At 55.8% G+C, this 137929-nt stretch overlaps 5 protein-coding genes and 1 long non-coding RNA gene across 12 annotated transcripts; 2 read left to right on the plus strand and 4 right to left on the minus strand.

Annotated features, from left to right (window-relative positions):
* Positions 1-2493: 2493 nt before the first annotated feature.
* Positions 2494-11261, plus strand: Cdca4 (cell division cycle associated 4). Of its 3 annotated transcripts, XM_040742363.1 has the most exons (3): positions 2846-3126; positions 5533-6145; positions 9319-11261. In XM_040742363.1, the coding sequence occupies exon 3, from the start codon at positions 9325-9327 to the stop codon at positions 10036-10038; it is 714 nt and encodes a 237-aa protein (XP_040598297.1). In that variant the 5' UTR covers positions 2846-3126; positions 5533-6145; positions 9319-9324; the 3' UTR covers positions 10039-11261. The 3 variants fall into 3 exon arrangements, with proteins under 3 accessions (XP_040598296.1, XP_040598297.1, XP_040598295.1); XM_040742362.1 differs by lacking the exons at positions 2846-3126; positions 5533-6145 and adding an exon at positions 2494-2623; XM_040742361.1 differs by lacking the exon at positions 5533-6145.
* Positions 11262-15110: 3849 nt separating this feature from the next.
* Positions 15111-22189, minus strand: Clba1 (clathrin binding box of aftiphilin containing 1). 2 transcript variants are annotated; one of them, XR_005876075.1, is made up of 6 exons: positions 21321-22189; positions 19960-20105; positions 18930-19059; positions 18435-18652; positions 16711-16827; positions 15715-15813 (listed from the first exon to the last, which is right to left on the minus strand). XR_005876075.1 is itself a non-coding variant. In XM_005068299.4 (5 exons), the coding sequence occupies exons 1-5, from the start codon at positions 21753-21755 to the stop codon at positions 15652-15654; spliced, it is 990 nt and encodes a 329-aa protein (XP_005068356.1). In that variant the 5' UTR covers positions 21756-22182; the 3' UTR covers positions 15111-15651. The 2 variants fall into 2 exon arrangements, 1 of the variants encoding a protein (XP_005068356.1); XM_005068299.4 differs by lacking the exon at positions 18435-18652 and having other exon boundaries at positions 15111-15813; positions 21321-22182.
* A 7532-nt stretch (positions 22190-29721) lies between these two features.
* Positions 29722-33647, minus strand: LOC121139226. 3 transcript variants are annotated; one of them, XR_005876078.1, is made up of 3 exons: positions 31972-33647; positions 30418-31846; positions 29722-30269 (listed from the first exon to the last, which is right to left on the minus strand). It is a non-coding gene; the product is annotated as an uncharacterized LOC121139226 (long non-coding RNA). The 3 variants fall into 3 exon arrangements; XR_005876077.1 differs by having other exon boundaries at positions 29724-30099; positions 30188-30269; positions 30418-33647; XR_005876076.1 differs by having other exon boundaries at positions 29724-30056; positions 30148-30269; positions 30418-33647.
* Positions 33648-35245: 1598 nt separating this feature from the next.
* On the plus strand, positions 35246-67460 carry Ahnak2 (AHNAK nucleoprotein 2). The gene is given in 10 exon segments (XM_040742364.1): positions 35246-35408; positions 39623-39699; positions 44873-44934; positions 45148-45246; positions 45861-45962; positions 46717-46867; positions 47141-47325; positions 47418-54894; positions 54897-63907; positions 64067-67460. Coding segments are annotated over 9 exon segments (19839 nt in total). The 5' UTR covers positions 35246-35408; position 39623; the 3' UTR covers positions 66743-67460.
* Positions 67461-69336: 1876 nt separating this feature from the next.
* Positions 69337-76785, minus strand: Pld4 (phospholipase D family member 4). Its single transcript, XM_005068300.4, has 11 exons — positions 76638-76785; positions 74781-74867; positions 74229-74383; positions 73288-73471; positions 72869-72989; positions 72354-72481; positions 71320-71520; positions 70571-70710; positions 70290-70455; positions 70109-70205; positions 69337-69884 (listed from the first exon to the last, which is right to left on the minus strand). Exons 1-11 carry the CDS (start codon positions 76737-76739, stop codon positions 69682-69684), a joined length of 1584 nt encoding a protein of 527 aa, XP_005068357.1. The 5' UTR covers positions 76740-76785; the 3' UTR covers positions 69337-69681.
* A 17811-nt stretch (positions 76786-94596) lies between these two features.
* Positions 94597-118879, minus strand: Cep170b (centrosomal protein 170B). 2 transcript variants are annotated; one of them, XM_005068302.4, is made up of 19 exons: positions 118748-118879; positions 116405-116536; positions 110320-110409; positions 109582-109660; positions 109061-109119; positions 107849-107987; positions 105828-105932; positions 105268-105741; positions 104064-104776; positions 103253-103426; positions 102889-102979; positions 101056-102726; positions 99619-99757; positions 97831-97990; positions 97366-97509; positions 97129-97217; positions 96705-96798; positions 96502-96553; positions 94597-96430 (listed from the first exon to the last, which is right to left on the minus strand). In XM_005068302.4, the coding sequence occupies exons 2-19, from the start codon at positions 116507-116509 to the stop codon at positions 96183-96185; spliced, it is 4626 nt and encodes a 1541-aa protein (XP_005068359.1). In that variant the 5' UTR covers positions 116510-116536; positions 118748-118879; the 3' UTR covers positions 94597-96182. The 2 variants fall into 2 exon arrangements, with proteins under 2 accessions (XP_005068359.1, XP_005068358.1); XM_005068301.4 differs by having other exon boundaries at positions 99619-99862.
* Positions 118880-137929: the final 19050 nt, after the last annotated feature.

Raw genomic sequence — 137929 nt, forward strand, 5'->3', positions numbered from 1 at the left:
GTTCTCCCCGACCACGAAGACAGCCAGAGAGGGGGGGTCTCAGAATCAGTGGATCTTTAAGAAATGAGCAGGTTAGGGCTGGAGAGATGGCTCAGAGGTTAAGAGCACTGACTGCTCTTCCAGGGGTCCTGAGTTCAATTCCCAGCAACCACATGGTGGCTCACAACCATCTACAATTCAATCCGGTGTCCTCTTCTGGCATACAGGCAGAACACTGTATATGTAATAAATAAATACATCTTTAAAAATTAAAAAAAAAAAAGAAATGAGCAGGTTAGTTTCCGGCCTGCCTCTGCCTCCAGGCTGCTGGGATTAGAGGCGTTCGCCACCACTTCCCGGCCTGTTTCAGCTTTTAAATCCAGAGTTTTCTCTGAGAATCAGTGGTGGCCACATCCTAGGGGTGTGGCTTCAGGTGCAGACATGACCCCCTTGTACAGAAGAGGAGGGGCTGGCTTCCTCTCGGGCTGTGGTGAGAGCATTTGAAGGAAGCACAGAGACTGCATCTTCTGGACCGGGAAGAACGCTGCAGTTGTTCACCATTATTTATCCAAGTGATTCCCTAACAAATACATGTTATCATTTACCTTGAGTCTTGTGGACTCGCGTAAACCCTGCCTCCAAGTAAGTACAGCAAGAACATTCTGCAAGTGTGTGTGTGTGTGTGTGTGTAGGGGTTTTACCTGCATGCATGTCTGTGCACCATCTTCATGCCTGGTTGTGAGCCACCATGTGGGTGCTAGGAATCAAATCCTGGTCCTCTGGAAGAGCAGCCAGGGCTTTAACCCCTGAGCCATCTCTCCAGCCCCCGCAAAAATAATGTTGTTGTTGAGTCAGGGTCTTATGTAGTCCTGGCTGGCCTGGAACTCCGAGACTCACAGGAATCCGCTGGCCTATGCCTCCCGAGTGCTAGGGTTAAAGTCCTCAACTTCCACTTTTAGATTACATCCTTTCAACAAAGTAACTTCGAAAGTCACCATAATTATGTACTGTCTTGAGCCGGCTCGCACACACACCCCAACCTTGCTTCACAGAACCTGGAATCCTTTCTGCACTGTACACTAGGATCCCGGGCAGAGCTCTTCAGGCTGCCGATGCTGAGTTTACCTGTCATTGCCAGTGACATCTGCAAGCACACTCCCTCGGTCGTCTAATCCCTCGCAGAACCCAAACGCTGCTCTGACGGCTTGCAGTGGAGAGATTATTAAGCAGCTCCCATCCAGCCTTGCTCTCCTTGGGTGACCCTGTCAAATGCAGAGACTCTCTCTTGCCCTACTTCCATTCAGAGTCAGCTCAACTCTGGTTTCCTTTGGGTTCTTAGTCTTACTAATAATTTAAAACGGACGCGGAACGAAGGTCATGGACAATTTTTATTAAATTTCCAGGAAAAGAAAAAAGAGGATGGACACGCTGAAACACTTGTGGCCTCCAAGAGGCGGGGGATGAGAAGACTGCCTTTTAAGTTAGTCAAGGAGGTCAGAGAAACAGCCCAGAGTCCCAGGGAAACTCTTTTGGCCGGTTCCCAAGAGAGACGAACAAGAAAAGGGAGCCGAAGGGGCGGCGGCAGCTGACCACCCAGCCTGCAACCTAAGGTTCCCCGAACCCCCACGACAGAAAGGTGATTCCTCCAAGTGGTCGTCTGTCCCCCCACCTAACACTAAATAAACGTGCTTTTAAGAAGCAGGGGTCGGAGAGACGGCTCGGGGGTTAAGAGCAATTGTTCTGACCCGGGTGAGGCCAGGCCCTTCGTTGGCACACGGCTGACGCACGCTCATACATGCAGACGCAACGCTAATGCACAGGAAAGTAAAAAAAATAATAATAAAAACAGCAATTAAAAAAGGGAGGACACGCTCTCAATTCAGGGGGCCTTCCTCTCCAGCCGACTGAGAAAAGGAGAGCCGCGCCGTAGCCGCGCACAGCACAGTCACGTTGTCACGTTTCCTCGCTGGGCGCCCGCTTTTCTCTCCGACGCCCTGCTGCTCGGCAGCCCGGGGGGGCAGGCTTCCGGTCTCTCCCTGCACACCCGCCGCAGGACACCGGCGTCCCCGGCGTAGGAACCCGTGCCTGCCGGGCCGTCACACTGCTGGGGAATTGAAACCAGGACCCGTCCAGGGACCCCACCGCCGAGCGGAGCCGTGCTCGGCGCCGCCGCCGCCACCGCCGCCGCGTCCGACCGTAGGAGACCGGGGCGAGCGAGAAGCGCCGGCCGGGACGAGCCAGCCGCCGGGGAACGGGCAGGGAGGGACGCCCGCAAGGTTACCTGGGAGCCGGGGGCGGGGCCGGGCGCGCGGAGCCCTGGGAACTGGGGCCGTGGCCGGGCGTGCGGAATCCTGGGAAGTGCGGTCGACCCGTCGAGAGACAAGGGGAGGGGGCGGGGCGGGGGCGCGGGGAGGTCTGGGAACGGGGGCGGGGCGCGGGGCGGGGCGGCCCGGCGCGCGATCCTAACGGCCGAGGACGCTGCGCGGGAGCCCACGCGCCGGAGGCTCCGCCCCGCGTGGGTTTGAACGGAGCTCCGCCCCGCGCTCCACCAATTGGCGCTCGCGCGGCGGCGCCATGGCGACCCTTTGTGGGCGCTGAGTGGCCTCAGACGCCGACCGGGTGGCGGGCCTGCCTTGCGGCGCAGGTAAGCGGGTGGGCTGTCTGCTCCGGCGAGCCCGTAGGGCCCGGGCGGAGGCCGAGCGGAGCGCCTCCGGGGCTCGGCTGGGCCTCCGCCGCCCTTGGGCGTCCGTGACGCTGCGGCGGCGTGGTTGAGTGACACATACCGAGCGCGGCGGCGGCGGCGGCGGGTGCGAGCCGGCCCTCCCGCCCTCCGCCCACGCTCCCGAGCTTCCGCCCTCTCTCTTCCTGCTGTGGCCCCTTCCTTTCTGTGTCCGCCTCCCTCCCTCCCTCCTCTCCTTTCTCCTCCGGGGTCCCTCCTCCGGCTCAGTCCGCGTCGGCGTCCCAGCTCTCGGCCCGTGTGGCCGCCGCTGCTGTGCGTTTCCCTTGAGAACTGCGCGTGGCTGCGGTTTTTGGGGGGCGCGAGGCTCTGCCTGGCTCCTAGCAACGCCGAGCTCCGAACGTCTGCCTGCTGGCTGGGGGCGGATTCCCCGAGGTCAGGGTGGGCTCCCTGCAGCCTCCTCCTGCCTGGTGAGTGTTGTCGGCCTTGAGTTCTTGTCCTTTGTTTCTTGAATTTCGACTCCCCCGAGGTTACCGAGTGTCTTGTGTTGCCTATCCTTCCCCTGCTACCGTAGACTCACTCCCTCTCCCCGACTTCCTCCTAAACTGATCATTCGTGGCCCAGTGAATACTGCCTGAGTCGGGGATCTGTGGAACTCGACGGGGAGCGGGTTTGGTCTTCCCTAATCTGGCCTGAGGCTAAATGGAACTGGGAAAAAATATGCCAGAGACCTTTTTTTAAAAAATAGTTTCTCTCACTCAAATAGGATCACCAGGGAAAGGGGGTCCTCCCATAACCCGGGACAGATGTACTGGCTCAGACAGCGGCCCTATACTTTCTCTTGGTAGCCTTTGTATCTGACTACCAGCCCGGAGGACTGAGGTAGCCGTTGATTAATAGAACCACAGGAAACATTGTCAGCACGCAATATTAAGGTTTGTGTCTCATCAGAATCCTGCGTGCAGCTTCGTCGAGGTTTTATAGATGAAATTTAAGATGCAGCCAGGAATCTCCTCCCCATTTTTAGAGGTGCTAGTCTTAGAAGGTCCAGTGTCCCTCAGGTTGTCACTGGAACCTACCACCAAGCATAAGAAAGCCCCAAAATACTTCTAAGGAGAAATCTCATAACACATTTTTAGTTAACTGTTCTACAAGATCTCAAGCAGAAATAGTGGGACAATAAACTTCATCACTGACCCCAGCAATTTTCCAGCTTGTTCTCTCCCAGTTGCTTTTAAGGAAGTAGTTTAAAGCAGTTGTAATTTCTTTAAACAGTTATTTATTTATTTAATATATATATAGTGTTCTGCTTGCATGCCAGTATAGGGCACCAGCTCTCCTTATAGGTGGTTGTGAGCCACCATGTGGTTACTGGGAATTGAACTCAGGACCTCTGGAAGAGCAGTCAGTGCTCTTAACCTCTGAGCCATCTCTCCAGCCTAGCAGTTGTGATTTTCTGCTTGTTGTTGTTTCATTTTTTGATACAGGGTTTCCTTTCACCTTGGCTGACCTCAGACTGACACTGTAGCCAGAAATACCTGTGAACTCTTAAGTCTTCTTGTCTCTGCTTCCCAAGTGTTGGGGTTATGGGTATGCCAGCATGCCCAGTTCTGAAATTATTAAATCTGATTCGCCTTAAAAATCCAGCATCCAGATGAGTGCTTGACCGGCTTCAGGACAAGGCCTGGTTGTGCTCAGTCTATTCACGTAAAACCAGACTCTGGCGGCTGCCTAAACTCATGGACGGAGCCCAGGAAGCTGCGAGTAATCCTTCACTAGAAGGCTTAAGCAACTCAGGTCAGGCTCACTGGTGACCATAGGGAGCTGTACCCAGGCCAGTCTAGGAGAGTCCCTAGAGCTCAACCATTTAGTGCTGGTTAGAACCTGTGCTGGGGATACAGACCTTCACCCTCAAGTTTCCTCTTGCTAGTCACACCGTCACCATCCTCTTCATAGCTTAGGTTCTAGAGTGACAGGTAAGCAAACACAGTGTGTTTTCCATTCCAGAGCTTTTGTCTTGGAATACCCCACAGCTTACCTTGTGACTTCTCCTCTCCTTTCTTGTGTGTGTGTGTGTGTGTGTGTGTGTGTGTGTGTGTGTGTGTGTGTGTGTGTGTGTTGTGTGGTTTACCATCAGTGTGGATGGTGGTGCCCTCTGAGACCAGAAGAGAACATTGAATCCCTGGAAGTGGAGTTAGAGGAGTTTGTGAGCCATCGTATGAGATCTGGGTACCCACCCTTCATCATCTGTAAAAGCCATCTCTCCAGCCACACCGACTTTAAAATCTTTAAATCTGAGGAGGGTGAACAGGACTGAAGGACAGTGTCTGGCCCTAGCAAGATAGGGAGTGTTGGTTAAAGTTCTGTTGTGCAGGAATTGTATGTTGTACCCTAAGGAAAAGGGGACAGAGGCAGGTTGGTGGTGGTACGCACCTTTAATCCCAGCACTGGGGAGGCAGAGGCAGGTCTACAAGAGCTAGTTCCAGGATAGACTCCAAAGCCACACAGAGAAACCCTGTCTCCAAAAAATAAAAGCGGGGTGGGGGACAGAAGAGAATTTTTAACTTGCAAAATCAGTAAATGTGGAGAGGTAGGTAGTTTTGATAGCAGATATGTAAAAATTAATGCAGAAGGGAATTGTTAGGGCTGATGCCTCCTAGGAGGGTGCTGGCTGTAGACTGCCTGCTGCGCTTGTGCATGCGTACAAGTAGGCACTCCCCAGACTCGGTGACCCGCTTGTTCTTGACAGGATAGACAACTTGTGGTGCTCAGGACGAAGAATGGGGCTGGGGATAGGGACCTGGAGAATGGCAGGGTTTCTCTGTGTGGTTAGAATTGTGGAACATTTTTCTGTTTTTTGTTTTTTTTTTTTCTAGTGAGCTGTGGAAATAACCGACCAAACAAGGGAGAGCTTGCGAGGCTGTGTGTCACCAGTGCTTCTGTAGCTGGAGTTGATTCCATCACTATTTGGCAGTCTTGAAAGCTTTGCCATGGGGTGGCTAGGGGCGGGCTGACTACATGATGAACATCTCCTGTGTGAGAAACAACACCTCCATTCTGTAATCACAGATTTAAGAAGCAAGGCAGTTTTAATTTTATGATTCTGTAGAAACGATGTCAGCCTAGCAAAAATAGCTTTCCAATTTGGCACAGAAAGTGGTTTTTAAAGTCCCTGGTGAAAAACTCTGCCTTTTTGGTTTTCTGAGACACGGTCTCCCTGCACGCTTGGCAGGCCTGGGACTGGCATGTGGCCCAGGCGTGCTTTGGACTGAAAAGATCCACCTGGACTTTAAAGGGCTTTACCATCACAGCCTACAGTTCTGACCTTGCCCCAGAGGCTGGTTCTCTAGAGAGAAGGTCTTCACATTTATCTAGCATAACCTGCTTGATGGATTCCCCATCTAATGGAAATTCCAGGGTTCCAGATCCCGCTTTCTTATTGTGGACTCTGTCACACAGCAGACTGCAACTTCTCAACCTTAGGATGAAGTAAGTGGGTCTCGACAAGCAGGCCAACTGCTACCTAGGAAAAACAGGCACCTGGTGCCTCCTACTTCTTGTCTGGTTTTCCAATGAGCCCTAAAGACTTAGCAGGGCAGTGGTGGTGCACTCTCTGCACTCAGGAGGCAGAGAGGTGGATCTCTGTATGTTCCAGGCCATCTGGTCTACAGAGAGTTCCAGGACAGCCAAGGCTACATACAGAGAAGCCCTGCTTTGAATGAATGAGAGAGAGATAAACTAATTTGTTTCTTACATCCTGTGACTGCCTATAGTAGGTAAACTGACTCCTAGGCTAGTTCTAAAATGGCACCAGAAATGCTGTACCAGGGTTTTTCTTTTGGGCCACCAACCAGCTCCTAAATCATGACACGGGAACTTCTTAGTTATGAGTGCTCAGCCACCTCAGCCTTGTTTCTGGCTGGCTCTTGTAACTTCAGCTAACCTGTTTCTTGTTTATCTGTCTTTAGCCGCAGGGCTTTTTACTTTTCTTTCCTTCTGGATATCTTACTTTCACTACTTCTTGTGTCTGCTGGCTGCCTGGCTTCTTGCCCCGGGCAAGAAAAGACCGCTGAGGACTTCTCTTCAGCCTGTACTCCACCTGCTGGTACTAAGAATTGTAGCCTGAGGGGAGGAATCGTCCAGTCAGAAACCCATTTGTTATCTGTCCTCCTGTGAGTTCTCTCCTCTGGTCGGCATACCCTCCCTGGACCTGACTGCCTTCAGTTTGAGCTATCTGCTAGATTCTCAGAGTCAGACTGGGCAGCTAGGTATTCTGTCTGCAGAGTAAGGTTTGAATTCATGTCATATGAACTAGTTAGGTTTGAGTTCTATTGTTAAATCATGAAGTCGGAATTTTAAAGATAACCCTGAAACAGAGGAACTTGCCAAAGAGGAACTTTTGGGACTTCCCACTCCCTAATCCAGGGTTTCTTGTTACACTTTGATACAGTAAATTAATTCTCAATAAACTTAGAAGTTTTATTCCAGTGCCTTTGAACATGTAATTGTTTTTTTCTTTTTTAAATGAAAAAATCTAATTTAGACTTAGTGGCTAACCCTTGTAATTCCTTCACTCTGGAGGCTGAGGCAGAAGGATCTCGAGAGAACAGCGTGTTAAACACACATACTGTCACCAAGAAGTCCCTGATGTAAAGTTACATTAGTTACCTTTTTGTCCCTGTGACAACACCTGACAAACAACTTGGGGAAGGAAGGGTTGGTTTGGGCTTGCAGGGACATGTCTAGTCGATGGGGAGGGGAGGCACAGCAGTGGGAGGGACATTGAGTCAGGAAGCAGTGATGACACCATCTGCACACAGGAAGGAAGCAGAGACTAGACAGTAGGGCTGAGCTGTACAGCTTGAAAGCTATCCCCGGTTGTGCATTTCTTGCAGCAAAGCCTGACCTCTTAAAGGTTCTGTGATGTCCGATCAGCTGGGGACCAAGTGTTCAAACCCAACCTAAGTATTTATTTCTAAAAGATTTTATTTAGCATACAGTGCCTACAGAGGCCAGAAGAGGCTGTCTGTCAGGTATCATGGAAACAAAGTTACAGATGGTTGTGAGCCATCATGAGGGTGCTGGGAATAGAATCTGGGTCTTCAGCTCCAAATCCAACAGAAGTTTAAAAAGAATTTGCCTGGCATGGTGTCACATACCTTATCCCAGCCCCCAGGGAAGCAAGGCTGGCCTGGTATGCCCAGTGAATTCCAGACTAGCCAGGACTGCCTGGTTCAAAAACAAAACCTAGCCAGAAGCAGTTCAGGTATGTTTGTGTGTTATGTGCAGGGGGAGGCCGAGGCTGATACCGGTATCTTGCCCATTTGCCCTCCACTTTAATTTTTGAAGCAGTGTTTTGAGTCCCGAGTTAGCCTGCTCCAGGGATCCTGTCTTTACCTCCCAAACTCTGGGTTAAAGTTGGGCCATCATACCTGCCTGGCAGTTACATGGGTGCTAACTAAGGATTTGAACTCTGATCTTCAATTGTGTAGAAAGCCTTTAACCTGCTGAGCCACTGCCCTGATCTCATGAAATATTCTTTAATTTTTAAACTTAGGTTCTCTGTATGTTCCCTGCTTTTATGTATGTGCATGCCAGAGCACTTGCCTATTTTCCTGGGTATAGTCTTAGAGCAAAAAATAAACTATTGGCAGTAGGACTCTCAATTTTTGTTTGTCTTTAGTTTCTGTGTCTTTTTTTTTTTTTAATCTGTGAAGTTACAAAAGAGCTTTAGACTCTGCATTCCTCTTTTCACTTAGGTTGCCTGGGATGTGTGGGAGCTGGGTACTTGTCCAGGCCCGCTCTCTCACCTGAGATCTGCACCCGCCTCCTGTGGCTGCCTGGTGCCTTGTCCTCAGTGCATGAGTATAAGGAGGTTTTGATTGGGGTGTGGCCTCCGGAGACTTGCTTTTCTCTGGCCTACAGCTCCACTGCGAGCTCCATCATTTTAGCTGGGTTGTTTCCAGCGTGGAACAACTGAGTGGAGTCCTGGGAACATTCTTGTACACGTTTCTACATGAGCCTTAGTATTCAAGAGGTCACATAGATTATGTAAAGTCTGTGGCACTGAAAGGAAGAAATGGTAGCCTTTTTGTGCCTATAAAGAAATCCTAACGTTTACGTATTTAGGAGATTCTGTTAAACAACCTGGCATTTAATTTCAAATGTATTATTTAAAATAAATAATACTTTTTTATTTTTAAAATAAAACTGGAGAGATGGCTCAGCAGCTAAAAGATCTTGTCATATAAATGTAAGGGCCAAAGTTCCTGCCCAAGTACCCAGATTTTTATTCTCTTTTAAATACATTTCTGTAGCTGGATGTAGTGGTATACTCTTCTGATCTCAACTCTGGGAGGCTAGGACAGGAGGATCACAAGTTCAGGGCCAGCCTGGGCTACGTTACAAGATACTATCTCAAAGCAACAATGATGCCTTATGCAAATAACATTTCTCCTGTTTGTGTGCATTTATCTGTTGATGACAATCATGCTACAGTTAGATCTCTGCTGTCTGTGACAGTGGCTGTGCCTGAGGCAGGCTCCCAGATGGTGCCTCTGACACTTCTGTGTTGTCACTTCTCTAGCTGTTGGAAACTGGCCTGGGTGCCATCAGTCAGGAGGCTGAAGTATGCTAAATGGTGTCTTCCTTGGTTCCCACAGGGCACGATGTTTGCTAGAGGGCTGAAGAGGAAATACGGTGACCAGGAGGAAGGAGTAGAGGGTTTTAGCACTGTCCCTTCCTATAGCCTGCAGCGGCAGTCGCTCCTGGACATGTCCCTGGTCAAGCTCCAGCTCTGCCACATGCTAGTGGAGCCCAACCTCTGCCGCTCAGTCCTTATTGCCAACACAGTCCGGCAGATCCAGGAGGAGATGAGTCGGGATGGTGTGTGGCATGGAATGGCACCCCAGAATGCAGAACGGGCACCAATTGACCGCCTGGTCTCCACAGAGATCCTGTGCCGTACAGCCAGGGCAGCTGACGGGGAGCACCCCACTCCTGAACTGGAAGACGGTTCCCTGCAAATCTCGGCTTCTGAGCTTCCCATAGTCAGCTCAGCACAGGGGCAAAGGAGCCCTCAGAGCAGCCTCTGGGAGATGGATAGCCCACAAGAAAACCGGGGAAGCTTTCACAAGTCACTGGACCACATATTTGAGACCCTGGAGAACAAAAACCCCAGTTCTGTGGAGGACCTCTTCTCGGATGTGGACAGTTCCTACTATGACCTGGACACGGTGCTGACGGGAATGATGAGCGGGACCAAGCCCAGTCTCTGCAGCGGCCTCGATGGCTTCACAGCTGCCACCCCCCCTCCCAGCTCCACCTGCAAGTCTGACCTGACGGAGCTGGACCATGTGGTAGAGATTCTGGTGGAGACCTGAGAGGAGGCCCTGGGGGCCAAGGACAAGGCCACACCCCATGGAGCTCACCTGTACCTGACCCGGAGACAGACAAGCACTTGTCCCAGAGCGGGCCCCCGCCTCTCTGACTGACTACATCCCTGAGGACAGGGCAAGCCATTGTCAGGAACTGAGCTCTGAAGGCTTTGGGCCCTGGGTTCATTTTCCTGTTTGTGGGATCACTGTGGAGGATGGTGGGCCACAGTTGTGTCTAGTCTTTTAAATTAGGTAGGTGAACTTTCTAAAATTAAGTTTTATATGTTGTGGGCAATATTTTGTCTTAAGATATATTTTTTAAACTTTTTATACTTTTAGATTTTTTTCAGCTATTTTCTTAAAAGTATATTTTTTCTACAAACATCCTCTGCTGCTACATTAGAAACATTTATAACCTAAATAATTACAATTGGTGTGTGTCATTTTTAAGGTTTAAATAGAGAATATTTTTTTGGGAATGAGTCTCTACACTCCCAAAGCTACAGTGTAAATGCAGACAGCCAGGTGTCCCGAGAGAGGCTCTGTCGGTCTACATTGTAGGGAGGGAGTGCCTGAGATGAGCCGTGCACAGCCCCTGACGGGGTCTGCTCTGCAAGTGCTGTCTTCCTGGGCCTCAGTGCGCAGATGGTTTTATTTATGCCTATTTATGTGTAAATGCCACTGAAGGCTAAAGTCAGATGTCTGGAAACTACACCACCAGTTCTATCTCAGACAGTGCCTTATGTAGGGTTTGTCCCTGGCCATTACTCTCTGTTTCCCAGTCCAGCACTGGGTGTGACAGAAGATCATGACATCCTAACAACACTCAACACCTCATGTTCCATGTCAAGTGTGTCCGTGGAGGCTACCGGGTTCCATGCCTGTGTGTGCTTGGAAAGGGTGTGTACCATCATTCATGTCCTTGGGGACACCGTGCTTGCTTACATTAAAAATGGTGCTCGAACATTTTAAGGTTAAAAACAATCTGACTCTGTACAATTTTAGGGCCCCTTCATCCTGGGGTGGCCTCTGTGCTGTCCGAGTGGATCTCAAGGTCCCGCTACCTGACCGCATGTCAGACTCCACTCCCCTACGCATGATGTTTTGTTTCTCATAGGCTTTTTTGGACTCCCCCACGTGAGCCTAAGAGGGTTTTGTTTTTCCTGTATTTGTATGACTTCTTTAATATCAACAATGTAAACCTCACTTTATTAAAAGTATCCAGCAAATGGAATGTGTCGTGAACTTTTTTTCCATCCTAATCCTTCAACTGAGTTTGCTTTCAGTGGTCTCAGCATTTTATATGCTTTGTAATGAAGGCAAAGAATTTTTTTCGTGCTAATCAGGCAATGGGTTTATTTTTTTGACCTCATGGCTCCCAAATTCTCCTTTACCTTTCAGCCCCTGCTGCCTTCCCTGGGCCTAAGGTCGTCTGTAGGAACAGACTGGCTGAGACCCAGTCTGTGGCAGTGATCTTGTGTGTCTCCTTATAAAAGCTAGTTTAAATAAACCTAAGGCATGGTTTATGGGGTGTGTGTGTGGTTTTTTCGAGACAGGGTTTCTCTGTGGCTTTGGAGGCTGCCCTGGAACTTGATCTATAGACCAGGCTGGCCTCAAACTTAGAGATCCGCCTGCCTCTGCCTCCTAAGTGCTGGGATTAAAGGCGTGCACCACCACTGCCCACAGCATGGTTTTTCTTTACATTTTATTTATGGAGGGATGTATTTGTCACTGTGCCTGTGTGGAGGTCAGAGGACAACTTTTCTCAGAGTCAGCTTTTCCTGTGGGTCCACAGGCAGCTAACAGTCCCACCGGCTCCCTCCCTCTAGTATCTGTAGTGTCTGCTTGGCTGCCTTAAAAAGTAGGATCTTTGGAGAATGAGGCCTGTGAGCTTTAAGATGCTTGTCTTTAGAGAGCTGCCGAGGGACCAGGCTATCCAAGGCTTCTCTGCTGACCTTGGAAGGCAGCGAGCTCCAGAGTATAGCTGCCGAGTTTCCCAGGTACCTTCCGGTTTAGCCATGCACATGTGACATTTTTAGATTAGATTAAGTTGATGACTGCTTGGAAGTAGGTTTTCCACATGTTTGCTGATTTTGTTTACACACCCTTAACTAGGAATGCATGTTAAAATCTCAGCACTTGAGAAGCAGGATTGCCAGAAATTCAAGGCTAATCTAGGTAGTATCAAGCCAGGCCTGTGGTAGGCATCACTGGCCAGCGTGCCTCTAAGTAACCATTTGGTCAGTGGCAGGCCAGGAATGTAGGTGCTGCTGGCAGCTTGCCCCCACAGCTGCTTTCTGTGCGGACAGTGGGCTTGGGGCCACTCGGGTCAGAGCTGCCCCGAGGTCTTCATGCTTAGAACTGCATGCACCTCATCTTTTTTTGTATCCCAAATGTGTACAGGATTGGACCCAACAACATTTCATAAGGGGTAGGGTGGGGCCCATGAAATGAGGGTCTGTTCAGTTAAGGATGGGGAGTCACATGTTCCTGCAGACAGGGTAAGGAGATTTGGGGAGAAGGGATGGAGTGACTGATGTATACAATGGACCAACACATGGACCACGTGCTCCGCTGCCCTGCAGTTCACGCCTCATCCTTCTAGACAGTTCCCTAACTTCAGTGTGTTGCTCCAGGGGCAGCAAGCTTGTGAAGCAGCTTCCAGGCACCCGTGGTGAGGCGAGCTGCTGAACACTGCCCAGCTGATTGAGAACACGTGACTGAGAGACACCCGTGTTGTACTGACCCCTGCCCTCCTACATGCTCCGTGTATGTTGCCTCACTGCTCACCCCACCAGAGTGATGAAGTAGATCAAAGAGCAGGACACCAAGATGCTAAGTTGAAGCCAGCCAGAGAGAAGCTAGCCCCCAGCAGGTCCAGAGAGGAGAAGCTAGCCCCCAGCAGGTCCAGAGAGGAGAAGCTAGCCCCCAGCAGGTCCAGAGAGGAGAAGCTAGCCCCCAGCAGGTCCAGAGAGGAGAAGCTAGCCCCCAGCAGGTCCAGAGAGGAGAAGCTAGCCCCCAGCAGATCCAGAGAGAAGCTAGCCCCCAGCAGGTCCAGGCTCTACCAAGGGCCCCCCACCCTTTCAACTCCGACAAGTCACCATGCTGAGGAGGGCAGAAGCATAGAGAACCCGGACCAAGCAACACAGTAACACCCAAGCAAAGCCAACAGGCAAGCAAGTGAGGAAGAGGGTGGGCAGGGCTCTCTGAGGACTTGCTCCTCCCTAGCCGAGCTGCTCAGGTGCTGCACTTAGCTCAGGTTCGGCTGCCTCAGGCAGCTGGACCCCTGGCTCTCAGCATTCCTGTGTTCTGAGACGCTCCTGGTGGCTTCACCCAGCCTGCAGCTGCTACGAGCCCAAGAGGCTGGAGGGCATTTAGAGCACTTGCAGGATGCTTGTCTCCCTTAGCTTGCCCACTCCTGCTTTGCTTGACGGAAACTGCATGCGTTCAGGCACACGTTCTCGGGTGTCTAAATGGGGCAGGTGACAAGGTATTACCTCAGCAGTAAGTCTTTCCAGTGATTTCTCAGAACCTAATTCATATCCCACCCCCGAGATAGGGTTTCTCTGCATAGCCCCGACAGTCTTGGAACTCATTCTGTAGACCAGGCTGGCCTCAAACTCAGATCCACCCCTCTCTGCCTTCCAGTGCTGGGATTAAAGGCGTGCACCACCGTTCCATTTGGTAACTGATTGTTAAACTACTCCCGTGTCTCCACGTTACACGTTAGGTGTCTTGAATGGACTTCCCAAATGTTGAATACCCTTGGCTGACACCATCTCCACTGAAAGTCCCAGTGCCTGGCTTACCCCACTCAACATCGTGTCCTTCAGGCTCATCAGGGCTTCATCTCTTCCTGGAGAGACGGTGTGCTTCCTTTATCTCCCCATACACTGCAGGACAACCCAGCCGATGCCATCTTGGACAGTGAACCAGGTTGCAGTGAATGTACAAACAGCTCTTTCACAATTCCTCCTTTGGATGTTCCCACAAGCAGAAGGATTGCTGGATCACATGGTAGTTGCTTTTCATTTTGGGAGAATCTTTATACTGTTTCCCATAATAGTTGTTCTCATTTACTTACATCTCTTCATGTCCCTGCCAGCCCATCTTTAACAGTGTGGTCATGCCTCACAGAACTTGACCACTTCTCTATGGTGGATGATGGCAAGTATGCTTTTCGTATGCCTGCTGACCCTTGTTTTCTGTTTGTTTTTCTTATTTTTGTGGTGGTATCTTGTTTATACTCTACCAAAGTTTGCCTGAAGCTCAGAGGGCAGAGCTAGCCATTCGTTAACTATAGAGGTCTGGAGGTCTGTTCCATATGGTCTGTTCCATATGGTTCCAGTATGTAACACAAGTTCTAATTGGTCTTAATAAAAACCCAAAGCCAGATGATAGGGCAAATGCTGAAAGATCAGAGAGAAAGGAGCAAACCACAGCCAACTCTTACCTTGCTAACTCCTCAGTCAAGTTCCTGTCTCCTGCTTTATATTCCTCTCTCCACCCAGCCATATCACTTCCTGTCTGTACAGACGGCCAGACCTCTATGGTTAACTAGTGGCTAGCTCCGCCCTCTGATCTTCAGGCAAGCTTTATTGGTTAGAGTATAAACAAGCCATCACCACACATTTACATGTGTCTTGAGAAGTTACCTTTTCTACTGGGTAGTCTGAATAACTCACACACTTTCCAGACAGCAATGCCCCTGCCCCTGCAGCTTCCTCCTGCCAGGCACTGGTCAGTGCTGCTTCCTGAAAAGGAAAAGTTAAGGCAGCTTCCCTAAACATCGGGCACCCCTCCCTCAAATAAAGTAAAAACAATGGGTTATCCTTTTGCTATAAACCTCAAAGTATATGTCACCTAGTGGTGGCTGAGTACAAGGGTCAGACGTATTGACAGCACCTTCCTCTCCCCTCCTGAGGGGCCGTTCCAGTCTCCATATGTCCTGTCTACACTGCTGTCTGGTTCTGGACAGCTTGCTCAGTTCAGTCAATAGTGAAGCTAACATCTCCTGAGGAAGTCATCCCCACAGTAGCCTCTCCAAGAGCTAATGAGTCAGTAAGAACACAGGCTTATACAGTCTTTTCTTTTTAATAAAAGTTTACAAAATTCAGTGCTGCTTGCTAGCGTCTGCCCCTAGAAGAAAACAGTGTCTCAGCAGATGACAAAGGAAGCTTTCCTCCTGGCACACCCAGTGTGGTCTCCTGCCACCCTTCTACTCAGGAAAGCTGTCCCCAAGGTTGCTGAGTGAGGGCAGGACCCAGCACAGAGGTGCGCATTAATGCCTTAGGAAACAGCATGAGGGGATCCAGGGCCAGGGTGGGTTCTCCGACTTCTGAACTCATGGACCCAACTATGAGCCAGGCAGGGGTCTCAGGCACCTGGTGCCAACCTACAGTGTCCCCAGAAATGCTATGGAGCCCAGTGCTGCCCTAGGACATTTCCTGTGCACCCTTCAGATCTGAGTGCACGAGGTATATCATATAGTAGGTTGACAGAGGTCCTACGAAGCTAACATGGATCTGGAAAACAGAGCCACAGAACAGTTCTCAGATTCTAGTACTAAAGCCAGTAAGAATGTAAAATATCTCATAAAGGTACAAAGTACTCTTGCTTTCAGCAAACACCATTATTAAAGAACGCCATTTTTAGGTTGCGTGGAGTAAAGATCTTTTTTTGTGGAATGGTGATGTAGTGCCCATTTCCTTGTAGTGGTGTCTTCAGAAACAGGCTGTAGGTAATCAGGCTGCCCTGTCTGCTGCCAGATGTCCCTGAGAGCTGAGAGGAAAGTGGTGGTCAGGTACTAGATGTGGCATTAGGTTGCCTGCACACCTCAAGCCCCTGGGATTCTCTCCTAGGGCCCAATGTACAGTTCAGCCAGAGAACCATCCGGGTCCAGGATGAGGACAGAGCTACTTGAGTCATCCACTCGGGCCCTGGCCTCGTCTCGTCACTGCCGCAAAACTCCCCACATGGCCAGACCACGTTTGCAGCTCTGTGGCTGCCCTGCAGTCCAGAAGCTGGGTGGGTCCCTTCCTCACTGTGCTCCTGACCCTTGCACTGAGTTAGGTCACCTCAGCCCTGGCTCCTGGCTCCAGCATCCACTAGACTTCACAGATGTCCACCCTCAGAGCTGGGGTGAAGGAAGGACGTTCCAAATGTCTTGTGACTCTCCTTCAGAGGCCTGTCCTTCCAAAAGGCTGAGGGACAGTCTTGTGGGGCCTCATGACGACGCCCTTCCCTGAATGCCACAGAACCCATCACCTGCCCCACACACCAACCAGGGCTGCAGCCCACCTCAGCTGGGCGGCACCACACCGTGTCCTGGCGCTCGGCTTTCCATAGAGCCACAGGGCTGTATCCGTCCCCTTCCCTCCTGTCACCTGTCCCCAACACTACAAAGCAGACCCTGGCACACCCTCCAGTCACACCTCACCGACTGTCTTCTTCCCTGGCCCTTTGAAATGCCTGGTTGGAGGCGAGCACAAGGTCCAGGTCCAGACAGGCCTGCCCTCCCTCCTTGCTTCCTGTCCATGCCTCTTCCGGCTGGGCCCTGCTGGGCTGAGCTGATGGGCTGGATGCAGAAGGCCTCAGACCTGTAGGTGCCTCTGCCCGGCAGTCAGCCACCCGCCCGCCTCTCTTGGCATTCTGAGGGTGGAGCTTCTGACTACTCACCTTGGTCTGAATCAGGGCTTTGCAGTGGTGTAGGCGGAAACTGTTGACTGCCAGCAGCTCTTCCGGCTTTCTGAGGTCAGAACCTTCTAGAACATGACCCTGGCCTCCAGAAAGGCTCTAAGGAAAGAAACCTCTGTTACAGTGTTGCCATGCTCATCCTAACACTGTGGTATTACTCCTGGATGCCTTGGGTGTCACAGAAGGTCAGGGCCATGGCCCTCCCCGCCTTGCCTGCTGTCCGGGAACATCACCTGGTTCGTGGGCCTCCAGAACCCGGTGCTCCTCAACCTTCCAGCTCTCTAAAAGTGAGCGTGCTATAAACTGAATTCCTAAGTCCACATGCTAACTGCATTTGGAGGAAGCTGCGGGAGGTGATTAGGATTGTCAGAGTGCTGCCTCTGTGCTGTGAGCAGAGAGACTAGAGCCGGATGTGGCCTGTGGCTCACCTCATGATGCTGGGCCATGTGAAAATGGAGCCAGATGCTGAAGCAGGTACCAGAGCCACGGCTTTGGACTTCCAGCCTCCAGAACTATGACTCACATGAATATGCCAATGTTATAAACTACCTGGTCTTAGGTACTTTGTTACAGCAACAGAAAAAGAATGTCTTCGTAGTCCCCTCCAGGAAGTTCCCCTCTGTCCCTGGCGCCTGACACCCAGGAACCCTGCTTGCTAGCCTGCAGGCTGACCTCCTATGTGGGGTGTGGGTGGGTAGGGGCTCTGGGAGAGTCCCCCAGTTCCTCTCTCACTTCCTGACCAGCCTGGTGTCCTTGGGCTGATAACAGCCTACATCCATGCCCTCACCAGGGCCAAGCTGCCTTCCTTCTTGCCCATCCCCCCTTTCCTTCCCCTGAGACAGGGTTTCTCTGTGGCTTTGGAGCCTGTCCCAGAACTCGCTCTGTAGAGCAGGCTGCCTGGAACTCACAGAGATCCTCCTGCCTCTGCCTCCTGAGTGCTGGATTAAAGGTGTGCGCCGCCACTGCTTGGCTCTTTAAGTTTCTCCATTGCATGTTAGAAAATGGGAGACCTTTGCCGCCTGACTCTGGCCGGTGGCCTTGCTCTGAGGTGTGACGTCTCTGGGACTCGGGGCTTGACCTGTGCCTGCTCTGCTGCTTCACTGGACCCTGTCCGCAGCTGTCCCCAGCCACCTCCTGACCTGGACTTGGCTGGCTCCCACCTCAGACATCAGGCTTTCTTCTCGGGACCACCAAGGGGCTCCCACCGCCACCGCCGCCACACCACACCACTCACGACATTGCCGAGGTGCCTCAAATGTGCTGACCGCACACACGTCACCCGTCCATGCAGAACCCGCCCTCATCCCCGCACCCCCCCCCCGTGCGCTGCAGTAGCCCTGGCCCTGTATGCACCGCCCACTGCAGGCGCCCCGCTCCTGCCCGCCCTTCTCCTCCTGCTCTGTTCCCTCTAGTGGCTCCTGAGGCTACCACAGACAGGGTAGCACTGCATGGCCACGACACAGCGTCACCTTCCACTGCCCAGACCCACACACACCTGTCTCCCCATGCCAGCTGGGGTCCTGCACACGCATCCAAGGACACCCCATCCCCCTGCCTCCATGTCATGCTGCTGCCCTGCCCTCCCCAACTCTGCCCTGTTCCAGACTCATTCTGAGAAGCAACCACACCCCTGTGGAAGATGGCCTTCCCAGTGCTGACGGCAGGTAGGAGTCCTTACGACAGAGTCTGTACTCAACACCACCCACCTTGTCCTAAGTCACTGTCTCCAAAGTGTGCCATGCCAGTGTGACTGGCCACAGAATAGTCCACTTCCCTGTTACGGTTTCTTGAATATGAAAAATCCCCACAGGCTCCTGGCTGGGGTCCTGTTGCCTGCTGACGGTGTTTCAGGCGTGACTGGATCCACCAGTAGGTTTATAATCGCACAGCTTATTGTGAAGTGATGGAGATACTTCGGTGAGGCCTGGTTGGATGACGTGGGTCACAGGAGGGTGTCCTTGAGGGCTCTCTCTTGCCTCAGCCCCTGCCTGTTACTGCTCTCTGCTTTCTGTCCACCATGAGTTTTCTTCTGTGACACTCTTCCTCTCCCCACAGGCCCACAAACATGGGACCAGCTCACCATAAGCTCAGGTCGCTAAAATCTGAGCCAAAATAAGTCTTTTTTTCTCCCCCAGGCATTCTGCTTGGGTATGTCACCACAGTGAGAGAACCTGCCTGCTACATTCTCCAAGCCCCCTTACCTTCTGAGCGGCGTCTATGCCAAGGACAGGAAAGAGGTTTTCCCAGCAGTGAGATTCATTCCAGAGACACGGTGAAGTAGATACGGTGTCAGTGTTCTGGAGGGCTCTCCAGAGTTTCCTAGATTCAGAACTGGGAGAAAGGTACAGTCAGGACAGGAGACTTGAAAGACTTCCGGCCCCACAGCAGAGGGCCCATGAGGACTCAGAACTGGGCTCTCCTCTCTTGTAAACGCAAACATTCACTACTGACTTGTGCTCCCTTGTAACTGCCCACATGTCCCCTACCTATGTATCTTCTTGGAAAGGCCCTAGGCCAGCTTTACTGGCGTTACTCACTCAACCGTCCACAACCGTCTCAGTCACAGGACAGATGCATACAATACAGGATGCATCCTCAGGAGAATCCATGGGGAACCCGTAGGGGAATGCTGCCTGTGGCCATGTTAGCGCTGGGTGCCATGTGTGCTCAGCCCGGGAGAAGTAAAATGGCCCCAACAGCTGCAAGGCTACACAGGATGTACCCAAAGCTGCCTCATCTTTCTCCAGACATGGTTTCTGCACATATGACATGTTCCACCCTAAAGCAATGCCTGTCCTTGTGCTCCAGCGTGTCTAGCCTTGCCAAGCCTGACACCTCAGCCACCTGGGCCTCTGAAGAACGTGGCCACGGCACAGTCACCAGTAGCCTCCTGGGGCTGCCCTGAGGCAGGCACTCCTGATGGGCTACGCTTCACAGGAGCACCAGGCAGCTGGGCACTGGGGTCCAGTGTCTGCTCTCGGGTGCTTCCTGTAACTGTGGCTGAGGGTCACAGGTGTCGGGTACCACCGAGCCCTAGCAGCAGCCCCGGGAAGCCACACCAGGGACACTACTGGAGCATCCATCAATTCCAGGTCCCTCTGGAATGCTGTGGCCTACAGGTGGCTACAGGGATGCCGTGCTCTCTAGGAACAACCAAAAAGCTTTGTCAAACGACTTTAGCACACAGAAACGAAGCTGCGGTGACAACCCGTTTCCGTCTGAGTTCATTACCACAGTCTAGGCACGGATGCAAGGCCCGCGTTTTCTTCACTGCTGATCCCTAAGAAATGGTCTAAAGAACAAACGTCTTCAGTTTCCCGCTCCACTGGGACTTCCTGAAACGCAAACCTGAAAACCTTCTCATAGCTCAGGATGGACTGGAAAGAAAGAACAGTCCAACGTTAGGAGCCAGGTACACATGAGGTAACCTTATTTCGAATAACCGGCTTAACATAAATGCATCTTGTCCCTGACCACACGCTCAGGTGGTGTTGCCATCACGGGTGGCATTATTCCTCAGAATCTCCAGGCTGTGTAAAAATACAGCGAAAACCATGGGCTTGTCCGGGAACGAGTGCACAGCCAAAACTTTGTCAGGGACATGTGGAGAAGGTGGACTTTCAACACTGTCTCTGTTTCCATGTCAAGGGGCTAGGACGTGGACAGGTTCTGAGTTAGGGGAGGTGTGAGGACAGGTTCTGAGTTAGGGGAGGTGTGAGGACAGGTTCTGAGTTAGGGGAGGTGTGAGGACAGGTTCTGAGTTAGGGGAGGTGTGTGGACAGGTTCTGAGTTAGGGGAGGTGTGAGGACAGGTTCTGAGTTAGGGGAGGTGTGTGGACAGGTTCTGAGTTAGGGGAGGTGTGTGGATGTGGACGAGGTCTGAACCAGGTGGCAGAGAGGCCGGCAAGTGTTTGCGGTTCCGGGTGAGTATTACATATGCTCATGTGCAGACTTCCCTGCACTCATCCAGGGTTTTCTGTAAAATTCCCATCACCAACCAATGTTTCCTAACATTTCAAATGCGGTGGGAAAGCCCCTGCTTCAGAACACACGGGAAGGTGCAGCTGTAAGAGCGGTCCTCACTGGGGGTTCAAGGACACGGGCCTCACCAGCAGAATCTACCCAGCAGCACCTTGCCTTTCTTTTTCCTGTTTGCTCATGGGTGTTTGGGGTGAGCCGCTGCGGAGGAGAACGGCAGGGCTGGGGGGGGGTGGCAGTCACGGAGGCAAAGGTGTGGTCAGTTCTGACGGCTGAGCAGGACCCTGGACTGCCACGACCTCGTTTAGTCCTCAAGACTGGCCTGTGAGACCTGATTTTCAGGTCTGAGGCGGTCTAACCCTGCGGATTCGGGATAGGACCATACAAGTGCTGCCCCGGGCCTCAGGAGAAGAGTTCAGAGAAAGCTGCCCAGCTTCGGGCCCCCACCATGCCTGTTCAGATCCACTTCTCCGGGGTCCCCGAGCCAACCACACAGCAAAAGACAAACCAGGAAGAGGGGACCCAAAGGCTGACAAGACCCCCGCACCCTCGGTGCACAGCCTGGGCAAAGTCTAACGGCTACACAGAACACTTCCCACGCAACCACAGAAATACCTCTGAAGACGGGCCAGCCGCAGCGCCTGTCGCCCAGGGTCCACCCTGCTGCACCTGGCAAGAACCATGCTCTTTTGGGACTGAAGGGGGCCTCTGCGGATGATGTTCTGCGGCTCTCCCTAGGAGTTCAAAGGGCTGAGAAAACTGCGCAGACTTAGCCGAAGACTCCCGGAAGCCTTCGAACTCTCCCCACCCGCCGCTGAGTTCCCCCGGGTGTGGGCAGCTGAGTGTACAGGCGGGAAGACCTTCTTCCAGCCCGGAGCCGCTAGCCTTCGCGTCAGGCGGAGTCAGGGAACTGTCGTCGTCGCAGCAGATTCTCCTCGGCTCCAGACCATCGCCACTCTGTTCTGCGGCGGTCCGGTGGAGGGACCCCTCTCCAGGTTCCTGTGCCAGGTCACTCACCGACTCTGTCCTCATCTCCTGCCCGCCTTGCATCCTGGCGTGGCCAGGCCAGCCGACCCGAGGGAAAGCTGCTCAGAAGACATCGGGGTTGCCCAGGGCTTCCTGGGAGTGCTCACGTGCCTCCGTGGAGTCGACCCCTCCTGGCACGCGCGCTCTCGGGTGGCCAGTCCTGCACGGGGGGCGTGTCCTAGGGCCAAAGGAGCGCGGCGGTGGAAGGCCTGGGGGCAGACGATCGTCTGCGGACGGACGGGCCGCAGAACCCGGTCTGCGAGGCCGCGGGCTGAGGGTTGGGTGCTCGGGGATCGCGTCCCAGGCGCGAGTCTCACGGGCTCCGGGACCAGGTCCGAGGCGCGGACGGGGACGCGGACGGAGGGGGTCCTGGGCGCCCAGAGGCTCGCAGGGCGCGCACCCACCTTCGCCACCGCGACGCGCCTCCCGGCGCCCGGCCGGGAGATACCCACGGCCAGCTTAGCCCGCAACCAGCGCCGCGCGTTGCCCGGCAACGGTGCGAGCCCGCAGGCTTCCGGCGTGCTTCGCGTGGCGTCAGCACGCCACGGCGGGGCGGGGCCAACAGCGCTCCTCCACCCCACCCACCCCCGCTCTCGGGCTCCTTGCGGGGTCGCAACTTGCGGAGGGGACGCTAGGTTACGGGGAGCGCTGCTAGTGGGACCCAGCCTGCTGCTGTCCTGGCCGGCTTTCCTGCCTCCTCCGCCCTACAAGTGAGCCATTCTCATTTTGTTACGGAGTCTGGGGCCTGTGCGTCCGATGTGTCCCCCGCGGTCGCACACCTGGCCCCGGAGTAAAGCCACTGCCATGGTGCGGGGCCCCTCAGCCTACGCCCTCCTACCCTGCCTGGCCTTGGGTCCTGCGCTCCTGTTGAATGGTTTCTCAAGACTGGAGGCCGCGTGGGTCCGAGCAAGTCCGTCTCGCTGATTTAGCCTATTCCCAGACCACTCTTCCTTGTACGAGGGTGAGGGTCTGCTGCCTCCAGAGCAGGAGAGCCGCTACCTTCCCCTCGTGTGCTCACGGTCTGGTCCTGGTCACCAGCCAGTCCCCAGGCAGAGCAGGGCCAGTCTCGGTCGTGGGCGATTAGACCCTCTCGGCGTCCTGCAGCCAGCTGTGCTGGGTAGGGCTCCTGATGAACTAACTTTGCCCCCAGCCACAGAAATCCCTGGCCCTTTCTCATCTGTTCCCATCTGAAGTCAGCCTGCAGCATGTCACATCTCTACCCTAGCCATCCTGGACTAGCAGCCATTACCACTCTCCCCTGGGAAACAGGTGGGTCAGGTCTGCGTCTAAACCCAACTCCAGCCTCCTGCTCCATATGCAGATCTCGCCCTCCCCTGGACTCCCCTGGACCATGCCCTTGCACGAATTACTTGGTCTCTCATTCCCGGCCGGCCGGCCTCCTCAGAAGACCTATTGGGAAATCTGATTTAAAAGTGACAAGATGAGCTCATTCTCTGCATCTTGGACCGCAGCCTTCCCCCTTCCCTTGGGCGGACCATCCTGGCACCGTTCTGTAATTCCTGCAGGCAGAGCTCAGGACTAGGTCTTGGCTGAGCATTCCAACTCTGAGAGGCCCGGTAGGATGGTGCCAGACAGACGCTGTCTGCGCTTACAGACACTGGCTTCTGCTGGCCTCGTTATGACCCAGCAGGTCCTCTCTGTCCACTCGCGCTGCTCCAGTCCCCCTCACCCACTGCCCTTGCTGTCCTTGAGGTCCAGGGAGCTGGGACCTGAAGACTGAGGCCTGGGCTCCAAGTGGGAAAAGGATTGGTGCTGTGGCCGTCCTTCTGTCCTCGGTACGTCCCACGTCTGTCCCGGTCTCAGCTTTGTTAGGTAGGAGGAAAGACCAGAATACACAAGGTTCTAGTTCTGGGGCCACAGGCCCAGGTTGGGGCAACCTGTGTGACCAGTGAGTGAGTCAGCTGAACATGATCCCCAAAGATGTCCACGTTCTAATCTCCAGAAGCCACGGAGGCAAGAAAGCTGGGTGTGGGGGGCTCAGGCTTGTCCTACCAACACTGGGAAAACTGAGGGGGGAGGATCCAAAGTTAGAAGCCAGCCTAGGCTACATCGTGAGCTCGAGACTGGCCCGGGCTAAACGGTGAGACCCTGTCCAGCAGGAGGGAGGAAGAGAGAGGGGGATTGAGAGGGGTAGGTGTGTGACAGCACCTGTTGGAGATCAGGGATGCAGCTGTTCCAAGCCCCCCTCAAAGAAACAGCCCTGCCAACATCCAGGGTAGGCAAAGGAAGTGCCTGCCATTTTAGCCCAGTCGGTTAGGGACAGTCCTGCAGCAAACAGTGAACCAACAGACCTGGGTGTCCCCTGGGACCCCACTACAGAGGGGCCGCCCTCGGGAAGGAAGGCGCCCAGTGCTGACTGAAGGAGGTCAGACAGCCCACGTAGGCGGGCAAAGGAGGCAGCAGCTCTGCTTGGTTCAGTGAGGGCAGATTGGGCTAGAGAGAGAGAGAGAGAGAGGCCCCCAGAGTTAAGCTGTGAGGGGATGGGCTGTGAGAGGGCAGAGCCAGTGTGCCGGGCAGGGAAGGGGAGAGTGCTAACAGCCCTCCATCCCCTCCCTTGTTCCTCTCTCTCCAGCCCCCCAGTTCTCCTGCCTGGGGCAGTGCAGCTTCACCCAAACCCTCCCACGGTCACCTGACAGTGAGGACTGGTTGAGCAGACTGCCACAGAAACCACCGGTGTCTTCCAGTCTTCTGGGGGGGTCGCATCCCTGCTTCTGTGCCTGTGGTTGGTACAGTCCAGAGCTTCCTCAAGCCTCAGGGGGCTGGCCTGCTTAGTCCACTGCTATAGGGGCAGCAGGACACCCCAATATGACCTGCCATCTCCCCACTTACTAACCCAGCTGTGTGCTGAGCATCGTGAAGGCAGGGTTGGGGAGACCTGGGGACCACGCCCAGACCTGACAAGTACTCAGCGTTGAGGAGGAGGATGTAGAGGCAGGGCCTCTGGCCAAAGGGGCTCCTACCTGCTTCTGACAACCCTCCGCCCCTTTACCTGCAGGCTCGGAACCGCCTCCAGCATCCGAGCAAAGCTAGGGGCTGAGATGGGTAGGGTGGCCGTGGGGAGAGTGGCCGCAGATGCCACCACCTTCTGCCTGCCTGTGGCCTGGGGTGGGGCAGGGCCATGATGATAGCAAAACTATTTTTGCCGTGTTGCTGCGGCGGCTGCAGGATACATCAATCATTGATGCTCTGGGCATCACGGGCAGCCTTCCTGGAGAGGCAGTGGAGCATTGGGTCAGGCAAGTGGGGAGGGGCAGAGAGCAAGACAGCCATGACCATGTCAGACCCAGGCCTTTCTGTGTCTTCAGTCCCTGGGAACCCAGCTTCTGCGGGGAAAGATCACGGGGTGTCACAGAGCTGCACAACACCCCTTGAGTTGATGTTTAGAGCAGGCGTGAAGCCTTCGTGTGCTGGGTGTGGTTGCGAGTTGGGTCATCTCCCCACATGCTGGGGAGGGGGTATCAACTCCTGAGCCAGAACTTGCTGCGGGAGCCTTCCCCAGCAGGGCATCTGTCCCCAGAGGAGGACACGGGGAGGAGGCTGGACTGTAGTGTGGTGACAGGAAGTCCTGGCAGTGCACTGCTCTGCAGCGGAAGATGGCCGGGCTTCAGACTGGGGGAAGGGATAGCCCATGGAGCATAGCAGGTCTCCTACAACATGCTTTTTTCTCCCCTGCTCCCGTTCACCGTGACCCCAGGACTAGGTTTAAGCTTCAGACTACGACTGCTGGTGGTAGGGTCTAGCTGGGCCCCGGGGAGCCAAGTCTGGCTTGTGGCTGGTCCACACACGCAGGTGCAGCCTGGCTTCTGTAACAGGGTCTTCCAAAGGTGTGGTGAGTGAGCCACAACCCATGGGACCCCATGAGCACCACTCAGGACTGATCAGGTGACCCCCTGTGTTCTGTTGTACATGTCTGTGCGCACGAACCTCATTGTGTGCACAGGAGTGTGTGTGCATGTCTGTGTACTGTTACAAATCCAAGGTGGTCTGTGGTGTGTGTGTGTGTGTTGGTGTGAGTGCATGGTCTTATTTTTCTGTCTGTGCCTCTTCGCTGGGGTGGAAAAGCTCTCTGGCAGATACCCCAGGGTGTCTGTCCCTACACTGTCTGGTGTGACCTCTAGTCTAAGAGGGATCTTCCAGGAGAAGGCAGCTGGATTCCCCATGTCAGGGCCTCACCTCCTCTTGACGGTCAAGCTGCAGCTCCCGTGCCGGACTCCAGGCATCATGGGACTGCTGCCTACCAGCCCCGAGTCACTAGGCAAGAGAAGGCAGGGGAGCCCTTGGGTTCCTACCTCACATCCTGGGTCTGGGGCAATTCTCCAGTGAGCATGGCAGCCTTGCCTTTTTCTCCAGCCCTCGCTGAGCAGACACAGATGCTCTGGTCCTGCATGGCCAGGTTCTGTCACCTCATTGGGTCAAGGGCTCAGTGGAAGATGCTCAAGAGAGTCTCAGGTGTCTCAAGGGAGGCCTCACGACACCAAGCACAACCCTCCCAAGTATGCTGTCCCCAAACTGACAGTGGCCAATGGGAGGGCACACCTAAGTACCCCTCACCTAGTACTATGCCCCTAACATGACAGCCCCAGACCTGAACTGTTTGTGCTTGGGTAGCCTGGATCACAGCTCCCTCCCCAAAAAGCTGATGGGAGCCACCACGACCCCAGGTGGGTCATGCTGGACAATCTGAGACCACTTTGCTTGAACTATGTTGCCCAGAGACGAGGGACACAGCTGGGTCTGCACCCAAAAGTCTTTGGTCATTGCAAGACTGTACCTTGTCCCCAAAGCCAGATTCAGATGCACCGGACTGGCAGCCTGAGACCGTCCAGCCTGTCCAGCAGACAGAGAGACCCACGGACCCAGAGACAAGGTAGTGTGTTCTTCATGCAGGGCATTTCCCCTGGGGAGAGGGTGAGACTTGTATCCCACCAAGGCAACGCTGTGGCCTCTCCAGTTGGAGAAGGCTGCCAGGGCTCCTTCCCAGCAGTGACGGGTCTCTGTCTGACCTGCGTGTTGTTGGCAGACTGCCCAGCACTGCAGCCCAGCTGACGGGAACTGCCGAGAGTGAGCCATCCCAATGCCCACTGGCTCACCTGGGCCCCGACTCCTGTGGTTAGTTCCCGCTCGCACCTGAGACTGTGAGCACCTGTGTACGTGTGCACTCTGTGTCCTGTTGTTCTTATCTGTGTATGCGGGGGGGGGGGTTGTATGTGCGGGGAGGGGAGGGGGGACACATCCAAGGTGACCCTCGGTGTGTGTTGTGCTGGTGTGAGTGTGACTTTTGTTCCAGTGTCTGTGTGGCTTAGTCTTCCCTGCCCCCCACCCCATCTCCTTGCCCTAGAAAAAGTGGCTCGAGCGTGTACCTCCCTCTCTGACCTCCTGGCGTGGCCAGCGCATCGCCAGGGATAGTTCTCTCCCTCAGGTCTGCACCAGGCTGGGGCCAGCCAACTTTGCTTCTGTGGAAACAGAACTTGCACCCTTCCCTCCCCCAAAATGTGTCCCCTCTGCATGGCGCTCAAGAAAAGGCCAGGGAGGCCCTGCCCTCCCCCTTCAAGGCCTGACCCAGCCCTCTGTTAGTATCCAGAATGTCCCAGGATCATTGAAATCCCACCCAGCCTCGCTGTCCTCCCTCACCCAGCAGGTCTTGATGGCTCCTCAAGCTTCCACCCGGAGCCCCTCGACGCCTTCCTTACACCAGTCCCAGCCCTACAGAGGCCCTCCCTGCGTCTTCTCATCCTGCATCCCCGGGGGGAGGGCAAGGCAGTGGAGTCCTGTCATGGCCAGGTCCCCGCTGCCAGGCTCTTTACAAAAACCACTGAAAGGACAAACCCTGATCTGGACGGCTACAGGGGATCTGCCCAGGGCACCCTGTCCACACTAGCAGCTTCTAGCCTGTCCTTGCATCTCCTCTTTTTGCTTCCGAACCCCACCTTCTCCTGAGGCGCTCAGATCACAGTCATTTCCCTGTGCCACGGACACTTCCTCAGGCTGGAGATAAGGAAGCCCTGGATTCTGGGCACAGGGATGTGGTGGTCCCCAGAGGAACTTCACAAGTCTCTGCTCCAGAAACGCAATCTGGAGGAAGGCGGGGGGTGGGGTGGGGTGGGGGGTAAGGCCAGCTGGGGAGGGGGGCAGACCACATGGGCCTGGGTCCGACGGGGCGGGTCCGTTATGGGGCGGAGCCTCAGCTGCAGCAACCAATGGGCTGAATGAGACCGGCGGCGCCGCCCGCGTCGTCCCTGCGGAGTGGTCAGCGCGGGCTGGGCGGACCAGGGCGGGGCCGGTAGCCAAGGTCTGGAGGTACCCCAAGCGTTAGCCGCAGTCACAGCCCCGCTGCCCGCCCGCGGCAGCACAGGGCAACCAGGCCGTGGGCGCCGCCCTTCTCCAGGCGCATCAGCTCCCAGCCCCGACTGGATGCGCAGAGCCGCCGCCGGCCGGCACCACCAGCCGCCAAGATGTGCGACTGCTTCCACGTGGTGCTGCCCACCTGGCCCGGAGCCCCCGGCAGCGGTGCGCCTCACCCCCGCCTGCAGCCCGCTTCCCTCGGGCGGGTGGGCTCTGCGGGCGAGCCGGGGCGTGACGCGGGCGCGCAGTGCGGGACAGGCTGCGCGCTCGGGAGGAAGGGCAGGAGAGATGGAATGGGGCCTGGCGGGCGGGTCTCCTGTGCTTTTTGGTCCTTGGCTGGCTCTGTGGGGCTCTGCATCTCGCTTGCACTTGTGCCTGTTTCGTGCTTCTCGCTCCTTTCCCCATCTCTGCCGCTCACTTTGTTTCTCGGGTTTCCATTACTTTGTGTGGCTCCTTGCACTCCAGACTCGCTCGCTGTCCCTGTTTTCTCTCTCACGGTTTCATCACGGTCCTCCTGTAACCCGCTGGGACGCGAGCGCGCGCGCGCGCGCTGCTTGGAGGGAGGCAGGTGTGCATCATACTGGATGGAACAGGCCCAGGGTGAGCAGGCGGCAGTCCTAGGCTAAGAGACCTGCTGCGAGATCTAGCTCCTGACCCGCTTTTGCGGGCACCACTCTGGCCAGTCCAGGACTTAGATTGGGGCTACCAGGCTATGCGCTGTGTTGGATCCACTGCGTGGCTACTGTGTGCGTGAGTGGCCAACTAGGTGTGGCTGGGGCAGGGCTAGGCTTGAGGTCTGATTCTTCCTCCCTAACGAGCCGGAGTAGGGTCCTGTTGCCCCGGTCAAGGGGATTGACACCCCCTCCCACGGTCAGGGCCTCTCTTGCTCAGCATCTGCTGCAGAGTGGGTACCTGCTGCTTTTATGTGATGGCCCCTGTCCTGGCCTGGGCCTACCCCTGGTGTCTCGGAGGGCAGGGTGGGGCAGCAAGAAACTGTCCTTCAGACTCTGGGTCAGTCTGCAGCAGCCTGGCCACGCCCAGGGCACCTGGCCAACCCCTGGCCACGGGATTGGGACGAAGGAGGTGCACCGGTACAGGCTGAGCCCCTCTCTTTGGGGAAAACGAGTCTGTGACAATGGTGAGGATGAGACCATTCATGATGCAGAGTGCTACCCAGAGGGGTGGCCCCTCCTGGCATCATCGCCACCCAGAGTGGAGCTCCCACAGCCCCTCGGGTGATCTATTTGTCTGGTGTGGGATGAAGCTGGATTGGAGCCTGGGACTCTTTGAGAACTGGCTTTTGCTGCCCCAGGGGGGTTCTCCTGCTGGGATTCTCCCACATACAGATGGGGGCCCAGGGGCCCATATAAGCCCCACTAGCAGTGGGAGAATGCTGGGCTCCCACCCCTCCCCTTTTCCCATTGCTGGCCCTGGCCCACATCACAGAAGATCCCCCCCCCCAGAGAAGCTCAAGGACATAGGGCTGCGCTGTCTCCAGTTTGCATGAGAGGCTTCCTCGTTCTCAGGCTCTGGTTGAGGCACCACCTTACTTACATTAAAAAAAAAAGATTTATTTATTATGTACACAGTGATCTGCCTGCATGTATGTCTGCAGGCCAGAAGAGGGCACCAGATGGTTGTGAGCCACCATGTGGTTGCTGGGAATTGAACTCAGGACTCTTGGAAGAGCAGCCAGGGCTCTTAACCTCTGAGCCATCTCTCCAGACCCCCGCCCCCAATTTACTCACATTCTGTACCCCATCCCCAAGGGTGTGCCTTTCCCACTCGCTCACTCGATAGTGTTTCTTCCCGATTTTAACTGGTGTCTCCCCAGCTTGTCTGGAGCAGTTCTCCTTGTGTCCACCTGCTCTTAGGGAGTTAGAGCAGTGGCCTCTTCTGCAGCTCTGGTAGGAGACGTTCAGGATAAGGGCCTGGATGGTTCTGCCCAGGCTGTCCTCAACCCTGCACGGAGACCCAGGATACACATTCTCCAAAAGGACACTCCCTGAGGGTTGAGGGGGAGGGTTGGGTTTAGGCTTTTTACCAGCAGTACCTGGTCTCTCAAGCCCCTGGTGCCCCTGGCAATCAGCTACCTCCAAAGTCCAGAGCAGAGCCACCGTGGTTCCAGCTAACTTGCTCAGAGGCTGCCCCCTGGTGGATGTGCTGGGGATGTACCTACACGAGATGATGCAAGGGTGGGGAGGGGTGGAGCCGTCTAGGGATATGCCCAACCCAAGAGCCTTCACCCGCTGTGAGACAGACCTTACACAGGCTCCCTAACTGACATCGGGAAGTTTACCCCCGTAAGTGCTGGGTGCCGTACCCTCAGGGCATGTATGTGGGTTTCTCCCCAGAGGCATAGCCGAATCTCAGAGAGTTAGAGTGACGGGCAGTCATGTTTTCCAAGCCGTGGTCCGGGTGCCGTATCTGCACCAGCCTGGCACAGCCTAGGCACTAACTCCCAGCGTTCTTCAAGAAACTCCTGGTGCGTCCAGGGAGTCCCCAGGTGCTGTGGCATCATGAGGGATGTCTGGATGTTCTTTCTTTGGAGTTGGGAGCTGTGGTGTGACTACCTCTTTCTCCTAAAGAGTATAGGGCCAGAGCAGATGTTTAGGTGCCCAGTCTTGGGGTCGGGGTGTAGGAGCAGACCTGACATCTGTGCCCAGGAGTGCCTGGGCTGCCATGCTGAGAGAGCCGTGCCTTCAGTGAGGCCACGTGCTGTGCTGCTCTGTCATCTCCTGGGTGGGGTTGCCCATGCTGGTAGGAATCTGTGTTCCTGTTCTGAAGATGGGGTACAGAAGCCCGAGGCAGGGACGCTGAGCCCTGCATCATGGTGGACCTCTGTAGGCACCCAGCCGAGAGAGGGGATAGGTGGCTCTGAAAGATACCAGCTGTCCTGTCCTGCCAGGCAGGGCAGAAAAGAGGCTGGGCTCTGCGGCCCCTCCTCAGCTTCGCAGGGTCCACGGAGAGGCACCGAGGGGGAAGCCATGGGTATTGGTTAGCTGGGATCACTTCCCTACTTGAATGAGGTGGGCTAAAAGCTGTGTTGGGGGCTGTAGGAATCGCTAACAACACCCCAGGGTCTTTTCTATTCTCTATTTTTTTTATTTTTGAGGCAGGGTTTCTCTGCACAGCCCTGGGTATCCTGGAACCCACTCTGTAGACTGTGCTGGCCTCAAACTCAGAGAGCCGCTTGCCTCTGTCTCCTGAGTGCTGGGATTAAAGGCATGTGCCACCACTGTCCGGCTAGGCTCTTCCTTTGGATGACTCAGGGGACAGGGCTGTGTTCATCCTGCTCTCTCTAAGCCCCAGACTGCACCTACATTTTTTTTATTATCAGCCAAGAAAGGGGTGGTTTGGGCCTGAGAGTAGGGAGGAGGATGGAGCTAGCAGACCCCCAGCCTCCCAACCTCCTGTGCTGGGCAGCTGTGCCCACCTCCACGAGGCTGGGCCTGCGGCAATGCCCTTATGTCCTCTCTCTGATCAGACAGGCTCGTCTGTCCTGGGCGGCACTAGTTGCTGCCTCTGATGGGAGCATTTTACTAGCCTTCTGTGTCCTTCCTTCTATGACCTCCTCCGTACCCTTTCCTGAAGACGTCTGTGTTCCAGGCACAGCTTGGACCGGCTTGGCTAGGGAGGAGAGGCTTGAGCCCTGGCAGTGGAGCTCTTACTTACCTGGGCTTCTCTGCCACCTGGGAGCAAAAAGTCAAGATCTCACTGGCTTTGTCCTCTGCCCAGGGAGGAGACACATCCTGCATTCAGGGATGGTGTCAAGTGTGAGAGATGTCATTCATCTCTTCCTGTCCATCTGTGCCTGAGAGCTGACGCCACTGCCCCCTGGAGGTCCCCAGACTTAGGAGGGAAAGCAGAGATTTACCCATTGCTGGTCCAGCAAGTGGGAGGTGGCCTGGGAGGAGTCACGGAGGGCTCACAGGTGTCCACGAGGAGGGGGCCACAGGCAATAGTAACCTCGTCACCAGCCTGGATCTGGGTAGTTCTTAGATAGGGAGCAGGGTCTGGGGGTATGGGGTTGGACAGAGGGAAGGGTGTATCTGCGAACCCAGGGAGGTTTAGTTTGGTGGAAACTCCCAATTTTGGACCCCACTCCAAGGGAAGCTGTTGTTCTGTGAAGGGCATGTCTCCAGGGGCCCTGTCTTCCTGTTCCCTGCCTCTGCCTCTGGGTTTCCCTTCATTTTTCTTTTTTTGGAAGTCATGGGCCAAGGGAGCCAAGGCCTGCTTTGCTGGGATAAATATTTAATAGTCAGAAGTACTTTCTCAGATGGAAAATTGGATCTGGGCCCAGGAGGCCTGGAGCGGGAGGGCCGTGCCCCCCATTCCCCACACCTGCACACAGGGCAAACACACTTCCGGCCACTCCTGCCGCCAGCTTCTCCCTGACCCCAGTGTGGACCGGAGAGGACAGAGGACCATGAGGGTCCTCTCCAGGGTCCTGGCGTCCCAGTGATGAAGGAGGCGTGGCGGGCAGAGTCGTTGGGTGTCATGAGGCAGACCAGGAAGGGATTTCAAGTCCGGACACAGTGCTGGTATCGAGGGTACCAACGGCCCAGGGCCTCAACTGGACCTGGGCCTCCTGGTCCACAGGCTTGTCACCTGCCCCTTAGGAGCTGCCCCGCACAGGGGCACAGGGATTTCTTCCCAGGTGCAGGTGACTCCACCCCTCCCTTCTGAGTCAAGGCCCCTGCTTGCCCTGAGGGGAGATGAGAGCAGGAACCGGCTGCAGGCTTTGAGCTCAAATAGCCTTGTCCCTCCCGAATGTCGTCTTTGATTCCCTGGTGGCCCTTGTTCCTGAGAGCTGGACCCTCTGGGAGGAGGAGGAAGAGCAGCCTGCACAGGTGCTCGGGTCAGCCCATGACTGGGTGGCTCCTCCTTGGCAGGCCTCGCTAGAGGGTGGGAGAGTGGCAGCACCCAGGCCGTGCCGTGACACATCCCCCGGGAATGCCCTCGGCTGAGTCACTATCAGCTGCCCCCAGCCCCACCCGGTCTTGTCACTGCCAAGTTCCCATGGCACCAGAGAGTTGGGCTAGGGGACCTGGCAGCTTCAAGCCAGACATGCCCGTGCAGTGGGGCCTCACTCGGCACATCCAGACACCGAGGCCTCAGGGCCTGTGACATGTGACTCAGCAGGTGCCCACGGCCCTCCACTGGCTCACGCCTGACCACTGGGCCCTGCTACATAAAATCAAGGGTCGAGCAGGGTGTGTGTAGGCACCCTTAAGACCTGAGGTCAGCCAGGCCCGCTGAGAGCCGAGTGAGCCCCTGTGGGCTGGATGTGGGCCCGGAGCAGCTCTCGAGGTCCTTCAGAATCACAGCGACCCTGACTTCCCCTCCCTGCCATCCCCTGTCCCAATCCCCGTCACCTCAGGAGCCCTTGGTGCGGTGGAGATGGGAGACGGCAGTAGGTTTCTGTAGCAGAGCCTATGCTGGGGGATCATGACCCCCCTCAGGTTGGGAGGATGACTCAGCCACCCTGGAAGCTGCAGGTCCCTTTGTAGGGAGTCCCTCTGCTACAGTGAGGTGGGACTCCGCCTAAGGCTAGTACCATGGTGATCTCAGAAGAAGCAGGGGGAGTCAGAAGGCACCGTGGGGGGGGCTCAGGGGCAGAGCGGGGGCCTGACTGGATTGGTCACCAGGCTCAGGAGAGTACACTGTGGCAACAGGGACCTGCTTCCTGCCAGCATCCTTCCCGCCTCGCTCTAGCGATCCTGCCCTGGCTTGCCACTGCTTGCTGACTCAGCCAGCCTCGCCCCACCTAGAGCTGACAGTTTGGTCTGCTGTGGGCAGTAAACAGAGCTCCCAGGTGAGAGCAGCTAGGGAGAGCGGCCCTGGAGCGGGAGGTGGGGAGACCTTGCTCCTTTCCTGTGCAGTGCAAACAGAGCCGTTTGCTCCTTTCATACCGCTAGGTTTTTAGGGCAGGGTTGGGGGAAGCCTGCCAGTTCTTCCTCTTCCAGGACAGAGGAGATCCCTGAAGTCTCTCTGCCTATTTGCCCACCAGTGAGTCCGGCCTCCTCCCTTCCTTGGAGTTCTCAGAGGCAGCTCTTGGCTTCTATATGCTTACTGGCTCTTCCAGTGGCTCTCATTCCGGGGCCCATGTGACGGTCTAGGGCCTGGCACGTTTGGCGGGTCTGCCCGTCCGTATTGACCCTTCCCTGTCCTGGACCCCTTAGCTGGCACATCTAAGCTGCTGCAGCCTGCCCTTAGGTTCAGGTGCCCACGGCCAGTCCTGGGATCCCAACTATAGCTAGTACAGCTGGTGACTGCTGCCCAGGCCTGCTGGATACCGAGAGCAAAGAGGGGTTGGAAACCAGAAGCTGGGGGTGGAGAGGGCAAAAGGTGTGTGAGAGGGAACAGCTCTGGGCAGTGGGTGGCTTGCAAAACAGAAGGGTGGGAGGGAAGTGCAATGGTCAGTTCTGAGGTCCAGCCTCACCTATATCATGCAGTACCCTCTCCCATCCCCAGGTGCAGGAGATGCCATTTGCCAAAGGATTAGAAAGGTGTTGTTTTGGGTGTCTTCTCCTTTTCTTCTTCTTCTCCTTTTCTTCTTCTTCTTCTTCTTCTTCTTCTTCTTCTTCTTCTTCTTCTTCTTCTTCTTCTTCTTCTTCTTCTCCTCCTCCTCCTCCTCCTCCTCCTCCTCCTCCTCCTCCTCTTTCTCCTCCTCCCTTTTTTAAAAGACAGGATCTCATCATGTATCTCTGACTCTTCTGGAACTTGTCATTTAGGCCAGGCTGGTCTCAAAACTCACAGAGATCTGCTTGCCTCCAGCTCCCCAGAGCTGGGATGAACCACCACACCCAGCCCCTTTCCCATTTTTGAGCCCCCAGCCACCGCAGGGAAACTGAGGCCCAAGGCTTGGGAATGGGAGAGCCAGCTTTATGTCCGTATACCCACACAGCAGCAGGCGGGTGCTCACACAGTTGGTAACTGGCTGGGCCAGTGGTTGTGAGTCAGACAGCAGGCGTTTCCTCTCCAGGTCAGCTGCCCGGGCTGGTGGGGGTGGGGAGCTGGGGTGGGGTCCCTGGCCTTGAGAGGGGAACCGCCCACTCCCTCTGGTAAGGGTGTGTGCCTGTGTTTGGGAAAGGGGGGTTGGCAGGGCGCACTGAGCCCGACTGAAGACCAGGGAGGAGGGACAGTGAGGGGAGGGGCTGCGGAGGGGCGGAACTGGTGGGAGGCAACCAGCCCAGGATTTCTTCTAGACAAGTTTGGAGTCTTCTTCTTCGAGAAGCGGCTGCATCCCTTCTGCACCCCTTCCCCTTCTGGGCTCAGCCCTGCAACACCTGCCCCCTCGCCACTCAGCAGGTCAGAGGGGGCCGGATGGGCAGCCAGCGAGGGAGGCTGGAGGGGCAGAGCTGGGCTGGGCATCTCCCTTCTGTTCTGCTCCCTGCCCATGTTGAAGGACAGGGGCGTCAGGGGTTTTTTTTTTTTATGGCTCCAGCTAGCTTGTGCCAGGGCCAGCCAGGCTGGGTTGGGAAAATGCTAGCATGGAGCTGTTTGGACCCCAGATGGCCTGGAACCAAGCAGGCCCTGGGACAGTACCTCCCGGTTTGCATTCCAGGCTGCGAGTTGCTGCAGAACCGCCAGCTGCCTGTGCCCCAGCTCCTGACTGGTGTGACTAGTGGTTTTTACTTGGACAGAGCTTGGGTAGTGAGGGACACTGGTGCCAAAGGTACCAAGTCGCTGTTTTAGTAGCCGGACACAGAGCTGCAAGGTTTGGGCCTTATGGCCTAGGGAGGGGTCCTCAGACGGGGACCACTGACCTGGTTTGGTGTACAGAGGCCTGGGGTGGCTATAGGGGTGGGACTGGGAAGTGGGCTGCCCGTGATGGGCCCCAGTGTCCCTGGTGGCCAGATTTTTGCCCTTCCCCTCAAAGGATCAGAGTGGCTGGTCTGTTCTCGGATGGCTGAGGGTGTGGTGGCCATCCCTGCTGGCTTTTGAATCTTTGGGGGTTGATGGGCTGGTATACTTTTCCGTGTCTCAGTTTCTCCAGATTCAGGAGCTGGCCTGGGCCCACCTGCTGCTCCTGTAGCCCACAGGTGCAGTGTCTTTCTAAGTCTGGGCAGGGCTGCCCGTTGCCATTTTATTTCGGGTCTTGAAGCAGACTCTTTCTCTGGAACCCGCGTTGGCGTGGGACTCACCGTGCAGCTCCGGAGCTGACCTCGGGCCTCCTGTCTTCCTGTCCCTGCCTCTCGAGTGCTGGGATTATATGGTCGCACACTACCACACTCAGCGTGGCCAGGAGTTCTGACCAGCTCGCTCTCTTTCCCTCCTTAGCCGATTATTGTACTAGCATTTATTCTGCACCTATTGTATACCGAGCTCTAAGTGTTTGGGATGGAGAGGCACCGACAGGACCACCTCACTGCCCGAGAGTTTGCCTCTGGGGGGGTGGGGGCGGGCAGCCCGTAAAAGTCCCGCACTGCACAGGAGCAAGCAATGCGTCGAGGCGAGCCGAGAGGTCTCACCTGGGAGATTCCAGGGAGCTTGTTTCGGGAGAGGAAAGTGCGACCATCCTCCTGGCATAGCTGGCCTGTGTGGGGAAGAGCTCTGGCCCTGGACTGTGTGACTCAAGCCCTTCAGAGTTGGCGCTGGGCCCTCAGACTCAGACTCATCTACAGAAGCGTCGGGGGATGGGGCGGGCCCGCCTGCCGCCGCCTGGGGTGTTGCTTCACAAGGTCTGAAGGTCTCATGACAGTCAGCCCAGCTTGGCTCTTGCTTTGTGAAGTTCCAGGATGGGGCGAGGCCTGGGCACATGCAGGCTGGGGTGAGCCCACGGGGACACGAGGATGCCAGTGTGAAAGCAGCGGCCTCTGCAGTGTAAGCCTGCCCTGGCCTCCACTGCTGGTGTCGGGCTGTCTGTCCCTGCATGCTCAGAGGGGCAGCCCTGTCCAGACGCAGGTGCACACTGATACACCCATGCACACAAACTCTCGGGCAACTGGAGAGCTGCGTGTCTCTCAGCCAGTTTCCTAAGGGTCCCACTGCCCTGGTAACATGCAAACAGGCCCCCCCTCCTCGAAGTCAAAGCAGGCCGAATGCAAACTCCAGTTTTGTTTAAGTGCGTGCTCCACCCTGCCTCCCTGGCCCTGGTGAGATGATCCTGAACAGAGAGGTGGCCATGGATCATGGGGACAGCGTGGCCCCTCTATGCAGCCCCTGCCTCCCTTACCACACACATCTCCCCCCCCCCCACCACCGCCGCCAGCACCACCTCCGCTGTTCATCTGTTCAACCTTAAACAGTTCAGTTCCTAGAACTCCAGCTTCTCCGAACTGGGGGTGCCCCCACAGTGTCCGTGTTCAGCCCCGAGGTGCCCTGACTGGGCATTGGCTTCCCTAGGGTCCTGTGGGCCCTTCCTGAGTACAGGTTTGTGCCCACAGGAGTGGGTTGTTAGCGGCAGTGTTTGGAACTGTGTGAGGGGGTTGGGGTGCTGGGGGCAGGCAGGGAATCTGGGGGAGTATTAGCTGACAGTGGCCAGACCTGCTAGACCCGGCTCAGGTGTGCCCCCATTTCCTCCTCTGTGAAACGGGGCTTTGGTGACTGTGTCGTTATTTAGGTGGCAGTGTTCAAGGCCGGGCTGCTTACAGAGCTGCCTTTGGGAGACTATATGGGTAGGCGGTCAGGGTGCCTCCATGTTCTCCCGGGGCCTGGGAGTCACTCTGCCCTGAGGCCCTCCATTCCCACAGCTGGACGGGTAGGCGGCCTCTCTCCCTCTGTCCTGCAGCCAGCAGAGCTTCTGCTTTCCCTCCCTGAGCCTTCCTGGGCGGCAGGGGGTGGCCAGTGTCCTGCTAACCCTGGAGTGCAGCCTTGTGGCGGGGCTCATGCCCCTTCTCGGGGCCATTGCTCTCCACCCTTAGCAAGGAAGCGGGGGGGGGCACCTTGTGGGTAGGATTGTACACTGCAGGTCTGAGGAGGGTCCTGAACCCCAGCCAGCAGGGGCCAGGGTTGACCTGCCTCTTGCTTCTCATATCCCAGCTGTCAACACAGGCTTTTCACACCCACGAGGCTCCCCTGAAACAGATTTGGAATACAGTTTTTCAGGAGTAGCCCTCTGCCTGGCTATGGGGGTCTGCCATTCTGGACCCTTGAGTAGGGAGACAGGAAGACATAGGTCCACCTGCTCTTGCCTGGCTCCCGGGAAGGGCGGTTGACCCGGAGTCCCTCCTATAGCTACCCTTGCCACGCCCCTTGCCACGCCCCTTGCCCCGCACCCCTCTTTTCACACCCCCTAAGTCAGTGTGTGGCTTCTTTGAGCAGTCCTGGCGCCCCAGCAGTGGTGGGGTGCATGGACAGAGACTGGAGGGGATGGCAATGGAGACATCTGGCTGGCACCCTTCCCTTCTACGCTCCCCCCCATGGGGTGGTGGCCTGTGGGACACGCGCATGAGGGCTCCAGGGAGACTGGGTTCCTTAGCTCTTGTCTTACCTAAGGTCAGTCTTATAAACGGGGACTGTGGCTTCCCTGATATCCCGGAGGTCGGGGTCCATGGTTTAGCCCACAGAGCAGCAGGGAGAGGTGGGACCTGGTCTTTGACCCTCTGGCCCCCCCATCCGGGAGGACCAACCCCAGGAAGCTCCATCCCCGCCCCTCCAGAAGAACAGCAGAGAAGGGAGAGTGGTCAGCGCAGATAGGCGTAGCTCCAGGGTGTGCCTCTGGGGACAGGTGTGTCAGGAGAGGCAGGGTGGCTCTGTGTATACATGGGGAAATCCAGGTTGTCCAGAGCACAGCAGGTACATCCAGAGCCCTGCTAGGCCTGGGACTCCTTGTCCCTGTGGGAATGTCATCAAGGTCAGTGGACAGGACTCCATTATTGATGGATAAATTGCCTGTGTAGCAGGGACTCAACCCCTCAGGACAGGCCGGAAGCAGGGGCGGGGTTTTATCCTCAGCATGGCTTCCCTTGTGGAGGTGGTCCTGGAGCCCAGGCCCAGCCAGGGAACACGTCCATCAGGGCTGCTCTTCCTTTGAATGTTGGGATTTTAGGCTGGAGTTCTAGGTGGGAGGAAGTTCTGTTTGCTTCTTCTGTGTCCCAATAAAGGTTATTTTATAAAGGCAGGCAGCAGATGAGATGAAGCCACTCACGGCCTTCCTGTCTTCTGAGTAATAACATACAGAGAAAGCACCTTGACATATCTTTTAAAAACTTTGTAGGGTGCTGGGTGTGGTGGCGCACACCTTTAATTCCAGCACTCAGGAGGCAGAGGAAGGCGGATCTCTGAGAGTTCCAGGACAGTCAGGGCTACATGATGAGACCCTATGTCAAGACAAATCAAAAACCAAAAATGAAAACAAAATTTTGTAGGGCAGAGATGAGCACAAGTGTCGCTAGGACAGTAGAGCATGCCGGCACCGTGGCGACATGCCGGCACCGTGGCGACATGCCGGCACCGTGGCGACATGCCGGTGCCTGTTAGCTCGTGCCTGGATGTGAAGCTGCAGGGCCAGCAGGTAGACAGAAATGGCCTCGGTCAATACCAGCAGACCGTTTTCCACACCGATTGTCCCTCATGCCTAGGATGGGACAGGAATTCCAACTGCCCACATCTTCCTCCCCTTCATCTCAGCCACTCTGCGAACGGCATGACTCCTCCCGTGGGTGTGGACGGCCGGTGGTGCATGCTGAGGGTGGTACACGCTGAGGGTAGTACACGCTGAGGGTGGTGCACGCTGAGGGTAGTACACGCTGAGGGTGGTACACGCTGACGTGCATGCTGAGGGTGGTGCACGCTGAGGGTGGTGCACGCTGAGGGTGGTGCACGCTGAGGGTGGTGCACGCTGAGGGTGGTGCACGCTGACGTGCATGCTGAGGGTGGTGCACGCTGAGGGTGGTGCACGCTGAGGGTGGTGCACGCTGAGGGTGGTGCACGCTGAGGGTGGTGCACGCTGAGGGTGGTGCACGCTGAGGGTGGTGCACGCTGACGTGCATGCTGAGGGTGGTGCACGCTGAGGGTGGTGCACGCTGAGGGTGGTGCACGCTGAGGGTGGTGCACGCTGAGGGTGGTGCACGCTGAGGGTGGTGCACGCTGAGGGTGGTACACGCTGACGTGCACGCTGAGGGTGGTGCACGCTGACGTGCACGCTGAGGGTGGTACACGCTGAGGGTGGTGCACGCTGAGGGTGGTGCACGCTGACGTGCACGCTGAGGGTGGTACACGCTGAGGGTGGTGCACGCTGAGGGTGGTGCACGCTGAGGGTGGTACACGCTGACGTGCACGCTGAGGGTGGTGCACGCTGAGGGTGGTACACGCTGAGGGTGGTGCACGCTGAGGGTGGTGCACGCTGAGGGTGGTACACGCTGACGTGCACGCTGAGGGTGGTGCACGCTGAGGGTGGTACACGCTGAGGGTAGTACACGCTGAGGGTGGTGCACGCTGAGGGTAGTACACGCTGAGGGTGGTACACGCTGACGTGCATGCTGAGGGTGGTGCACGCTGAGGGTGGTGCACGCTGAGGGTGGTGCACGCTGAGGGTGGTGCACGCTGAGGGTGGTGCACGCTGACGTGCATGCTGAGGGTGGTGCACGCTGAGGGTGGTGCACGCTGAGGGTGGTGCACGCTGAGGGTGGTGCACGCTGAGGGTGGTGCACGCTGAGGGTGGTACACGCTGACGTGCACGCTGAGGGTGGTGCACGCTGGACGTGCACGCTGAGGGTGGTACACGCTGAGGGTGGTGCACGCTGAGGGTGGTGCACGCTGAGGGTGGTGCACGCTGACGTGCACGCTGAGGGTGGTACACGCTGAGGGTGGTGCACGCTGAGGGTGGTACACGCTGACGTGCACGCTGAGGGTGGTGCACGCTGAGGGTGGTACACGCTGAGGGTGGTGCACGCTGAGGGTGGTGCACGCTGAGGGTGGTACACGCTGACGTGCACGCTGAGGGTGGTGCACGCTGAGGGTGGTACACGCTGAGGGTGGTACACGCTGAGGGTGGTGCACGCTGAGGGTGGTGCACGCTGAGGGTGGTACACGCTGAGGGTGGTGCACGCTGAGGGTGGTACACGCTGAGGGTGATGCACGCTGAGGGTGGTGCACGCTGAGGGTAGTACACGCTGAGGGTGATGCACGCTGAGGGTGGTGCACGCTGAGGGTAGTACACGCTGAGGGTGATGCACGCTGAGGGTGGTGCACGCTGAGGGTGGTGCACGCTGAGGGTAGTACACGCTGAGGGTGATGCACGCTGAGGGTGGTGCACGCTGAGGGTAGTACACGCTGAGGGTGGTACACGCTGAGGGTGGTGCACGCTGAGGGTGGTACACGCTGAGGGTAGTACACGCTGAGGGTAGTACACGCTGAGGGTGATGCACGCTGAGGGTGGTACACGCTGAGGGTGGTGCACGCTGAGGGTGGTGCACGCTGACGTGCACGCTGAGGGTGGTACACGCTGACGTGCACGCTGAGGGTGGTGCACGCTGAGGGTGGTGCACGCTGAGGGTGGTGCACGCTGAGGGTGGTGCACGCTGAGGGTGGTACACGCTGAGGGTAGTACACGCTGAGGGTGGTACACGCTGACGTGCACGCTGAGGGTGGTGCACGCTGAGGGTGGTGCACGCTGAGGGTGGTACACGCTGAGGGTAGTGCACGCTGAGGGTGGTGCACGCTGAGGGTGGTGCACGCTGAGGGTAGTACACGCTGAGGGTGGTGCACGCTGAGGGTGGTGCACGCTGAGGGTGGTGCACGCTGAGGGTGGTGCACGCTGAGGGTGGTGCACGCTGACGTGCACGCTGAGGGTGGTGCACGCTGAGGGTGGTACACGCTGAGGGTGGTGCACGCTGAGGGTAGTACACGCTGAGGGTAGTGCACGCTGAGGGTGGTGCACGCTGAGGGTGGTGCACGCTGAGGGTAGTGCACGCTGACGTGCATGCTGAGGGTGGTGCACGCTGACGTGCACGCTGAGGGTGGTGCACGCTGAGGGTGGTGCACGCTGAGGGTGGTACATGCTGTGTGCGTGCCCACGTCTGTTTCCCTCCTCCCCGGCTCCTCCCCTGCCTCCCTTCTCCCTCCTTCCTTTTGACTGGAAATTAAACTCATGGCTTCTCAAGTGCTAGGGAAACGTTCTAGCATTAAGCTATCGTCCAAGCCCTTGCCTGGTTTTCTACCGGGTAATTTAGCCCTTTGGTCTGCAAGAATTATTAGTACTCTGCGGGCAGGATGTCTGTATTTGATAAATGTCTTACAAACATCTTTGCCCAGGCTGTGGCCTGGGTTTTCACACCCTCACCAGTGTCTTTGCCTAACTCAAGATCTAAGTTTTAAGGTAGGCTGATTTCTCACTGATATCATTTGGACTAATTTAAAAGATTAAAATTATATTTATTTGCATGTGTGTGTGCGCGTGAGTGAATGTGTGTGTGTGCGCATGTGTGAATGTGTGTGTGCGCGTGTGTGAATGTGTGTGTGCGCGCTCACGTGTGTGAATGTGTGTGTGCGCGCTCACGTGTGTGAATGTGTGTGTGTGTGCGTGTGTGTGAATGTGTGTGCGCACGTGTGTGAATGTGTGTGTGTGCGCGTGTGTGTGAATGTGTGTGCGTGCGTGTGTGAATGTGTGTGCGCGCGCGCTCTCGTGTGTGTGTGCACGCGTGTGTGAATGTGTGTGTGCGCGCTCACGTGTGTGAATGTGTGTGTGCGCGCTCACGTGTGTGAATGTGTGTGTGTGTGCGTGTGTGTGAATGTGTGTGCGCGCGTGTGTGAATGTGTGTGTGCGCGCGTGTGTGTGAATGTGTGTGCGTGCGTGTGTGAATGTGTGTGCGCGCGCTCTCGTGTGTGTGTGCGCGCGTGTGTGAATGTGTGTGTGCACGTGTGTGAATGTGTGTGTGCACGTGTGTGAATGTGTGTGTGCATGCGTGTGTGAATGTGTGTGCACGCGTGTGTGAATGTGTGTATGTGTGTGTGCGCACGCTCACACGTGTGCACAGGGACCCATGCCATGGCACTTATGTGGAGGTCAGTTCTCCCCACTCATCTTGAGTTGCTGGCTTTGATTGACAGGCACCTTTACTTGCTGAACCACCTGTCTCACCAGGTCCAGGGCTGGCCTTTACTCCATATTTCTGACAAGCCGGTTGTCAGTGGTGTATCTGTGTGTTGGGTCACTTTGTCTCAAGCATCTGACCATGGTTTGTTCCGTGAGGATCTGTGTTTCTCTTGCTCGGAATTTGTCCAGGCTCTGGGACCTGTCACCTGGTTCCTTCCATTGTTTCTTCGGCGAGTTTTTCCTCCTGTCCCTCTTTTTCCACAGACTACTGAGGCTCCACTCTGCTCTGCTCATCTTCCTTCAGCTTTTCCTCTTGTGTTCCTCAAACCGGCTATGGGATACAGTTTGAAGCACTTTCTTTAGTTTCCTCCAATCTACTGTTGAGTCTCTCTAGTCCACACTCTGCTCCAGAATTTTCAGTTTTGGTTTTAAAAACTCAGGGTTGAATTTATTAATTTTTATGTGATACATGGTAATGTCAGATTGGCCTGATATTACAGTTGAGGATAATTTTGTACTCACAGTCCTCCTGCACTCACCTCCCAAGTGCTGGGGCTGCAGGTGTGGGTTTGCAGGTGTGGGTTTGCAGGTGTGGGTTTGCAGGTGTGGGTTTGCAGGTGTGGGGTTTGCGGGTGTGGGTTTGCGAGTGTGGGTTTGCGAGTGTGGAGTTGCGGGTGTGGGGTTGCGGGTGTGGGGTTGTGGGTGTGGGTTTGCGGGTGTGGGGTTTGCAGGTGTGGGGTTGCGGGTATGGGGTTGCGGGTGTGGGGTTGCGGGTGTGGGTTTGCGGGTGTTGGTTTGCAGGTGTGGAGTTTCAGGTGTGGGTTTGCGGGTGTGGGGTTGCAGGTGTGGGGTTGCAGGTGTGGGTTGCAGGTGTGGGTTTGCGGGTGTGGGTTTGCGGGTGTGGGGTTGCAGGTGTGGGTTTGCGAGTGTGGAGTTACAGGTGTGGGGTTGCGGGTGTGGGGTTGCGGGTGTGGGTTTGCAGGTGTGGGGTCGCGAGTGTGGGTTTGCGGGTGTGGGGTTGCGGGTGTGGGGTTGCGGGTGTGGGGTTGCGGGTGTGGGGTTGCGGGTGTGGGGTTGCGGGTGTGGGTTTGCGGGTGTGGGTTTGCGGGTGTGGGTTTGCGGGTGTGGGGTTGCGGGTGTGGGGTTGCGGGTGTGGGGTTGTGGGTGTGGGGTCGCAAGTGTGGGTTTGCGGGTGTGGGGTTGCGGGTGTGGGGTTGTAGGCGTGCACCCCCATGCTGGGTTTTGCAACCCTGGAAATTGAAACTGGGCTGTGTGCATGTGAGGCAAGCAGTCTCCCAAGTTAATTACATGTGTAGCCCTCGTACGTTCTCTTCCTTTATGAGAGCCCGCCATAGGTCTTTAACACTACAGATGGTTTCCTTTCGGGTTTCGAGTAATCTGTCAGTGATTGGTTGGAGTGTGTATTCAATGCACACCTGCAGACTCTTGGCGACACCTTCCGTCACTTGCTCTGCAGTGTGAACCTCCACCTTCTTGTTTCTTTTTACTGCCTGCGATTTTTTTGGATGGATGCTGGACATTTAGCAGAACGTATTGCAGCAACTCTGGATGTTAGTTCCAGGCTCAGGGGTAGTTACTGTGTGTGTTTCTTCTGCACGTTAGCGCACTTTATCTGCAAGTCTGTATAATGTCCCAGCCCCCACCTCCTACCCTACTCCTATCCCGCGGTTGCTCCCACTCTGCCACCGAGGGCCCCTGGATTTTCCCTTCGTTTTCCCGAGTTCACCTTTTGGCCTCCTGCCCTCCCGCCCACTAACAGCTCGTGTCTCCACAGTGTCCGGCCGACAGCTGCAGCAGCAGCAGGAGCCAGGGGCTGAGACTGAAGAGAATGACTCAGTGAGTGTCACCCCAAGGGGAAGCCCCTCCTCTTCAGCCCCACCCCATCCTCCCCCAGGCTGGAGAGAGAGAGAGAGAGAGAGAGAGAGAGAGAGAGAGAGAGAGAGAGAGAGAGAGAGAGAGAGAGAGAGAGAGAGAGAGAGAGAGGGAGGGAGGGAGGGAGGGAGGGAGAGAGCGCTGGCGGTCTGAGGTGACTTTATTCTCTCCTGCCAGGTGACTGAAGGCCCTGTGGGTGAGATCATTCGGCCAAGGCCGCAGGGGTCCTCACCTGTTTATGAGTACACACCTGAAGGTGCTGGCTTTGGAGCCCAGGTAAGCCTGCTGGGTGGGAACTGCTGGCAGAAGGCAGGCTGGGGTGTGGCCCCCAGGCACCATCACCCCCTGCTCACCAGTGTCTGTCAACTCCTCCCTGCTGTACGCATTTCGTCTTGCCCCGTCCTTCAGTGACCCGTCTTTTAGCTGCTTGAACCACTGTGGAGTGGGGGCACTTGCAGTTCATATGTGCGTGCGTGAGTGCGTGCGTGTGTGCCAAGCTCTGAGAACCCATTGTGGGAAGAGGCAGGGGCATACTCCTTCACAGCATGTACCTGTACACTCACACTGTCTTGGAGAGGAGACTGTGGACTTCCTTGTGAGAGGGGCCATGGCAGTCCGCACTAAGGACTCGTTTTATACTTTGAACAATCTTCCCCACTCTAAAGCACCCCCAGCTGCTTGCAGGGTCGGGGCACGCCTGTACACAGCGAGGAAACAGGAGGCTGAGAGTTGTTTTTCCCAGTGAAGTCTCTGGGTACTCAGCTCCCCTGTACGCTCCGCACCCCCGGAGTTCCTGCACTCTGGCATCCTGGGTTCTCCTGCCTGGAGCCTCCCTGGCACTGCTGTCTCCTTAGCAGAGTAAGGGATAACTCCCAACCCTTTGACTGCAGGGAAACAACCAGGGCAGGCGCGGTGCCTCTGGCAGAAGGAGATCCTGGTGGAAAAGGGATTCAGGGGGAGCCCCAGGCTTCTCCAGCATGAATCATGCAGAGGTAAGTGCCCTAACAGTGGCAGTTGGGATTTCCCTTCCACAAGGGCTTCAGCCACAGGAGATGGAGGGAGGGGCATACCCTGTGCCCTGGGGATAGTGCCCCTGTGCCTCAGGCCTGGGAGGGGCAGACACAGAGGCTAGTGTCTACCTTCTAATGAAAGAGTCTGACTTCTGACTAGCCTGTGTGTAGCCGTGCCTCAATGTGCAGTGGACAACACTGGAGAAAACGGTACCCGGGCTTTGGTGAGGCAGGGCCTTGGCCAAGGGAGATGGGAGGGGTTCAGTGGGCACCCATCAGGGGGGCACTTTGCCTCAGTGCTTTCCCGGAGAGTTTGGTGGACACCGGCGGTGGCCATCACTCGCAGGATCACGTGGGCTGCACATTTCCCCAGTGTTCAAGCCCCTCCCGGGACCCAGCACTGGGGCTTTACACGGCGTGGGTACTTCACACATTCGTAATGAACCAGGGAAGGGTCAGCAGATGGGGGGCTGACAAGAGCCTGTGGCCTGGGGACTCAGCTGCATAGACACACTGTGCCCTGTGGGGACAAGGTGAGATGTTTCCACCTGAGGCTGCCTGCGACTGGGGTGTCTCCAAACCCCAGATGACCAGAGCGGTCTGGTCCACTCGGACGGTGCCTCAACTTCTACCCAGGCAGCACAGATCACCATCCTTGGGAGATACTGACCACTGCAGGGATGCCCGTAGGAGATGGACAAGCGCTCGTCATACCTTTCATGTTCTTCTGCCCCAGGATATGCAGGAGGCAACCGAAGTGACGCTGACGACTGAGGTAGAGTCAGGAGCCAGTGGCTACAGCGTCACAGGCGGAGGGGACCAGGGCATCTTTGTCAAGCAAGTGCTGAAGGGCTCCTCCGCTGCAAAACTATTCAGCCTGAGAGAAGGTACCCCACCTGTTCCGTCGCCGGGGGCTCCATGGTCAACACCAGGATGGGGGGCAGTGGAGAAACCTGGAAAGGCTTGGGATGACCCCATGGGCTTTGCTCAAACACCCCAGGCTGGGACTTCCCACTGTGCCCGGGTTTTCTGGGTGCCGCTTGAGGCGCCACCGGGGAGCTGGGCATAGGCTGCAGGCCTTCTCTTTGCCAATGCAGCCCCCGGGCCACTTGCAGTCTGGTGGGGGCTGGAACCCTGAACCTGGTTTCTTCTTCCTTTAGGGGACCAGCTTCTCAGTGCAACCATTTTCTTTGACCACATGAAATATGAAGACGCCCTGAAAATCCTACAGTACTCAGAACCATACAAAGTCCAGTTCACAGTCAAACGGAAACTCTCGGCCAGCAAGAGAGAGGAGTCAGCCATTGAGCACTCTCAGCAAGACTGGAAAGGCCAGGAGAAACAGGTAAAGTCCTGCCCAGGGGCCCCTTCCTATGGACAGTGTCTGGGGGCCCATGCGATTACACCCAAACTAAACAGCTTCTTCTCCTGTTTCAGGGCCAGGACAATGCTGATGGATACATGGAGACCCCTACAAAGACTCTCCAGGCAGATGGAGATCGAGAAAGACTCATTTCTAAGTCCAGGGATGGTCACCAGAGGCGGCCCCAGGACAGACTCTCCTGGCCAAAATTTCAAGCCTTAAGGAGCAAGCGGGGGACAGGCCCCCGACGTTCACGCAGTTCCTCAGAAGCCTCAGAGCACATGGACACATGTGATGTGTCCCCAACAAGCACAGACACGGAGGCCCAGCTGACAGCTGACAGCCAGGGGCAGAAGTCGGGGTCAGGAAGACGAAGAAGGAGGTTCCTGAACCTGAGATTTGGGATGGGTTCAGCACAGGGTGAGCAAACACACAGAGAGCCCCAGGACAGGCAAGATCATGCTGGAGAGCTGCATGAGACCCAGCCACAAGAGGACGAGACGGAGGCAACAGGGCTCATGCCGACTCGAACTGCGCAGACGCCCAAGGAGGCCAGCCATTCCAGCTTAGGCAAGGGAGGCCATGGAGAAATGGCAGTGAAAACAGACAGACAACAACAGAAGAAAAAGCAGTTAGCAAAACAAGAGAAGAAGACAGTGTGCAAGCTTGGAGCTGAGCCAGGCCAGGGAAGGAGCTGGGATGATGAATGGGAAGAGGTGGAAAGTCTGGAAATTGGCATTGCGAGATTGTCTCTGCAAGACAAACCTGACCAAGGCGGCACACAAGTGTCACTGGGTGACATGCAAGCCACGGAACGAGGGGTGACCCGGAAGAAGATGGAGGAGACACAGGCCACGGAAGAAGGTGTGCTGGGGGAGAAGGGACAGAGAGAACTGAGGCACAGGGACAGACAGGAGACACAACAGACAGAGGAACCAAAAGGAGAAACAATGCACGCCACAGGAAAAGAAGGACTGCATGGAGACGGAGGTTGGGAAAAAGAACAGAAGGAGAAAGAGGTTGGAGAAGAAGTGACAGAGACAGGACAATTAAGGGTGAAGAGGCCAAAATTCAAGATGCCATCATTTGGATGGTCCCAAACGAAGGAGGTAATCACCACGCAAAAGGAGAGGAGAGGACCGGACACGAGGGACTATGAGAAACTAACAGAGGGCAAGGATGAACACAAAAGTAAAGCTAGGCAGGAAAGAGAAACAACTGAGGAGGAGCAAACAGTACCGCGAGCAGAAAGCATTGACACGAAAGCAAAAATCAGAGAAAAACATGATGGAACCAAACAAGAAACAAACTTCCAAATGTCCAAGATAAAGATGCCGTCATTTGGCATGTCTCCGTCAGGCAAGCCCACCGTGGAGGCCTCGCTGGAGGTGGCTGCCCCCAAACTGAAGGCAGACATGGCTCTGCCCTCAGTGCAGGGTGACCTCAAGACCCCTCACCTGAGCATGGAGCTGCCCAAGGTAAACCTGGAGGTCAAGGCTGGCCATGTGGGCGAAAACCTGACCGAGAGCCAACAGTCCGAGGGTGAGCTGGCCTCAGAAGCTGCTGCTGGTGCCGGCCTCAAGGGCCACCTGCCAAAGGGACAGATGCCCAGCCTCAAGATGCCCAGCATCAAGATGCCCAAGGTGGACCTGAAGGGGCCACACGTGGACCTGAAGACACCCAAAGTGGACGTGAAAGGCGCCAAGGGCGACGTCAGCGGCCCCGATCTGGAGGTGTCGCTGCCAGGCGTGGAGGTGGATATCCAGACCCCAGGGGCCAAGCTGGAGGGGGACCTCGCCCTGGTCGACAAGGACATCGCAGCCAAAGACAGCAAGTTCAAGATGCCCAAGTTCAAGATGCCCTCTTTTGGCGTTTCCGCGCCAGGCAAGCCCACCGTGGAGGCCTCGCTGGAGGCGGACGTGGCTCTGCCCTCGGTGCAGGGCGACCTCAAGACACCTGACCTGAGCACCAAGCTGCCCTCCGCCGACCTGGAGGTCAAGGCTGGGCAGGTGGGCGTTGAGTTTCCCGAGTTCCAGCAGCCCGAGGGTGAGCTGGCTTCAGAAGCTGCTGCTGGGGCCGGCCTGAAGGGCCACCTGACCAAGGGGCAGATGCCCAGCCTCAAGATGCCCAGCATCAAGATGCCCAAGGTGGACCTGAAGGGGCCCCACGTGGACCTGAAGGCCCCCAAAGTGGATGTCAAAGGCGCCAAGGGCGAAGTCAGCGGCCCTGATGTGGAGGTGTCGCTGCCAGGCGTGGAGGTGGACATTCAGGCCCCAGGGGCCAAGCTGGAGGGGGACCTCGCGCTGGTCGACAAGGACATGGCTGCCAAAGACAGCAAGTTCAAGATGCCCAAGTTCAAGATGCCCTCTTTCGGCGTTTCCGCGCCTGGCAAGCCCACCGTGGAGGCCTCGCTGGAAGTGACTGCCCCCAAGCTTGAGGCAGACATGGCTCTGCCCTCAGTGCAGGGCGAGCTCAAGACACCCGACCTGAGCATTAAGCTGCCCTCCACCGACCTGGATATCAAGGCAGGGCAGGTAGACGTTGAGTTGCCAGAGTTCCAGCTGCCCGAGGGTCAGCTGGCCTCAGAGGCTGCCGCTGGCTCCGGGCTCAAGGGCCACCTGCCCAAGGTTCAGATACCCAGCCTCAAGATGCCCAAGGTGGACCTGAAGGGGCCCCACGTGGAACTGAAGGCCCCAAAAGTGGACGTGACAGTCGCCAAAGGAGAGGTGATCGGCCACGACTTGGAGGTGTCCCTGCCCAGCGTGGAGGTGGACATCCAGGCCCCGGGAACCAAGCTGGAAGGAGACCTGACCCAAGCCCACAGGGACGTGGCCAGCAAAGACAGCAAGTTCAAGATGCCCAAGTTCAAGATGCCCTCCTTTGGAGTGTCTGCGCCTGGCAAGCCCGCTTTGGAGGCCTCGCTGGAGGTGGCCGCCCCCAAGCTGGAGGCTGACGTGGCTCTTCCCTCGGTGCAGGGCGAGCTCAAGACCACTGACCTGAGCATGCAGCTCCCCTCCACCGACCTGGAGGTCAAGGCAGGGCAGGTGGACGTCGAGCTGCCTGAGTTCCAGCTGTCCGAGGGTGAGCTGTCTTCAGAGGCTGCCGCTGGTGCCGGCCTCAAGGGCCACATGCCCAAGGGGCAGATGCCCAGCCTCAAGATGCCCAGCATCAAGATGCCCAAGGTGGACCTGAAGGGGCCACACGTGGACCTGAAGACACCCAAAGTGGACGTGAAAGGCGCCAAGGGCGACGTCAGCGGCCCCGATCTGGAGGTGTCGCTGCCAGGCGTGGAGGTGGATATCCAGACCCCAGGGGCCAAGCTGGAGGGGGACCTCGCCCTGGTCGACAAGGACATCGCAGCCAAAGACAGCAAGTTCAAGATGCCCAAGTTCAAGATGCCCTCTTTTGGCGTTTCCGCGCCAGGCAAGCCCACCGTGGAGGCCTCGCTGGAGGCGGACGTGGCTCTGCCCTCGGTGCAGGGCGACCTCAAGACACCTGACCTGAGCACCAAGCTGCCCTCCGCCGACCTGGAGGTCAAGGCTGGGCAGGTGGGCGTTGAGTTTCCCGAGTTCCAGCAGCCCGAGGGTGAGCTGGCTTCAGAAGCTGCTGCTGGGGCCGGCCTGAAGGGCCACCTGACCAAGGGGCAGATGCCCAGCCTCAAGATGCCCAGCATCAAGATGCCCAAGGTGGACCTGAAGGGGCCCCACGTGGACCTGAAGGCCCCCAAAGTGGATGTCAAAGGCGCCAAGGGCGAAGTCAGCGGCCCTGATGTGGAGGTGTCGCTGCCAGGCGTGGAGGTGGACATTCAGGCCCCAGGGGCCAAGCTGGAGGGGGACCTCGCGCTGGTCGACAAGGACATGGCTGCCAAAGACAGCAAGTTCAAGATGCCCAAGTTCAAGATGCCCTCTTTCGGCGTTTCCGCGCCTGGCAAGCCCACCGTGGAGGCCTCGCTGGAAGTGACTGCCCCCAAGCTTGAGGCAGACATGGCTCTGCCCTCAGTGCAGGGCGAGCTCAAGACACCCGACCTGAGCATTAAGCTGCCCTCCACCGACCTGGATATCAAGGCAGGGCAGGTAGACGTTGAGTTGCCAGAGTTCCAGCTGCCCGAGGGTCAGCTGGCCTCAGAGGCTGCCGCTGGCTCCGGGCTCAAGGGCCACCTGCCCAAGGTTCAGATACCCAGCCTCAAGATGCCCAAGGTGGACCTGAAGGGGCCCCACGTGGAACTGAAGGCCCCAAAAGTGGACGTGACAGTCGCCAAAGGAGAGGTGATCGGCCACGACTTGGAGGTGTCCCTGCCCAGCGTGGAGGTGGACATCCAGGCCCCGGGAACCAAGCTGGAAGGAGACCTGACCCAAGCCCACAGGGACGTGGCCAGCAAAGACAGCAAGTTCAAGATGCCCAAGTTCAAGATGCCCTCCTTTGGAGTGTCTGCGCCTGGCAAGCCCGCTTTGGAGGCCTCGCTGGAGGTGGCCGCCCCCAAGCTGGAGGCTGACGTGGCTCTTCCCTCGGTGCAGGGCGAGCTCAAGACCACTGACCTGAGCATGCAGCTCCCCTCCACCGACCTGGAGGTCAAGGCAGGGCAGGTGGACGTCGAGCTGCCTGAGTTCCAGCTGTCCGAGGGTGAGCTGGCCTCAGAAGCTGCCGCTGGTGCCGGCCTCAAGGGCCACATGCCCAAGGGGCAGATGCCCAGCCTCAAGATGCCCAGCATCAAGATGCCCAAGGTGGACCTGAAGGGGCCACACGTGGACCTGAAGACACCCAAAGTGGACGTGAAAGGCGCCAAGGGCGACGTCAGCGGCCCCGATCTGGAGGTGTCGCTGCCAGGCGTGGAGGTGGATATCCAGACCCCAGGGGCCAAGCTGGAGGGGGACCTCGCCCTGGTCGACAAGGACATCGCAGCCAAAGACAGCAAGTTCAAGATGCCCAAGTTCAAGATGCCCTCTTTTGGCGTTTCCGCGCCAGGCAAGCCCACCGTGGAGGCCTCGCTGGAGGCGGACGTGGCTCTGCCCTCGGTGCAGGGCGACCTCAAGACACCTGACCTGAGCACCAAGCTGCCCTCCGCCGACCTGGAGGTCAAGGCTGGGCAGGTGGGCGTTGAGTTTCCCGAGTTCCAGCAGCCCGAGGGTGAGCTGGCTTCAGAAGCTGCTGCTGGGGCCGGCCTGAAGGGCCACCTGACCAAGGGGCAGATGCCCAGCCTCAAGATGCCCAGCATCAAGATGCCCAAGGTGGACCTGAAGGGGCCCCACGTGGACCTGAAGGCCCCCAAAGTGGATGTCAAAGGCGCCAAGGGCGAAGTCAGCGGCCCTGATGTGGAGGTGTCGCTGCCAGGCGTGGAGGTGGACATTCAGGCCCCAGGGGCCAAGCTGGAGGGGGACCTCGCGCTGGTCGACAAGGACATGGCTGCCAAAGACAGCAAGTTCAAGATGCCCAAGTTCAAGATGCCCTCTTTCGGCGTTTCCGCGCCTGGCAAGCCCACCGTGGAGGCCTCGCTGGAAGTGACTGCCCCCAAGCTTGAGGCAGACATGGCTCTGCCCTCAGTGCAGGGCGAGCTCAAGACACCCGACCTGAGCATTAAGCTGCCCTCCACCGACCTGGATATCAAGGCAGGGCAGGTAGACGTTGAGTTGCCAGAGTTCCAGCTGCCCGAGGGTCAGCTGGCCTCAGAGGCTGCCGCTGGCTCCGGGCTCAAGGGCCACCTGCCCAAGGTTCAGATACCCAGCCTCAAGATGCCCAAGGTGGACCTGAAGGGGCCCCACGTGGAACTGAAGGCCCCAAAAGTGGACGTGACAGTCGCCAAAGGAGAGGTGATCGGCCACGACTTGGAGGTGTCCCTGCCCAGCGTGGAGGTGGACATCCAGGCCCCGGGAACCAAGCTGGAAGGAGACCTGACCCAAGCCCACAGGGACGTGGCCAGCAAAGACAGCAAGTTCAAGATGCCCAAGTTCAAGATGCCCTCCTTTGGAGTGTCTGCGCCTGGCAAGCCCGCTTTGGAGGCCTCGCTGGAGGTGGCCGCCCCCAAGCTGGAGGCTGACGTGGCTCTTCCCTCGGTGCAGGGCGAGCTCAAGACCACTGACCTGAGCATGCAGCTCCCCTCCACCGACCTGGAGGTCAAGGCAGGGCAGGTGGACGTCGAGCTGCCTGAGTTCCAGCTGTCCGAGGGTGAGCTGGCCTCAGAAGCTGCCGCTGGTGCCGGCCTCAAGGGCCACATGCCCAAGGGGCAGATGCCCAGCCTCAAGATGCCCAGCATCAAGATGCCCAAGGTGGACCTGAAGGGGCCACACGTGGACCTGAAGACACCCAAAGTGGACGTGAAAGGCGCCAAGGGCGACGTCAGCGGCCCCGATCTGGAGGTGTCGCTGCCAGGCGTGGAGGTGGATATCCAGACCCCAGGGGCCAAGCTGGAGGGGGACCTCGCCCTGGTCGACAAGGACATCGCAGCCAAAGACAGCAAGTTCAAGATGCCCAAGTTCAAGATGCCCTCTTTTGGCGTTTCCGCGCCAGGCAAGCCCACCGTGGAGGCCTCGCTGGAGGCGGACGTGGCTCTGCCCTCGGTGCAGGGCGACCTCAAGACACCTGACCTGAGCACCAAGCTGCCCTCTGCCGACCTGGAGGTCAAGGCTGGGCAGGTGGGCGTTGAGTTTCCCGAGTTCCAGCAGCCCGAGGGTGAGCTGGCTTCAGAAGCTGCTGCTGGGGCCGGCCTGAAGGGCCACCTGACCAAGGGGCAGATGCCCAGCCTCAAGATGCCCAGCATCAAGATGCCCAAGGTGGACCTGAAGGGGCCCCACGTGGACCTGAAGGCCCCCAAAGTGGATGTCAAAGGCGCCAAGGGCGAAGTCAGCGGCCCTGATGTGGAGGTGTCGCTGCCAGGCGTGGAGGTGGACATTCAGGCCCCAGGGGCCAAGCTGGAGGGGGACCTCGCGCTGGTCGACAAGGACATGGCTGCCAAAGACAGCAAGTTCAAGATGCCCAAGTTCAAGATGCCCTCTTTCGGCGTTTCCGCGCCTGGCAAGCCCACCGTGGAGGCCTCGCTGGAAGTGACTGCCCCCAAGCTTGAGGCAGACATGGCTCTGCCCTCAGTGCAGGGCGAGCTCAAGACACCCGACCTGAGCATTAAGCTGCCCTCCACCGACCTGGATATCAAGGCAGGGCAGGTAGACGTTGAGTTGCCAGAGTTCCAGCTGCCCGAGGGTCAGCTGGCCTCAGAGGCTGCCGCTGGCTCCGGGCTCAAGGGCCACCTGCCCAAGGTTCAGATACCCAGCCTCAAGATGCCCAAGGTGGACCTGAAGGGGCCCCACGTGGAACTGAAGGCCCCAAAAGTGGACGTGACAGTCGCCAAAGGAGAGGTGATCGGCCACGACTTGGAGGTGTCCCTGCCCAGCGTGGAGGTGGACATCCAGGCCCCGGGAACCAAGCTGGAAGGAGACCTGACCCAAGCCCACAGGGACGTGGCCAGCAAAGACAGCAAGTTCAAGATGCCCAAGTTCAAGATGCCCTCCTTTGGAGTGTCTGCGCCTGGCAAGCCCGCTTTGGAGGCCTCGCTGGAGGTGGCCGCCCCAAGCTGGAGGCTGACGTGGCTCTTCCCTCGGTGCAGGGCGAGCTCAAGACCACTGACCTGAGCATGCAGCTCCCCTCCACCGACCTGGAGGTCAAGGCAGGGCAGGTGGACGTCGAGCTGCCTGAGTTCCAGCTGTCCGAGGGTGAGCTGGCCTCAGAAGCTGCCGCTGGTGCCGGCCTCAAGGGCCACATGCCCAAGGGGCAGATGCCCAGCCTCAAGATGCCCAGCATCAAGATGCCCAAGGTGGACCTGAAGGGGCCACACGTGGACCTGAAGACACCCAAAGTGGACGTGAAAGGCGCCAAGGGCGACGTCAGCGGCCCCGATCTGGAGGTGTCGCTGCCAGGCGTGGAGGTGGATATCCAGACCCCAGGGGCCAAGCTGGAGGGGGACCTCGCCCTGGTCGACAAGGACATCGCAGCCAAAGACAGCAAGTTCAAGATGCCCAAGTTCAAGATGCCCTCTTTTGGCGTTTCCGCGCCAGGCAAGCCCACCGTGGAGGCCTCGCTGGAGGCGGACGTGGCTCTGCCCTCGGTGCAGGGCGACCTCAAGACACCTGACCTGAGCACCAAGCTGCCCTCCGCCGACCTGGAGGTCAAGGCTGGGCAGGTGGGCGTTGAGTTTCCCGAGTTCCAGCAGCCCGAGGGTGAGCTGGCTTCAGAAGCTGCTGCTGGGGCCGGCCTGAAGGGCCACCTGACCAAGGGGCAGATGCCCAGCCTCAAGATGCCCAGCATCAAGATGCCCAAGGTGGACCTGAAGGGGCCCCACGTGGACCTGAAGGCCCCCAAAGTGGATGTCAAAGGCGCCAAGGGCGAAGTCAGCGGCCCTGATGTGGAGGTGTCGCTGCCAGGCGTGGAGGTGGACATTCAGGCCCCAGGGGCCAAGCTGGAGGGGGACCTCGCCCTGGTCGACAAGGACATCGCAGCCAAAGACAGCAAGTTCAAGATGCCCAAGTTCAAGATGCCCTCTTTTGGCGTTTCCGCGCCAGGCAAGCCCACCGTGGAGGCCTCGCTGGAGGCGGACGTGGCTCTGCCCTCGGTGCAGGGCGACCTCAAGACACCTGACCTGAGCACCAAGCTGCCCTCCGCCGACCTGGAGGTCAAGGCTGGGCAGGTGGGCGTTGAGTTTCCCGAGTTCCAGCAGCCCGAGGGTGAGCTGGCTTCAGAAGCTGCTGCTGGGGCCGGCCTGAAGGGCCACCTGACCAAGGGGCAGATGCCCAGCCTCAAGATGCCCAGCATCAAGATGCCCAAGGTGGACCTGAAGGGGCCCCACGTGGACCTGAAGGCCCCCAAAGTGGATGTCAAAGGCGCCAAGGGCGAAGTCAGCGGCCCTGATGTGGAGGTGTCGCTGCCAGGCGTGGAGGTGGACATTCAGGCCCCAGGGGCCAAGCTGGAGGGGGACCTCGCGCTGGTCGACAAGGACATGGCTGCCAAAGACAGCAAGTTCAAGATGCCCAAGTTCAAGATGCCCTCTTTCGGCGTTTCCGCGCCTGGCAAGCCCACCGTGGAGGCCTCGCTGGAAGTGACTGCCCCCAAGCTTGAGGCAGACATGGCTCTGCCCTCAGTGCAGGGCGAGCTCAAGACACCCGACCTGAGCATTAAGCTGCCCTCCACCGACCTGGATATCAAGGCAGGGCAGGTAGACGTTGAGTTGCCAGAGTTCCAGCTGCCCGAGGGTCAGCTGGCCTCAGAGGCTGCCGCTGGCTCCGGGCTCAAGGGCCACCTGCCCAAGGTTCAGATACCCAGCCTCAAGATGCCCAAGGTGGACCTGAAGGGGCCCCACGTGGAACTGAAGGCCCCAAAAGTGGACGTGACAGTCGCCAAAGGAGAGGTGATCGGCCACGACTTGGAGGTGTCCCTGCCCAGCGTGGAGGTGGACATCCAGGCCCCGGGAACCAAGCTGGAAGGAGACCTGACCCAAGCCCACAGGGACGTGGCCAGCAAAGACAGCAAGTTCAAGATGCCCAAGTTCAAGATGCCCTCCTTTGGAGTGTCTGCGCCTGGCAAGCCCGCTTTGGAGGCCTCGCTGGAGGTGGCCGCCCCCAAGCTGGAGGCTGACGTGGCTCTTCCCTCGGTGCAGGGCGAGCTCAAGACCACTGACCTGAGCATGCAGCTCCCCTCCACCGACCTGGAGGTCAAGGCAGGGCAGGTGGACGTCGAGCTGCCTGAGTTCCAGCTGTCCGAGGGTGAGCTGGCCTCAGAAGCTGCCGCTGGTGCCGGCCTCAAGGGCCACATGCCCAAGGGGCAGATGCCCAGCCTCAAGATGCCCAGCATCAAGATGCCCAAGGTGGACCTGAAGGGGCCACACGTGGACCTGAAGACACCCAAAGTGGACGTGAAAGGCGCCAAGGGCGACGTCAGCGGCCCCGATCTGGAGGTGTCGCTGCCAGGCGTGGAGGTGGATATCCAGACCCCAGGGGCCAAGCTGGAGGGGGACCTCGCCCTGGTCGACAAGGACATCGCAGCCAAAGACAGCAAGTTCAAGATGCCCAAGTTCAAGATGCCCTCTTTTGGCGTTTCCGCGCCAGGCAAGCCCACCGTGGAGGCCTCGCTGGAGGCGGACGTGGCTCTGCCCTCGGTGCAGGGCGACCTCAAGACACCTGACCTGAGCACCAAGCTGCCCTCCGCCGACCTGGAGGTCAAGGCTGGGCAGGTGGGCGTTGAGTTTCCCGAGTTCCAGCAGCCCGAGGGTGAGCTGGCTTCAGAAGCTGCTGCTGGGGCCGGCCTGAAGGGCCACCTGACCAAGGGGCAGATGCCCAGCCTCAAGATGCCCAGCATCAAGATGCCCAAGGTGGACCTGAAGGGGCCCCACGTGGACCTGAAGGCCCCCAAAGTGGATGTCAAAGGCGCCAAGGGCGAAGTCAGCGGCCCTGATGTGGAGGTGTCGCTGCCAGGCGTGGAGGTGGACATTCAGGCCCCAGGGGCCAAGCTGGAGGGGGACCTCGCGCTGGTCGACAAGGACATGGCTGCCAAAGACAGCAAGTTCAAGATGCCCAAGTTCAAGATGCCCTCTTTCGGCGTTTCCGCGCCTGGCAAGCCCACCGTGGAGGCCTCGCTGGAAGTGACTGCCCCCAAGCTTGAGGCAGACATGGCTCTGCCCTCAGTGCAGGGCGAGCTCAAGACACCCGACCTGAGCATTAAGCTGCCCTCCACCGACCTGGATATCAAGGCAGGGCAGGTAGACGTTGAGTTGCCAGAGTTCCAGCTGCCCGAGGGTCAGCTGGCCTCAGAGGCTGCCGCTGGCTCCGGGCTCAAGGGCCACCTGCCCAAGGTTCAGATACCCAGCCTCAAGATGCCCAAGGTGGACCTGAAGGGGCCCCACGTGGAACTGAAGGCCCCAAAAGTGGACGTGACAGTCGCCAAAGGAGAGGTGATCGGCCACGACTTGGAGGTGTCCCTGCCCAGCGTGGAGGTGGACATCCAGGCCCCGGGAACCAAGCTGGAAGGAGACCTGACCCAAGCCCACAGGGACGTGGCCAGCAAAGACAGCAAGTTCAAGATGCCCAAGTTCAAGATGCCCTCCTTTGGAGTGTCTGCGCCTGGCAAGCCCGCTTTGGAGGCCTCGCTGGAGGTGGCCGCCCCCAAGCTGGAGGCTGACGTGGCTCTTCCCTCGGTGCAGGGCGAGCTCAAGACCACTGACCTGAGCATGCAGCTCCCCTCCACCGACCTGGAGGTCAAGGCAGGGCAGGTGGACGTCGAGCTGCCTGAGTTCCAGCTGTCCGAGGGTGAGCTGGCCTCAGAGGCTGCCGCTGGTGCCGGCCTCAAGGGCCACATGCCCAAGGGGCAGATGCCCAGCCTCAAGATGCCCAGCATCAAGATGCCCAAGGTGGACCTGAAGGGGCCACACGTGGACCTGAAGACACCCAAAGTGGACGTGAAAGGCGCCAAGGGCGACGTCAGCGGCCCCGATCTGGAGGTGTCGCTGCCAGGCGTGGAGGTGGATATCCAGACCCCAGGGGCCAAGCTGGAGGGGGACCTCGCCCTGGTCGACAAGGACATCGCAGCCAAAGACAGCAAGTTCAAGATGCCCAAGTTCAAGATGCCCTCTTTTGGCGTTTCCGCGCCAGGCAAGACCACCGTGGAGGCCTCGCTGGAGGCGGACGTGGCTCTGCCCTCGGTGCAGGGCGACCTCAAGACACCTGACCTGAGCACCAAGCTGCCCTCTGCCGACCTGGAGGTCAAGGCTGGGCAGGTGGGCGTTGAGTTTCCCGAGTTCCAGCAGCCCGAGGGTGAGCTGGCTTCAGAAGCTGCTGCTGGGGCCGGCCTGAAGGGCCACCTGACCAAGGGGCAGATGCCCAGCCTCAAGATGCCCAGCATCAAGATGCCCAAGGTGGACCTGAAGGGGCCCCACGTGGACCTGAAGGCCCCCAAAGTGGATGTCAAAGGCGCCAAGGGCGAAGTCAGCGGCCCTGATGTGGAGGTGTCGCTGCCAGGCGTGGAGGTGGACATTCAGGCCCCAGGGGCCAAGCTGGAGGGGGACCTCGCGCTGGTCGACAAGGACATGGCTGCCAAAGACAGCAAGTTCAAGATGCCCAAGTTCAAGATGCCCTCTTTCGGCGTTTCCGCGCCTGGCAAGCCCACCGTGGAGGCCTCGCTGGAAGTGACTGCCCCCAAGCTTGAGGCAGACATGGCTCTGCCCTCAGTGCAGGGCGAGCTCAAGACACCCGACCTGAGCATTAAGCTGCCCTCCACCGACCTGGATATCAAGGCAGGGCAGGTAGACGTTGAGTTGCCAGAGTTCCAGCTGCCCGAGGGTCAGCTGGCCTCAGAGGCTGCCGCTGGCTCCGGGCTCAAGGGCCACCTGCCCAAGGTTCAGATACCCAGCCTCAAGATGCCCAAGGTGGACCTGAAGGGGCCCCACGTGGAACTGAAGGCCCCAAAAGTGGACGTGACAGTCGCCAAAGGAGAGGTGATCGGCCACGACTTGGAGGTGTCCCTGCCCAGCGTGGAGGTGGACATCCAGGCCCCGGGAACCAAGCTGGAAGGAGACCTGACCCAAGCCCACAGGGACGTGGCCAGCAAAGACAGCAAGTTCAAGATGCCCAAGTTCAAGATGCCCTCCTTTGGAGTGTCTGCGCCTGGCAAGCCCGCTTTGGAGGCCTCGCTGGAGGTGGCCGCCCCCAAGCTGGAGGCTGACGTGGCTCTTCCCTCGGTGCAGGGCGAGCTCAAGACCACTGACCTGAGCATGCAGCTCCCCTCCACCGACCTGGAGGTCAAGGCAGGGCAGGTGGACGTCGAGCTGCCTGAGTTCCAGCTGTCCGAGGGTGAGCTGTCTTCAGAGGCTGCCGCTGGTGCCGGCCTCAAGGGCCACATGCCCAAGGGGCAGATGCCCAGCCTCAAGATGCCCAGCATCAAGATGCCCAAGGTGGACCTGAAGGGGCCACACGTGGACCTGAAGACACCCAAAGTGGACGTGAAAGGCGGCAAGGGCGACGTCAGCGGCCCCGATCTGGAGGTGTCGCTGCCAGGCGTGGAGGTGGATATCCAGACCCCAGGGGCCAAGCTGGAGGGGGACCTCGCCCTGGTCGACAAGGACATCGCAGCCAAAGACAGCAAGTTCAAGATGCCCAAGTTCAAGATGCCCTCTTTTGGCGTTTCCGCGCCAGGCAAGCCCACCGAGGAGGCCTCGCTGGAGGCGGACGTGGCTCTGCCCTCGGTGCAGGGCGACCTCAAGACACCTGACCTGAGCACCAAGCTGCCCTCCGCCGACCTGGAGGTCAAGGCTGGGCAGGTGGGCGTTGAGTTTCCCGAGTTCCAGCAGCCCGAGGGTGAGCTGGCTTCAGAAGCTGCTGCTGGGGCCGGCCTGAAGGGCCACCTGACCAAGGGGCAGATGCCCAGCCTCAAGATGCCCAGCATCAAGATGCCCAAGGTGGACCTGAAGGGGCCCCACGTGGACCTGAAGGCCCCCAAAGTGGATGTCAAAGGCGCCAAGGGCGAAGTCAGCGGCCCTGATGTGGAGGTGTCGCTGCCAGGCGTGGAGGTGGACATTCAGGCCCCAGGGGCCAAGCTGGAGGGGGACCTCGCGCTGGTCGACAAGGACATGGCTGCCAAAGACAGCAAGTTCAAGATGCCCAAGTTCAAGATGCCCTCTTTCGGCGTTTCCGCGCCTGGCAAGCCCACCGTGGAGGCCTCGCTGGAAGTGACTGCCCCCAAGCTTGAGGCAGACATGGCTCTGCCCTCAGTGCAGGGCGAGCTCAAGACACCCGACCTGAGCATTAAGCTGCCCTCCACCGACCTGGATATCAAGGCAGGGCAGGTAGACGTTGAGTTGCCAGAGTTCCAGCTGCCCGAGGGTCAGCTGGCCTCAGAGGCTGCCGCTGGCTCCGGGCTCAAGGGCCACCTGCCCAAGGTTCAGATACCCAGCCTCAAGATGCCCAAGGTGGACCTGAAGGGGCCCCACGTGGAACTGAAGGCCCCAAAAGTGGACGTGACAGTCGCCAAAGGAGAGGTGATCGGCCACGACTTGGAGGTGTCCCTGCCCAGCGTGGAGGTGGACATCCAGGCCCCGGGAACCAAGCTGGAAGGAGACCTGACCCAAGCCCACAGGGACGTGGCCAGCAAAGACAGCAAGTTCAAGATGCCCAAGTTCAAGATGCCCTCCTTTGGAGTGTCTGCGCCTGGCAAGCCCGCTTTGGAGGCCTCGCTGGAGGTGGCCGCCCCCAAGCTGGAGGCTGACGTGGCTCTTCCCTCGGTGCAGGGCGAGCTCAAGACCACTGACCTGAGCATGCAGCTCCCCTCCACCGACCTGGAGGTCAAGGCAGGGCAGGTGGACGTCGAGCTGCCTGAGTTCCAGCTGTCCGAGGGTGAGCTGGCCTCAGAGGCTGCCGCTGGTGCCGGCCTCAAGGGCCACATGCCCAAGGGGCAGATGCCCAGCCTCAAGATGCCCAGCATCAAGATGCCCAAGGTGGACCTGAAGGGGCCACACGTGGACCTGAAGACACCCAAAGTGGACGTGAAAGGCGGCAAGGGCGACGTCAGCGGCCCCGATCTGGAGGTGTCGCTGCCAGGCGTGGAGGTGGATATCCAGACCCCAGGGGCCAAGCTGGAGGGGGACCTCGCCCTGGTCGACAAGGACATCGCAGCCAAAGACAGCAAGTTCAAGATGCCCAAGTTCAAGATGCCCTCTTTCGGCGTTTCCGCGCCAGGCAAGCCCACCGTGGAGGCCTCGCTGGAGGCGGACGTGGCTCTGCCCTCGGTGCAGGGCGACCTCAAGACACCTGACCTGAGCACCAAGCTGCCCTCCGCCGACCTGGAGGTCAAGGCTGGGCAGGTGGGCGTTGAGTTTCCCGAGTTCCAGCAGCCCGAGGGTGAGCTGGCTTCAGAAGCTGCTGCTGGGGCCGGCCTGAAGGGCCACCTGACCAAGGGGCAGATGCCCAGCCTCAAGATGCCCAGCATCAAGATGCCCAAGGTGGACCTGAAGGGGCCCCACGTGAACCTGAAGGCCCCCAAAGTGGATGTCAAAGGCGCCAAGGGCGAAGTCAGCGGCCCTGATGTGGAGGTGTCGCTGCCAGGCGTGGAGGTGGACATTCAGGCCCCAGGGGCCAAGCTGGAGGGGGACCTCGCGCTGGTCGACAAGGACATGGCTGCCAAAGACAGCAAGTTCAAGATGCCCAAGTTCAAGATGCCCTCTTTCGGCGTTTCCGCGCCTGGCAAGCCCACCGTGGAGGCCTCGCTGGAAGTGACTGCCCCCAAGCTTGAGGCAGACATGGCTCTGCCCTCAGTGCAGGGCGAGCTCAAGACACCCGACCTGAGCATTAAGCTGCCCTCCACCGACCTGTATATCAAGGCAGGGCAGGTAGACGTTGAGTTGCCAGAGTTCCAGCTGCCCGAGGGTCAGCTGGCCTCAGAGGCTGCCGCTGGCTCCGGGCTCAAGGGCCACCTGCCCAAGGTTCAGATACCCAGCCTCAAGATGCCCAAGGTGGACCTGAAGGGGCCCCACGTGGAACTGAAGGCCCCAAAAGTGGACGTGACAGTCGCCAAAGGAGAGGTGATCGGCCACGACTTGGAGGTGTCCCTGCCCAGCGTGGAGGTGGACATCCAGGCCCCGGGAACCAAGCTGGAAGGAGACCTGACCCAAGCCCACAGGGACGTGGCCAGCAAAGACAGCAAGTTCAAGATGCCCAAGTTCAAGATGCCCTCCTTTGGAGTGTCTGCGCCTGGCAAGCCCGCTTTGGAGGCCTCGCTGGAGGTGGCCGCCCCCAAGCTGGAGGCTGACGTGGCTCTTCCCTCGGTGCAGGGCGAGCTCAAGACCACTGACCTGAGCATGCAGCTCCCCTCCACCGACCTGGAGGTCAAGGCAGGGCAGGTGGACGTCGAGCTGCCTGAGTTCCAGCTGTCCGAGGGTGAGCTGTCTTCAGAGGCTGCTGATGGTGCCGGCCTCAAAGTCCACCTGCCAAAGGGGCAGATGCCCAGCATCAAGATGCCTAAGGTGCACCTGAAGGGGCCACACCTGGACCTGAAGGCCCCCAAAATGGATGTGAAGTCTGCCAAGGGCGAGTTGAGTGTCCCTGCTGCGGAGGTCTCCCAGCCCGGTGTGAAGCTGGTTATCCAGGCCCCTGGGGCCAAGCTGGAGAGTGACCTGTCCCAAGCCCACAAGGACATGTCCACCAAAGACAGCAAGTTCAAGATGCCCAAGTTCAAGATGCCCTCTTTCGGAATGTCCATGCCTGGCAAACCCACCGTGGAGGATGCCTCGCTGGAGGTGGCTACCCTCAAGGTGGAGGCGGTCGTGCCCCTTCCCTCGGTGCAGGGCGAGCTCAAGACCACTGACCTGAGCATGCAGCTCCCCTCCACCGACCTGGAGGTCAAGGCAGGGCAGGTGGACGTCGAGCTGCCTGAGTTCCAGCTGTCTGAGGGTGAGCTGGCTGCAGATTCTGCTGCTGGTGCCAGCCTCAAGAGACCCATTCCCAAGGGGCAGATGCCCAGCCTCCAGATGCCCAAGGTGGACATGAAGGGCCCCCATGTGGACCTGAAGGCCCCCAAAGTGGATGTGAAGGGCGCCAAGGGCGAGGTGAGCGCCCCCGACACAGACATGTCCCTCCCCAAATTTCAGTGTGTTTCCATTGCCTTTGGTAATTCAGAGGATTCTTTGTCTCTTCCACTTACTTCTTGTAATGATCGTATATTCTTTCCTAAGTTTCATAAACCCAAATTTGTGATTTCTCTTCAGCCAATCTCAGCTGCCACTGAGTCTCCTGTGTCTGAGTGCATCCTCAGTTCCTCTGCGAATCCTCCATCATCGGAAGGTTCTTTGGTTGCTGAGGTTCAATCTTCGGACTCTTCTCTTTGTCATGATTTTGAAAGATCATCATTTGGGTCTACAATTAGTCACCCCCTTGAGGCATCCCATCCAGAAGGAAAGGGAAGTTCCTTCCGATTGCCAGGCATACAGCTCCGCCCGTTTAATCTGTCTCCTAAGAAGCAGACAGGGTCTCCAGCTGATCCTGAGACCCAGCATGTGGAACCCGTGTCCAGCGTTGGTTCCTCTATAGTTGAAATGGAGACTCAAGTTGGTACTCATGCTTCCACAGTGGAGTGTCAACCGCATCCCTCTACGGAGAAGGAAATTGAGAAGGGGAGAAGCCGTAAGCTCAGCTTTTCCATGCCACGATTTGGACTACCCAAGATAAAGGGTCCCAAGGGGCGGGCTGGCGTGCCACAGGGAGAAGTGAAGCCTTCCCTCCCGGGCACCACATCTGGAGGTGACTTGGTAGCCCTACAATCCCCTGTCAGTGATACCGAGGTTGGGGGCAGTCTTTCAAAAGATGTCCCTGCTGGGGCTTGCATCAGCTCCCTCTCCATGACAGCAGAGGTGGCTGGGTCCAAAGCTGGTGTTCCACCTGTCCAAGGTGTCCCTGATGTCCGAGGTGACAGCAGGAGTCCGATGTTGGTGGGTGTGTCTGCAAGCCAGCCGCTTGGGGCACTGGCTCCACCTGTAGCGGGAGCCGTGCAGCCATCCTGCAGACACGGAGGTAACACGCCCGCCATGGAAAGCCCTGTGATGGACCCCCCTGCAAAAGAGATGTCAGCAGACTCCCAGGAGCGCTGGTTCAAAATGCCCAAGTTCCGGGTTCCCGGTTTCAGGCGCTCCTCCTCCAAGGAGCGAGATGGGACTGGGGAACAGGAAGGTACTCAGAGCCCAGTCGCCAGCAAAGCTTTAGAGGCAGAGGTAGCAACGGCCACTGTGCAACTATCCCATGTGCCTGAGACCAAGTTAGAGGCACATGTCTCCCTGAGGCCCCCAGAGGGACGGACCAGTGTGAAGAGCCCAGAAAGCCCCACGTATGCAGATGTTGTGAAGCGTGATCTCCACGGAACAGGCTCTAGGCTGCACAGCCCCACTGCGTCAATGTCCCAGACACATGTCCCCACTCCTGAGTTAGGGACCCATCCAGCCAAAGACTCCTTCTCTCCTGAGATGTCTGGCGTGAGAGTCTCAGAAGCCCAGCTTCCTCCGGAAGGAATAGGCAAGCAGCAGCATCCTGAGCCAGGAGGAGACATTCTTGCTGAGGTGGAGGCTAGAACAGAGAGCTGTCCTTCCCAGCCCCAAGGGCCTCTGAGGCTGAAGGCTTCCCTCACCGATATGCCGTCCCAGGTCTCTGTGGTGAGCACAGGTCAGCTCTGGGAGGATTCCGTGTTGACTGTAACATTCCCCAAACTAAAGGTACCCAAGTTCTCCTTCAATGTCTCCAGCTCTGAGGCTGATGTATTCTTCCCTGTGGTGAGGAAGGCACAATGTTCAGAGGGCAGCACTGGCGACACCTCACACAAAGCCAGTCTTGGGCTCTGGGAAGCCAGTCTTCTAAAGACCGGAGCTGAGGATTCTAGAGAGCCACCAGCAAGCCTTGAGCAAGCCTCGGAAGCATCCCCGATTTCTAAGGTCAGAGTGCACATTCAGGGGTCTCAAGCCGACAGTCAAGAAGTCACCATTTGCCACAGGGTGGAACGAGAGGGTGCTGATTCCTCCGCACGCCAAGCCTTTTCTACTCAGATCGTGAGGGAGTCAGAGATTCCGGCTTCTACAATTCAGACTCCTTCTTACGGGTTTTCTTTACTGAAAGTGAAAATCCCAGAGCCCCCTGTGCAGGGTAGTGTTTATACGGTGATTCCTGATTCCCAGGCACAGGAGGAGGGCTTGGGTGCAGCTCCCACACCAGGTGCTGCTGGGAGACATTCCATCCCTGGCGATGTCCCACCTGATGCCGGCGAACCGTTTGAAATGATCTCGTCCAGTGCTGGCATGCCACCGAGGTCACTCACACCCGAGCTGCCCCCTGGGCCCCAGCCTGCAGACAACACCTCTGATGAGGAACCAGCGGAAATTCTTGAGTTCCCTGAGGACAGCCAGGAGGTAAAGCCCCCTGAGATGGTTACTACACAGAAGCCAGACGGCAAAAAGTCCAGCCTGCTGTGGTCCTGGCTTCCGAGCATCGGGTTCTCCTCTGTGGAAGAGGCTGCTGATTCCAGAGACACCACCCAAAGACCTGCTCCTGTCCACATGCAACCTGCAGCTCGCCTGGACCCCGAACTGCCCAGGAAGCAGGAGAAGTCGGGCTGGTTCCGGTTTCCCAAGTTAGGGTTCTCCTCTTCACCTACCAAGAAGAGCAGAAGTGTGGAAGACGAGGAAGGTCAGGCAGAGGCGAAACCCCAGGAAGAAACTGTCACCTTTTTTGATGCCCGAGAAAGCTTCTCTCCCGAGGAGGAGGAGGAACCCAAGCCAGAGGTGACAAGTGCCGGGCCTGGTTCCAAAGCAATGGTGGCGTCCCCTGCAAGAACAGAACTAGTACTGTTGGAACAGTCTAGAGACGCCGGTGACAAATCTACACCCAGGCCTGTGGCCCAATAAGGGCCAGAGCTCAAAGTCAGTGGAAGAGATAAACGACCCCAGTGGAAAGTCAGGGGCTGGGCACTGTAACAGCTCCCCACCCCAGAATGCACGCTGTAGACCGTGATCCACAGTCTGGAAACCCAAGGAAAAAATGAATAGCACTTCTGTGTCACATCTTTCATGGAACCAAAAAACAACGCTAGTTTCTTCTGCAGAACTGTCTAGCCCTGAGAGTTACTGCTGGAGAACCCTGTTGGCCTTTGTGGGGCAAGTCCCAAGAGGCCAGCTGATGCCAGGAGAGCGACATTGCCTCTGAAGTTCCCACGTCTGTCTGTAGGCAGGAGAACCTTTTGGTGTAATCTCTGACCCGCTGCTGCTGCTGCTGCTCCCTCGTGCAGACTATGGTGTGTCCCCGCTGCCTTCTTGCTCCGTTGGACTTCCTCCTTTGTTGACTGTCTCACTAACGGCAAGCTTTGGGACGCGGACTGTGATGGTGGGTACATGCGGCAGGGAGGTCTGACCGGCGGCTGATGGCGCCCAGCGACAACTGTGGGTGCCCACAGACGGGGGTTTGCCGTTAGACCTTGTCTGCCTGCCTGCCAGTGTGCCTGCTTCCCCGGATGTGTGCCCGCCCTATGTTCCGGCTCCCCACGCCTCGAGTGCCGACTGCAGCCCACACACATGGTCCCATTCAGCCACCTCCTACGGGAAAATAAAGGAAACGATGCAACCCGTGGTCCAGCTTGCCGAGGCCTTTTGTTCTGGGATCCTCATTCACCCCTCCCCTTGGTCCCTTCTACTGCAGGCTCCATCTCCACTCCAGAAACCAGAGCTGAGGCTCACCTTAGAGTGGTCGTCCCGGCTCACGTGCTTGTCTACATCCATGTCCAAGAGACCCCAGTGATACAAAAGAAGAGACTGGGGGCCCTGGGTTCACGATAGGGCATCCTCCTGCCAGCCAGGCATCAGTGCTAGGATGGAGCCTGGCCCGCAGAGTAGGCATATAACAGGGGTCAGCTGACCTGGAGGCTCAGCTGGGGGCTTGGCCCATTATCAGAAGTTGCTTCTACCCAGTCTGCAGAGGATCTATTTCTAGAGCAAAGTCAGGGTTTCGGGGCAGCTCCCTGCTGCTCGCTAACGCCCTGCCGGGAGTCATTGTTCCCAGGGGCCACTGGAGCCTGGACCCTGCTCCCTCCTGACCCACGGAGGCTCTTAGCAACAAGTGTACCTTGTCTCACAGACAGGATGGCTGTGGCCTGACTGAGCTAGCCCGGAAGACTGGGGGGAGCGTGCTGGCCCCTTGCAAGGGTGCCCTAAGAAGGCCAGAAGGATGGCTGCTGACACGGACAGGGGAGTGGCCAGGGAAGAGAGGTTGGGCTCCTCCCTCCATGCCTCCACGAGTAGCCGTGCAGTATGGGAGTGTCATCCAAGTTGAGGAGACGTAGAAAGTTCTGGAAAGCTGGTCAGTTGGTCATCCTTGCCCAGGGTACCTAGCCTCCCTCTGGCCTGACTTACAAACACCAGCCAGACTGGATGTGTGCACCCAGTGGTACTACAGAGAGTGTCTGCCTAGCATGCATTTCTGATTCCCTTGAGTCCCTGCCTGTCTGAGGTGGGCTCTCTGCTCAAGGATCCACAGGGCTGCCATCAGATGTAGGCAGGGGCTGTGTCTCATCTTCACATAGAAGGATAGGAGCCGCTGAAGTTGCCATGATCACTGGCTGTGTCAGTTACCGGGGAGCTGGGTGAGCAAGACAGGTCTCAGCTCTCCTGGAGCCTGTCTGAGAGCTACGCAGGGCCCAAAGAGCAGACTCTTGGAGGGCAGGACTCCAGAGGGGTCAAGGACACCACGGGAAGGTTCACACCATCAACTAACCTCCCCGGTTCTGAGGGCCAGAGTTGGAAAAGACTTCCTTTCATGAACACAGGGCTTAGCTGGAGTGACCATATTCGTGAAGTCTTTGGGACTCCCTGTGGGATAAAGAGGTCCCTACAGGTGCTGGAACACTCGACGGGACACTTTGCTCGTGAGACAGCATTTCTTTTTGGGGATACCCAACGTCGGATATCTAGAGGGATCCCTGTCAGAAGTGGGCCTAGGGGGTGAATTGATGTGCGTGGTAGTGGTTTAAGCCTTCCTGACACGGGAAACACTCGCAGGCAGAACCCTCGACTGGGCAGAAGAGGCCTGTGGGTGCAGTCACAACACAGCATTTCATGCATGCACTCAGAGACTGGCGGGAAATCCGGGCCCACACAGAGTGAGAAGACACACAGGGAACGGAAATATGGCTCCGTAGGTAGAGTTCCTACTGTGGAAGCATGAGAACCTGAGCTCAGATCTCCAGCACCGGGGTGTAGCCCAGTGCCTTGCAATTCTCACGCTGGGGAGGCAGAAACAGTTCCTGGGGCGGGCCTGTGGACGAGCTAGTCTCGCCAATCCAGCAAGCCCTGGGTTCAGAGGGAGACCCTGTCAGAAAAAGACACCCAGAGACAACCTTTGACCCCTGTGCACGCATGGCATGCGGGCCTGCGCACATATGAGTATGGACACACACCCCAAACAGGAGCAGGCAGGGGGACAAATGACACAGAAATACTTTCGACCTGGGTCAGGTCTGCAAGCCAGTGACGGGGTTTTATTGGGGGTTGCAGCTGGACAGCTCTAATGTTACATCTGAAGACCGGCACAGCAACTCATCATGGTCAGGCCAGAGAGGCGCGGCTGGGTTCTGGGGTCACTTATGTGTAGCTGCTTTGTCTCCCTATAGCCGTGGGCCGTCCTCTGCTTTAGCTTCTCCTTCACTTGAAAGCCACCCAGAGCTCTCTCAGCAGTTTGCCAGATGACAACCTCGGGCCCCAAGCGACAGGCTTTTGCTTTCTCAGTTTCTGAGCTTGAGTGAATGGAAGCCCAGTGTCCACCCAGAGCATCAGGCCAGAGTCAAAGGGCTCCACCCTCAGCCCTGCCAGACGCAGTCCTGGCTCGGGGCTTGCTTGTCCAGGCCCACGGCGTAGCGGGAATTCCAGTCTCGCTTGAAGAGCTGTCTCAGCTGCTCCTGCACCGGGGTCACACCGGGCTGGGCTCCAGGGGTCGTCTGACTGACAACCAGGCCTACCCCAGCGGTGTTGCTGAAATAGTCCTCCGACCAGTTAGAGGTGCCTGGAGGGAGACAGACACTTGTCCCTGAGACTGCGTCCCCATCAGTCCCGCCGCAGGCTGAGGGACAGTTCAGAACACTGACTAGTCTGCTGTCATCAGTCTGCTGTCACTGCAGCCCCCCGTGCAGGCGCAGTCGGCTCTTCACCAGTGTGCTGGGCCGCAGTGGTCCCCAGAACCTTCGAGGGCAGCCCTCTGTCCTCCCGTGCCTCATCCCAGCCACTCACCTATATAGGCTGCCCTGTCTGTGACCATGAACTTGCTGTGGTTCACACGGCTGAATGGAATGCTGGAGTGATTGCCCACAGGCACGATGAAGACTTTCTTCAGGGAACGGGAGTGAGTTAGGGTGGGCAGGGTGGGAGCGGAACCTCCTTTGCCCCCAAACCCACAAGGTCAGTTTCTTACCACATCCACCGAGATGCCAGCCGAGGGGTTACTGAAAGCCTGCAGGGACCTCAGGAAAGCGAACATGGCGGGGTCTGTGTTGAGCCAGCAGCTGACCAGTAAGCGCACGTGCACACCCCTGTTGAAGGCCGCTGCCCGGACAGCGTTGTCCAGCACCGGCCAGTACCTAGAAATAGGGGGTCGTGTGTTCTGCCTGCAGCCAGCCCGAGCAGGGGTCTCAGCGGCAGGCAAACTGCACCCAGGAGTTGCCCGTCAGGAGGGCAGGCCTCATCCAGACCCACCTGGCAGGGTGAGAGTAGCACATGGTCGGGAAGTACTCCATCACCGACACATAGATGAACTCGCGAGCATCCGCCATCACTGCCAGCACGGCGTCGAGATCCCGGGTACGGCCACGGGGGCAGAGGGCGGGTGGCGAGGCCTGTAGCGGGAGAGGAATCTCTCAGAACACTGCTCCCTAGCTACCACCCTTGACGCAGGCTTTTCCTGGGTTCCTGGCACTACCGCACGCGCTGCACGCTCTGCATGACCCTAAGAAACTCCACGTGGTGAGGGAGGCAGTTCCCCAATGCCCAGGGGTGCTCCTGAGGCCTGGGTAGGAGGCGGTGAGGCAGCCAGGCATCCTGGGTCCCCGGGGGCTGGCCTAACTTTCAGGCTGTCCTGCCTGGGAAGTATATCTACTCTCTCCAGGGGACTCTCCACGCATAAGTAGTCTTTGCTCCATCTGCCGCAGTCTCAGCTCTGGGCCAATCTCTGGGCTGACTTGGGGACTTTCCTCCGATGTGGCAGATGGCCTGCTTTCTCTCAGACTAAAGAGGAATCAGTGCTCGGGGGCTCCCCTACCCTCTCTAGAGCCCAGCCACCGCCTTGTGGCCCCCAAGTCCCCTCAACAGCCTGGAGAGTCCTAGGACCTCAGGTCTGCCACCCCCCAGCCCCTCTCTCTCACCGCTGGTGCTGGTCCAGCCTCCTGCCCTGCGGGGGAGTCTGCCTCCTGCAGCAGCCCCAGGGCCACTGTGGGCCAGCATCTTACCGAGAAGTAGGCGGCGGTGGAAACCCCATCAAAGAGACCGCGCAAGGGATGGAAGCGGTTGATGTGGGATGAGAAGTTCCGAGGCCAGGTTTTCGGGAGAACCGCTTGCGGAGTCCCTAGCACCCAGTAGGTCTGGAATGTTTTCTCAAGATCTTGAGCCAGCTGGCTGCAGTTGTAAATGATGGCACCCAGCTCCTTTACCTGCAGGGATCAGGCTCAGCAGACATGGAGAGCAAAGACCCCCCCCCCCGGGGTTGTGTGGAAGCCACCAGGGGTGTCAGGCAGGGTGCAGTTCCTGTTCAGCTGGCAGCCACTAGGCAGCATCAACAGGTACCAGGGTCCCTGTTTTCCTTAACACTGATCCAACACTCAGAAGCAGATCAGTAGCATGAAAACGCAAAGGAAACAAAACCACTGTTAAGGCCGGGTAATGGTGGCGCTCGCCTTTAATCCCAGCACTCGGGAGGCAGAGGCAGGCCGATTTCTGTGAGTTCGAGGCCAGCCTGGTCTACAAAGCTACACAGAGAAACCCTGTCTTGTGTTTTTGAAACAAGGTCTCTCGCTGGGCTTGCTGATAGGCTGCCCCAGGGACCCACCAGTCTCCACTTCCCTCTGCACTGGAACTACAAGTGTTTGCTACCACGCTCAGCGTTTTACATGGACCCTAAGGCGAAAACCCAGGCTCTCATGCTTGCAAGGCAAGTGCTTCACCCAACTGTCTCCCCAACACTGAGCTGTCTCCCCAACACTGAGCTGTCTCCCCAACACTGAGCTGTCTTTTCCCTGACAGTGCTGGCCTGAGTGTCTGTCCAAGCCCTTAAATGCTGTTCCACGACCTGAGTGCAAGGTCATGTAGAATCTTGTAACATGCCACTATGGAGGCGTGACAAAAGCAACACGTGACCCAAGTCTCTGCTTGCTAACTTCTCACATACGAGCTGTCTTCGGATTCCTGAGGACACAAACATAGCCCCTGGAGATGGAGCGGGGAGAAGCTGCTCCTGGGCCTCCCACCCCTGGATCTTAGAACTCACCTGCGTCAGGGACCGCCAGTCCATGTTGGCACTGCCCACGAAGACATGCTGCCCATCCACGACCCAGAATTTGGAGTGTAGGACACCTCCAGTAAACTGCCTCATGGGAACATGTCGTATCTGGGCACCTGTAATAGATAGAGAGATAGATAGACAGACAGACAGACACAGCTGGCCCTTTACCTTAGAGTTCACTCATTTACCCTCAGAACGACCATATGCTCAAGGCTGTTGTGTGTGGGGAAACAAAGCCACAGGCTGACTGTAGGCTCCTCTAGGCAGCCCAGCTCCAGAGCCGTGGTGATGGCTATGCCTACCGCCTTGTGTTTGTCACTGTAGCCTCTATCCCAAGGCTTTATTTATCTAAGTCCCCCTTCTCTGCTCTGTGGGCCCTGGGCTCCAGTCCTCCAGGGTCCTAGCAAACAGAAACGTTTCCACACACCCCGCAATCCTAGTCTTTGTGTCTCACGGAGGCAGCCAGGCAGTGCTGGAGAGCCCCGCATGCAGACACCTACCGTGGGCAGCCAAGACCTGGAGGTCAGTGGATGTCCTGGCCAATGTTGGGCTGTGGGTGGCCACTGCCAGGGAGATGTTCCTGACCAGGAGCTGTTGAAACTTCTGTAGAACGGCCTCTCCCTGTAAGACCAGGCTAGAATGAGAAGCTGCCCCAGGCTGGTCCTCTGCCCACAGCCCAAGGTAGGCCAAGTCCTGGCCCGTGACTAGAAGCCAAATAAATGACACCATGCACAGCCAAGTGCTCTATCCCAGTCCCTCTGCCCTTGCCCCCAAAAGTCACCTGGGTGGGGGGGCGCTGGCCTCGCTGTTCTACACCAGCCCAAGGCCAGAGCCGAGCCCCGGGCCTGCCTCTGCACCGACAGAAGCTTGACTTGCTGAGTGCAAAGGGCAAAACCAGAAAGCAAAACCAAGGACCAACCAGCTGGGAGGATGAGTCGTTGACTCCAATGTCAGGTCCAGTGAGGGACCAATAGAATGAGGCAACATGGACGCTCTCCTGAGCAGAGTCTAGAAGCTGCAGCCAAGCCTGGGCCAGGGGCTGGGCAGTGGGGCTGCCGGATGCAAATGTCAAGTCCTGGGGGATGCTCTCCACAAGGATGAGCCTGGGGACAGAACCAAACAGGGGCGGGGTATGACTGGGACAGCCACTGGCCAGCTATTTGCTCCGCTCCTGCTGCCCGGCTGGATGGACTGACCTCAGTGTGGCTGCAGAGAGGGGGCAGTGGCGTGGGAAGGGTTAGCCCCACAAACCTCAGTGTGGTGATACTCAGGGAGACATGCGGTAAAGGCGCCGAGGGCCTAGAGGGGGCCACAAGGAATTCCCTTGGGGAAATCCAGGTTCCATACCTCTGGGGCCTATATCATCCCTCCGGGACCTATATCATCCCTCTGAGACCTATATCATCCCTCTGGGGCCTGTATCATCCCTCTGGGACCTATATCATCCCTCCGGGACCTATATCATCCCTCTGGGACCTATATCATCCCTCTGAGACCTATATCATCCCTCTGGGGCCTATATCATCCCTCTGGGGCCTATATCATCCCTCTGGGACCTATATCATCCCTCTGAGACCTATATCATCCCTCTGGGGCCTGTATCATCCCTCTGGGACCTATATCATCTTTCTGGGACCCATATCATCCCTCTGGGACCTATATCATCCCTCTGGGGCCTGTATCATCCCTCTGGGACCTATATCATCTTTCTGGGACCCATATCATCCCTCTGGGACCTATATCATCCCTCTGGGACCTATATCATCCCTGGGACCTCTATCATCTGCTCAGGGATCCAGCGATGCACCGGGCCAAGACACATACCCCACAACCCCAAGAGAGCCCCTGGCGTTCACTCACTGACAAGAGTTACTCTGCTGCCCAGTGTCTCCTCCCAGGACCTCCCAGGACCTGGAGGGGGCTTCCTCGGGGCACATCAGGGAGGTGGGCACTTGCCCCAGGAACAAGACGAGAGTCACCAAGCTGAGGCCCCCTACAGCCAGCATCCCCAGTACCTGCAGGAGGAGACGTCCCCACAGCCTTCCCAGCAGCCAGGACAGCCCTCCCCATTCTATCACGCCCAGGCTTCTGGGAAGGGACTGGGGGTGAGCAAGTGGGAATGAGGGAGCACATGGATGGGGAGGTGGTTTACAGTCCTCTCAATGGTCCTCTCTGCCGCGATGAGGCATGGGCAAACTCTGCAGCAGTCCAGGTGGCCTCAATCTGGCCCGCCACCCCCACCGCCGCCACCCCCAGGCTGGTTTTGTACTCTTTAATCAAGCTCCAGGATGTAATATTTAAGAAACTAAAAAAAATTTTTTTGAGCATGGCTCTGATTGGAAATTGGGTTCGGGCTTGTTTATAGAGGGCTGAGTCCCCGGCCAGGCGTCCCTTAGGTTCCCCTGTCCCTACCACGACGGCTCTACTGTGTGGATCAGGGTGTGCAGCACAGCAGGGCCGCTCGGGGACCTCCACCGCTGTCTGGAGGAGTGTCAGCATCTGCAAGGGGACAGTGTGTGTCACCAGCAACCCCGGCTCCACGGTGTCACCTCCTTAGGCAGTCCCTACAGAAACACGCTCCAATGTTCAGATGCCAGTCGCACTCAGACGCGGGACCCGCCCAGACTCCACCCGCAGGAAGCTGGCCTACAGATGCAGCTCCGTGGGCCCCCGGGAGGGCCCTTGCCGCCTGTACCGATGGCTCCCTTGGTCTTGGGTGTTTTGAGTCTCGGTTCCTTGTTTTCTCCGCAAGTGAAACCAGGTCTAAAAGTTGCTGTTTCTGCTTTGCCCCCCTCGTCCATTCTTCCTTATTAACCCAGGGACAGCTGCTTCCCTTCCCCGGCTGGCCCCCTATTTTGGTCCCAGGGTGGGCAGCTGTCTAGAAAGTGGGGTGTGACAGAAGGGCCACGGAGAGCTGAGTCTGTACCCCGCACTTCTGCCCAGCGCAGGGGACTGGAAGGGATGCTGCGGCCAGTCAGGCTGGAACGGCCAGTCAGCCTGGAGCGCCTGCTTTGTGCTCTCGGGGGGGGGTCCACCCTTCAAAGTGCCAAGGCGGCCCCTCCGGAGGCCCCGAGGCAAGGAGTGCCACCTCAGACGGGAAAACTCTGACACAGCAAGTGGGTCACACAGCCCTGCAGTACGGGGGCCGGCATCGCTCCCAGCCTGAGTGCTGCTGTTGGGGGCCCAAGGCATTGTATGACTGTAGGTGGCTGGGTTTTGGAGTCTGGGGGCTTCTTCAGCTCTGTGGGACAGGCCATCACCACAAGAGCAGTAGGCCCCATCCCACTGTCCACCAGGAGCTGTGCTGGACGGCAGCCTACAGGGAAATATGGCCAGCCTCAGCGCAGGGAGGGGACCGATTACACGAGCCAGGCCTGGGAGCGTGTCTGCCCTGGAGCGCAGCGTCACAGGGAAGTGAGGCCTAGAAACCACCCTGAAGCATGCAGTTGGGGGTGTGCTGAGGCAGAGTCACCCACAGAGGCCCGGCACCCTCTTACCAGAGATCCCCAAAGAAGGGGGTCAGGAGGTCACTTCCACCTCAGAGCAGGGCTCATGCTGGTAGAGCTATTTCCCACCCTGACTCGTGGTGGGGGGTGGGTGGGGGCAGCTCTGGAAGCCCAGCTTCTGGCTTCCACCCGTCTTTATAATTTCCAGAGGAGGTATAGACAGGAGGTTCTAGACCAGGGTCACCAGAGAGACCCCTCAAAGAGCTGCTGGCCCACCTCTTCTGACTCCTCTGAGAAAAGTGTTCTCACACCCTCAAGTACCTGGGCTGACAGAGAGGCAAGAGCACAGCATCCCTCGTCTAGGACCTCCAAGGGCCACAGAGCTCTGACCACCTTCTGGTGACGGGGAACTGCTCTGAGGCCAAGGAAAGGGAGCCACGAGGGGCGGCTCCCCCACATAGCTGCAGATCTGTCCGTCTTTGGGCTCTGTGGGTCTTCTGCATCCTTTGGGTGGGGATGTCTGTGTAGACTCACCCTCTAGTACTGGCATCTCAGGACTGGGGTGAGCCGGCAGCTGGACCGTTGAAACCCCCTAGCCTGTGGGCCAAGCTGCGGGCCCCAGGCTGGGACAGGACTTGGCTGCCAAGTGGCTGGAGACCCTGATACCCAGTGATCCTGGATTCACAGATCAAGCAAGGAGTGGTTGTCTGCAGGCCAGTCTGGGCGGCCTGTGGGATCTGGGGTGCTGGAGGCTGGGGCTGTGGGAGTAGACAGAAGCCCCTTCCAAGGCCCTCCGCCTGGTCCTAGCCTGGCTGACACTTACCTCTGGGGGCCCCGGCTTGTCCATCATGGCTCCAGACGCTGTCTGCAGGCTTTGCTTGTACGGGCACCTGCCTCCTCTCTGGCCGGTCACTTCCCCTTCCATCCACTTCCTCTCTGTTCTGAGCACCCCACCCCCACCTCGGACTGAGTGGGCCTCTAGAGGGTGGGGCTGAGAACTTTCTCCTCTAGAGAAAATCTGCCGTGCCTACTCCTAGAGAGGGCCCCTCAGTCACTGCCTAATGTCGGAGCTAAATCGGACCGTAGACACCAGAGACTCAAGCAAGAGTCGTTCAAACAGTAAAAGCGGGAGCGCATCGTGACTCGTGGATAGATTGGGACACAGATACAGTCATGATGGACATTCGAGGGGGGGAGGTGGACGTTGTGGAGGTAGGGCCTGATTGGACGGAGGGCGCTGTGGAGGGTAGGGCCTGATTGGACGGAGGGCGCTGTGGGAGGTAGGGCCTGATTGGATGGGGGGCGCTGTGGAGGTAGGGCCTGATTGGATGGGGGGCACTGTGGGAGGTAGGGCCTGATTGGATGGGGGGCACTGTGGGAGGTAGGGCCTGATTGGATGGGGGGCACTGTGGGAGGTAGGGCCTGATTGGACGGAGGGCGCTGTGGGAGGTAGGGCCTGATTGGACGGAGGGCGCTGTGGAGGGTAGGGCCCTGATTGGATGGGGGGCACTGTGGGAGGTAGGGCCTGATTGAATGGGGGGCGCTGTGGAGGTAGGGCCTGATTAGACGGAGGAGGGGCCAGAATTTTGCAGGCCTTGTCTTGTACCTGGGATCTTGCTACCTGGCTGCGTCAGGGCGAGCTGCTCGCTTCTTCCCTGCCTCTACGCCTGATGGCACTATGAGTCCACAGCAGCATTGGCGGCTGGTCATGGGGTGAAGCCTCCAAAGCGGTGAGCCAAAGTAAGTCCTTCATTCTCTCAATGGTTTATCTCAGGCGTTTGTCAGAGTGAAGAAAATCTGACCGACTCACCAGCCGAGCCCCAGGTCTGGTGTCTGGAGGAGTTGTCTGTTGTAGAATATTGTTTTAAGTGCGTTACTTTTATTTACGCTCTGGGACATTTGCTTGACGATGCAAAGATGTGTCTGATGAAATGAAATTCACCTGCGGTCAAGAGGCTGGGTCAGCAGCTAGCTGACCGGAAGTTGTAGGGAGGAGCCAGGAGGAGAAGGGTTTATAAGGAGGGGTGAGAAGAAGTCCGAGGATTCCTAGGGAGGCTCGAGGAAGCCAGCTGCTTCCTATTCAGTCTCTGGGAAGCAGGAGTCTACCTCAACCTGTGAGGAGTCAACAAAGTCTGGCACAGTAGGTTGGGGCAGGGCCGAGCCCCTCTCCCATGCACTGAGGCTGAGCGTGGCATCCCACCCTAGGGAATGGGCTCCAACAAGCTCACTCATGTGCCAGGTTTGTATCTGGATCCTCTTGCCAGGGGCCCCTCAGATAGCCCAAGCTTCACAACTGTCTCCCACATACGGAGGGCCCAGTTGGGTCCCCTGGAGTCTCCACAAGTTGTAGGTCTAGAGTTGGTGAGTTCCCACGATCCTGACCTCCCTTGCTCATGGGTTCCCTCCTCTCTCTCTCCGACTGGATTCCCGGAGCTCGGCCTGGTGCCTGGTTGTGGATCTCTGTGTCTGTTTCATCAATTACATGAATTGGTTGTAACATAGAGCCTTGGTTGAAGGCTCTATGGTGATAGCTGGGGTATTCACCAATCTGACTACAGGGTTAGGTGAGTCCAGACATACTCTCTACTATGGCTAGGAGTCCTAGCTGGGATCCTTGTGGATTCTTGGGCTTTTCCCTAGCATCCGGCTTCTCCCTGAGCCCGCAGTGGCTCTCGCTCTATAAAGATTTCTCCTTCACTGCTCTCAATGTCCCTCTCCCAGCTTGACCATCCCATCCCTCATTCCCCCCCCACCCTGTTTGCCCCATAGATCCCATCTAATTTCCCCTCCCAGGGTCATCCATGTGTCCCTCTCCAGGTCCTCCTTGTCACCTGGCTGCTCTGCAGCTGTGGACTGTAGTCTGGTTGTCCTTTGCCTTACATCTAGCATTCACATGTGAATGAGTTCACACCGTGTCTGTCTGTCTGAGTCTGGGTTGTCTCATGCAGGATGGTTTTTTTTCTAGTTCCATCCATTTGCCTGCAAATTTCATGAGGTCATCATTTTTTTATAGCTGAGTAGTACTCCATTGTGTAAATGTACCATTTTCCTTATCCATTCTTCGGTTGAGGGGCATCTAGGTTGTTTCCAGGTTCTGCCGATTATGAGTAATGCTGCTATGAACACAGTTGAGCAAGTGTCCTTGTAGTACGATTGAGCATCCTTTGAGTAAATGCCCAAGAGTGGTATTGCTGGGTTTTGAGTTAGATTGATTCCCAATTTTCTTAAAGACCGCCATACTGATTTCCAATGTGGCTGCGTAAGTTTGCACTCTCACCAGCAGTGGAGGAGTGCTCCCCTTACTCCACATCCTCTCCAACGTAAGCTGTCTTCGGGATTTTTATCTTAGCCATTCTGACAGGTGTAAGATGGTATCTCAGAGTCATTTTGATTTGCATTTCCCTAATGATGAAGGATGTTGAGAACATCCTTAAATGTCTTTTGACCATTTGAGATTCTTCTGGTGAGAATTCTCTGTTTAGCTCTGTACCACATTTTTCAACTAGGTTATTTTGTATTTTGATGTCTAGTCTCTATAAATTTTGGAGATCAGACCTGTGTCAGCTGTGGGGTTGGTGAAGACCTTTTCCCAGTCTGTGGGCTGCCGTTTTGTCTTGTTGACTGTGTCCTTTGCCTTACAGAAGCTTTTCAGTTTCAGGAGGTCCCACTTGTTGTCAGTCTCAGTGTCTGTGCTGCTGGTGTTATATTTAGGAAGTTGTTTCCTGTGCCCATGCATTCCAGGCTAGTTCCCACTTTCTCTTCTATCAGGTCCAATGTAGTTGCATTTATGTTGAGGTCCTTGATCCACTTGGATTTCAGTTTTATGCATGGCCATAGATATGGATCTATTTGCAATCTTCTACATGTTAACATCCAGTTATGCCAGGACCATTTGTTAAAGAGGTTTCCCTTTTTCCATTGTACCAATTTGGCTTCTTTGTAAAAAATCAGGTGTTCATAGTATGTGGATTAATATCAGGGTCTTCAATTCGATTCCATTGGTCTACCTGTCTGTTTTTATGCCAATACCAGCTGTTTTTATTACTATAGCTCTTTAGTAGAGTTTGAAGTCAGGGATGGTAATGCTTTATAGGATTGTTTAGCTATCCTGAGGTTTTTTTTTCATATGAAGTTGAGTATTGTTCTTTCAAGGTCTGTGAAGAACTGTGCTGGGATTTTATGGGGATTGGATTGAATCTGTAGATCGCTTTTGGTAGGATTGCCATTTTTATTATGTTGACTCTACCTATCCAAGAGCATGGGAGATCTTTCAATTTTCTGGTATTCTCTTCAGTTTCTTTCTTTAGGGACTTAAATTTCTTGTCATACATATTTTTCATTTATTTGGTTAGTGTTACCCCAAGATATTTTATGGTGTTTGTAGCTATTGTAAAGGGTGATGTTTCTCTGATTTAGGAGGGCTACTGATTTTTTTTAGTTAATCTTGTGTCCTGCCACATTACTGAAGGTGTTTACCAGCTAGCTGTAGGAGTTCCTTGGCAGAATTTTTGGGGTCACTTATGTATACTATCCTATCACCAACAATAGTGAATGTTTGAGTTTTTCCTTTCCAATTTGTATCCCCTTGGTTTCCTTTTGTTATCATATTGCTCTAACTAGAACTTCAAGTACTATATTGAATAGATAAGGAGAGAGTGGGCAACCTTGTCTTGTTCCTGATTTTAGTGGAATCAATTTGAGTTTCTCTCCATTTAGTTTGATGTTGGCTGTTGGCTTTCTGTATATTGCTTTTATTATGTTTAGTTATGTTCTTGTTATTCCTGATCTCTCCAGGACCTTTATCATGAAGGGTTGGAATTTGTCAACTATTTTCCAGCATCTAATGAGATGATCATGTGGGTTTTTTTCTTTCAGTTTGTTTATATGGTGGATTACATTGACAGATTTCTGCATGTTGAACCAATCCTGCATCTCTGGCATGAAGCCTAAGTGGTCATGGTGGATAATTTTTTTGATGTGTTCTTGGATTTTGTTTGCCAGTATTTTATTGAGTATTTTTGCATCATGAGGGAGATTGGTCTGTAGTTCTCTTTTTTTGTTGCATTTTTGTGTGGCTTAGGTATCAGGGTTACTGTAGCCTCATAAAAGGAGTTTGGCAATGTTCCTTCTGTTTCTTTTGTGTGGGACAGTTTGAGGAGTATTGGAGTTAGCTCTTTTTTGAAATTCTGATAAAATTCTACGCTGAAGCCATCTGGACCTGGGCTTTTTTTGGTTGGGAGGCTTTTAATGACTGCTTCTATTTCCTTAGGGGCTATAGGTCTATTTAAATTGTTTATCTGGTCTTGATTTAATTTTGGTATGTAAAACCTATCCAGAAAACTGTCTATTTCTTTTAAAATTTCCAACTTTGTGGAGTATAGGTTTTTGAAGTATAAACTGATGATTAACTGAATTTCCTCAGTGTTATTTCCCCCTTCTCATTTCTGATTTTGTTATTTTGGATATTCTCTCTCTGCCATTTGGTTAGTTTGGATAAGGGTTTGTCTATCTTGTTGCTATTTCTCAAAGAATCAACTCTTTGTTTTATTGATTCTTTTTATTGTTCTCTGTTTCTATTTTATTGATTTCAGTCCTCACTTTGTTTCCTGCCATCTACTATTCCTGGGTGAGTTTTCTTCTTTTTGTTCTAGAGCCTTCAGGTGGTTTGTTAATTCACTAGTGTGGGATTTCTCTAACTTCTTTATATAGGCGCTCAGTGCTATCAACTTTTGTAGTGGCGTTTTGCCTTGCCAGTGAACTTGAAGTGTGGCCACACTCTTTGGGCGTAGTTCAGCTGTAGACATGACCCTTTATAAGGTAGAGGAGGGGCTGGCTCTCGCTCTCTTGAGTTGCGGAGAACATTGGAAGGGCAGAGACTACATCTTCTGGAACAGGAAGACCGGGGTGGTTATTTACTCTTATTTGTGTAAGTGCTTCCCTAATAAATTCCTATTTCTCATTTATCTTGGGTCTGGTGAACTCACTTACACCCTGCCTTCAAACTTTCCTCTTAGCACTGTTTTCATAGTGCCCCATAAGTTCAGGTATGTTGCACATTAATTTATACTAAATTCTAGGAATCTTTAATTTCTTTATTTCTTCCTTGACCCAGGGGTGATTCACTGGGCATTATTCAATTTCCATAAGTTTGTAGGCTTTCTGGAATTTGTGTTGTTGTTGAATTCTAACTTTAAACCATGGTGATCTGATAAGATACAGGGGGTTATTCCAACTCTTTTGTATCTGATGAGATTTGTTTTGTAACTGAGTATGTCGTTGATTTTACAGAAGGTTCCATAGGGTGATGAGAAGATAGTGTATTCTTTTGCGTTTCTGTGGAATGTTCTGTATATGTCTGTTAAGTCCATTTGAGACATAGCATCTGTTAGATCCCTTATTTCTCTCTTAATTTTCTATCTTGTAGATCTGTGCAATAGTGAGAATGGGACATGAAAGTCTCCTGCTATCAGTGTGTGGGGTTCAGTGTGTGCTTTAAGCTTAAATGTTTCTTTTTTTTTTTTTTTTTTTTGGTTTTACGAGACAGGGTTTCTCTGTATTGTTTCGGAGGCTATCGGTCCAGCCCGGCCTTGAACTCACAGAGATCTGCCTGCCTCTGCCTCCCGAGTGCTGGGATTAAAGGCATGCGCCACCACCGCCCGGCTAGCTTAAACGTTTCTTTTACGAACGTGGGTGCCCTTGTATTTGGGGCATAGATGTTCACAATTGAGACTTCTTGATGTCCTTTATCATCTCTTTAGCTTACCTTTAGCTTGAAGCCTATTTTGTTAGATATTAGGATAGCTACACCAGCTTGCTTTGTAGGTCCATTTGGTTGGAAAGTCTTTTCCCAACCCTTTACTCTGAGGAAATGTGTTGAGTGGGTTTCTTGTATGCAGCAAAAAGTTGGATCCTGTTTCCATATCCATTCTGTTAGTTTGTGTCTTTTTATAGGAGAGTTGAGTTCATTGATATTAAAGGATATCAATGACCAGTGACTGATTCCTGGTTTGTTTGTTTGTTTTTTTGGTGGTGGTGTGTATGTTTCCATTCTTTAAGATTTGCTTATGTGAGACTACTTATTGCCTGTGCTTTCCTGGGTACCTCTAACTTCCTTGTGTTGGAGTTTTCCTTCTAGTGCTTTCTGTAGGACTGGATTTGTGAATAGGTATTGTTTTAAATATGTTTTTTGTCATGGAATATCTTGTTTTCTCCATCTATAGTAATTGAAATTTTTGCTGGGTATAATAGTCTGGGTTGGCATCCATGGACTCTTAGAGTGTGCATAATGTCTATCCTGGACCTTCTAGCTTTGAGAGTCTCCATTGAGAAGTCAGGTGTTATTCTGATGGGTCTGCCTTTACATGTTACTTGACCTTTTTCTTTTGCAGCTCTTAATATTCTTCCTTTATTCTGTATATTTTGTGTTTTGATTATTATTTGACATGAGAACTTTTTTTTTTTTGGTCCAGTCTGCTTGGTGTTCTGTAAGCTTCTTGTATCTTCATGGGCATTTCCTTTTTTAGGTTGGCAAAGTTTTCTTCTATGATTTTATTAAATATGTTTCCCGTGCCTTTGAGGTGGTATTCTTCTCATATATTATTCTTAGGTTTTGTCTTTTCATGGTGTCCCAGATTTCCTGGACTTTTTTGTTATGACTTTGTTGGTGTTGATCTTTTCTTTGACTGATGAGTCTACGTCCTTAGTGTATCTTCAGTGCCTGAGATTCTCTCTTCCATCTCTTGCGTTCTGTTGGTTTTGCTTGCATGTGTTCACTTACCCAGATTTTCCATTCCTAGAATCCCTCTGTTTGTGTTCTTTTTATTGCCTCCATTTCAATTTTCTAGTCTTGGACTTGGTTTTTTTTCCCCTTGGTTTTCTTGGCTTCCTTTAAGGGATCTATTGATTTCTCTTTTTGTGTGTGTGTGTCCTTTTCTCCATTTCTTTAAGGGAACTCTTCATTTCTTCTTTAAGAGCCTCCATCGCCGGGTGGTGGTGGCGCACACCTTTAATCCCAGCACTCGGGAGGCAGAGGCAGGCGGATCTCTGTGAGTTCCAGGCCAGTCTGGTCTACAGAGAGAGTTCCAGGACAGCCTCCAAAACAATACAGAGAAACCCTGCCTCGAAAAACCAAAAAAAAAAAAAAAAAAAAAAAAAAGAGCCTCCATCATCTTGATCAAGTTATTTTTTTTTTAGATTTTATTTATTATGTATACAGCACTTCATGTATGCCTGCAAGCCAGAAGAGGGCACCAGGTTGTGAGCCACCATGTGGTTGCTGGGAATTGAACTCAGGACCTCTGGAAAGAGCAGCCAGTGCTCTTAACCTCTGAGCCATCTCTCCAGCCCCCTTGACCAAGTCGTTTTTAAGGTACCTTTCTTCTGCTTCTTCTGAGTTGGAATGCTCATGTCTTCCTGATGTGGCATCACTAGTTTCTGTATTCTTATATTGCTCTCTAAGTTGTTGACCCCATTCTTTTATTGACGCCCACCCATCGCTTCTTCCCATTGGTGCAGGCAGTGCCTTTGCCTCTTGATCCAATCCTTTTGGTCCGCTCTCTCAGCTCTCTCTGTGTGCAGTAGATGTCTGTGTTCTGGGGGGGGGGCTACTCTCAGTCCTCTCTCTGCAGTGGGCAGCTGAGGTAGTGAGGGACGCGTGAAATTGGGAGCAGAGTGGGTTTTGAAGGTTACAGGGTCCTGTGGGGCGCTGTTGATGTAGCCTGCCCGTGGGAGTCCTTCCTGCTAACCTGCTAGTGTGGCTGAGATGGGTGGGGGAAGGGCCCAGAGGCTGTGTGGTCCAGGTGGGAAACTGGTCACTTATCTCTCAGTCCTCTCTGTTCAGTAGATGTCCGTGTCCCAGGGAGCCGTGGAGGTTGCAGGGAATCGGTGGACAGAGATTTAAGTCAGTTCTCTTAGTAGCTTTGAAAGAGTCAGTGCCTAAGGAAACGGAATTCCCTCCGGCTTCTGCTCTTGTGGCCTAGCTGCTGCTGGTAATGCTGAGTAGGAGAGCTGTAGCTTAAAAGGCAGTAACAATTTAAAAAGAAAAGCCGTTGTCAGCACCACAGTCACTTGAAATGTAGCCCTTAGCCTCCAAACTTCACAGCCCTAACAGGGCTTTGGAAGCTCAGACGTCACCTCAGTATCTCTGGGAGAGAATGAAGCACGCCTAGAGGACACTTCTGGAGGTCAAACAAGGTGCTTTCAATTTTTTATTACCTATAACTTGATCAAGACTTGGCCACAGGGCCATACCTAGCTGCAAGGGAAGCTCGATGTGGAGGCAGCCCTGACCCACCCTGCTGAGGAGTCCGAGTGAGGCTGTCCCCTGGCCTGACCATAAAACTAGGGTGGCTAGTGGCTCCTCACAGGGTTTCGGTCTTCCCCTCATACTCCTGAAGACCAAACCTCGTTGCCTTTAGATCAAGGTCTCAAGAACGGCCCCTACTTTGAATAGGAGGTAGTTTGACCTCCGTTCTCCTTGGCCTCTGTTCAGGGTCCTGGCCTCAGAGTGTCCTCTGCTGAAGGAGGCCAGCTTCACAGGGTGAGTAGAATTCCTGAGGGCAGGACCTGACCTCGGTGACCTGTGCCCAGAAAGTGGGTGGAAGAGTCCATCCTTCACTTCCTGTGGGATAATGTCCTAACTTGGCTTTGGGGTTGTCAGTCCCCTCTAAGACACAGAAGGTGGCCTCTTCAGGTTAAGCCACTGCATGCCTGAATGTGTTCCAGGTACCTACCCTGAGGGATGGGTCTTCAGAGATTTTGAATGGGGTGGGCCACAGTAACCATGGCAAGAGGAAACTCAGCTTCCTCTTGTATTGGTCAGTGGGACAGGGGTTTTCCTCCTGCCTGAAGGCAGGGCAGACAGGGAACCTTAGGTTTCCTGAATCTCTCAATAAATAGTTTTCAGGTGTGAAAGGACTGACTGGCCCTGCGACTTCAAGGAAGTCCAAGTCTATCTGACACAGCTCCTGTCCTCTGCCACATCTTAGGCAGGACTGAGCATGGTATGAGGCATCACCTTGGCATAGATTCAACTTGAGTATGTTTGGCATAGTCTTGGGACCTATAGGGGCCGGTGGACACCCAGCACAGGTCTCTTGGCTACATGAAGACTAGGAGTTTGGTGACACCTGGTGTCCGTATTGCCATGCCTCAGATAACCAGATTGGTTTTGATCGTGAGACTGAAGGAAACAAAATGTCCATGAGAACCAAAGTGAGACCCTGAGGAGCTGGTCCTTCTCCATCCTCTGCCGTGTGGAACAGCCTGACTCTTCCTCATGGTCCTTCCTCAGCATTCAGCAGACTTCAGCCCCACACAGGGTCGACACAGTCAGGATGCGGAACCAGCCTTAGGGTTCGTCTTTCTCCCACGTTGTAGGATAAAATGGCAGAGAAAACTTCAGGACAAAATAGATCGTCTGGCTTACACACACACACACACACACACACACACACACACACACACACACACATGCACACATGAGAGAGAGAGAGAGAGAGAGGGAGAGAGAGAGAGAGAGAGAGAGAGAGAGAGAGAGAGAGAGAGAGAGAGAGAGAGACTAACTACCCCTGAAGTGCATGAGGCTGCTGCTGTTGAAACAGTGCTGTTTTGTTTTTAATCGTGCGTTGAAGGAGCGCACCCGAGAGCTGACTCAGAATGCAGCACGGTGACCCCGTAAGTGTGAGTTCACCACCATCCTCATCACAAGGACAGCATGCTGTGCATGAAGATCAGGCCACACTTTCACAGGATGGGCAGTGCTGTAGGCTGACTCATGCCGGGCCACACAAACATGTGAGTCATGTGTTGGCCCTGGTGGTGGCTGTGAAGTCACTGGGTGTGAGGAAGCTTCCAGCTCCCTTGTTGTTTCAAGAAGGCTGTTGCATGTGCTCTTTTCCTGACTGACAGGCCTTTGTGCATGGGGCTCTGACACCCCATGTTGAGCTTGGTTCCCTATGCTTTTCCCAGAAGGTGGGGTCTTTCTGTTTACAACAGGCTCTCACAGAGAGCCTGTCTATGAAGCTGAAAATCGCCTTGAACTTGTGATCCCCTGCCTCCACCTCCCGAGTGCTACAGTAGCAGGCACCATGACAGCCATTCTGCAAACACCAGGTAAACAATCTGCAAACATAGCCACATCCCCAGCCTCCCTGATGCCCTTTTTGTGTTTTGTTGTTGAAGTCAATGAATTCTTTTTTTTTTAAAACACATTCTCTACCTTGTATGTCCAATGGTTTGGGAGTTATATAGTATTTTCTTTTTAAGATAATGCAGTTTTCATTTTTTTATACAAATAGGTTTGGGAGGGTTGCTTTGATGTTGGAGACTATAAAAGAATGTTTTGTTATGATTCTTGCTTTATTGACATTAGAATGAATCAAAAATATTAAGCTCTGGTGTCAGGAAATAAACACATGGTTATATCACACAAAGTAGTTCAGTCTGTGGTAACTGTGGTAATCGTGACAGTAGTAATGAAACCAATGCCCAGCTTATGACAGAGGACAGCACTGCTGGGCCTCCTCACTCAACTCCACCCACGGCCTTCCAAAGGAGTTTTCACCTTGACACTCTTGAGTCTTGGCCTGGCCAACCCCTGAGGTGCTGTTGGGGCGTCTTTCCTGATATAATAATCCTCTACTTCCTCTTTGTTGTCCTTTTCTAGAAAGGGGCTCACATTGTAGCCCTGGCTGACCTGGAACTCACTGTATAGGACTAAGCTGGCCTTGGATGTAGAGATCCTCCTGCCTCTGCCTCTGGTGCTAGAATTTGTAGCAGACTTTCTTGGACCACCAGACCCCAAGTCATGACATGGAGACTTACTATTAATTATGAAAGCTCAGTCTTAGCTTAGGCTTGTTTCTAGATAGCTTTTGTTTTTCTTTAGGAGACCCTGAAAAATTTAGATAAAGGTCAAGCTCTGGGAAAACAAGTTGTAACATTTTTAATAATATTTTTTATTTAAATTAGAAACAATTTTTAAAATACACGTGGCTTTTTTTCCAAGACAGGGATTCTCTGAGTAGTCTTGGCTGTTCTGGAACTTGCTCTGTAGACCAGGCTGTCCTCGAACTAACAGAGATCCACCTGCCTCTGCCTCCTGAGTGCCAGGATTAAAGGCGTGCGCCACCAACACCCGGCTACAGTTGTAACATTTGTTGTCCAGTTTCAGAACTTTTCCCATGCAAAGGGATCAGTATACATCACTTGTATTGTAGGTTTTCTCAGCTTATTTCTTTATGTTGGTAGCCAAGATTTTTAGGAGGTTTTCCCCCATCAAATCTGACCTCTGTTAACCTTGAAGGAATCCATGGCCTTTCGTTTCCTGTGGAAACAAAAGTATAACCTCTCCCCCAACACAATACATTTTCTGAATTCCATTTTGAAGTTAAGACATTCCTACAGTGTCTAGGCTGGTTTAACTCAGCAGTCCCTTTTCCCACCCAGTGTCTCTCTGTAACTGTGGTTCACTCATCAGCATTTAAGAAATTCGAAGTCAGCACACCATACAGGATCCAGACTCCCTGTGTGTTTCCCGTCTTTACGTGGCTTTTTTCCTTTATATTGCTTTACTCTCTCTTTAAAGACTTTATTATTGTTATACTATTTTTTCCTGTGCTAACCGTACCCATTTTCTTTTCTTTCTTAAGCCCACACAGGTTTTTAACACACTGTTGCCTGTTTAGTTTTTTTTTTTCCAATCTGGGCCTGTCTTTACTGTGTTGTGTCTTTAGACTTTTCTGACCACTTGAACCAAGCCTTAATCTGTTGAGCAGCTCTGGCAGCTTGCTCTGCCCCCTCCTCAGATCTATGAGAGCCGAGTCTTCAGCCCATTAAGCATTTAACTGCCCCAGCTCTAGAAATCTTGTGCAAGCACTGCAGCAAGTTTTTTTTTTTTATTTAGCCTTTTGTTTCTGCTTAACATGCCAGCTACTCATGCTTGCCTTGCTGCAGAGCCTCTTAAAGGAGCCATGTCCTTTTTTTATTCCAACTTTCTCAGGTCCAGTATAGAAATTTGAACCCCATGTAGGAATGCCAAATGTAACAGGCTTTCCTTGGGGCCACCAACCAGCTCCCAAATCTTGACACAGAGACTTATTATTAATTTTCTATCTTAGCTCGCCCCACGAGCTCTCACCACTTAGTTTAACCTGTTTCTCTTCATCTATGCTTTCTCCAGGGCTTTTTACCTTTCTTTCATTCTGTACATCCTACGTTTCCTGCCTCCTCTGTGTTTGGTTGGCTGGCCCTGGGCATCTCCCCCTCTTTCTCCTTCATTCTCTCTCTTCTCTCCGTTCTACTTAATTCTCTCTACCTGCCAGCCCTGCCTATCCCTCCCCTGCCTAGCTATTGGCCATCCAGCTTTTTATTAGACCAGTCAGGTGCCTTAGGCAGGCAAAGTAAAACTGTAGTGATAGATTGCACCTGTGACACTGACCACACCCTCTTGGGCGTGGTGCCTGTGTGAGCATGTGGGTGGGCGTACATGAGCGTGTGGGATTTTGGTCTGGAGTGCAGGACAGGCTTGCTGTCTCTTGGTTCTAGTTGGGTCACAGAGAGCAATGAGGCGTTGATCCTCGGAGCTGGGACCCGTGGGTTTTCAGTTTCTCATGTAAGCAACTTCTCTCCGAATAAAATGAACCTATAGTATCCTAGTCCCGTGTATCTTAATCTGTGTGCCTACATAAAACAGCAACACATCTTCACATAACTAAACAAATGCAGCATAAACAATCGCAACACATCTTCAAGGTTAAAGTTATTCTGAAACACAAACAAATGTAACACACCTTTACTTAATCTAATATTCTATCCCACAACAAGGATTAAAGGTATGCACTGTCACATCCAAATGCTTTTTTTTTTTTTTTGAGGTAGGGTCTTACTATGTAGACCTGAAATCCTGATCCCTAGGTTTCAGCTTCCCATGTGTCAACTGACAGGTGTAAACCACCAAAATGACTTTATAGAATATGGCTACTCTTCTGATAGGGTCACAATTTGATGGCATTGTTGAAAGGGGCTAGAAACTTCTGGAGATGGGGTCTGGTTGGTGGAAGCTGGTCACCGAGGGTGTAGTCCTAGGGTCTGAACCTCTTCCAAGGCCAGAGCCTCTCCCTCTGCCTGCTCTCTGGCTGCTGGGAGCTGAGCAGCTGCCTCTGCCACAAGCTCTCACTGCTATGGTGTTTGTTCTGCTTGACCCAAAGCAACGGACCCAGCTAACCGTACTGTGCCTTGCTGTTCTTTTCAGAAGTGCAGAGGACCAAACCTAGCATCTTCTGTGTGCTTGGCCTTGAGCCAAAACTTGAGAAACCAGGAACCAAAACAAACCTTTCCCCTTACGACATCGTCTGGTATCATGGCATAGTGACAGAGGGCCACCTTAACTTTTTTTTTTTTTTTTGGTTTTTCGAGACAGGGTTTTTCTGTGGCTTTGGAGGCTGTCCTGGAAGTCGCTTGGTAGTCCAGGCTGGTCTCGAACTCACAGAGATCCGCCTGCCTCTGCCTCCCGAGTGCTGGGATTAAAGGCGTGCGCCACCAACGCCTGGCTCACCTTAACTTTTTTTCCGGCATTTCCATATATATTTTTCTTGGTTGGGTTTTTGGACTCATGTGTTTATAGTTTTCATCATACTTGGAAATTATTTTGTCAGTGTTTCTTTGAACACTTTTTTCTGTTGTGACGTTTTCTGGAACTGTGGTTATTTAAATTGGATTTCTGGTTGTTTTTTTTTCCTCCAAGACTGGGTTTCTCTGTATAGCCCTGGCTGTCCTGGAACTCGCTCTGTAGACCAGGCTGGCCTTGAACTCAGAGGTCTGTCTGCCTCCTGAGTGCTGGGACCAAAGGTCTGTGCCACCACTATCCTGATAAATTGGATTCTTTGGTGTTATCACATAAACTACGAATGCTTTGTTGTTTTCTTCTGTGATACATTTTGAGTGTTTCTCGTGCCTTATCTACAATATATGAAAGTGTCACAGTTAAAATAAATGTTGGGGTTGAATGGCAAGGTCAGCAAATGAGGAAATAAATAAGAAAGCTTCCTCTGGATATGAAATGCCCAAGCTAACCAGATGATAGGAGGAAGGTCAGGGCTCTGGGAAAAAACCACAAAGCACATTTCAGCTGGCCCCACATGGCTCCCTCCCTAGTTTGTGGGTCTTCACATCTTTACATACATCATTATATATATTCCTGCATCCACTGCATGTGCCTGAATTGTGGGTAAGGAGGGCTTCGGAGAGTCCAGGAAGGAGACCACCCAGAGTGCAACGGGAGTGGGCGGGGCGGCAGAAACGGTAAATGGGCTTGTCCGTGCAGGTGCCCGAGACAGCCCGTTGCTGTTGCCACTTTCCTCCTACTGCTCGCCACCCTGGAAGGGTGTGCTCTTGTCTTCTGCTTCCTTATGTACCGAAAAATAAACTCTGACTACTGCTTAACCCCCCACTCCACCCCGGGGCCCATCACGAATTCTCCTTCATAAGTGCAAAGAACAAAGATCGGGGTGGCAGGAAGCCCTGGAAGATGATCTTCCCATTCATAAGAAAAATAGCCAAAGAATGCCACCGCCTTGTGTGTCTCCCTGCTGGACTCGCACCCGCTACATCTTTTTGCTTATATATTTCCTCACTTCGGAATAGGATCCTGTGCTTTTGCATGTTGGGACACTTTGGACTGGGCATCATGTTACTGGGTGCTGGATTCTGTTGCATCCCCCGAGTGAATATTGACTTTATTTTGCCAAAGCTGTCTTCCTTTTGAGACCAGCCTGTAAGCATCACTAGGGAAGTTACTAGGTAACCCGTGTCCTGTGCGCCATGAGCGCTCTCTCTCTCTCTCTCTCTCTCTCTCTCTCTCTCTCTCTCTCTCTCTCTCTCTCTCTCTCTCTCTCTCTCTCTCTCTCTCTCTCTCTCTCTCTCTCTCAACGGTGACAAGATAAACAGTCTCAGGCCTGGAACAGTTTCAAGGGCTGTGCAGCCTCCATCCCTGCTCAGCGGTTGCCTCCATGGCCTCCTGCAGTTTCAGCCACAAGTGCAGGTCATGGCCAATCTATGCAGCCCAGAGGCTGCTCTCTCCTGTGGTGTTCTTGCCCCTGATTTTGGTTGCTCCCTGCTGTGACATGTCTCTCCTGCTCCTCTCCATGCAGTAGAGGGCAGCGTCAACTCACTTGTCCCTTCAGGAGGGTGACACTCCTGCTCTGCCCTGCTGTTTGTGGAGGGGTCGTCTGTCCTGTCACCAGTGACTCCTTGTTGGGGTTTGAATCTGGAATGTCCCCTCACAGGCACATAACTTGGCTACTTGGACCCAACCCAGCGGGTTAGACTGTTTGGGAGAGTGTAGGACCTGGTTGGCAGAAGTTGGACAGTAGGGGCCTTTGGAGGTGACAGCTCAGCCCAGGTTCTGTCTGGTCCTTGGTCTCCAATCAGTCAGAGAGCTGGCTCGGCGGTTAGGGCCGGGTTTAGTTAGATGTCAGCTAACGAGCATCTGTAATTCCGGTTCCAGATGCTCCAATGGCCCCTTCTGCTGCTTACACAAACGCAGGCAAAACACTAACACCTGCTGCTCCCTTGTTAAGGCTGCCACCTGGTGGTAGCATCTGAATTTCAAAAATGGTTTTATTATTCTTCCTTTTTTAAAGACTATTTATTCTTATCTCATATATTAAATTGTAACCACAGTGTCCCTCCCCCTCCCACCCACAGACCCACTCCTCCCTCCATTTCCCTTCAGAAAACAGCAGGCCTCCCGAGATGTCAACCAAACACAGCACAACACGTTACAGTAAGACCAGGCATGTGACCTGTCAGGCTGGGAGAGGCAACCCAGTAGGAGGAAAAGGGAACCCAGGAGAAGGCAAGAGTCAGAGACAGCCCCACCCCACTGTCAGGAGTCCCTCAAGAACTCTGTTATGCAGGGGGCCTGGGTCAGGGCCCATACAGACTCCCTGATGGTCGCTTCAGTCTGAGGCCCTGTGAGCCCCGTCCCTGTGGGGTCCTCCACCCCTCTGGCTTCTACAGTCCTTCCTCCCTTTCCTCCATGGATGGGATCCCCTGAGCTCCACCTCATCTTTGGGTGTGGGTCTCGGCATCCGCTCCTATCAGTTACTGGATAAAGCCTTTCTGATGACAGTTACTCAGACTCCAGTCTATGAGTATAGTAATCTTTTTTTCCAGTCGTGCTTGGTTCTACCCCGGGGCTCTGGCAGGGACTCATGGCTTGTGTCTCAAGCTGGACCAGTCACTGATGGCCTCTCCCACAAGCTCTGCACCACCTCCACCCCAGGCACACCTTGCAGCAGGACAAATCATAGGTCAGGAGGCTTTGTGGCGGGGTTGGTGTCCCAGTCCCTCCCCTGGAAGCCTGGTTACAGAGGACGGTGGTTCAGGCTGTGTCCCCCATTGCTAGGAGGCTTCACTAGGGTCACCCTCATAGGTTCCAGTGAGTTTTCCCCTCAAATGCCCCCCAATACCAGTTGTCTCTCCCAGTACTCTCCTTCCATCCCTCCCTATCCCAACCTGCTCCCCCCGTTCCCATCCCCACTCACCCCCAGTCCACCCATGAAATGTTCTCTTTCCTTTTCCCAGGGGTATCCATGCATTCCCACCTTGAGCCCTCCTAGTTACTTAGCCTTTCTGGGTCCTGGTTACCCTTTACCTTAGAGCTAACATCCATTTATGAGTGAGTACATATCATGTTTGTCTTTCTGGGTCTGGGTTGCATCACTCAGGATGATTTTTTTCTAGTTCCAACTATTTGCCTGCAAATTTCACGATTTTTAAAAGACCCTGTCTTTATAAAAAAGAACCAAACATCACTGGAAAATTCCTAATGCTACTCACTGTATTCATCAATCAGTACCTAGCCCAGTCATCAGCAGAGAGGCTTCCTCCAGCAGCTGATGGGCGCACATACGGAGACCCACAGCCAAACATTAGGCAGAGCTAAGAGAACCCCACAGAAGAGGGGGAGGAAGAATTGTAGGAAGCAGTGGGGTCAAAGACATCATGAGAACACGGCCCACAGAATCAACTAAGCAGGGCTCTAGGGGCTCAGAGATTGAAGAGGCAAGCCAGGAGCCTATGTGGATCTGCCCTGGGTTCTTTGCACACAAGCTGTAGCTGTTTAGCTTGAGGTGTCTGTGGGATTCTAACAGTAGGAGAAGTGGCTGTCTGACTCTTTTGCCTGCTCTTGGGCCCCTTTTCCTCCTACTGGGTTCCCTCATCCAGCCCTGATGTGAGGGTTTTTGCCTGGTTTTATTGCATCTGACTACGTCGTTTGGTTAATGTCCCCGGGAACCCTGCTTGTTTCTGAAGGGAAATGGAGCAGCAGTGGATCTGGGGAGTGGGGAGGTGGGGTAACTGTGAGGAATGGGGGGGTGCTGCAGTAGGTGGTATTGTATGGAAGAATACAATTTAAAAATACATATATTGCTGGGCGTTGGGGGCGCACGCCTTTAATCCCAGCACTCGGGAGGCAGAGGCAGGCGGATCTCTGTGAGTTCGAGGCCAGCCTGGTCTACAAAGTGAGTTCCAGGACAGCCTCCAAAGCTACAGAGAAACCCTGTCTCGAAAAACCAAAAAATATATATATATATATTTATACAGGGCCTCGTTGTGTAGCCCTGGCTGGCCTCAAGCTGAGATCCCTTCCCTGGCTCCCAAGTTCTTGGACCAAAGGCCTATGCCACCACACCTGCTGCCGTTAGTGTCTTGAACCCACAAAGAGACTCCTTGTAGCCATCCCAACACAGTCCCCAGAGAGCCAAGGCGGCAGGCGCTGGTGTGCTGCCACGTGGAAGAATGATTTATTAGAACAATTCCATGACAAATCATATAAAATAACCATTTTCTGAAAGACATCCACAAGACCACCTGAGAACAATGTACAAATACCTTCAAGACGCCAGGCAAGTAGGATACCAATGCCAGGTCGAAGGCTGGAGGGACACGGGAACTAAATGTGGGAGGAACACCAACTTGTGCATTAAAAAAAAAATTGTACAGTGATGGCCAGGGGGCATGGACTCTGCGGAAAGACGGCCACTTGCTGTGGGGAGCAGGCTGTGGGCAATGTGTGGGACATGCAGGGGAGCAGCCAACAGGCCGGGCTGGCACCTCCTCCAGACAAACAGCAGGCTCTACACTCACACACATACACACACGTAAACATCAGGAGGGTGGGCAGAGGCACACAGGACCCGTGTATGACTCTATCAGCTACGTGTAAACAGGGAGACCCGTGCTACCCCCGAGGACTCCGGGTCTCCTGCCACAGCTGCCTCTCCCCCAGCAGACAGGCTCTGTTCAGGAGAAACACCCACACACACATCAGGCAGGGCACAGAGCACACCCATGCCAGCTTGGTCGATATGGGCCGCTCCCCACCCCATTCCAGCCAGCGGGCTCTTTGGCTTAGTGCCTCCAGAAACTTCAGCCAGGGCAGCCACACTCTTCTCACCTGGCAGGCCCCAGCCGAACACATCCTGAGAAAGCACACCCAGCAGTGGCCTGTCCCTGTCAGGCCCTACACAGGATCAGGCCACGGGACCCTGCTTCGGCTACCATTCTGTGACCACAGCATCCAGGACGGCAGGGGACATGGTTTAATCACAATGCCGGGAGCTTCCAAATCTCTTTTTATGCCACTCTGGTAAAATACCACAACCAAAGGGGCTGCTGGCCCACCCAGCTACACCTAGTCCACTGTAAGGAGACCCAGGATCCCTTGTTGGGATGAGGCCATTCAGGAGGACTTGCTGGGACAGTACCCAAACTCAGCGGGTTTGGCAGTTGTGTTGGCACCAAAGGCTTAGTTAGAGCCGTGGGGTTCCTGCCCCAAATACCTCCACGAGCCACTCATCTGCCCAGGCTGCTGGACTCTGCAGCAGCTCCAGCCATGACTCAGACAGGAGCCATGAAGTAGCCCCTTTCCTGGACAGTTTCAGGACATGCCAAGCCCACCCAGCTTCTGTGTTTGGCACTGACGGGCCCCTTTCTCTGTGACCTCACGCCAGCACACAGGGATGAGACAGGGCCTCTCAGGCTGGAGCTGTACCTAAGTCAGGCCTGCAGTGGGGCAAACTGTTTCCTGTAAAGCTAGGGAAGGGACAGAGACACAGCGGTGGGGAGGAGGTGAAGGTGGGCCTCGAGGGCTGGCCCTTGGCAGTGGATACCCCAGGGGCTCGCCAGGAGGCCTGTGGGGGGGTGGCCATGAGCTGGATGAAGTGGTTGGGGTGCTGGCTGAGGAGGGGCCCAGGAGGCACCCGTCCATGGGGTTATGGCACATAGGGGTTTTCACAGAGAACCGCCTGAGCCAGGCAGGCACAGGACACACGCGTAAGAAGGCCGGCCCTGCCCATCCCATAGGCTAAATCAGGAACCTCTCTGCATCAGGAAGAAAGGCGGGCTCCGGGAGGCCAGGGGGCCCGCAGTTGGCCCGTTGTGGGAAGTTCCTGAGGGGCAGGGCTGGCAGCAAGCTGTCCACCGAGGCAGGAGAGGTTGAGCTCTGAGCTGCTGGCCGGGCTTTCCCAAGCCCTTGCTGAATGGACCCCGCAGGAGCCCTGTTTCCCATGAGCAGGTCAAGGCTCATGCTAGGGTCCACAATGGCATTGATGACTGGAAGAGAGAAAGGAGTCAGGCTGGTTGAGAGTCTACCTTTGCCAGCCCTAGGTCTGGGCCATACCCACCTTCCAGCTGCTTCTGTACACGCCTTAGTTCCTTCAAGATGGAGCTGATCTCCTGGAAGAACAGAGAGGAGTAGGCTACAGTAAGGGCATGCAGCGGCCTTGCACTTTCCTGATGGACTTGGAGGAGACTGAGGTTCTGGTCAGCTCAGCAAAGGCCACTGGCTGGGGAGCCAGGCCCAAGGAGGGGTCCTTCTGTCTCTCACCTTGTTGGATGTCTTCAGGATGGGCACTTCATTCTCAGCGTTGATTCTGGCCTCTAGGTCCTCCCATGCGCGGCCCGTATTCTGGAAGAGGATCCTGGGAGAGAGCAGGGACAAGGACAGTGGCAGAAGACATAGGATGGTGCCTTCCCAGACTTCTCCCTTGCTGGAGTTAGAAGGGGAATTAAAGCCCAGAGCAGGAACATGACTAAGCTACCTGGTGCTTGAGGTAAGAAGAACTCAGGGAGGGGTATCTGGGATAGGGAGGAGGGCTGGAGACAGGAAGGAGAGGGCTACAACCTTGGAGAGCAGTGGTCATGCAGGGACCAGCTACTGGCACATGACCTATCAGGCTGCACGCTGATACAGATGCGAGGCCCAGCACATGTAACCCTGCTGGCACTGCACCCAGGGACTACCCACTTACTTCATCTTCTCAGCAAGATGCTCTGTGTTTTCACGAATGGCATGTGACAGCTGGGACACTGGGTTTAGCATCAGATTATCAAAGATCACCTGGAAGGACCTGGGTATTAATATCGATGCAGCCCTATGCCCTACCTCTGCCCCGCCCCCAGATAGCTGGCCTCCCTGTCACAACCCAGACACACTGTAGGAGGCATGCCCCAACCCGCAGCTATACAGGGTGGGAGGGGCCGCGTGCCTCCTCACGGTTCCGAGGCCTATTCTTATTGGCCAGGGCATCCTCACGGCGGTCGTTCATGTTCTGATCCAAGCTGTGAGAGTTCATGGAGCCAGGCGGCACCTTCTGGAAGTTGAGGCTCGCCTCTGGAATGCGCTGTACCAGCTGCAGAAAATAGTCAGGCACCACTGGCTTGTCTGACGTAGAGGGACCCCCAGCTGGTAGAGAGAGCCCCTCCACTGCTCCAAATGGACAAGGGATAAAACCAGCCCCGGCCCCATCTGCTCAAGTTCCCCCCCAACACCCAGTCCCTCGGAAGCAGGCGGCTAAGCTTGAGGACAAGGTCCCTCAGCATAAGCTCCTGGGGATGCTGTAGGGAGCCCAGCGGGCCTTACAGCCCCCAAATCAAGAAGCACAAGGTGAGGTCTCTATCCTGTCAGATGAACACCCTCCCTAGGATGTGCACCCGGGAAGCCTGGGACTTACCTCTTCACGGGCTGAGATGGTTGAGGCAGGGGTGCTGGGCACATTCCCAAGAGATGGGCTACGCGTGGGTTCTGGTGAACCCAGGGAGTCCCCATCGCCTGCCACATCATGAATCTCCCTGGCCAGAATTGCCACATCCTTCACCAGTGTCTGGCTCAGCCTGTGGTCAACAGGAAAAATGAGCTCCGCTACAGGCTCTCTTGGGCGGTGGGGACCCACAAGCCCCCCCACCATGCACACTGAATTAGGGGGAGCACAACTTCTGTCTGAGGCAGTGCTGGCTGGGTAAAGGCCGGGGCCTGGGGTATATGGCCTGTCAGAGCTGGGCCTGGGGAAGGGTCCAACAAGAACAGTGAGTAGGAATCCCCCAGACTGACTCTCCTCTCCCTGCACCTAGAGCTAGACAGGGTGGCTGCTGAGCCCTCCTAGCACGGATACAACTCAGTCACAGAATGAGTGGGGTACCACCTTGGCAAACGGGCGGAGCCGATGGAGACCACCATGGCTAGCATATGGGGCCTCTGACTCCAAGGTCAGAGCTGGGTATCCAGTACGGCTGAGAGCTAAGTTCTGATCCACATCATGGGAAACACTCATCTCTGTGCTGATGAGGGTCCTAGGCTTGACCCAATAAAGATTCCTGGGCAGTCAAAAGACAGAGGCCGGAGGAGACAGCAGCACTTCCTTGAGCTTGCTACCTTGAGGCCCTGGTTGGATCTCCCCAGGCTCCTGAGCACATGGCTGAGCCCTCTTCTGGGAGGTCCCTGCAGGTCCCACAGCCTGTCTCTTGCCTGCCTTAAAGGTCCTTCAGGACCATCAACACCGTGGTCCATCCACTTGAACCCTCAGCACCAGGCTCGGGACACCCTGTGGCTACCCTCAGGGGTCTACCTAAGCCCTGCACCATGGCCCCAGAGATCCTGGCCCCAGATAACCTAGGGCCACTGCCACACTTGTCTCTCAGGGCTGCCCAGGATCCCCACTGGTCCCCTGGTTCTGAAATCAAGAGGGCACAGAAGCGGGCCCTTCTGACTCCAGGTGACACTCCCACCCATGGCGCTACTCCTGGGCCCCTGTCCGTCTAGAGGCGCACTACACCGTCTCCTGGCCCGTAGGCTGGCATGCCAGACCCTGAGAAACCCACACGGGACATGTCTCTTCTTGTTCCTCCTTACCCGAGGCTGGGCCTCTGTCCTGCTTCTCACCTAAGGGCCACACGCTCACTCCTCAGGAGGCCTCTTCTTCACTCCAGCTCTCTTACCCTGTCCCCTGCGGGACCTCATTCCACCAAGGCCTCAGTCACTGGGTCCCCATCCCCACTCGGGCCCCTCTCTTGAGGGCCAACTGTTTCTGGTCACTTTCTCTGTGCCTCAAAAGCTCTCAAGTTCAGTATCTTCTAGCAAAATCCCTCATGTCCACGTAGGTCCTGGGGGTCCTCTACCTTCTGGGCCTGGCCATAGCTTACTAGATCCATCCCTGCAACCCCTCCCCAGAACACACCCAGAGAATGGCCTTGGAAGTAAGTTTATTTAGAGTAAGAACTGTGGTCACACCAGCTCCCTGAGCTCAAAGTCCCCACCCTCCTGGACAGACATCTAAATATCTACTTCCCTACTGAGCCACCACCTAGTGACCAGTCCCTCCCGCCATGAGGCTGTGCATCCGTCCATCCATCCACTTTTACCCTTTATCACCCATTCACCCATCCACCCACTCATCTACCCACCAATCTCCACGCCTACTCAGGGCTCTCAGCCAAGGGGAGGGCTGCACGGCCTGATCACTCACCTAGCAATCTCTGCGATTTCCGCTGTCTGTACAATGAAGCCGTAAGGGTCAGGCTCTTCCTCATCATCGTCTGTGTCCCGGGGGCCGGGGGCCTGGGAACGAGCCCTGGCAGAGCTGCTGGCCCTGGGGGTCTGCGTGGCTGTTGAGGCATGGGAGCGTGTGTGTTTAGGGGAGCTGTGGTGGGACCCATACTCCTCCTCAGAGGTGGACGTGTAATCCGAACCCTGCTGCCGCCGCCGTGTATCTTGGGTGAGTGGGTTGGTTTCAGAAGCGAGAACAGAACAAAGAACACTCAGTGTCTTGGTAGCCCCAGGGTCCCTCAGGATGAGGGCCCCGTGCTGAAGGACAGGCTGCATCACAGATGTTCCCAGAAACCCCCAGCAGAAGCGCCTCCAGCCCAGAGGACATGCAGGGCCAGGGGCTGGGAGGGGTCACAGTGGTGGATGCCCGTGCCAGGTGCCATGAGAGCTGCTCCTTGGGCAGCAGGGCCGGGTGCTGGGCAGGAAATGAGGTAGCCCACACACAAGGACCAGCTATGGCCCACACAGCTATGGCACTACATAGCTGGATCACACACGCGGATGAGGTCAGGCCGCTGCCAGCCATCGCTAGGTTCCTACAGTCTATCAGACTCGCGTCCTCAGGAATGGCTGCTTGGGAAGGATCTTAGACTCCTTGGCTCAGGGCTGTTCTGAGCCCCAAGCAGCTCTGAGAGCAAACACGCTTTGGATGAAGGGTAGATGGGGCCTGCATGCTAAGCAGTGTTGGCAGGTTAGGGACAGCAGTCCTACCAAGTGCAGGTCCCCAGTCAAGCCAGCCACAGCGTCCTTACGCAGTGGGCCCCGCAGGCAGGCAGGTCTATGAGAAGGTGCTGGGAGGCAGGGGGGTAAGTAGAGTCAGCCAGGGCACCAAGGCCAGGGGCTGGGGTTGCGGCACCTTGGCTCAAACCAATCCACTCAACCCACTTTGGGCATGGCACAGCTCCCTTGATGGGGTGGGACAAAGGCTACATGGGATGGACACCAGCCACTCCAGGGATGGGACCAGCTCCAACATCAGCAGTAGTGCGTCCCTTCTTACTGTACACACACAGCTTAGGGGATGGGGCAGGGGTCAGTGTTCATGTGGACTGACACAGCCCTCTCAGGTCAGGGGCTCTGTGGCCATTCAAGGGTGTCAGGAGGGCTGTTAGGTAGACGTCCTTCCCTGGGCTTCACAGACACGGCAGGACAGGGGACTGGGAGCAGAGAACTCTGGGGGGGCCCTCCTTGGGTTCTCAGGTAGGCATCATCAGAACTGTCAGCCTAGAGACACCAGCCACTGGGATGATGGGAGGCAGCCTGGGGAGGTCTCCTGCCACCTGCACAGGTCCATGGGCTCGGCTGCTGCTGGCCGTCCTGCCCACCCACCACCCCATGACTGTCGCCCCACACTCACTAGAAGAGTATCTGGCGCTGCCCGGGCGGGCCCTGCTGAAGGGCTGGCGGGGGCCCGTGTTGGCGGCAGAAGCAGCCTTCCTGGCAGCAGCGCGGGCCTCGGCTATGGTAGGCTTGCGGCTGGTGCTGTAGAGTTCAGCACTGCGGCCGGAGAAGCCAGTGCGGGCCGGGGCCGTCTCAGAATCACTGGGTCCGGTGAAGGAGCCTGCCCGCTTCCGGGGCATAGCCAGGATGTCCAAGCGTGTCAGTTTCTTGGCCTGCTCAGGGGCTGGTCGATTTGCTGGCTCAGGGTTGGCTGCGGTCCCTCGTTCACCATCTACGGCCTCGGTGTCCGAAGCATCCCCCAAACGGGCGCGCCTGAGTCGGGAGGCCCTGGTGGGCCTCGGGGTGGACAGGCTGTTGGAGCGGGTCAGTGCCTGCTGCACCTTCTGAGCAGTGCTGGAAGTGCGGCTTGGCTCCTCCCTGGCAGCTGGGGATGGTGGAGGAGCCACTGGCTTCCGGCGAGGCCCCTGGCGACCTGTCCCAGTGGCCTCAGGGCTCTCCTGGTTAGAACTGGGCAGGTGGGCAGGGCTAGAGCCTCGCTCCTCTTCAGGCCAGTCCAGGGACCCTCGAGAGCCATGGCCACGCCGCATAGCCAGGCGCCTTGATGGCTCTCCATGGCCCAATTCTGCAGGGCCTGGTGGGCGGTGCTGTTTCTCTGACAGCCGATCTCGGGCACCGCCCTGGATAGCACCCCCTGAGTCTGGCGCTGCTGGTGGAGACAGCAGACTCTCCTTCTGCGGCCCTGGAGTCTGGGGGGTTGTTGGGCTGGGTCCGTTCTTGCCACTGAGCAAGCTAATGGTACTGGCTGTGTCCACATCTGAATCCCCAGATAGGGAGTCCTCTGGAGGCCTGGGGGTGCTGCCCCCCTCAAGTTCATCTGCAGACTTGGAGCGCAGTCGGGCCTCCAGGGCTGCCAGGGCCGTCTCAGTCTCCTTCAGGATCAGGTGGGTGTCCTGTGTGTGGAAGTCCATGCGTGAGGCCCGGGCTGTGGCCAAGTCTTGTAGGAGTGGGTGGCTAGAAATATGGGGGAGCTTTCCAGGTGCTGGGGGGCCACTGGTCGGTTCCTTGGTGAAGCTCTCCTGCCGGGCAAAGGCCAGGGCCTCTTTGGGCGGGGCCGGGTCAGGCTCCGGTGACCGACCACTGCGCAGCTGAATCACCATCCTCCCGTTGGCACTGACATAGAGGCTATCCCTTGCTGAAGGGCTGCTCTGGACTACCCGTCCTGGGCCATCCACCTCTCCAGGAGCCACGAGTGATTTCTTGGGGAAGGTGGTCTCCCCGTTCTGATCACCAATGAAGAAAGAGGTAGGTGCTGGCCCCCCAGGGGCCCTTGGTGAGCGACGACCCCTGGCCCATGCTAGCTCCTCCTGTCGTTCTGGGCCTGGTTCTGGGCCTCGGCCACCATCTGACCCACTGGCATCACTGAGGCTATCAGGGTCCAGATCTTCCTGGCCTACAAGGTGACCAGCCAGCTCACTGGCCAGCTCTGGTGGCCCTGGGCCACTCCGCCTGGCAGCTTCAAGGCCTGCAGGGCTGTCAGTCCTATCACTGGGCAACTGAGGGAGCAGTCGCCGAGTGCGCACAGGCAGGGCTCCCTCGGGCTCTCCGGCTCTTCGCCCAGAACCATCCTCTGCAAAGCACAAGGCCGATACAGTTAGAATGGCCACAGACCTGCCGGCCCTACATGCCCCGACCTTCTTCCAGGCACAGGCTGAAGCAAACTGTATCTAGGGTCTGGACCTGAAGCCACCTTGGTAGCCCCCATCCTTACAGCAACTCTTGGCTCACATACCTGCCAAGCCAGTGTCTGAGTAGCTGTCGGCCAGGCTTGCCCACCGGGAAACCCACTTCTGACCTCCAGGGGAGCCTGGAACCAAGAGGCTCTGCGGAGAGAAGGGCAGGAAGGTATACCACAGCATGGGAGGCAGAAGCCCAGAGCAGAGGCCAGGGCTGGGGAGACCCGCCATGCTGCGCCTGCCACGGAGACACTCTCCACAGCAGCCAGGAGGGCCTCCTGGCCTTCCCAGGGCCTGTGAGACCCCAGCGTCACCACCCACTGCATCAACTTTGTCAGTGAATGGGGACCCAGCCCCAGGTCTGGACCTATGGCCCCTTTCTACCTCGCCTCTTCTTGGGGCGACTGCCCAGCCTCATACCTGCTGCTCCATCTGGGGGGCCATGCCTGGTGCTCGGGAAGCAAACTCTTGCAGCAAAGCCATCCGCTGGGCCATGCCCCCATCACTGGATTCATCTTGGTCACCTCTGATGACTGGGCGGATGGTAGCTGAGGACACCCTAGAGACTTCAGGGGATTCAAACACGCCAAAAACCTGCAAAAGGGGACAGTGCTATGGGTCGGAGGTGCCCGGATCTCCACCCCACCCCAGACTATTCAGCTGGACATGCGGGTGGGAATCAGGCCCTCTTATGACAAGGCGAGAGGCAGAACCAGGGTCTTCCCTCCTCCGAGTCCTCTTGCCCAGCAGGACTAGACACATGAGTGGATAGCAGCAGGCCTGGTCATCACCTTCCTGCCCCACAACCCCACGGGATACCCCGGCCACACACCATACCTGGTCATCACCTTCCTGCCCCACAACCCCACGGGATACCCCGGCCACACACCATACCTGGTCATCATCTTCCTGCCCCACAACCCACGGGGTACCCCGGCCACACACCATACCTGGTCATCACCTTCCTGCCCCACAACCCCACGGGATACCCCGGCCACACAACCCCAAGGGGTACCCCGGCCACACACCATACCTGGTCATCACCTTCCTGCCCCACAACCCCACGGGATACCCCGGCCACACACCATACCTAGTCATCACCTTCCTGCCCCACAACCCCACGGGGTACCCCCGGCCACACACCATACCTGGTCATCACCTTCCTGCCCCACAACCCCACGGGATACCCCGGCCACACAACCCCAAGGGGTACCCCGGCCACACACCATACCTGGTCTATCATCTTCCGAGCCTCCTCTACTTCTCTGTCTTGAGCCTCTGTCTCAATAGTGTAAGTGCCTGCATCGCTAAGGCTGTCATCCTCCTCCTGTCTACGAGCCTTGGTCAGCTGCGGGTCAGCGGGAGGTGGTGGCGTGGTTGAGGGTGTCACCGGGCTGGCCCCACGGGGCGTCAGGGGGGCAGGCAGTACTGGAGGTGTCTTTTCAGGGCCGGGTCTGGTAGCTGGGGAGCTGTCCCGCATACACTGGGCCATGAAGTCCTGGGCCAGGCGAGAGCGACGCCCCACACTGCCGAAGGGGCGTGTGGAGGCCCGGGGGACGGGAGAAGTGTTGCCCAGCCGCTCCTCGGTCTTCTCTCGCTTGAGAGAGCTGGCCCTCTGCGGTCCTGAGCTGCTGCCTGCTGTACGAACTGTCACACCGGGACGCTCTCTGTCAGCGGGCCCGGCGCCTCGGCGCTTGTCAGCCTTGGGGTCTACAGGGGGTGTGTGTGTGAAGGACTGCGAGCGTTTCTTGCGGGGCGTGTCCTCATCAAAGAACTCGATGACAAAGGCCTGCTGGTTGTGCAGCAGCTCTTGGGGGTCCCTTTTGATCTGCCTCTGCAGCCGCACCTGCTCCCCGCTGGCCTCTGTTGGGGCTCCGGACACAGAAGCAGCCTTGGCCAGGGGATCCTCTGAGTCACTCTGTGTGCCGTCCTCATGCTTGTGGCCTGAGAGAACCCTTACTCATCAGCACAGTGAGCAGTGTCGGGAAGCCTAGCGACCCCACACCCACGGGGAATGGATCCACACCGATTCCCATGTGGAAGCAAGTCCTGCACCTCTGGGAAGCCAGCACTTGGGACTCAGTGACGCAGAAGACACTAGACACTGCCCCAAGACCAGGCAGGGGGTGCATGGCCAATTCACTGGGAGATGAAAATCAACTAACCCCCTGGACCCCACTGATATGGTGAGTGTGTGGGGACAGGCAGACACGGACCACCTACTAGTTTAAGAACTTGTCCAGAGCTGGACAGTGGTGGCGCACACCTTTAATCCCAGAAGGTGGGAGAAAGAGGCAGGCTGATCTCTGTGAGTTTGAGGCCAGCCTGGTCTACAGAGCGAGTTCCAGGACAGCCAGGGGTACTCAGAGAAACCCTGTCTTAAAAAAAACAAAACAAAAACAAAAAACCTTGCCTAGGTGCCAGCGGGCACTTACCCTTGAGAGTCCGAGTGTGCACAGGAAGATCACTTTTGGTGCTGTGACGGTCATCCCCTGGGCCATCCCGGCGCAGCAAGCTTGGGTCATTCTGCACCAGCCAGTCAGCCACCTTGGTTTCGGCTGAGACCATCTCCACAGGTGTGGCCTCCTTGCTGGGGGGCCGCCGCTGGCGCAGGGAGAACTTGGTGATGTGGTCTTTGATCTTCACCTTGCCTGGGCTGCAGTCATCGAACTCAATGGTGAAAGAGGCGTGGCTCTGCACCACGGGGGCCGTCCCCCCACCACTTGCCTCCTGGTCTCTTGTGGGCACTTCCTGTGTTGGCACCTCAGGGAGCCGTGCTGGCTGTGGGGCTTCCTTTGTGGGAATCTCGAAGTAGCTAGGCTCACGTCTGAACGAGTAGTCTGGTGGCTCAGCAGGAGCTCGGCAGCCGTCCAGCTCACCATCTTGCTGGGCCAGGTCCTTGGGACGCTCTGTGGAGAGGGGTCACCAGGCCAAGCCTTTCAAAACCCGCCCTGCCACTCCCCCACCCGGCCACAGCCGAGACACTGAGACTCACCTGAGCAGGGCTCCTCCTGACGCCGGTCTTCAGGTGGCGTGACACTGTCATCCTCCCCCCACCAAGAGGGCTGCCCGTACAGGGGCGTGCGGTAAGCTACTGCCTCTGCAGGGGAGAGTTCAGAACTCAGGTTGCTATGGTCCCCAGCGTGAAGATCTGGAACAGGGCCAGTCTGTGGACCAGGCCCTAGTGTCACCTCCCAGCTGGGACCTGCGGCTCAAGTCCCTGGCCAGGGGTTGAGCACTCTGGGCCTGTTTCCGCATCTGTGGGCAAAGATGACCACGATTCCTGCCTGGGCCTCTCTCAGGAGGTGAAGGAAGGCTTATCCTAGGACACTCAGTTCTGGGGCAAGGAGGCAGCAGCCTCTGCCTTACAGTGCAGGTCCTAGAAAAGGTTCTGCCCCAATGGATGGTCCTGGGGCTGAGGGACACCAGTCTGACAGTCTGGTGAGTTTATTTTAATGTTTGGATCCCTGGCTGGAAGTTAACACTCTACCTCTCATGAACCTAGGTTTTCAGCTCCTATTTGGACAAGAACAGACTCCAGTGCCCCAGGGCACGGTGTTGACTTTTTCATTTCTGCTGGGCTCAACAGCCATCAGAATCTTGGTTACTGGCCCAGCGGCTCACAACAGCAGGCAGTGAAGAGGATCTGAGGGCTGGGTCACCTATCAGTCCACAAGTGTCCCCGTAGAATGGAGGATGTCCTTGGTATTTTGTACATGTCTCCTCCTCCCCAAGGGACTCCACTCTTTACAAAATTACCATATAGTCCCCATACAAATGATGGGTTTCACCATGTGGTTCCCCTGTGGTACATGCACGGATCTCACTCCACCCCACTGCCCTCTCCTGCTGTCGCCCTGACTGCTGGCCTAAGGACCTCATTCCCACCCAGTGCTGTACGCGGGGCCCTTGAAGCGGCATGCGTCTGCCACTGAGAAGCTCTCTAAGCTGTTGGCTCCAAGCCTATCTGGGGTCTCCCACAGTGCTGTGTCTGCTCTGCAGGACTGAGGGAGGAACTTACTCGCCCAGCTGTCTGCACCTGCCATGACCTCGGGGACAGCTCCAAGCCACTGCCACCAGCTGTGTATACTCACAGCCTGGACACCGACAGGTGCTCTGTGCAGGTCAGATGACTTCTGGAAACCTGCCCAGTTCCCAGCAGTCTTCCCAAAGACAAGCACAGGTCAGGCTCCAGAGGCAGACGGTTCACTGTTCAGGGCACACCTGCATCCCAGCCACATGCCAGCAGTTCAAGACACCTCATGTGGGTACATGGGCTGACCCACAGGCACAGCAGGTGTTGGCCAAGGCTGGGGCAGCAAGGTGACCTTCCTGATACAGGAAGGTCATAAACCTTGGCTTTTCCTGGAAACCCCTTCGTCCCCTAGAATTTGTCCAGCTGTCACCGTATACATGGGCAGAACTCGCACCTCCCATTGCTGTGCTATGCTATGCTACGCTATGCCGTGCCCTGCCTGTGCCCACCTAGACCTGCATACCCGGGCAGGACTCGCACCTCATGTTGCTATGCTATGCCATGCCCTGCCTGTGCCCACCTAGACCCGCATACCACTGCTCACCCTTGCACTCACCCCGAATGCAAGAGTCAGACCTTACTTTGCACTCATCCCCTGTGGCCATGTGGTCTGCAGAGTCAGGCCCAGAATCCTGACTTTAGGCAACTGAGACCCTCCCGCCACTGCCCTGCTGTAGACCACAAGGGTGGCCATCTGATGGTCAATCAACAGTTGGAGGCTCCCAGGACCTGAGAAAAGCGGGCATGCCTGGGGCAGGGGATATGAGACACGAGTCTGCGGTGAAGCAGGCCTGGGCCCTGACTCCTGCGCTCCCATAGACTGGAGTGCAAGCTGGGAGGAGTCAGAAGGGGAGCGGGGTAAAACGGGGGATGCTGGCACACAGAGGGGCACTGGGGACAGGAAATGGGGACACAGGCCTTGGGGTGCTCGGTATTTTTGCCCTTCCCCATCCATCCCAGGCCCCACACCCATAGCCTACCTGCTCCGTGTCTTCGGTCCCCTTTCTCTGGTCTGGGCTGTGAGGACTCACAGTAGGGCGTGTGCTCGGGCAATGCCTCACTCCTCTTGGGTGCAGAGGCCTTGACACTCACCTGCAGCTGGCTGGTGTACTTCTCGTGCTGCGGACAAGCACACAGCATGGTGAGGGCTCGCACCAGCCCTGGGAAACATCGCAGGCAGTGCTGCCTCTCCTCCACTAAGAGCAGAAAGAACCTAAGACTGGTCCACCCGGTGGGCAGCTGAGGGGTCTAGGCCTGTGGAGGAGCCTGTGGTTCACAGAGCTAGGGAGGGAGCTGGAGTTCACTTCTCTGGAAGGAAGCAAGCAAGCTAGGATCACAAGAGCAGAGTCTTAGAGGTCATCCTCCCCCAAGCCCCGCCTGAAGCAGACCCTGGGAATGTAAGCCACTCAGGGGCCCAGCTACACGGCCCCTTCCTTTACAGATTCATCTGAAAACCTGGGTAAGACAGACCCATGGTTCACACACGAGCTCACAGCTCTTGTCCCCTACAAGAAAGCACTGGTCTGCCACAGCCCCTAGGAATCCAATTCCCTGGATGAGACTCTGACTGATGTGACCTCAGTAGTCTCAAAGACACCAACTCAGAGGACATACTGATGGCCTCCATCTGCCCTTTATTTCCTGTCCCCCTTTGGTGGCCTGACGAGGTCCTTCCTTGTGTCCTCCTGGGAGTGGGTTCAGGGCCCAAGGAAGGGTGTGGTTTGGCTCTCCACCTTCTTGGGCCACTGTTCTCCCAGTGGACCCTGGCCCCACCTACATCCTCAGCTTAGCATGGGGGGCTATCTCCTGAGCCAAGACCCTGTGTCCCATCCCTACCTGACTTCCAAGGTCCAAGGCCATATCGTGTAGGGCTCAGAAAGTTCCATCTGTTCCAGGACTCCAACCACTCAGCCTCGCCCTCCCCAGCTGTCCCTGCCATCTGTTGCTACATAAACCCAAGGGTAATGACAACTTCTCACCTGCTGGACTGGGCTATCCAGCAGGACGGGCCAAGCAGCACTGACTCATGGCACCTGCAGCCAGCAAAGGGTGGCTAGCTTAGGAGCCTGGGGAATGTGTCTGGGGAGCAGACCAAAGCAGGAGCGGCGAATGGCTGGCCCAGGGGCTGAGCCCCCACAGCCAGAGGTCCCAACGTGGGGCTTTCCTAGGCCTTGGGCCTGCCTGACACTAACCTTGAGAGCCTCCTCAGGAACACGGTGCTGCACACGCTCTAGCACGTACATGTTGGAATGTAGCTGCCAGTTAAGGAGGACACAGAACAGGCAGAGCAGGAAAGGCCTGTGGTTGGGGCATGGAGGCCAGCACTGTAGTCATCGGCAGGGAGGAGGGAGGCGAACTCAAATATTCCTGGAGGTGGGAAAAGGGCGCCTTCTCGGGGAGGACCAATCACACCCTCCCCATCTCAAGAGCAGAGAATGCCCAGGCCTTAGAACTCAAAGGCGAACCAGGACTCTGGCTCCCAAAGAGTGCTGGCTTGTTCCTCAGCCCCTGTGAGCACGCAGACGGGCGGGCTGATGCTAGGGGACAGAGAGCAGGGGCTGGAGGGTCACAGAACACCCCACCAGCAGAGGAAGCCAGCCTCAGGTGGCCTCTAAGCCAGAGAACCTCAGCTGCGATCAGGAAGTCCCCTAATCTCCTTTAACACGGCACAGCAACTGTGGCCCTGGTCCTGAGGGAGCAGAGCAGAGGATATCATAGCCAAAGCGGATGACGTCATTCAGCCTCAGTGTGACGTACTTCTGGTCTGGGATGCGCACGTCATTCACGAATGTCTAAGGAGGAAACGGGGAGAGGAGGCCTCAGCAGACCCTCCTTGCCTTCCTGCACTCCCGGCTCACTGTCCTGGGAGCAACTGAGCAGACCTTTCTTTCATGCAGCAGACTCTGCAGGGCCCACATGAAGAAACCAGATACTCCAGGGATTCTCCAAAGCCCAGTGGGTGACAGGGGAAAGTGCTTGTCACCAGTCCCCGCAGGATGGGCTGCATTATCTGAAGGGTGGAGCAGGAAGGAGGGGAGTTGAGGGTGACGGCAAATCCTGGTCCTGTGTTCACACCATGCAGGTGAGGTGTGCTGAGTGGCGGTGGGCCACCCGTTCGGGGCCGCACGAGCAGAACAGGTGAGGGTCTGTTTTCTTATCGAAACAAGTGTAGAATGGCATGTCCACACAGGACACACAAAGTCCCAGGGAGGCCATTCCTGTCCCACCCCACGTCCGCTCCGCTCGCCTGCTCCTCCCTCCCTCCTTCCCTAGTCACATTCAATGACAGAAGAGGACACACTCCCTTTCCCAGGTGGGGCTGGGCACATCTCTCTGGTTTGGGGACTCATTTCTTCTTTGTACTACTGAAGGACAGGCCCCTGGAGTGGAGGGAGGCAGAGGTGGGTACGATCAGGACTGGTGAGACCAAGCAACGGCCCAGTACACTCACCCCATTGAGACTGCCCAGGTCCTTCACCCAGTGCTCGTCACGGTCCTGGTCGTAGTTGATGACGGCATGCTGCTTGTCCACGCTACGGGACTGGAGGGAACAGACAGCGGTCCTCAGGTGCCCCGTCCCAGAGTGGGGTCCCCCGTGCTGTCAAAGCCTACTGTAATACCAACACCCCGAGCCCCCCACAGTGTGCAGTCAAAGCCACCCAGCTGCCACAGCAAGCCACAGGGCTGTGTGCGGCACCAGGGCCGCCCCATCCTCTGCTGTTACCCAGCCTCTGCTTCCATGAGCATCCTTCCCAGTGCCCTGTTTCCAGTGGCATGGGCTCCTAGGTCAGTGTGGGAGGGCATGGGAACCAGAAGGAAAGGGGACATGTGGCTGTGCGGCAGGGACACACACCTCCAGGCGTACTCTCTTGTCCTTTGGTTCCCCCACCCGGCTTCCACTGTCCCACTCCAGCAGGGCTTGTGGCGCAAATTGCAACATACATGTGGTACTTCCATTCCAAGTTGGTCTCACCTTCCCTGACCACCAACCTGCCCAGTCACCCAGTTCTTCTTTCCATGGCTGAGCCCCAGATTCCACCCCCAGGACGTAGGCTGGAGCACAGTCATGCTACCTTGGCACTACCCAGTCTGCCAGGCTGACCATCTGCCCCGAGCACCGGTGCTCATCTCCATCCCCATACCGCGTGTGACCTGCACTGCTAGGAGCGGGGGTGTCTGTCTGGCCCCGTCCCTGCCCCAGGAGCTCAGCCCGAGAGGGCAGTAGAATCCATCAACTCCGGGGAGCCACCGAGCTTGGATGAAGCATGTGACCCAGGAGGTGTCTCCCAAACAAGGAGGCGCCTCCAGAGCACACTGGTGAGAGCCTTTGGTGCAAGGCGGCCCCACAGCTGACAGAGTACATCAGGGAGTGATTCTCAACTACAGTGAGGCAGGTTCTGAGGGGCAAGAAAGGGTCACACCTCACCCCGTCAGGATGCTCAGTCCTTTCTGGGAGTGAGTGGGATGCAAGGGTGACAAGGGAGGGCCGTGCCCAGGGGTAGTCACCCATTAGCTACCTCCTTTGCCCGCATCTCTGCTAGGGACATACAGATTAAGACTCAGCCTGCTGTGTCTCCCTGTGATGTCCTCCAGCCCGTTCCGGGTCTAGTTCACCTGTTCGCAAAGTTACAGGTCTCTGACAGAGCCTATCATCAACCTTGAGATGGCCAGTTTCACCCCCAAGGCCCGTCTGGGGCTGGTCCAAATTCCTGGTCTATAGCTGCATCCACAGATGCCGCCTTTCTCTGGCCCTGGATGGCACAGGTCAAGGGCCAGGTCAGACACCATCTCACCAAAACCCTAGCCTGTACCTAGTCCTGTGCACAGGCCAGCACCCTCAGTCCCCACCAGACACAAAGGTTCTTGGGGAGAGAGACCAGCTGCTTCAAGGAAGTTCAGACTTGGGGCCAATGTCCAGAAAGGGCAGAGACGTGGGTATGGTCCAAGTTAGCCCCAGGCTCTGTGGGCCTGAGGTAGATGGGATGGTGGCTTTGACTGACCCTTCCAGGCTGGAGAGCGGGATGAGTGGGCACTGGAGGGCAGGACCATGAACCTGAGGGCCACCTCTTCCACTCACCCAGGACAGCTCCAGGCACTTCAGCCTTTTTTTTTTTTTTAGATTCTTTTTTCTTTTTCTTTAAAGATTCGTTTATTTTTTTTTTTATCATGTATACAGTGTTCTACCCACATATATTCCTGCAGGTCAGAAGAGGGCACCAGATCTTACAGATGGTTGTGAGCCACCATGTGGTTGCTGGGAATTGAACTCAGGACCCCAGGAAGAGCAGCCGGTGCTCTTAACCTCTGAGCCATCTCTCCAGCCCCCACTTCAGCCCTTTCTACCCTCCAGGATCCTTCCAGGAACGCCCACCCAGCACGTCCCTGGCCATTCCTAGAGGTGTACTCTGCTAGTCTCTGTATTAGCAGATTTCAGTTTACATCCAAAACATGGTCTCGCCCCATTCGGGCCTGACAGTCCATGCCATCATCCCGACCTTGCTAAGTCTTGAGTAACTTCCTGAGTGCCCTGGGCTTACAAAGCCCCAAAGCCCTAGGGGCCCCTTCTCAGCTCCCTTTCCCTGCCAGGCTACGCAGGCTGCAGTCATACCACACCCCCCCTAGCCTGGGCTCCAGCTCTCAGGATGCCATCCACCATTTCTCTTCCCACAGAATTACTCCTACCTCGACCTAGTTCCAAAACTTCCGACTTGACACAGGGTTCCCAGGAGCGCCCCCTCATGGTGGGGTTGGAAGCCCACCAATGCCTAGGACTGTCCCTCCTGACAAGACCCTCTCAGAGAGGGTAGGAATGGTGGCTGCCTCCATCTCCCATCACCTAGGGCCAGCAGTGAAGTTCACACAGCCACACCCTCATGCTCAGAAGCTAGAAACCAGCCTAGTGAGGAGCTGCAGCTCCGGCCTCAAGCAGAGAGAGGACAATCACAGGCATTGGAAGTAGCCAGAAGAGCACCAGACACATGCTAAAGGAGAGGCTTACTTAAAATGTTAAAGTGATAGGCTTCTAAAGTCCATGCCTGGCGCCCTCCATGGGAAGAGCCCTGTCCTGGCTGTGCTGACCCTAGCAGTGGCCACACCCTGACCTCTGGGCAAGCCTTCCTGCCAGCTCATCTCCAGATAACCACAGCAGGGCTACAGGGACCCACAGCGGCTGGCTGGACTTGCTACGCGCATACAGCCTCTGAGGCTGCTTGGCTCTGGGATGTGCTTTCTGGGTTAGGGTGTCACACACAGCCAAGGACAGCCAAAGAATAGACTAGGTGGGGGCAGACGCCAGCTCTCCCTCAGCTGACGGCATGCACGTGTACACACATATACACCTGTAGACACCTCACGTATGTACACATGTATGCATGTGCTCACGTTGGCATGATATAGCATGTCATTCATGGGTGCTGGCTCTGTGCCAGGCAGGCCTGCACTGGGAATACTGTGCTGATCAAACAGCAGGCCCCAGAGGGCACCGCCCACTGATGGCATTTGGCTACTGTTGATGGCTCTGTCCCCAGAACACAAAACAAGATTCCTCTGGCCAGCCGGGCGGTGGTGGCGCACGCCTTTAATCCCAGCACTCAGGAGGCAGAGGCAGGCGGATCTCTGTGAGTTCGAGACCAGCCTGGTCTACAAGAGCAAGTGCCAGGACAGCCTCCAAAGCCACAGAGAAACCCTGTCTCGAAAAACCAAAAAGCAAAACAAGATTCCTCTGGCCCCGTCTGACTTTAGTCTCTCCTATCCAGCTATGACCCTGCCGAGGCTGCCCGACTCCCCTAGTGGCCCCTCCGTCCTCCCATAGCCTACCTTCCCTACAGTGGTCCTCCCCACTCCTTACACAGCCCTGCTGACTCCCTCGCTGTTCTTCACTCGTGCTCCTGTGTCTGGCCGCTCCTAGGTCCTCCAATCCCACCCACAGCAGCATCCCCTCACGTCTCTCCCACACAGGGATTGAAGCGGGGTTTGGCTGCGGCTGGACAAGGGTGCATGCTGGCCCTGAGGGGGAGCGGGATGAGTGGGCACTGGAGGGCAGGACGGACAGGGGGGGAGGGAGGGAGGCTCTCCAGGAGCTGAAGCCAGCAGGAGCCGGCTGGGGTGGCAACGGCGGAGACAGGGGAAATGCTGCGAAAACACCAGTCAGAAGGTGGACGTAGAGTCAGACACCCAGGAGCAAGGGGTGGGTGAGGCGGGGCTGGAGAACTCTGGAGGCCCCCAATGCAGGGTAAGGGAACAGGGGGCAATGGTGGGTGTGGCCCCTGGCAGAGATGGAGATAGAGGGGGCAGATGGTGGCAAGTCTAGGCCACTTGAAAGGTCCCAGCGCAGCCGTAGAGCAGCTCAGATGCTAGGTCAGGGAGGGTACAAATGGCACATAAATCCTCCGGCCTCCAGGGAAGGGTGGCTGAGCAAGGCCCAGCTGAGCTGGCAGGCGGGGTGAGGCCTGCTGCAGCGTGCTACGAGGGCTCGGCTTCTCTGCACTAGTTCTATTCCTGCTTCCTCCCAAGCTTCGCCTTCTGAACGCAGGAGACACCCTGCCACAGACAACCGCATCCCCGGGGTAAGGAGGACACAAGTGCAGGGGCACCCAGACCAGGGCCTACCCCGCATGGGAAACTGCTGTTGTGCTGGTCCTGTTAGCACTCCCCATGGACAGGCTTAGACACTAAGAACCTGACCCCAAGCCTGCTCTGTGTACAGTGACCCCGAGTAAGAGTGCCGGTGGAGGCTGAGGCCAGGTCCCCAGCACTCCTGGTTCGCTCCAGCCCCTCCCAAAGTGTTGCCTGTTCCACAGAGCCATCCTGGTGACCCTGGGGAAGACAGCAAAGCCACCGCCAAGGCCACGAGGGAAGACCAGTCAGCCGGGGCTGTGGTACAAAGCTGGGAGCATAGCTCCCACCTGGTCCATCGTCCTCACGCTTCCAAAGTGGGGCTGGAGAGATGGCTCAGAGGTTAAGAGCACTGACTGCTCTTCCAGAGGTCCTGAGTTCAATTCCCAGCAACCACATGGTGGCTCACAACCATCTGTAATGAGATCGGTGCCCTCTTCTGGCCTGCAGGCGTACATGCAGACAGAACACTGTATGCATATTAAATAAATAAGTCTTTAAAAAAAAAAAAGACCCATCCAAAGCTAGCTCCTGCTTCACGAAACCAATGTCCACGAATGAATGAGCTTCCCCGTGTGCTCCTACCCCGTGGCCACACTCGCTAACACTATGCAAACAAGGCCACACTGCAGGGTGGACACTGCATGGCCCACACAGCACTCATAGGACATATCTAACTCGTCTCCCCCTGCAGAGTCTGTCTGTCTGTGCCCAGCCCAAGCTCAGCCCGCTTTGGGGAACCTCACACACCCTAGGAGTGTGCAGTGTGGCCATACTGTGCATGGGAACCCAAATACAAGACCCATCTAGGTGTCAACGTTCCTAGGGACACCAGGCAGCTTCTCTGTACCTGAGCAGAATGTTGCACGGTTAGTCAAGGACCCAGAGACAGACACTGCGGTTCAGGCTTCAAGCTGAAGATCAGAGAAGCAAAGCAGCCAAGCCAGCAGGTCTAACCTCTACCCAGCTAAAACGGCTCCACCAGCTCTCACCAAGCCTCAGTCGAGGCTGGAGAATAATCCTGAGACTGACTACTGAAGACCCTGCTTCTATCGTTTATTCCTCTCTAGCGCTGGGATTAAAGGTGTGAGCTCTGTTTCTCTTTTAGACTGATTCAATCTTGTGTAGCCCTGGGTGGCTTTGAACTCAGAGAGATCCATCCGCCTTTGTCTCCTGAGTCCTGGGATTAAAGGTGTGCATCACCACTGCCTGGCTTCTATAGACTGTGACTGACTTAGCTTTCTGAATCCTCGGGAAAGCTTTAATAAGTCATAAATAATGTATCACCACCGCAGACCCCTTAGCTGGACCAGATGAATTCATCAAGACATTTATCTCTTTCTCAGAGAGCCATGACAGGGCATGGAGCCCAGAGGCTTGAGGCCAGGATCGCATGCTCTCTGCTGGGATGGAAGCATTCAGACTGCAGGGAGCCCATTGTGCCCTCAAGCCAGGATGGACCTTACAGGTCAACACACCATCCCACCCACTTTTCCCAAGCCAGAGGCACAAACCCCAAGAAACCCAACTCAAGCTCTGAAACCCAGGCGGCCCAGTCATCTGACCACCCAGGGAGGCCGGCAGAGCCCATGAAAATGTCACCAGAACTATCCATTTGCTGGACCTCCAGGACAGCCCTCAGGCTACCCCTATGGTGAAGCAATAAGGACACAAATGACCCCACCTCCAGTATCTTCCAGCATGTTTCCCTCAGCTCCATCTGCACTGGGTGCCCTGGCACTAAGTACCTTCTTGTCAGAAATAGGTCTGACATGAAGGATCGAAAGCCCAGATCCATGAACATTCACTCACCCACCCGCTCATGCCCACCTGTGGGTCTAAGGCCCAGGTAATGAAGTGGTCTCTTCCTGGGTGTGATGCCCCTGAACCACCTTCCCAAATGGAAGAAGCCCCCCGCTCACCTGCAACATGAGTTCACATTCATCACGCCCCACGAAGATGAGCTCCCGTGGGAGCCGGTGGCGGGTGCCACTGCTGCTCACCAGGAACCATGACGTGACGCTCATCGTGGCACTGAGGAGGCCCGCCTGGCCCTGCAGGAAAAGGGTCAACAGTGGGGCTCCCCAGCCTGGACTCTGGTCCCCTGAATATGCCCAAAGCCAGCAAAGACCTGCTCCTTTAAAGACCCATGGCCAAGGTCTCAGCATCTCCTCTGTCCTCCAGGCCCTACATCCTTTTTCTCCCTAGGGGGCTCTGGCCATACTGCCCAAGTATACAGATCCACCTGTCCAAGTGAACCTTGAGAAACAGCTCCCAGGTAGTACCCAGCATGGCCCACTGAGGTACCAGAGGGTCTGTCTCCCTCCCAGCAGGCCACTCTGCAAATCCTGGGGCGAGAAAGAAGTCCTCAGAGCACAGGACTGGCCATCACTAGAGGCCCCAGGACAGCACGAAAATCCAAGCCTTATGCCAACACAGGAAATTAGCTTCATGAGCAGAGCAGGAACCCAAGCATGGGGTTCTGTGCAGGCATACTGGCCCAAAAGGACAGTCCAGAGCTCCTGGGTCCAAGTGCATCACAATCTAGCTTACATTGTGAAGAATAAGTGGAATGGTTGGGGTGTGGCTCAGTGCACACACACACACACACACACACACACACACACACCCCTCACAAGAAAATAGCTGTAAGTCAGGAGACTGAGAAATAGCAGGGATAACTAAGACAAGATTCATCAAGGGGTAAGGCAGCAATGTGGGACAGAGGGGAGTGGCTGCCCCTCCCCCAGCAGTGAGGGCAGGGCCCCAGCACGCAGGAGTTTGAGCTGAGTTGACAGGCAAAGGAGTGCAGAGCGACTCTGGGTCCCGCACAGCGCTGGCCAGGTGGGAGTCACCACTGAGGCAGGAGCAGCCATGCAAGGCCCTCCCTCCTCTCTGGGAGTGTGAACACCCACACTTGAGAGGTCACACTAGTGCTCCTAGGGCCCAGGCCCTGTCCTGCAACGTCCAGTAGCCACGCTTGGAGGCCTGAACACAGGAATGCTCACCCAGGTCTCAGTTCCCTTCATGGTAAGCAGCAGACAAGAGCACGGGGCTCTGCCCATCTGGGAATGCCCAAGTGCCCGAGCAGCCTACAGCAGCACTCCACCAGGAATCAGGAGAAGACGGAAAAAACCTGCCCCGGTAGCTCCAGGTGACCAGGAACACGCCCTCCTACCCCATTCTGCCTCCCTTCCTTAGGGCCCGGCTTCTAGGGAGACAGGGACTAAAGGGGTGGGATTTCAATGCCCTTGCAGCCCCCAGGACACAGACCCCATGGGGTCTCCACAGCCCTGACTCCCAGAAAGATTCGATCCTTCCAGCAAAGGTGTCAAGGCTGTCCAGGGAGCCCCCAGAGGGCCACTGAGCCTCCTAGCCCCACCCAGCCTGATGTCTCTCACTCTGACATCACCTGCTGCCATCTCACTGTAGACAGCATGCACGGGGACGCCCTCAAAGGAGGGAGAGGCTAAACCCTAGACCCGGGTCATGGGGTGACCACTGCCCCCCCGCCAGTCCAACTTGGAAAGGCTTCGGAGCCAGGGCTTGCTGGAAGAGGTTTGGAGCTGGGCTAACCCGGCCATCGTTGCTAGGAGGGAGAATAATAAACACCCCAAACTTGTCCCCTCGGCCGCGCAAGCTAGGAGAGCCACCACCCGAAGGTGAAGGAGGAGGTGGCGATGCGGATGCTACGGAGCAGGAGGAGGCAGGGGGCAGCACAGCAGCTGAAGGCAGCAGACAGAACGAGGTCCCCTCCCGGCCGCCGACAGGCCCAGAGGAGGCAGGCTAGGCAGGGAGGCGGTGGCGGCTAAGGGAAAAGAAGGAGAGGGAGAAGGAAGACGGAGGGAGGGACCGGGGAGGAGGGGGGACCGGGCAGCCGGGAGGAGGCCGGGAGACAGGCGGGCGGGCGGGCGCGCCAGGCCCAGAGGGGGGAGGGAGCGGCGCTGCCTCCTGAATCAGCGCCGGCCGTGCCCGGGCGGGGACCCGGCGCCCAGGTCTACCCGCTCGGCAGGCCGCGTAGACATGCGCGGGGCCAGGCCCTGTCGCCGGTGCCAGGCGGCCCCTCCCGGGCGCGCACAGACCTGGGCAGCATCGGCGGCGCCGGGCACTGGCCGGGCCAGGTGTGCCAGGCGCCCTGAGCCCAGCTCGCCGCCGCCTTTGTCCAGGCTCGCCCCGCTCCCGTGTAACCCCGAGGCGCGCAGGTGCCGTGCGGGAGGCCCAGCCGCCGTGAGCTCAGGGCCGGCGCGGTCCCTCCTGCGTCCTACCTGTGCTCCCTCCAGACCCGCGGCTCGCCCGCCCGCCTGGTCGCGGCCCGACCCAGCCCGGCCCTCCGGCCGCCCGGCCGAGCGCTGGGCGGGGCCGCCGCCTAGGACATGCCCGGCGCGGCCCGCACGCTGGCGGCAGCCCCGGCCGAGCCCACGGGCAGAGCGCCGGACCGCGGCCTCGCGCGGCGGGTCCCCTGACGTCTGCGGCGGCAACGCTCCGCCCCGGCGCGCCCCGCCCCCCCGTGCTGCCCCGCCCCTCCCTCGTCACCCCGCCCCCCGGAAACCAGGTTAGGGCGAGCCTGCCGCGGCAGGTGAGCCGGACTCTCCAGCGCCGCCCCAGAGGCTGAGCTCACCGTCTCCGGTTCAATCCACCTCACCCGGCGCAACCGATCGGGCCGACGGGCACACCTTGGTCCCTGGCCCGGCCTGGCTCGGGGCCGCGCGTCTCTCCACCCTGTGCGCCCGATCCCCCACCCCCCCAGACTCCCCGATCCGTTTTCGGCTCCACCAGGGCCGCGGGACCGGGCGTACAGCTGCCCTGCGTCCTGGCCCAGGGCCGAATGGTTAACACTTAACCACGTTCCAGAAGCCGGGACCCCAGCCGCGCTCCCAGCCCCAACCTTTGGCCTCTCAGCCCTGTGGAGAGGGGCGCAGGGCGGTGGAAGTAGGATGAGTCCCAGAGGCCTGTGCGTCCAGCCGGGTCTCCTCCTCCCGTGCCCTCAACGCCGCAGAAAAGGCCGTGGACTCGGCACTGGGTGGTGGGCAAGGACGCCACCTTACCTGGCCGTCGCGGTGGGCAGGGCGGGGAGGGGCGGGGACCCCCGAAGGCGCTCCCAGCTCCAGAGGTGAGTCCTCGCTGGCCGCTAGCGGGGGCCAGGAGCAACCACCGAGGTATCAGGTGTCCCAGGGGGTAGGGATTAGCGCGGGGCGGGGTGGGGCGGGGCGGCTGTGCAGAAGTGGTGGAGGGACCGCGGTCCGGGGTAACAGTGAGGGCCTTGGCGGAAGTGGCCTGCGGAGCACGACTCTAAACCTGGGAATGTGGCCTTTAATCCCCGCAAGGTTGCCCCAGTCCACCCCTCCCCGAAGTCCAGGCTTCACAGCCTGCAGACACACTTGCCCAGCCCTGCCCCGGAGAAGGAAGCGGAAGGGCTCCTACACCACTTTTGAGTAGAGACAAGTCCGCCAAGGAAAAGCTCCGTGAGCAGGTGCCAGGTGGTTGGGCCCGGCGGGATTCCAGTGAAGGCCCGAATAGGGGAGCCTGGGTTGCCGTAGAGGCAGAAGAGGAATGTAGCCTGGTGACTGGGCTTTGGATGTCATCCCAAGGACAGTGTGGCTCAGGAGGTTTGTGCCAGCCGAGACCTGCTCGGATGAAGGCCTTGGATAGAGTTCTAGATGTCCACGTGGGCGAATGGGAGTACTTTGAGGGAAAGGCCAGGGCCTGAAAGAGATGGAGGCCGAGGGGGAGGAGGGCGGACTGGGCAGGTACTGGAAAAGGGGGAGCTGGGTACTTTCCTCCCTCCCCGCTCCACCTACCCTTGCCAGGGCTGTTAGCCCCAACACCAGCTTCTGGGAGCTGTCTGGGGATTTCCCCAGGCTTCTTCCTTAGTCCGCACAGAGCGTTGTCCTGTTTCTGAGACCTAACTCTAGAGCAAACATGGTCCTTTCCCGTTCTCTTGGTTCTGTGGACAAACCTTTCCCCTTTCACCGGTCCCCTCAGTCTCGTCTACCCCTTCGGATAGTTATAAACCTTTTTTTTTTCTACAGCGCTCACTGGGTTGGAAGGCTTAAACCTGAAGGCACGTTTGGAGTTAGTCTGCTGCTTACTGGATGGGAAGGGGCCAAACTTGCCAAAGTGGCTTGACCAGTGGTAGGATCTGAAAGTGGTGGCTTTAGTCTTCATCAAGCGAGGGTTGGCACTTAGACCCACTGAGTGCAGAGGCTTCCTTTAGTCTAAACCAAGAACACATGGGCCAAGTACAGAAAACCAAGGAGAGAGGTGCCCCAGGGTTTCTCTGGATTGTTTCTGGAGCCTATCCAGGAACTTGCTCTCTGGAACTCTATCTGTAGACCAGGCTGGCCTCGAACTTACAGAGATCCGCCTGCCTCTGCCTCCTGAGTGCTGGGATTAAAGGCATGCACTGCTGCTGCTGCTGCTGCCGCCGCCGCCGCCACCACCACCACCACCACCACCACCAGGCTAGGATCTAGCTTCTTTGATAGAGATGTCTTTCACTGCCCTGGAGCTTACAAAGCAATCTGGCTGACCAGTAAACTCTAGGAATCCTCTTATCTCCATCTCTCCAGAGCTGGGACTACAAATATGCTGCTGCCGGGTGTGGTGGCGCACGCCTTTAATCCCGGCTCTCCAGAGGCAGAGGCAGGCAGAGCTCTGTGAGTTCAAGGGCAGTGTGGTCTGTCCTGGGTGTTCCAGAACAGCAGGGCTACATAGTGAACCTGTCTTAAACAAACAACAACAAAAATGTATGCCTATATGCCTAGCATTTTTATGTGAGTTCTGGGGGTTCAGCTTGGGTCCTTATGCTTGCAGTTCAAGCACTGTACCAACAGAGATGTCCCCAAACCCAAGCTCTCTTTTTAAAAATATTTATCTTATTGTTTTTGTAAATTATTTTATTATATTATGTGTGTAGGTGTTTTGCCGGCATGTATGCCTATGACCTGTGTGCATGTCTGGTGCCTGCAGAGGCCAGAAGAGGGCATCAGATCCCCTGGACCTGGAGACACAGCTGTGAGCCGCCCCAGGAGCGCTGGGCATTGGCTTGTGTCCTCTGGAAGAGCGGCCGGTGCTCTTAACTTCAGAGCCATCTCTCCAGCCCCAGCCGTGAGCACCAATCCTCCCAGCGGCCACTTCTCTGTGTTTGTTTGTTTACATGGGAGGCTTTATTGGATGGAAGGGAGAGGAAAGGGGAAGGGAGAGAGGAAGAGAGGCCACCACTTTTCTCAGCCCCATCACACATACACTTTTCCCGGGTGAAGTACACATGTTCTAATCTTCCCCCAACGTGCTTTCTTCTGGGTTCTCACTGGGAACTCGGCTGGAAGCAGTTTTGTGCCACAGCTTGGATTCTGGGCCGCACTGAAACTTCCTCCGTCAGTGTGTCTCCTTTAAAGTCTCATCAGCCACAGACAAGTTCCTCCCTACCTGCAGCCTCTACTCCGTTTCCCAAGGCCTCGTTTTTTTTTTACCTTAGCCAGCACCATCCACATTTCTGTCTGTGCTGCTCTTTGATCAGAGTTACCTGAAACATCCTAGGTCTTCTTCTTTTTTTTCTTTTCTTTTTTCTTTTTTTTTTTTTTTTTCGAGACAGGGTTTCTCTGTGGCTTTGGAGGCTGTCCTGGAACTCGCTTGGTAGTCCAGGCTGGTCTCGAACTCACAGAGATCCGCCTGCCTCTGCCTCCCGAGTGCTGGGATTAAAGGCATGCGCCACCAACGCCCGGCCATTCTAGGTCTTCTTTAGCCACTGTGTTTGCCAGGGTCCTCTACAGAAGCAGAGCCAATAGTGCGAGTGTGTATTTCAAAGGGAGTTCACTCTACTGGCTTACACGACACAGTCTGGGTAGTCCAGAGGTGGCCGCCAGCATAGGGGAGGAGCTGAGATATCTGTTCCGTCAGTCCGTAGGGCTGGGTGTCTCGGCAGTCCTAAACCGGCACTGAAGGCCTGCAGGGTTCCCGAAGAGCTGTTGATCTTTAGTCCGTATTGAATGCCTGAGAAATCTGGGTTCTGATGGCAGTAGAAATGATAGGCGCACTTGCCAGCAATAAGGGGGGGCAGGTTTTCCCCCGGGGCCTCATTAGATCTGGCCTGATATAAGAAGGAGTTGCCTATTCTTGGGAGGGGTCATCTTGCCCCCCCTGGGTCCATCCAGGATATGTCCCCACAGACAGCCTAAACGAGAGTCTTTGTGACGATTTGTGAGCCAGTCAACTTGACAGTATTTAACCGTCACACCCACACCCCTAAACTCTCCCAAAGTTCTCCCACAAAGCAGTTCCCAAGGCTTTTCACCCCCACGGTCAGGTAGTCATAGCGACAACTCGTCGACCAGCCCCACTGCTGGTAGCAACTTTCTGTTAGACGTGGGTGCTGTGACGAAATGGCTGGCAGAAACCAGGGAGGAAGAATGTTTGGGTGTCAGCTGGTGGTGGCGGAGGGCATGGGGGAGCCAGGCAGTTCACCAGCATCCGGGAAGCAGAGATGGGGCAGCTGTGCTCATCGTGGGGGCCGCCTTTCCCCCTTCATTCCATCAGGACCTCGGCCTGTGGCAAGGAACCTCCCACATTCACAGGACCTCTCTCCCCTTAGACCTCTCCAGAAAGGCGCGTGCACACCCGGGGGTGTGTTTTACAGTCTTGTTAGAGTTTTTCAAACCAGTCAAGTTGATAATCTGATTAGCCATCACAGATGTTCTGTATGTTTTACTACTAAAACAATGAAGAAGGACAACAGGGCTTAGGAAAAGGTAGCAGCAGGTGGGGGAGGGGATGGGAGGGTGTCCCCAGCCTTGCCAAGGTGGTGGAGTCTGTAGTAAGATCAACTGGAGCATTTTGTCGTGGATAACTTATCAGCACACAGACACAGGATCTATGTGGCCATTTAGTATGTGACTGTTTCAGCATTCGGAATGTGTAAGGATCAAGACATTACTGAATGTGGGTCACCAAGATGGCTCAGCAGGTAAAAAGCACTTGCCTCCAAACCTAAATCTAATTAAGTTACAAATGGCACCATTTGCCTGGAGAACTGCTTCAAAGTCAAAGCATTGCAACAAACTAAAGAAACATTGTAATTCATGTTCAACAATAGGCTAGTTGTGGACAGAGCTAAGCAAAATAAACAGGAGGCAATGACCTCAGAAACCAGCCAAACACCGTTGTGGGAAAGGAAGACAGGAGGCTGCCGCCTGAAGATGCTCATCTTGAGCTGCAGTGCATGGGAGTTCAAGGCCAGGCTAGGCTAAACGAGAGTCCTTCAGGGTTGTTCAAAAACTGCTTACGGGGCTGGAAAGATGGCTCAGCAGTTAAAAGCACCAGCTCTTGCAGAGGACAAGTTCTCAGCACACATGTGGGGGCAGCTCAGAACCACATATAACTCCAGCTCCAAGGGATCCCACATCATCTTCTGACAGGTGATGCACGCACACACACACATACACACATAGACACAGACACACACACAGAGACATACAGGCAAAATATTTATACACAAAAATTTTTCAAAAAATTTAAAATGTTGATAAATCTATATATATATATATATATATATATATATATATATATATATATCTAAGAAGTGGCTTGACATTTCCCATGACCTATCAGACTTGGGGTGGGACACGCACCTCCAGTTGCTATGAGGTGTAAGTAGGAGTCTTCGTTGATAGAAAAGGTGCGATACTCTTTCAGTGGGGACACAGGGAGGCATGCTTTCACTATGTTGCTTAGAATATTCTTTAGGGGGAATCAACAAGGTAGGGGTTCCCCCCAAGAAACGTGGCAGAGTCCGGGGGTGTCCAGCAGGTCACTCGGACTTTAGGGAAGGCACTATGGCTTCAGAGATGGACAGGGTCCTCAGATAGTGCCTAGAGCTTGAGGCCTAAGATGTAGATGCCTCCAGGGATGAGCAGGAAGGAAAGTGGGGTGCAGTGGGGATGATAGTACTCAGGCATCTGTGCTGGCCTGTCCTTGGGGTTCTACAGGACCTCCTTCAGCTGCAGCCACTGAGGGCACCACCTGTGCATATTCACTGTGTTCCCTGTTAAGAGGACCCTGCCCACCTCCCATCTCTCTTTTTCTCCCTCTCTTCCCTCCTTCATTTTTCTCCCCCCTTCCTCTCTCCTCCTGCTCCTGTCTCTGGAGGCTGGTCTCCTTCCCTCCCCTTTCCCCTTTTATGATCCCTTTCTCAAAAAAAAAAAAAACTAGCCCAGGCGGCACGCATTACATCAGTTCTCCCAAGTCACTGTCACCCACAGCCCTCTGGATCCTCACCTCCACTGTCCCCTGTATTCACACGGCTTCTTATACCCCTGCCTCTGGTGTTCCCCTACATGCTCTGTGACCTGGGCTCTGGATGCCTCTGTAGGACAATAATGATCTAGAAGAGGTCACATGTTGGGTAGCCCCGTGGTCCCATTTGAGCCTAAGGGTGGATCATGGAACCCGTGTCCATTCAGTCTGGTCTACTCCAAACCCTCCATATATATCCCTGTAGTCCCATAGCTCCCTTGGTGGTCAAGGCACACTGAAGGACAACAGGAGGGACTTGTTACAAAAAAACTCTCTGTGCTCTCCAGCATGGCTGTCACTAATGCCACCTACTCCTAAGCTCTGCCTTGTTTCTTCTCCACAGCTAGTCTTCCCCCCCCCAAAACAGGGTTTCATTGTATCGCCCTGGCTGTCCTGGGACTCGCTCTGTAGACCAGGCTGGCCTCGAACTCGCAGAGATCTGCCTGCTCACAGCTAGGTTCTTCTCATCATCAGGGATGAGGTCCGGAGCTGACACAGGGACATGTTCAATTTAGGGCCAGAGTGATGGGCTGCCATCTTGGTGGTGGAGGTGTGGCTCTGGGAATTCCGACGGAGAGGTGGAGTGAAGAAAGACTCTCTCTTGCCTGCATCGCTCCCCTTTCTGAATAAGCCATGCTGCTCGGAGCTGCAGCAGCCGTCTTGTGACAACAGAAAACCTGGAACAGAGCAAAGAGACCTCCTTATTTTCACTAAATGAAAACGGCAGGGAAACCCCGATGTGTTCACAGTCCTCTGGGTCAGAGGCTGTCATAACTTTAGCACACACTCTGCTCAGCTCTCGGCTTTCCCAAGCCCCGCTCCCTGGAATACTGGAGATCAATATTCCCTTCCGGTAAAAGTCTATTCTACTCTGTATTCAAAGCGTGTCAGCCCTGCCTTGATTCTGTTCCTGGCAGTCACAACTCCTGGCCATGAAGTCAGCAGCCTCTTCTCTGGAGGTGACAGGCTTGAGGGGGCTACATGCTCTTCCTGGCCGTTGTGATGATAAAATACCCAAGATGAGCAGTTTTATAAACAAAAGAGATTTGTCTGGGGACACAGCTTTGAAAGTGGAAGCTCCAGCTACATCTTACGGTAGCTTTCTTGGTGTCAGAGTCCTTAGGCAGCACAAGGCCCCACATGGTAAGAGGCAGGGGGCATACCTGGACATACTCTGGCCCTACGTGCCCATCGAGGTTTCCTTATAAAGCCACAGTGTTCAATTACAGATGGCAGACATATGACCTTGTTTAGTGCTAATCACTGTTCATAGGCTCCTTCTCTGTAGTGAGGTTAGGTTTCTTCCCCTTTAACTCACATGGGGGAATCATATGCCATCACATGGGACCTTGGGGCCTCCCGCACAATAGAGCAGCAGACCACAAGCCAGAAAACCCAGAGTGTGTCCTGGCAGAGCTTGGGAGAACCTGCCACAGGGGTCATGCCATCTATCAGGAGTGGGCCCTGGGCAGGAAAACCAGAGGAATTCTGGGATAGGAGCTTGGATAATAAGCAAGTCTCAACCAACCCTAGAAGACTGTACTAATGCAGTCTGCCTGATCACAGTGACATGCCAACACACATGGCGATTTGACCCCTTCAGGACAATTCATAGACTGGAAGGATCCAGTGTGTAAGACCCTCAGTTCCCTCAGCCCAAGATCTGCACACCTTACATTCCCTAGAGCTCCTGATGAGGGTGTCCTTCTGTATATATGTTTGTCTTATTGGTTGATGAATAAAACACTGTTTGGGCAATAGAGGCAGGAAGATAGATGGGGCTAGGAGATGAGGAGAATTCTGGGAAAGGTAGGCAGAGACCGGAATGGGACACCATGTATCCAGCAAAGGAATAACAGGTCCGGGCATGTGAAAATACTTAGATGTATAGAAATGTGCTAATAATTAAGACAGAACTAGCCAGTAAGAAGTCCTAGCCATCGGTCAACAGTTTTATAACTAATATAGTGTCTCTGTGTGCTTATTTGGGGCTGAGGGTGGTGGGACCTGGCAGGAAAGAAAATCTCCAGCAATGAGCTCCCTCTTGTCTGCACAGGCTATCTTCTTGCTCCATTTCACATATTCACATGCCCAAGATCTCCCTGAGGCCCTGTAACAAGGCACCACCGCCGACCCCTGGCTTAAAACTAGCTGAAACTTAGCCCTCACAGCCCAACATGCAAGCATATGTGTATATATGTATGTACATATATATATATATTTGTATATGTATATGGTCTCACTGTATAGAGCTTCAATTTGTTGCAATCTTCCTGCTTTTGCCTCCTGAGTGCTGGGATTACTACCATACTGTGGTGGTTTGACTATAATTGGCAGAAGTTGGTACCAAGGATGGGGGCATTGCTGTGATAGGAATATGGACCTTGGGGCAAGTTGAACAGCAGCTGAACTCTTTAAATGCCGTTTAATGGATCACACGAAAAGGAGCAGGGAAGACAGAAGGGCTGAGTGAGATTTGATAAACTGTGTGGCCTGGCTGAAGAGGTTTCAGAGGAGAATATTAATACGTGGCCTACAGATCCTTCTTTGGATATTTTGATGAAGAGTGTGGCTGCCTTTTGCCCTTGTCCAAAGAGTCTGCCTGGCCAGGTGTCGGTGGCGCACGCCTTTAATTCCAGCACTTGGGAGGCAGAGGCAGGCAAATCTCTGTGAGTTCAAGGCCAGCCTGGTCTACTGAGGGAATTCCAGAACAGCCTCCAAAGCCACAGAGAAACCCTGTCTCAAAAAAAAAAAAAAAAAAAGAAAGAAAGAAAAGAAAAAGTCTGCCTGAGGCTAAAGTGAAGAGTTTTGGATTAATTCCTTTGGCAGTGGAATCCTCAAAACAGCCCAGCACAGTGGTTGTTAGCGGTAACTCTCATGGAGATTTATAATGAAGAGGAGCGCGCTGAGCAGGGCAAATTACAAAATGTAAGATGTGAGGAGAAAACGAGCACCAGGAAGTGGAATGGAGCTAAACCTGCGTGCACAGAGATAAACGGATTAAGAATAAAAGGCAAGGTCCCACCCAGCTCAATTTCCAATTTGTAAAAAGGAATGGAAGAAAAGCTGAGAGCCAGGCAGTGGTGGCGCTCGCCTTTAATCCAGCACCCGGAAGGCAGAAGTGGGCGGATCTCTACGTTTGAGGCCAGCCTGGTCTACAGAGCCAGTTTCAGGACAGCAGAGCTTAGGCAATGAAGGACAAAATCTAGCGAAGATTGAACCGGGGGGGGAGGGGGGGGGCACGTGCCAGTCCCAGGAAGCAGCAGAGCTGGGTAGCTTCAGTCACGTGGTCCTGGTTTTAGAGTTAAGGATAGAAAGGGGAGTTATGGAATAAGACCCCTGAGGCCAGCCATGCGGTGGGGTGTCCCTGAAAGGGGGCCTAGTAGAGAGGCCATTGAGTGAGCTATGAAATTGAAGCCTGGGTTGTCTTTAAAAAACCCGAGACATCCCTGTCTCATAAAAACAAAAAACAACAAAACAAAACAAAACAAAACAAAAAAACCAGAGACGTTAGAGATTCCAGAGCTGTGGGTTACCTGCCGAGGAGAGCTGCTAACAGGCCGTGGAACCAGCCCAAGAGAGAGAAGTTGTGTTGCGGTCAACAAGGCTGAAAGGAGTTGGAGGTCTGGAGAGCGTTTTGACATCAGACATGGAGAGGCAGAGTTTGGAGTTGGCCCAGCTGGTGTTTGGTCCAGTTTTTCCTCACTAGGCTCCCTTCCCTGCGCTTTGGAATGGTGATGTGTGTCCTGTGCCAGTATATGTTGGAAGTATGTGTGATCTGGTTTTTGATTTTGATTTTATAGGGGATTACAATTAAGAGACTTCATGAATCTCAGAAGAGACTTTGAACTTTCAAGCACTGTCGAGAGCGTGGTAGACCACGGGTACCTTTGAAGTTGGACCAAATGCGTTTTGCAATATGATATTGTCACAAGCTTTTATGGGGGCAGGGGGTGGAATGTGGTGGCTTGAATGCAGTTGGTCCCCATAATCTCCTAGGGAGCGGCACTATAAGGAAGTGTGGCTTTATTGGAGAGGGTATGGCCTTGCTGGAGGGAGTGTGCCACTGTTGTGGGGCAGGTTTTGAATTTCCTATGCTCAGGAAACTGCCTCAGTCAGCTTCCTGTTGACACTCAGTCAGCTTCCTGCTGACACACTCTCCTCTGGCGCCACGTCAGCCCACCCTCCCTGCACGTTGCCGTGCTCCCCGTTGTGATGATAACGGACTGAACCTCTGAAACTGTACGTGAGCCACCCCAATTCAACGCTTTCCTTTTCAGGAGTTGCCTTGGTCATGTCTCTCCACAGACACATGCCTAGCCTAAGACGCTGGTTTTGTTTATGTGTTTGTTTGTTTGTTTGTTTTCCAAGACAGGGTTTCTCTGTATTGTTTTGGAGGCTGTCCTGGAATTCACTCTGTAGACCAGGCTGGCCTCGAACTCACAGAGATCCCCCTGCCTCTGCCTCCCGAGTGCTGGGATTGAAGGCATGTGCCACCACGGCCTGGCGATGCTGTTTTCTTGTGGTGTGTGTGTGGTGGTTTGAACAATGGCCCCCACCGGCCCATGTATTTGAATGTGTGGTCATTAGGGCATGGCACTATTGGGAGTCATGTCCTTGTTGGGGTAGGTGTGGCCTTGTTAAAGGAAGTGTGTCACTGGGGGTGGGCTTTTAGATTTCAGAGACCCAAGTCAGGCCTCGTGGCTCTCTCTTCCTCCTGTCTGCGGGTCCAGATGTAGAACTCTCGGCTCCCCTTCCAACACAGCTTCCTGCGTGCCACCATGCTTCCTGCGGTGACAGCAATGAACTAAACCAGCCAGGTGTTAGCGTCACACGCCTTTAATCTCAACACTCGGGAGCCAGAGGCAGGGGAATCTCTGTGAGTTCAAGGCCAGCCTGGTCTACAGAGCAAGTGCCAGCCAAAGCTATGCAGAGCAGCCCTGTCTTGAAAAACCAGAAACCAAAAACAAAAAACCAGAAAAACGAAATAAACAAAAACATCTTAAGAAACGGCATGGGTCAGTGCGGTAGTGTGAGTGAGAATGGTCCCATAGGCCCGTGCATTTGAAAGCTTGGTTCCTAGTTGGTAGAACTGTATGGGAAGGATTAGGAGGTGTGGCCTCGTTGGAGGTGGTGTGTCACTGGCAGTGGGCTTTGGGGTTTAAAACCCACTGTCAGGCCTAGGCTTCATCTCTCCACCTCCAACTCTGGACCAGGATGTAAGCTGTTAGCCTTCAGCCTGCTGCCCTGCTCCCCTCATAACGGTCATGTATTGGCTCTCTGAAGTTGTAAGCAAGCCCCCGGCTAAATGCTTTCTTTTGTAAGTAGCCGTGGCCATGGTGTCTCTTCACAGCAATGGCACAGTAACTAAGAGCTCAGTGTGGGTGTAAAGCTGCTGTGACCACTCCATACATATACCAGGGCACACACATCCTCTCCACAAATAAAAATACATACATGGATACATAAAAAGCAATTTGGCTTTTTTGTTAGTTTGGTTGGTTTTTTTTTTCCTTCTTCTTTTTTTGGTTTTCCAAGACAGGGTTTCTCTGTATTGCTTTGGAGGTTGTCCTAGAACTCGCTCTGTAGACCAGAATGGCCTCGAACTCATAGAGATCCGCCTGCCTCTGCCTCCCAAGTCCTGGGATTAAAGGCGTGAGGCACCAACGCCCAGCTCGTTTTGTTTTTGAGGCAGTGTTTCTTTGTGTAGCCCTGGCTGCCTTGGAACTCACTCTGTAGACCAGGTCAGACCTCTAAGTCACAGAGATCCGACTGCCCCAGACTCCTGAGCGTTGGGATTAAAGGCATGCTATCACTGCCCATCACATAAATGCTATTTCTTTTTGTTTGTTTGTTTGTTTGTTTTTAGAGACAGGGTTTCTCTGTATTGTTTTGGAGGCTGTCCTGGAACTCACTCTGTAGACCATGCTGGCCTCGAACTCACAGAGATCCGCCTGCCTCTCACATAAATGCAATTTCTAAATAAACAAATACAATGATTTTTAGGTTCACATCGCAGCCTAAGCTTGCAGCTCCTGAATCAAGGTCTCCACCAGATCGCTCTCTGCTTCTTAATTCCCACCACCGAGGCAGCTTGAGGTCAATGTCCTGTGCCCCACTCCAGTTAACACCCTTCCCACTGTCCCCTCCCCGGTCACATAGGTCACCACCCGTGCCACCCCTCCTCAGTGCCTCCCACCCTGCCCTGCAACCCTCCTTCCCTCAGCCACTGGCTTTCACCCGGTGCAGGTCAGCTACCCCCTCACCCCTCATCTCATTCTCTGAAGCAAGCCCAACCGAATCCCACTCCTTAAAATCTAAAGGTGCCCCGCCTTCTAGGCGACCCCACTGCCTGCAGCCTCTCATCCTTCCCTCCCCGGTTTCTTGCTGCAGACCAGGCCTTGGCCGATGCATTCATCCTCCCCCGGGGTGGGAACTTCTCTCTCTGAGCACCCTCAGCTCCCGCAATCCCCCTGGCAGGTCTCTGCAGCTGCTCCAGCTCATCTCTTTCAGAGCTGGGGGTGCCGGGGGTCTCGGGAGGCATCGGACCTTGCAGATCTCTCGTGCGTTCACGATGTGGAAGGGATTACGCTCTCTCTGGAGCTTGGCACGGGAGAGGGGAGGGGTGCGAGCGAAGTAGCAGAGACCGGAATGTAGTGAACTTGGGGGAACCCCTAGCGCCATTAGATGAAAGAGCTCTGGGTAGGGCGCAATTGCACCATTTCGCCGCCAGGGGTCTCGCTGGCTACGGGGACCTGCGGGCATGGCGCTGAGCCGGCACGGGATGCACTAGGCCAGTAGACGATTTTCTGGGTAGGGATCCTGACAGCCTTGAACTGACCAGGACTGAGATAAACTGGATCCCCACCTTTTGCTCAGGGCGAACCTCGACCACAGCTCCTCACCTTAGGCTGAGGTCCTGCGTGGTGCTAGTGCTCCAAGGTGTCCTCCTCCGCGCCGTCAGAAGCTTCAGAAGCCTGGTGCGATCCTGCCACTTTGAGGGTGGGGCTCTTCAGAGACTCCCACATCTCGGAGTAACCGTCAAAATTCCAACACCAGCCCCGCAAGGCCTGCGTGTTTCCTCTCACACTAGCTAGCTCCTGACACTCTGGCTGCCTCGCTGAGCCGCACCAACATCAAACGGTAGATGAGATTCATGCCCGTGACCCTTTGCTGGGATCTTCCAGCATCTGCCCAAGGTCCCCATGAAGGACCCTCTCTCTACGCGCTCACCGTCAGCACCTGACGCATACGCTGACTTTGATTCAGGGCAGAAAAACCTGCTGTGTGCTACATGATGAGACATGAGTCTCACCCAGAAGGTCCCAGCGCCTTCTAGAACCATCTAGAGTCCCCAGATGAGCTTTTCCAGCAGACCTCCCACACCCTCAGGAGTACACCTACAACAGGTTCCTGACCACCCCTGTCCACACACCAGTCACTGCTCCAGCCAACAGGGACAAAACCTCCAGACTCCCACCACCTGGACAGCCTGTCCCACCCAAGTTTTCCACAATTTATGTGCAGGCAGCGTCCCTCGCCAGTTCCCAAATGCCAGACCACCTTTCATACACCCAAGCCCAGACCTATGTGGCCACCTTGGCAGACTCCCCCCTTCCCTTCCGAGATGGAGGGGGAAACAAGCGAGCCACCTGCTCTCGGCTTTTGAGCAAACCCAGCTGCACCTGTTAGATACTTGCTTTTATTACTATTTCTTAAGATCTGCCTGTTTTGTGTGTATGAATGCTCGCCCACGAGATTGTATGTGCATCTTCGCACACGCCGGGTGCTTCTAGATGCAAAACTGGAGTTACAGGTGGTTGTTGAGTTGCCACGTGGGTGCTGGGAACTGAGTTCTATCAAGTTTTCTGTGGGAGCAGCCAGTGCTCTTAACCGCTGAGCCATTTTTCAGCCCAGTTATTTGCTTTTAGATGACTGCAAGTAACGCCTCAGAGGGATCACAGATCCAGTCACCTGGTAAATATTTTGGAGCACTATTCTACACATGCTTAACCAACTCACCAATAAACTGTCACTATTTTGCAAAACTCATAGTCTAATTAATTAGTATATTGTGTAGTGAGTGGGCAAAATGGGCCTAATTCAATAATGCTTCTTTCCATCCACCCATCCATTTACCATACATACATACATCTTTCTGTCTATCCACTCATCCATCCATCATCCATCCACATGTACATCCATCCATCCACACATACATACATCCATCCACACATACATACATACATCCACACATATAGACATACATACATACATCCACACATACATACATACATCCACACATACATACATACATCCACACATACATACATACATACATCCACACATACATACATACATCCACACATACATACATACATCCACACATACATACATACATCCACACATACATACATACATCCACACATACATACATACATACATCCACACATATACACATACATCCACACATACATACATACATCCACACATATACACATATATCCACACATACATACATACATCCACACATACACACATACATCCACACATACATACATACATACACACATACATACATACATACACACATACATACATACATCCTTCTGTCTATCCATACATACATACATACATACATACACACCTCTGTGCAGTATACATCTATAATGACCTGAGAGCCTGTGGTGGACACTGCTTCCCAGAAGCTCCCCACCGGCCAACCCTGGCATGCAGAAGTAGCCCCAGGAGAGAGATCCTCATAATGGATTTGGGGGCCCCGTGACCTCCCTGAAGGGGCAGTGGGACACAGTCACGGTGTGTGGCAGTGAAGGTATCTGCAGTCGGCAGAGCACGCTGCAAGGTGAGGCTTGAGGACCCAAGGGCCTTAGGACCATCGGTGTCACTGCTGCTCGTTCACGACAGTGGCGGCTTCCCGTTACCCCTCACCCCATGTCTCCTGGGCGAGAGGTGCCGGCTGAAGAACCACAAGAGCTCGCATGCGCCGTGTGAGCCAAGACATAGCTTTCTCTTATCAAGTCCATTCTGTGGGGTTTCTGTCCTAGCACTGAAAACCACCACAGCCTCCATGACCATGGGAAGCAGCCTTGTGAGAAGTCTGGTCTTTCTGATTGCTGCTGAGCACATCTGCCCTCCTCAGACCCACTGCTGCCTCTCAGCCAACAGCGAAGGGCTCAGTCTGGCAAGAGCAGAGTCTCAGATGTGCCGAGTGACCTGCACGAGTTTGCTCCTCTGCTCTGTGTTGGTTGGAGACTGTGTAAACAGGTTCTTGCCAAGCAGGACGAAGAGGAGATGGTGTCTGTGCAGGCTGAATGTTTTCATGAGTGCATCCATTAGACTTCCCGTGTGGATATGGATCAAGTCTCACCGCTGGGAGGGAGTAGTTCTCTTGCCTGGTAGGTAGACGCAAAACCAAACCACTGTTGTCAGTGCTATCCCAGGACAGGTGGGCATGGGCCCTTACGAAGCCAGCTGAGCATGAACTGCAGAGAACAAGTGTTCCCCTGTGGTTTCTGAGCATGAACTGCAGAGAGCGAGTGTTCCCCTGTGGTTTCTGCTTGAGTCCCTGCCCTGACTTCACTGGTGATGGATGGTCATCTGGAAGTGTATGCTAAATAAACCTTTTCCTGCACCGCGTTGTTTTATAGTCGTGGTGTTTATCGCAGTAAAAGTAAACCAGAAAAAAATAAACTAGAACAGACCCAAAGCCCCTTAACTGCCCCAGAGGCTGGACTTGAGGAAAAGGATTCCGAGATGGGGTAACTGTGTCTTTTCAAGGCAGGGTTTCTCTTTGGCTTTAGAACCAGTCCTGGAATTCGCTCTTGTAGACCAAGCTGGTCTCAAACTCAGAGATCCGCCTGCCTCTGCCTCCCGAGTGCTGGGATTAAAGGCGTGCGCCACCAATGCCTGACTGGGGTAACTGTGTCTTATGTGGGCCTCCTTCCAAACTTCCCTGGGGGCCAATGGCCACTGTCTGGGAGAGAAGAACCAGCTCTTGAGGGATCACCATGTGCTGGTCTTAAGTTGACGCTGTTCCCTGAACTCGTCATGTGGAGGACTGTGACCATCCAGTGTCAAAAGGCTGGAGCCCTCCCACAGGGGTCTAGAGACTCTTGGACATGCCCTGTGGTCACCTCCCGGGATCTGAAGTGTGCTGGAGTTAGACATATTTGGCAGCTGGCATGAAGTTCATGTTTGGCTCTGTGATCTACGGGAAGGGCCTGGGCGAGCCTCTCAGAAGGAAGGGAATGTGTTCTCTCCACGGCTCCCAGCAGGAGCATGCCTACAACACTACCCCGTCTCCTTAGCCGCAGAACCTAAGAGAATGGAGTGGCCACCTGCAGCAACCGGGCTTGTGGAGATCCGGTAGGAAACTCGGACACACCCACCTGCCGCGTGATTCTGCCCGTGACACAGGAGAGACTGGGATGGCACTAACATCACAGAGCCAGGCAGACGCCAACAAGGGCAGCTATTCGGGATGCTATGTATTTATTTAGAAACAAGGCCTCACTCTGCCGCCCAGGCTGGCCCCAAACTCCAGGTCCTCCTGCCTTAGCCTGCCGTATGCTGGGATTACGGGTGTGAACCTATACACAGCATCTTCACGGAGCGAGACACCTCTCCGCTGGCACCTGGCATGCAGTCACTAACCTTTGCTATGTCTTCGGCCTTAACTAACACAGCCAATCAGAAAGAGTCTGCCTTCTCTCTGAGGGGCATCAGCCAATCAGAAAGAATCTGCCTTCTCTCTGGCATCAGCCACTCTGGTGGCCTCGTCTCAGCACTGGGTCTCCTGTCTTGTGTCAGAACAGTCTACAGCACCTTCGGCACACTCGCGTCTCTCGGAACCCCATGAAGTCCTTAATAAGGTGGACTGCACCAGGGTGCAAGAGGTGGGCCTCTCCCGTGGTGACATGTCTAGGGCTCCGCTCATCCCTCCCCTCAAAGTGAAAGGCAAACGGCTACACTCTGTGCCTCCTTCCGTGAGAATCGATCCACGGGGTCCTGCGTGTATGGGTCGGTGAGGCTACCCGGCATGGCTACCCGGCACGGCTGCCCCGCGCGGCCTCCCTAGCGCGGCCTCCCTCCTGAGCAGCGCACGAAGCTTCTGGTTGCAGCAGGAACTGAGCAAGGACACGCTTTTCTGTGGGTGTGGGTCAGCATCCATCCTGGTCTGCCACAAGAGCCCTGTGACCTCAAGGAGGCACCCGTGTCGTCCTAACAGGAGGATCACGGAGAGATGCCTGAGATTGGACAGGGGCCCCACTCTCTTGATTCAAGTGTCCATTTGCACCCAGCTTTGACTTGGCCACTGGGTCCAGAGATTTGAGCCCCAAGTACCAGCTGTCTCTGGGAGTGGCTCATGGCTCACCGGGTGATATCTGATCCACACAAACATAAAATTAAACGCGCACAGCAGCACTCCCGTCATTAGAGGGAAACTGAACGTGAGCGGGCCCGAGCGGGTCGGGAAGGCACAGCAGTCAGCGGCAGATGGTCCCTCTCGTGGTGCTGGCGCTCACCCTTGTCTCCTCTGTATGTGTGCGCGGCCTCATGGGGCACCCATTTGGCTGGTTAACAAAAGAGCGACATAAAACACTGAGCTGGTCTAGGCAAGGGTCTGAAGGAAGCTGGTACCACAGCTCTGGTAGAGCAACCCTACCAAGGGTGTTCAGAAGCCATGGCAGGGGGCAGCCCTGTTGTGGAGAAAGCATCGGGAAAGTACCTTGGTACCCTGCTTTATCTTTCAGAAAAGGTGAGGTGTAGCTTGTAGGTGGGGAGATGGGACATGACTGGCGGACGGGTTTGCAAATTCCTTGAGGTGCGCAGGGTGAGGACATTTCTTTGGGGGAAATGCCACCAGAGGCATCACCTGCAGAGGGGTCTATGGGTAGACAAAATGACACACAGTGGATGCCGGAGCCTTGTCAAAAAGTCACTGTAGTCCTCGCTCTCGATGGCCGAGCCAGCAGGCACTGTGCCAGTCCCCGCTTCTTGTAGAGGCACCAAGCTATGCGTGTACCCCGTCCCCTTGGGGGAGCACGCTGGGCCCTGGCCCTGTCAGTCCTCACAAGACTCTTTCCACAAGTGGCGTTTGCAGCCAAAGGCTGACTTGAGCTTCGAGTCTCGCCCTGCCCAGTGCCCAAAAGCAGAGTGATGGGAAGGTATGGGGTGATGAGTCTTCCCAGGCTCAGGCACAGCCTTGCTGGGAGGCCACATTGTAATGGCGACACTTCCTGAAGAAGGGGCCAACAGAAGACTGCACTTCCCTCCTCAAACAAGAGAGGACACGGCCTCGGCTTCAGGGGCCATCCGAGCATGACAGAGGGCTTTTCCTCCCAACTCCAGCATTGTGTTCCAGGACAGTCCCCGGCCTCAGCCTCCCAGGGACTGCTCCCCTGCGTTGGAGCAGAGGCTGCCCTTATCGCCCAGGTCTCCCTCTGCTGCAGAAGTGACAGTTGGGGGAAGGCACTTCTGCACCAGCCAGGGAAATGACTGCAGTGTCACAGCTGGAGCCCCACCGCGTCTAGAGCCCGGGGTGCTGGGGTGAGCCTGATGTTCTCGAGTTCCAAGATAAAGGTCAAACTGTGGCACCCACAAAGACAGAACCCAAGGGCTCAGGGACTGAGTAACGAGGGTGTGGGCCACCATCCATAGAGATGCCAACCATGTAAGTGTGGCCGCAGGCCAAGCCCACCCCCCTTGACCTGACGGAGGGTGGCACTGTGTCTGAGGCCCATCCTGCCAGGCTCTTCTATCCCAGCCAAGGGAATGCTACCTTCTAGGCCACACCAGCGGTACCCAGTCCCAAGTTCTCCTACCCCGGCTGGAGCAGCCTACTGAGCTGGTGACGTGACTTCTTTGGGCCTATATCCCAAGGACCACGCAAATGGCTACCGCAGTGGTGGAGATGGTTGTTTAGGTTCAAGCACATCGCCCCTTCCTTAGGAGACCATGAACCAGATGGAGTAAGCAGGCAGAGATGAGGCTGCCCCGAGGTGTGCTGAGTAGGGACACCGGAAGGGCCACACGGTTGGTGGCGTATTTTCCCCAACCTGCTTCTCTCTTGCTCTTTAGGTTAGAGCCCATAGCTGCTGCCTCATGATTACCCACAGTGACTAGTCTCTGGGGAC

This window comes from Mesocricetus auratus, unplaced genomic scaffold (genome assembly GCF_017639785.1).
Source record: "Mesocricetus auratus isolate SY011 unplaced genomic scaffold, BCM_Maur_2.0 Super-Scaffold_15014, whole genome shotgun sequence".
NCBI classification, from domain to species: Eukaryota; Metazoa; Chordata; class Mammalia; order Rodentia; family Cricetidae; genus Mesocricetus; species Mesocricetus auratus.

Bases quoted from the DNA above. Each gene is read 5' to 3' on its own strand.
- Cep170b (XM_005068301.4), bottom strand. From the start codon at position 116,509: ATGAGCGTCACGTCATGGTTCCTGGTGAGCAGCAGTGGCACCCGCCAC. The intron at 105,742-105,827 runs GTGAGTCTCAGT...CCCTCTCCACAG, and splicing joins TCAGGAGGAGCCCTGCTCAG to AGCGTCCCAAGGACCTGGCC. The intron at 102,980-103,252 runs GTATGAGGCTGG...TTCTCTCCGCAG, and splicing joins CCCCCCAGATGGAGCAGCAG to AGCCTCTTGGTTCCAGGCTC.
- Cdca4 (XM_040742362.1), top strand. From the start codon at position 9,325: ATGTTTGCTAGAGGGCTGAAGAGGAAATACGGTGACCAGGAGGAAGGA.
- Clba1 (XM_005068299.4), bottom strand. From the start codon at position 21,755: ATGCAAGGCGGGCAGGAGATGAGGACAGAGTCGGTGAGTGACCTGGCA. The intron at 20,106-21,320 runs GTATTTCTGTGG...CTTTCTTTCCAG, and splicing joins CGGCTGGCCCGTCTTCAGAG to TCCATCCTGAGCTATGAGAA. The intron at 19,060-19,959 runs GTAATGAACTCA...CCTTTCTCCCAG, and splicing joins GCATCCGTGCCTAGACTGTG to TTCTGAATCTAGGAAACTCT.
- Pld4 (XM_005068300.4), bottom strand. From the start codon at position 76,739: ATGGAAGGGGAAGTGACCGGCCAGAGAGGAGGCAGGTGCCCGTACAAG. The intron at 70,711-71,319 runs GTAAGATGCTGG...CTCCCGCTACAG, and splicing joins CCACCGCCGCCTACTTCTCG to GCCTCGCCACCCGCCCTCTG. The intron at 70,206-70,289 runs GTAAGAAACTGA...CGTTCCCTGAAG, and splicing joins CTGGCATCTCGGTGGATGTG to AAAGTCTTCATCGTGCCTGT.